This window comes from Paroedura picta, chromosome 16 (assembly GCF_049243985.1).
Source record: "Paroedura picta isolate Pp20150507F chromosome 16, Ppicta_v3.0, whole genome shotgun sequence".
Taxonomy (NCBI): Eukaryota; Metazoa; Chordata; class Lepidosauria; order Squamata; family Gekkonidae; genus Paroedura; species Paroedura picta.
The window spans coordinates 13,523,215-13,638,153 of NC_135384.1; the positions used below are offsets into that span (position 1 = coordinate 13,523,215).

The 114,939-nt window shown below is 41.9% G+C and overlaps 17 protein-coding genes and 1 pseudogene across 17 annotated transcripts in view; 10 read left to right on the forward strand and 8 right to left on the reverse strand.

Moving 5' to 3' along the window:
- The window catches only part of LOC143825354 (olfactory receptor 13G1-like), a 4,372-nt gene extending 3,857 nt beyond the window's left edge, over positions 1–515 (forward strand). The window contains exon 4 of the mRNA XM_077313379.1: positions 1–515. This exon is cut by the window's left edge and continues 451 nt beyond it. Coding sequence (XP_077169494.1) covers positions 1–515 — 515 coding nt within the window.
- Positions 516–6,069: 5,554 nt separating this feature from the next.
- On the forward strand, positions 6,070–7,008 carry LOC143826734 (olfactory receptor 13G1-like). The gene has a single exon (XM_077315678.1). The coding sequence runs from the start codon at positions 6,070–6,072 to the stop codon at positions 7,006–7,008; it is 939 nt and encodes a 312-aa protein (XP_077171793.1).
- Positions 7,009–12,946: 5,938 nt separating this feature from the next.
- Positions 12,947–13,891, forward strand: LOC143825355 (olfactory receptor 13G1-like). The gene has a single exon (XM_077313380.1). The coding sequence runs from the start codon at positions 12,947–12,949 to the stop codon at positions 13,889–13,891; it is 945 nt and encodes a 314-aa protein (XP_077169495.1).
- Positions 13,892–20,730: 6,839 nt separating this feature from the next.
- Positions 20,731–32,320, forward strand: LOC143825356 (vomeronasal type-2 receptor 26-like). The gene is made up of 8 exons (XM_077313382.1): positions 20,731–20,756; positions 22,928–23,012; positions 24,242–24,426; positions 24,946–25,237; positions 25,955–26,815; positions 27,973–28,173; positions 30,251–30,377; positions 31,407–32,320. Exons 1-8 carry the CDS (start codon positions 20,731–20,733, stop codon positions 32,318–32,320), a joined length of 2,691 nt encoding a protein of 896 aa, XP_077169497.1.
- A 1,517-nt stretch (positions 32,321–33,837) lies between these two features.
- LOC143825357 (olfactory receptor 6P1-like) lies at positions 33,838–34,788 on the reverse strand. The gene has a single exon (XM_077313383.1). The coding sequence runs from the start codon at positions 34,786–34,788 to the stop codon at positions 33,838–33,840; it is 951 nt and encodes a 316-aa protein (XP_077169498.1).
- A 3,051-nt stretch (positions 34,789–37,839) lies between these two features.
- LOC143825358 (olfactory receptor 6F1-like) lies at positions 37,840–38,805 on the reverse strand. Its single transcript, XM_077313384.1, has one exon. The coding sequence runs from the start codon at positions 38,803–38,805 to the stop codon at positions 37,840–37,842; it is 966 nt and encodes a 321-aa protein (XP_077169499.1).
- Positions 38,806–48,777: 9,972 nt separating this feature from the next.
- On the forward strand, positions 48,778–49,719 carry LOC143826509 (olfactory receptor 6F1-like). Its single transcript, XM_077315345.1, has one exon. The coding sequence runs from the start codon at positions 48,778–48,780 to the stop codon at positions 49,717–49,719; it is 942 nt and encodes a 313-aa protein (XP_077171460.1).
- A 3,782-nt stretch (positions 49,720–53,501) lies between these two features.
- Positions 53,502–54,443, forward strand: LOC143825359 (olfactory receptor 6F1-like). The gene has a single exon (XM_077313385.1). It carries the CDS (start codon positions 53,502–53,504, stop codon positions 54,441–54,443), a length of 942 nt encoding a protein of 313 aa, XP_077169500.1.
- Positions 54,444–56,238: 1,795 nt separating this feature from the next.
- LOC143825360 (olfactory receptor 6F1-like) lies at positions 56,239–60,806 on the forward strand (annotated as a pseudogene).
- A 735-nt stretch (positions 60,807–61,541) lies between these two features.
- LOC143825361 (olfactory receptor 6F1-like) lies at positions 61,542–62,796 on the forward strand. Its single transcript, XM_077313386.1, has one exon. It carries the CDS (start codon positions 61,542–61,544, stop codon positions 62,481–62,483), a length of 942 nt encoding a protein of 313 aa, XP_077169501.1. The 3' UTR covers positions 62,484–62,796.
- Positions 62,797–68,961: 6,165 nt separating this feature from the next.
- LOC143825362 (olfactory receptor 6F1-like) lies at positions 68,962–69,924 on the forward strand. The gene has a single exon (XM_077313388.1). It carries the CDS (start codon positions 68,962–68,964, stop codon positions 69,922–69,924), a length of 963 nt encoding a protein of 320 aa, XP_077169503.1.
- Positions 69,925–73,750: 3,826 nt separating this feature from the next.
- On the forward strand, positions 73,751–74,692 carry LOC143825363 (olfactory receptor 6F1-like). Its single transcript, XM_077313389.1, has one exon. The coding sequence runs from the start codon at positions 73,751–73,753 to the stop codon at positions 74,690–74,692; it is 942 nt and encodes a 313-aa protein (XP_077169504.1).
- A 6,401-nt stretch (positions 74,693–81,093) lies between these two features.
- LOC143825364 (olfactory receptor 287-like) lies at positions 81,094–82,035 on the reverse strand. The gene has a single exon (XM_077313390.1). The coding sequence runs from the start codon at positions 82,033–82,035 to the stop codon at positions 81,094–81,096; it is 942 nt and encodes a 313-aa protein (XP_077169505.1).
- Positions 82,036–85,425: 3,390 nt separating this feature from the next.
- LOC143826347 (olfactory receptor 6F1-like) lies at positions 85,426–86,474 on the reverse strand. The gene has a single exon (XM_077315113.1). The coding sequence runs from the start codon at positions 86,472–86,474 to the stop codon at positions 85,533–85,535; it is 942 nt and encodes a 313-aa protein (XP_077171228.1). The 3' UTR covers positions 85,426–85,532.
- A 4,892-nt stretch (positions 86,475–91,366) lies between these two features.
- LOC143825365 (olfactory receptor 6F1-like) lies at positions 91,367–92,428 on the reverse strand. Its single transcript, XM_077313391.1, has one exon. The coding sequence runs from the start codon at positions 92,426–92,428 to the stop codon at positions 91,367–91,369; it is 1,062 nt and encodes a 353-aa protein (XP_077169506.1).
- Positions 92,429–98,291: 5,863 nt separating this feature from the next.
- On the reverse strand, positions 98,292–99,263 carry LOC143825366 (olfactory receptor 10A2-like). Its single transcript, XM_077313392.1, has one exon. The coding sequence runs from the start codon at positions 99,261–99,263 to the stop codon at positions 98,292–98,294; it is 972 nt and encodes a 323-aa protein (XP_077169507.1).
- Positions 99,264–102,625: 3,362 nt separating this feature from the next.
- On the reverse strand, positions 102,626–112,294 carry LOC143825367 (olfactory receptor 6N1-like). The gene is made up of 2 exons (XM_077313393.1): positions 112,265–112,294; positions 102,626–103,564 (listed from the first exon to the last, which is right to left on the reverse strand). The coding sequence occupies exons 1-2, from the start codon at positions 112,292–112,294 to the stop codon at positions 102,626–102,628; spliced, it is 969 nt and encodes a 322-aa protein (XP_077169508.1).
- LOC143826501 (vomeronasal type-2 receptor 26-like) lies at positions 107,371–111,593 on the reverse strand. The gene is made up of 4 exons (XM_077315338.1): positions 110,844–111,593; positions 109,507–109,719; positions 108,786–108,912; positions 107,371–108,272 (listed from the first exon to the last, which is right to left on the reverse strand). Exons 1-4 carry the CDS (start codon positions 111,591–111,593, stop codon positions 107,371–107,373), a joined length of 1,992 nt encoding a protein of 663 aa, XP_077171453.1.
- Positions 112,295–114,939: the final 2,645 nt, after the last annotated feature.

Below are 114,939 nucleotides of genomic sequence, written 5' to 3' on the forward strand. Positions count from 1 at the left end.
GTGGAGTGTGGGGTGCGGGGATGGTCAATTCGGCCGTTCATGCTAGTCTTATGTTGCAGTTGTCATTTTGTAGCTCCAATGTCATCAACCATTTTTTCTGTGATATACCCCCACTTTTAAAGCTCTCTTGCTCAGACACCAGCCTTAATGCGACTATGGCATTTGTTGCAGATCTGTTCTTTGGTATTGGCAGCTGTGGGTTGACCCTAACTTCGTATTGGTTTATTCTGAGAGCCATCTTCCGAATTCGCTCCACTGAAGGGAAGAAGAAAGCTTTTTCGACATGTTCTTCCCATCTCATTGTTATCAGTTTTTTCTTCTCAGCTGTCATCTACACATATATTAGACCTACTTCAGATTACTCTTTAGACAATGACAAGCTAGTTTCTCTGCTTTATTCAGTGGTGACCCCAGTTGTCAACCCTATCATATATTCCTTTAGAAACAAAGAGGTCAAAGAGGCAATCAAAACACTTATTGGAAAAGGTAGGCTGCTTCAGAGAACCCAAAACTGATGTATTCAAATGTCTAGGACACATTTTAGTACAGAAGTACAAAAACCTCATAATAATTTAATGGGAAGAAACAGGAGGAAGGAGAAGCAAACTGATGAATGCTAGTTGCGGTTGGAAAGAGGTAAGTTCTATTAGTGTCCTTGGGGATATAGTTCACAGCATAAAATGTGTGCCCACAGTCAGTTATGGATACTTCTATTTGGACTGAAGTCACAATTGATTCATCTGACACTTCCAGTTAATCACTATTAGAGCTGTTGGCGATGGGTCCCTCATAATTGGTCCTATATGTTTATCTAATATGTGCATGTACTTGTTTCTATCCAACAAGCTAGTCTGCTCTCATAAGATCTCCGAAGCTAAGCAGGGTCTCCCCTGAAACCCATTTGGAGCTGAACGGGAAGCATTTAAATGCTGTGTCCTTGCTTATTGTTGAGCTCCATGATGGAGAAAGGCAGATAGCAAGTGTTTTTAAGTAAATAAATAATTTGATGTATCGGGTTTGGAATCTGTTCCCTTACTTATTGATATTTTGGCCCTTAAACTGGAATTAACCTGATGTCAAGTGACACATTGTGGCGCAGAGTGGTAAGCAGCAGAAATACTGTCTGAAGCGATGTCCATGAGGTTGGGAGTTCGATCCCAGCAGCCGGCTCAAGGTTGACTCAGCCTTCCATCCTTCCGAGGTCGGTAAAATGAGTACCCAGCTTGCTTGCTGGGGGGGTAAACGGTAATGACTGGGGAAGGCACTGGCAAGGCTACCCTGTATTGAGTCTGCCATGAAAATGCTGGAGGGTGTCACTCCAAGGGTCAGACATGACTCAGTGCTTGCACAGGGGATACCTTTACCTTTTTAAGATTTCATGAGTCACTTCCTGAGATCTGTGGTTATTAAGGTTTTCTTAAAGATGCAGCTGGAATCTAGCTTGACAAATGCCACATGAAAATGATGTTATCTGAATGCCTACTGGCTACTGACAAAGTAGTGTCAATCTTTTAAACTATGCACAACAAAATTTGAGTCCGATGGCATGTTTAATTCCAACAAAGATTTATTAAAGGCATGAGCTTTTAAAAGGATGGCACATTTCCTCTGACAATCGAATAAGGATCATAAGAGTACAGATATAAGGAGAAAGTAAAATAGTAGCAAATTAGTAAACTGACGGCATCTATACAACCTTTAAGCTATGGTCAAAATATTTTCCCTCTTGCTGAGTTCATATGTTGTTTTCATTCTCAATTTCTAAAATGTATGTATATTGCTGTTCTCTCCAACCAGTGCCCCAATAAACTTTCCCTATATTTTAAGGAGTCCTGTTGCTGTTCTTGAGTTATTATTTATAGTAGGATCAAAGCCGGTTGTATTCAGGAATTGGCCCCTGCCTCGGACAGGCCACACCCACTCTCCACCCACTTAGCCCTTAGTGAGTTATTATAACAGTGATCCCGCTGTTAACAATTATTATTAATATATTGTCATCACTGATTTGCAGGAGGGCAGTTGGCTAACTCAAGATGTGCACACCATTTCTTTGTTGGCAAAATCAAAGGCCACAATTTTATTAACAATGAATGTCAAGGACTTTTGGCATGGCAGAAGGATAGGAGCCAAATGGTAGTCAACTTACAATAATCTCCTAAACCTGCAATTGCAATTAAGCCTGTCACAGTTCCAAACAGGAATGCAAAACTCAGGGCCTTTCCGCACGAGTTCAAAGTAGCAGGAGTGTGGCAAATTGTAATTGCTACTAATTTGCAGTTATGCATGACGTCGCACACAATCTGCCACACTCATGCAAACAATCAGCTAAAAGCGTTTCTTTGTAGCGCTTAAAGGGAAATCCCAAAAGGTAGATTCACCCTCTGAAAAGCGCTACACTCTTGCAAGCAATCTGCAACAGTAGCGAAAAAGACCTGTGTATTCCCATTGTTGCGGTTTCAGCAAAGTCCCTCCCCCTGGCTCTCCTCTGAACTTCTGGCGAAGCGATCGCCATTTTTTTTTCTCGGAGCGAGCGGAGACCAACGAACCAGCGAGCCTTCATTCACCCAGCGAGGCTTCTCCGGCTGCAGTCCCTACACAGAACTGCTTTAAAGCTCGTCTCAAGTCACCAAGCACAACACAAGCCCCGTTTGCTAGTTCCCTTTATTTTCGGCAGAAAATCGCGCCCATGCACGGGGGGGGGGATTTTTTTTCCACTTGCGGAGTGTGGCAACGATGAATCGGCAGCTCACAGGCCAGCTGCCAGCTAGATGGGTCTCTCCATTGCAACGAATCAATGCAGATTTGTTGCAACGTTTTTTTTTAAACCTGTTCTTAAAGGCAAGGGGGCTTTTTCGGAGCATGGTAACAACCGCCCATTGGCTGCTCGTTTGATTGACAGCCAGGGGTGGGACAAAGCATGGCAAATATCGCTTCCTTCCTAGCGATTTTTGCCGAGACCGGAAACCTATGGGAAACTACTGAAATGCAATTGGATTCCACTACAAAGGCAGGTAGGCATAACGATGAATTCCACTATTTAAAATTGCGTTTTTTCTTTCCGAAACCAATTTGCCACATTGATCCTGGTGCTGAATGGGCCTCATTGCTTCTGGCATCCCTAGCCAGGGGGTGCCCACCCAGGTTGCTGCAGTGGGCACAAACCTCCTGTGGAACCATCCTAGGCAAGATGGCATTTTGTTCCAATAAGATGCAACACATGATTTGCCAGTAAATATGGCCACAGCTTTATTCACCCTCCCTCCAGAAGGTTGGCCTGGCACAAGGAAGGGAGCCATCCCAGGATACCTGTTCCTACAAGACTCTGCCTTCCCAATGGGGTTAGTACTTGCATGCAGGCCCATAGCTTTTTACTGAAGCCCCCTAACTGGAGGAGTTCCCCATGCAGGACGAACACCTTTTGCATCTGGGCTCCTTCCCCCTCCTCCCCACAAGCTGTGACAAGTTTTTTATAGCCAACAGAACAAATAACAAATGGCCTAAACAGCCAGCCAAACTTTTGCTAAAGAGAGGGTGGGTAGGTGGGTGGGATGCTGGCTCCATGCCTCACATATCCCCCCCTCCCCATGCAGCTGTCTGAATGCAGCAGGGTTCCTTATTCTTTATCAACCCAAGTATTGAACTGGACAACTGAGCTGGTACCTAAAATAGAAGTTTAGCTCATCACACACCTCTTGTATCATTGGGTATCATTGGATCATTGGGTTGTCTTGGAAATAGGCAAGCTAAGGTTTTATTTGACTGGAACACCTGGATGATCTCCTGCAGAGGCAGGGGGGGTTCTCCTCCCATCTGTTGGCTCACATGAGCAGTGGGAAGTCATCCAGGCCCTGCCCAGACATATGGATATTCCTAATATGGAGATCTTGCGCTTGGCCAGAAACTTGGGGGTGATCTTTGATGCCTCTTTTTCAATGGAGGTACAGGTACCTGGCTACAGTCACCTCCAGGCTAGATTTCTGCAACTTACTCTATGTGGGCCTTGACCCGTAAGACAACTGGTGCAGAATGTGGCAGTCAGGGTCAACACTGGGACATCTTGGAGGGCCCACACAGAGCCAGTGCTGAAACAGCTGCATTGGTTGCTGGTAGTGTTCTGGATCTGTTCTGTTTTTGAACTTTAAGTTCATTTGTGGATTGTGTCCAACATACCTGAGAGACTACTTATCTCCTAAGCCCCCCCAGGGCCCTTCACTCGGAGGGTGAACCATCAGATTATGGTCTACCATGACAATCCTACAGTGCCACTTTAATGGCCACCATTTTTATCTTCTTCCAAATAGAAGTCATTTATAAATCTAGTATTTTCCTTCCCCCCCCCCCACCCTGGACAATCAGAAAAAATATTGGACTTTTCCAAAATGCCACTGTGATCTTGCAGATATTATTTCAAATTTCTTATACCTTTGCATAGTAAAATAATGATTTCTTATGGTTTATCTATTAATATATTTTTGTATCATCAGTCAATATTTTCCTAATTCTAGAAACTATGAAGCCACCCCAGGTGGCCTAGTGATACAATGGAATTGACACATATTCTGTGCTCCTGTTCTCCTGGTATTCTCTATGGTATTTTTGCCCAGTGGATTCACACCTTCTTTAAAGACACACTGGGAAACATCTCACACACACTGCACATGTTTGTCAAATAAGCAGCCAGATGATTTTGCTTACAGTAGAGTAGAAGACATTGGGTCATCAGTAACATCACTGTTACCTTCTTCTGTCACGTTTACTGAGCATGGACACTGATGCTGTTCAGGAGATGAGCACACCCAAAATAAAGAAACCTGAATGCTTCCTTATGAGAAACTGGGACTGAGGTGAGGTTTTTTTTTTTTTTTAATCTTTCCTTCTTTGTTTTCCTTTCCCTTTTCAGTTTAGATAGATTGGTGGTGTCAGTGGAAGTTTTCCTCTGTGCTGGATTTCAAAAGATTGAAGGTAATGGGCTGGATCCTCCAAGCTTTTCTTTCGGAGGAAGAAGAAGCAGAGGCCCCCTTTGACCAGCAAAGAATTCTCCACCAGGAACTGTGAGACGTGTACGGACAAATATGACATAGGATAAGGAATATAGCAAGACTAAGTATCAGTGGATATCAAGCAGAAAGTCTATCAGGATTCATCCCAGAACTTCTTAGATCAGAGATATTTATTCATTTCATTTCAAACCCACCATTCTCCTAAATGGGGATCCCAAGTGGTTTTCATCATTCTCCTCCTCTTCTTCCCCCCCCCTGCACAACAGCCCTGTGAGGTAAATCAATCAGAGAGTATGTGAGTGCTTAAAGTTCACTCTGCTTTGAGACTACTTTGGATAGCCATGTGGGGTACAAAAAAATAACACTTCTTCTATTGGGGATAAAAGTGAAGCATAAATGAAGTAAATTTTTAAAACCCTCAGTTAAAGTCCTAGGTGAAAAGAAATGTTTTGGCTTGGTGCCTAAAATTAAGTCAGGTAATGCTTTAATTCAGCATTGGGGTGACGTGGTTGCTATGGCTAAACTCCATTAATAGCCTTCCATTACTTTATGAAGCAATTCAATGTTTTGATCTTTTTTCAAAGGCTGCCCCACATTGAGTACGTTACTGAACAGATTATTAGGTGAAAGGCTATGACTACAGCTAGAAAGACTATTGTTTGTTATGTTGGGAAGATATGATGGTACATTGAACAGATGTGTTTTGAATAGAACATCAGTACAAGATCACCTTAGAATCGTGATTCTCATATGAATGGATGGCACATAAAATCCAGGTCAATAAAATGAATGAAGCCATATTTCATATGAAGAGTATTTAATTTGTTTGCTTTTTCATGTTGACTCGTGACCTTTCCCTCTCAGTTGACCTCCTTGTGCCTCTCATATGCCTTGTTATTTCTTGCTAAGGGCTTCAAAGCATGATCTCAGTTGCTCTCATTCAGGATTTATGCAACTTTACTGACTGCATGAACATTTGATAATGTGAATTCTAACAACTGGGGGGAAAAAAACAACCTTAATAGACTGTGATTTATTTGCCTAGGTCAGCAGTACCAGAATTGTCAAAATGAAGAATCAGTCTACCATTCAAGAGTTAATTCTGGTAGGACTTTCCAGTTCTCCTGAATACAACATGTTCATCTTTGGGGCATTTTCCTTCCTTTATGCCTTTGCTATGGCAGGCAACATCCTTATCATCCTTGCCATCAGCAGCTGTAGCAAACTCCACACACCCATGTACTTCCTGCTCTTGAATTTGTCCCTCATCAATATGTGTTCTATCTCTACTACTGTTCCCAAAATGTTACAAACTATTTTGGCTCAGAGGAAGACCATCACCCTGTCAGGATGTATTGCGCAAGTATATCTCTTCACCTGGGCCCTGGGGACTGAGCTCCTGCTCCTTGCGTTTATGGCTTTTGACCGCTATGCAGCTATCTGCCAGCCTTTGCGTTACACAGTCCTCATGAAGAAAGACATTTGCATTGGCGTCATGAGTGGGCTGTGGCTCTTTGGGGCAATCAACGCTTCAGTTCACACAGGGCTTGTGCTCCAGCTGTCTTTTTGTGACTCCAACATCATCAATCACTATTTCTGTGAGCTGCCACCGATGTTCAAGATTTCATGCTCAGACACGAGTTTGAACGAAATTATGGTCTTTGCAGCTTCTGTGATCATTGCAATTGGGAGCTGTGGCCTGACTCTGACTTCCTATTGGTTTATCCTGAGAGCCATCATTCGAATCCATTCCGCTGAAGGGAAGAAGAAAGCCTTCTCAACATGTTCTTCTCATCTTTCCGTTGTCACCTTCTATTATTCCACCATCATCTATACTTTTCTCCGGCCTGCTTCAGCCTATTCTCTTGAAGAAGATAAAGTGATAGCTATCCTTTACTCTGTAGTTACCCCTGTCCTTAACCCAGTCATATATTCTTTGAGAAATACTGATGTGAAAGAGTCTCTCATCAGTCTGATTGTCCAATGTGGGATGTTCAAGAAATATTAAAGCTTATCTATTTCCTGTTCAGAGTTTTCATTTGCTTTGCAATGTATGGCACTAAATGTCAAAGGAACATTAACATAGCTAAACCTAAAGACCTGGAATATTGTATGTGAGAATGGGATGGACACATTGACCGTTTGTGCACTGGGAACTTAACTGCCCCAGCTCTTGTGCAGGAGCACAAATGGGGGGGCGGATGAGGTGCGCCAGGCCAAATGCTCCCCCATGTGGGTGCAGAAAGAGGTGGGGTAACCTGCCACGACTAAAACTCCAGCCTGCAGCACAGCATGAAACCTTCAGTGCATAAACGGTCATTATAAGTTGGATTTAACTCCTCCTTAACCATCAAATAAAGTTATGTTGGGAGTCATGGACCTTGAACGGACAAAAACCATGTGGACTGGGCTCTGTAATATCGAGGATAATTGAATGACAGAAGAATGGATCCAATGCTATATTTAGAGTTTTATGTTGATTGTAATTTGGTACATGTGTGTCAAATGACCTGAAGAGATAACATTTTCTTGTTGCTGCTGCCCAAGAAAGATATGCCCAAATACATCTGGAACAGCTTTAAAAAAAAAAAAAAAACAAAGGATGGACAAGATTTGGGGTCCTTTCATCAACTTTTCTGTATGAGATGAGTATCATAACCATAGCCCTGGATCAGTAATCCATTGTGAAGAGACATCATTTCACTCTTGCACAACTCTATATGATAACTAGCTTATGTTTTTTTTTAAGACTATGCAAGCTTTGGTCAAGTGTATGGTTTGGGTTATGGAGATTTAAGGTTAATTGATTTAAATTGGTTCAACTTTCTGTATGTTAATGAGTATAATTGTTAGTAAATCTGCATGCACTGAATCATCCATGAGTTGGGAGCCCTGATGGACTGCCTCCAGCAAAGCCACATGAAGCTGTATACCCTGAAGACAAAGGTCCTATGGTTGGGTAGGAAGGGACCAGAAAAGGAAGCATGCCTTCCCTACCTTGATGGGGTGCACCTCTATGTTGGATGGTCAAGAATTTGGGAGTGATCCTGGATGCCTTCTTGAATATGGAGATACAGGTCACTAAAGCAGCTTGTCAGGCATTTTCCCATCTATGTCAGGTGAAGCTACTAGGGCCCTATCTGGCCCCAGAACAGCTAGCCACAGTGATCCATACAATAGTCACCTCCAGGCCGGGTAACTGTAATTCACTCTATGCGGGCCTTCTTGTACCCCTGACCGGGAAGATACAGTTGATACAAAATACAGACACCTGGGTCCTTATGAAGAATGCATATTTGATCTGTTCTCCAGCACTGGTTGTCAATGGAGTTCTGGATTAGGTTTAAGGTGCTGGTTTTAACCTTTATGTCCATCCACACTTTGGGACCAGCATACCTGATAGACCACCTCTTCATCTACACCCCTCCCCCTGAGTACTGTGGTCAGCAAATTCTAATCTGCTGGTGATCCTCAGCCCTAAAGAGGTGCACCTAGTCTTTACCAGAGCCAGGGACTTTTAGACTCTGGCTCTAGCCTGGTGGAATCAGCCACCAGCAGAAGCATGGACCCTTATGGAACTCTCATAGTTCTGAAGGGTCTTCAAAATGGCACTCTTCCACTGGACATTTGGTTGAAGACTGGGCTGCATCTCAACCATTCCCCTGCCTACCCCCACTTTGGGGGGTTACTATTGGATGGGTACCTGCTTTTTGAGCCAGGCTTTTTTGAAATACACCCCAGCTTGTTTGCCTGGCTTGTTGGGATGTTATGTCTGGAATTAAGTGGAATACTAGGAGTTAATGGAACCTGGTTTTAGCTGAATTTTAAAATTTTACTCAGATTTCTATGTGTATTTTTTAAATATTCTTTCACTGTTGTACACCACCCTGAGACCAATTTTGGAGATTCTTTGGAGTCCTGGGGATTCCATTGATTTCTGTGTTGCAATCACTTGCATTTCAGCAGTTTCACTTTCCTTTACCTATGCCGTTATGACTGACAAGTTACAATGAAATAATGACGGGGTTGGTCAGAAGCATTAGAATGGGCTGGCTTTGTCTGAATGCTGGTAGCCTCAAGGACTATACAGTAACATAGTGTAATAACTGTCATATCAGAAATTTTCTAGCAATTTATCAGTTTGGGAAACAATTTTTGACTAGGAACATTTTCTCAATGGGGAATGGTTCAGATTGGATCACAGTTAGTACAAACCTGACAGCATGTCTTATTACACACAATCAGCATCTATGAAGTTAGCATATGTTGGGCTAGAGTTACCTTATTTATGCTCCAAAGGTAGACTAAAATAATTAATTCAGATAATGTCTGGCACCATGAGATGCTAATTGCAGAATCTCAATGGTCTTTATCCCAGGGGCAATAGTTTCTTATTTACAGAACACATTTGAGGTAGATCATCCATTACTTGGAGGTTCCAGCTGACCCCACTTTTAGCCAATAAACATATAAATATCTGAATCCTGCTGTTTCCACAATAAGATCACTAAGAATTAGATTATATATTGTTTCTTAAATTCAATAGATGATTGAGAGTCTATATCTATAGTACAAACACTGTTAGTACGTCAACAAGGAATAGAGGTAAGGATTTTATTCATTCATTGTGCTAACTTTTTCCTATCTGTTTCCCCCAAAAGACAACAACCATTAATTTAAAGAATGCCTTTTATCATGAGGTACTTATGTTACTAAGAGCAAAGGCTCCTGGATCTTTCTTGGAGCAGCACAAATAACTTATAACACTTTGGGTGGGGATCACCTATTATTTACCTTTTGCTTAATGTGTTTCCAGATAACTCTGCTTTTGGGAACCTCCAGATATCCCAGTTATAATGACGGGGCTTTTGTTTTTCAAGATTAGATCAATAGCTCTATAATATGATCATTATTTTCTTCCAAATGATAACTAGCACTGGTCATTCAGCGTATCAATATTTCCCACATATAGCTAGTAATAGGATCCTGCAAGTTTTTTTTTTTCATCCAATTGAATCCAAATTTTCTTTTCCCCTATATCGTGCAATTCCATATAGCTTCAGTCCATGTAGACCCTACAAAACAGACCACCCAGTCTCCCTTTTTCACCAACACAGAAGCTGTTTCCAGGCATTCCAAAAAGGAAAGGAGGGGAGGATTTCTTTTCTTCATTAATGAACTGAATCTGACATACCTCTTGCACAAGAACACTACCTTTTTAATTTAAATAAATTCTAATGAAATATTCTAAACTAGAATTAGATGATGGCATTGGGGCAGTAATCTTTTTTCTTAAGTCGTACCCTCTTTCGGTTTGCCTTTCTTTCCACCTGAGGTCACACTTCCTCTGGCTCCATCCCAGGTCACCCAGCACTGTAAACCCTGGGATGCCAAGGAGAGACACCCACCTCCCTGGTCCCACCCCAGGCTACCTGGCACTGTGAACCCCGTGCCCCTCCCCCCAGCTAGGTTGACCCCACTCACAGACTTGTAACCTCATAAGGAGGCCCCTCACCTGGGCAAGCTGCTGCCTTCTTCTGTAGACTTCCTTGTAGGTTGCCCATCTAAGTACAAACCAGGGCTGTACCAGCTTAACTTCCAACTGACAAGATCAGTCTATACCATGCCACCTTTCCTCCCAATACTAATCTACTGAAACTGCATACATTTTAAGGGGAAATATTGTTGTAAGGAAATTAAAATGGGCAGCAAAATAAAGAATTGAGACTTCAGTCTTCATAAGGCAGTTGAGAAACACAGAGATGCAAAATTCAAAATCATCCTTTCTAGTAGATTGGGTTGGGGATGTGTGAATTGTTAGGAAGAGTGGGGGGTTTATGTCATGTATTTAAACTTTGTATTATTTTGCTGTTGTGACTTGCCACACACTAGCTGGTCTAGGAGTGGCAGCACAGAAACAAAATAAATAAATCTCACTGAAATCCCAAAATCTTTTTGGTCTCCAAGATGCTACTGGGTGTGAATCTAGGTGCCATGATTCCATGATATTTTTAATTCCTGATACTTGTAAATGTACCTTTTTTTGCCTACATACATTAGATAGGATGAGTTCCAAACACCTTTTCTCCTGGTGAAAAGGAAATATGGGGTTCTCCCTGACCAACCAAGAAATATATGTGGTAGATCTATGTACCTGCTTGGACTAAAGTGATGACGTGGGATGTAACAGACTTGTGAAACATTTCAAAATGAAACTAGGGTATAGTCTGCACACAATAGATAATGCACTTTCAATGCACTTTAGAATTAGATTTTCCTGTTCTGCACAGGAAAATCCAGCTGCCAAAGCATATTGAAAGTGCATTATCCTATGTGTGCAGACTAGGCCTAGATTTGTTAATGCAAATGTATGTAACTCTCCTATGATTTATGATAAGAGCCCCTGAGACTTACCAAGGGGACATTTGCTGTGGTGGGGGATGTGCACTGGGGAAGGACCTGCCAGTATGGAGCCTTGGACTCCTAGCCCTGGCATCCCCCAAGTGCATGGGTGTGGGTGTGGGTGCAGTGGTGGCAATGGGAGGGGCTAGGCCAGGCATCCTTAAAAGGGGCTGCCTGGTTGGACCTAGACTCTTTTTCTCCTGCCTAGTAACCCAAAGATGCATCCTACCCACCCTATGTTTGAATTTTAATGTTATACGAGTTAATTGGTTTGCTTGGAATTATTACTTAATTGTCACTTAATTTATTTATTTTATTTTATTTATTTATCATACTTCTATACCGCCCTCCCCGGAGGCTCAGGGCGGTTTACATTATAACAAGGAACCTTACATGAAACAGTCTGTAAAACATATACATCAATAACCAACAATTGCAACCAAACACAACACAGTATAACAGTAAACAGTTGTGATACAAACAGGTCCAGGGCTTGTTGATGGGATTCTGAGAGGGGTGGTTTATTGATTGAATTCTGAGGGGGGGTGGGGGGGGAGCAGGGGCCCTTGGTCGCTGTTGATTACGTCTGGTCTCGGCCAAATGCCTGATGGAGGAGCTCCTTCTTGCAGGCCCTGCGGAACTGTTTAAGCTCCGTCAGGGCCCTGATCTCTTCTGGGAGCTCGTTCCACCAGGTAGGGGCCAGAACAGAGAATGCTCTGGCCCTGGTCGAGACCAGACGGACTTCTTTAGGGCCAGGGATCCTTAGCTGATTTGAGGCAGTAGAGCGTAGAGCTCTTTTGGGGGCATAGGCGGGGAGGCGGTCCCTCAGGTACACTGGGCCCTGACCGCGTATGGCCTTGAAGGTAATTACCAGAACCTTTAGTCTGATCCGGAATTCAACTGGTAGCCATTGCAGCTGATGAAGAATAGGCCGGATATGGGACCTCCACGGTGTTGCCGTGAGGATCCTGGCTGCTGCATTTTGAACTAGTTGTAGTTTCCGGGTCAGGGCTAAAGGCAGGCCTGTGAGTTCGAAGCATGGGGTGGATTTGTTTGGGGGTGTCCAAGCTTGTGCACTGGCCTCCCCAAATTAGGGGGCTGCATGGATCATTGGCTTGCATTTCTGGGAGGTTGGGGAACCCAACAGAGGTTGAAGCCCAGTGCATTCCCATGCAGTAGCCGCCTGCTTTGGGTCAGCAGGACTTTGGGGCCTGGGGATCACTGTTTGCTCACTGTTGGAACCCATGGAAGGGGCCAGCTGATAAGGGCTGCCTAGTAGACAGCCGACTATGCCATGCTCAATCAGATAATAAATGTTGGGGTCATGTTTATGCCAAATAAAAGTGGTGCCAGTGACCTTGTGGAATGTGATCCCCCAGCAAAGCAATGTCCGATTGCTCTTGCTTCTGGTGTAGGAGCTTTAGACCAGCAAAAAGATCTGCCATGACACTTATAGTTCTGTGACCTTAATTTGTTTCTGTTTAATTCAGTGATATTAAGAATCATACAAAGCAACTGACTTTGACAGCAGCACCATGGGAGACATGGAAATCAGTAACTTCAGCATCACTACTGAGTTCATCTTGGTTGGTCTGTCAAATGCTCCTGGACATCAGAGCTTCATCTTTTGGACCTTCATCTTTATCTATGCAGCAGCTTTGTCAGGAAACATTCTCCTCATCCTTGCCATTGGCACCTATAGGAAGCTCCACACACCTATGTATTTCCTGCTTGTCAACCTATCTTTTGTGAATGTATGCTCTATCTCCATCACAGTCCCCAAAATGCTGCAGAATGTTTTGACGCAGAAGCGGTCCATCTCATTTTCCGGTTGCATCATTCAAGTATTTCTCTTCGTATGGGCTTTGGGGACCGAGATTCTGTTACTCTCATTTATGGCTTTTGACCGCTATGCTGCCATCTGTCAGCCTTTTCATTATTCAGTCATCATGAGAAAGGAGATGTGCATTGGGGTAGCAGCGGGAGTGTGGTTTGTTGGAATGATCAATTCGGCAGTTAACACCGGCCTGTTGCTGAACCTCTCCTTCTGTTCCTCCAAAGTCATCAACCATTTCTTCTGTGACCTGCCTCCACTGTGGAAGCTCTCCTGCTCCGACATCAGCCTGAATGAAACTATGGCTTTTGTAGCTGATGTCACGTTCACGATGAGCAGTTGTGCGCTCACTCTAATGTCGTACTTGCTTATCTTAAGAGCAATACTTAAAATCAAATCTGTCCAAGGCAAGAAAAAAGCATTCTCTACATGTTCCTCCCATCTCCTGGTGGTGAGCTTTTACTTCTCTACCATTATCTACACATATGCTAAACCATCCTCGGCTAACTCCCTGGAAGAGTACAAGACTGTTGCAACCATTTACTCAGTGGTAACTCCAGTGCTCAATCCCATCATATATTCTCTTAGAAACAAAGATGTTAAAAAAGCTTTAGCAAAATTGGTATGTAAATTCAGGGCTTCTCAGCAAAAATGACTTTCATCCTTTTTTAAAACTCCATTATACCCAGTGCTGTAGGGCCTATGGGGACCATTATTGTCAATGGTCCAGCATAGGGTAGAACGTTAAATTAATGTGGTGGTATCAGCGGCTTGGGGGGGGGGGGGGTTTGAGGCAGAGACATAACATTTGCAGTACAGATGCTGGTGCCTCACCTCAACCCCCCCCTCAATTCTATGGCCCCCCAAAGAAGTTGTCCCATTCTTCATGGGGACAATGGAGAAATTTATTTTAAAGAGATTATGGTACCGTTAAATGCTTTCTCCCATCTGCAAGTGAATTCTGAAGGCAGTTAAATTGGGGGTAGTCAACCTGTGGTCCATCGTTAGCTGGTAGAGGCTCATGGGAATTGTAGTCCATGAACATCTGGAGGACCACAAGTTGACTACCCCTGATTTAAAGGACCCACACGGGTTTTGCCATTTTGGAGAGCTGCATCAAAACATCTCTAGCTGACTGAAAGAATAGCCAGCAAACACCTATATGCATTCTAGATATTATAATTCAGTTTGGATATAGCCAAATGCACACCATAATATTCAGGAGTACAGTCTATTTATCTACTGCACTTATCAGGGCCTTCTTTCCATCAGATGCAGATATTTATGATAAAAGCACAGGACTTCTTTACAGCAGCCACTCCAAGTTCTCCAAGGCTGGATGTTAAGGCCAAAGTCTCAAGGTTATTTTGTTACAGTATCCTATGTAGAATGTCATGAAGTCTTAAACAGGTGAGGTAGTGTTGGGTGGAAATTATACTAAATTATCCTTAGTTTACTAGGAAGACTCAAAACACCTTTGTTGGCATAACTAGTCTTCTAGGATGTAAGAAAAGTGGCAACCACTATTTAAAAAAAAAGAATTAGATGTTCCCTAGTAACTAACAGAAAATACAGGATCCTTAAAAGAAGAGTGTGGAAGATACTATTTGTCATATCATAGTTCACTTTTAATAAACATAATTACACAACTTTTGTTATTTTGTCTTTGTTAGAAGAATTAGCTACCACCCTCGTGAACGTCAGTGTGGTGCATTCAAGTATTGGACTGGGGTTGTGTAAAATTCATATTCATGTTCCTATATCTTGATGAACTTCACTAGGTGATTTGTTAGGTGATTTGGGCCTGTCACCCTATAGAGCCTCTTGTGGCGCAGAGTGGTAGGCAGAAGACATGCTGTCTGAAGCTCTGCCCATGAGGCTGGGAGTTCAATCCCAGCAGCCAGATCAAGGTTGACTCAGCCTTCCATCCTTCCGAGATCGGTAAAATGAGTACCCAGCTTGCTGGGGGGTAAAACTGTAATGACTGGGGAAGGCACTGGCAAACCACCCCGTATTGAGTCTGCCATGAAAACGCTGGAGGGCGTCACCCCAAGGGTCAGACATGACTCAGTGCTTGCACAGGGGATACCTTTACCTTTACCTTTAATTCTTTTGTTAGCAACAGAATGTCATTGTTTGCCCTTCCAGCTAAGAAAATAAGGGCTAAAGACATACTAAAGAGCAAATATCTAGACTCTCTATTTTGTCATATACAATATGAATATATATTTTAATTGATTAGTAGGTATATTCTAATTTGTATTGTTTATTTTGAATTATGTTTTGAAATGGTTTAATTATTTTAATTTATTTTGTAATGGCTTATGGCAGGGGTAGTCAAACTGCGGCCTTCCTGATGTCCGTGGACTACAATTCCCAGGAGCTCCTGCCAGCATTCGCTGGCAGGGGCTCCTGGGAATTGTAGTCCATGGACATCTGGAGGGCTGCAGTTTGACTACCCCTGGCTTATGGCTACATGTACATCGACTGCCTGACTGACATGAAGGATAACTCTTAACAATCTCTGTGTCTTGCGTATAGACCTCCCTATTAAAAAAAAATATCTGGCAGGCTAATGTACAAAATACATACTGATCTGACCCAGCAGAGCTTTTCTTATGCACATAGGGTCATGGTCTAATAGAAGCGTAAAAGTATAAGCCTGCACAAAGAAATACATCTTGTTACAGCTTCACTATGGGGCTAATCCAAGGTAAAGTTACCAGACTTGCAAACCCAGTGTGTTTGCTTTTGTTTCTGATACTATACTGCCGCCATATGTTCAGACTGATTCAATGTGCTAATTGCAATTCTTCCTTTTCTTGTCCACGCCTGATGTTTATCTAAAATGGGAAGGAGAACAGTGCTTCCTAAAAGGAACAGTGAAAGCCTTTGAATGATTACAAATGGACAGAACTGAATTCTGAAAAGGACAGGCGCTCAACTTTGGGTTTGCATAGCAATCCAACTAGGTGTTTTGCTAAAGCTCTTACCCTCTGTAAATCTGGTACATCTGGAACAGGGATGGTCAAACTGTGGTTCTCCAGATGTCCATGGACTACAATTACCATGATCCCCTGCCAGTCAACTGCAGTCAGGGGCTCATGGCACTTATACTCATTGGACATCTGGATAGCCACAAATTGGTCACCCCTGTTTTAGAAGTTGGTATAATGCCAGCTTGTACTAACTTCGAGGCATTGTCTCCTCTGTTATCACTTCCTTCCACGGTTAAGCCTTTGCAATGAATGAAAGTTTCATCACTGAACAGAGCTCTAAGAAGCATATTTTCCTTCAACCCATTATACTTTACCAGAGAAGATGCTTTGCTTCAACATATTGAGCATTATCTTGCCCCTTGGGGTGGAACAACTAGAGTTAAATATTTGTGTTGGTATAACTGGCTGCTCTCCAGCTGTGCTCCATTTAACCTTTTAAAAAGACCTTCTGAAGAACATAAGAAGAGCCCTGCTGGGCAGAACAACAATTCATCATGAGTCACACAGTGGTCAACCAATTCCTCTGAATGGTCAACAGCAGAGTATTAGAGGCTGAGGCCTTCCCTCAAAGTTGCCTCCTGGCTCTGGGATAGCTTGAGGAAGACTGTGGCTGGGTGAGCGTCCTGGTCCCAACCATGGTTCCATGGCCCCCTCCCCCCTCCCCCTCGCACTTCCAGGCTCACCTCTGGGCATTGACACAGTAGAGAGGACTGGCCCTTCTTCCCTGTGGAAGAAGTTGGAGGGGGAGGCTGCAAGGAGTGGGACATCCCTCCTGATTGTCTATTCAGTGGATGGACAGCCAAGCAGGGATGGGATAGCTAGGACAGCCTCTGATTGGTGGGTATGTGTTAACACCAGTTCCTCCTACCATCCTCTTACCCTTTTATTAAAAGGAACAATGGTTACATATTATTTACCTTCATGCCATGAAAAAAAAGTTTTAATTGGTAATTAGGACACATTAAACCTTCGTTAAAGGCACAGATCATTTTTCTCCAGATCTGTTCACAATCCTAGCCATGTCTATTGTCACAACTAAAAAGCATTTTAAAACTGTTTCTTTAATCCCACCCTTTCTTACAAGGATCTCTGGAAGGCATATGTGATGCTTTTCCAAGTTCTTATCACGTTAATCAATTAAGGGAAATTTTACTGATGGGAGTGACTGGCCCAAGACCATCTCATGAGAATCACAGCTAATTTAAGATCTGAACCAATTCATTGCCTGTATTTATTGTCTGACATTTGAATTGCTATACTATGATATCTCTTAAATCCTTCAAGTGGTATTTTTTTAAAACAATCTGTTGGGAAAAGAAAGTTAAAATATATACGAGTTACTTGATTTATTGCTTTGGTCTAAATTACTGTAGATAGTGTTTGTACTTGGCTACAGGATCATAGAAGTTTTTTGTGAATTATGAAAAAAAAAACATTACTATTCCATTGATGTCTGGGAAGCCCTGTGGCTATGTGAAATCCCATCACACAGGGAAGGCATCTCAATTACAGAACTCTGTGACCTACTATGTTGTCTGGAGAGCTAAATGTCTTTGCTAACAGCAGATAGCTGCATGCCCATAAGAGAGATGTGCTGAGCTTTGTTCATTTGCAATGGGATGCTAATGCAAACATTCCTTTACTGCATGGCCACATAATGGAATGAACACAGGCTGGCAGTTGCTACCCACAAGGGACACAATTAAATGACCCATACGATTCCATTCTTGCTACGAAATTCACATTGGAGCAGCCAATTCTTCTGTGTGCTTTACTCTTGCAAGTGAAATGAACAAAACTGATTTTCATTTTTAATTACCCTCCCCGGGAACTCTGCTTAGTCTGGGATTCTCCTATGTGGATTGCCTTCTAATGGTTCCTTGTGGGCCCTATTAAGATTCCATGTAACTTTGTTTCTAAACTCGCTTTTAATTTCTCAAAAGGGATAGAGCACTTTCTGGGATTCCAGCCAGCTCGCAGGCCTCAGAAGGGAAAGCATTTAGTTGCCTTCAATTAATGTAGGATGCGATTTAATTGCTGGAAACGACAGGCATTTCATCAATAATTTTAATCTTTCTACAGAATACCACAGGACCCCAAACACACTGTGTAACCCATCTGTCTGCTAATATACCACATCCCTATCCCAACTGCTGGCGGGACCAGGAATAACTGAGCCAGGCATGCTGTTAAAACTTGACTCCCAAGATCCCTTAAGAGAATCCCCAGCAGGGGAGGCAAACACACAGACACAGCTCCCCCCACCAACAAAACCTGTCCAATGCCTAAACCTACCATAAAGCTATGACAAGAACAATGTAGGAAGAAAGGATGGGTGCATCCTAATCAAACAAGACTCACAATAGAAGACGAAGGGTTGGTTCTTATATGCTGCTTTTCTCTACCTAAAGGAGTCTCAAAGCGGCTTACAGTCCCCTTCCCTTTCCACTCCCCACAACAGACACCCTGTGATGGAGGGGAGGCTGAGAGAACCTTGATATTACTGAAGAAGAAGGAGAAGAGTTGGTTCTTATATGTCACTTTTCTCTACCAGAAGGAGTCTCAAAGTGGCTTACAATTGCCTTGCCCCTCCTCTCCTTACCACAGGCACCCTGTGAGGGAGGTAAGGCGGAAAGAGCTCTGATATTACTGCTCGGTCAGAACATCTTTATCAGTGCTGTAGTAAGCCCAAGGTCACCCAGCCAATTGCATGTGGAGGAGGAGTGGGGAATCAAACCTGGCTTGCCTGATTAGAAACTGGTGCTCCTAACCACTACACCAACCTGCTGTACACCAATACAGAGGACAGGGCATTAAATAGCAATGGCATGAGTATGGTAAAACTGAAGCTCCCTCCCCCCAAACTTGCCCCTAGCCCTCAGACTTGTGAGGGTTGGCCAGCAACCCATGGAGCAGCCCACCAATACAGGAAACCTCAAGCCAAACATGGCCAGAGTAGGATGTCCTCAGCCACAACAAAACCCATGGTCCTATTCTGGCCAGCGTTCCCGTCTTGTGGCTGCAAAATGGCTACTAGCAAGTTGATGGCTGTGCATTTTTGAAATGCCATTGAAGTCTAGGTACGTTTCCAGCCCTCTTGGGCCGGTGCAGTGGCCTATAAAATCAGGGTGATCACTCACGACATTCAATTGAAAACCACTAACTGGTAGTGTAAGAGCCTCTTGTGGCGCAGAGTGGTAAGGCAGCTGTCTGAAAGCTTTGCCCATGAGGCTGGGAGTTCAATCCCAGCAGCCGGCTCAAGGTTGACTCAGCCTTCCATCCTTCCGAGGTCGGTAAAATGAGTACCCAGCTTGCTTGGGGGGTAAATGGTAATGACTGGGGAAGGCACTGGCAAACCACCCCGTATTGAGTCTGCCATGAAAACGCTAGAGGGCGTCACCCCAAGGGTCAGACATGACTCGGTGCTTGCGCAGGGGATACCTTTTAACTGGTAGTGTATCAAGTGGTGCATGCATATATGTGATTCAACCATGACTTTTTAATATTTAAGGACTATAGCACGTGTTTATTAGTGAATAGGGCATACTGACAGATGAAGGCTTCTGAATCTGCAGTAAGTCAGGGTTCCCCCCCTCCCAAGGTTGCTAAGAGTTTGTAGATATAAAAGAAATTGTTATGTGTGCATTAATTTTCTTTCTATAAAGTATCAAAGGCTGCCCTTGGCAGCTGCATAGAGCACGTTACAGAAGTCTTGCCTCGAGGTGACTATTGCACAGAAGACTGTGGCTAGGTGATCTGGGGACAAGTAGGGTACTAGTAGTTTGGCTTGGTGAAGACCCAAGAATGCTAAAAATGCTCCTCTTGTGACCTGCACCTCCATAGACAGAGACTATTGTACTGGGTTTTTAGCACTGTAGTAATAGGCAAAGAAGAAGATGATGACAGCCATACCAAAAGGAGTGGGGAGGGAGAAGCAGGGAGGATACAAGCACTGCAGCCTGTAATTTGCCATTCCTTTAACTGCTCAGAGGCCAGCTTGACGGGTGAATGGAACTATCATTGCACAAAAGCCAACAGCCAATGCCGTTACACACCCACCCACCAAGACAAACATAAATGCAATGGGTAGATGACATAAAAATCTCAGTTTCCTTCTTTGGTCTAACATTAACCAGTATGACCAGTTTTATTTGTTAACTCCATGAAATAGGATCCCCGCTCAGAGCTCTATTTCACGTTGGAAAAGTTTCTTTGCTCACAGCTCCCTGGGGGCCCTATTAGAGTTACAGAAACTTCATTTCAGGTGCCGGCTTGTATTCCCGGAGAGGCTAATCAAAATCTCTGTGCCTTTTTGGTCTTCAGGGAAGCCGCGGAATTGGTTTCCATGGACCTCATCATTACCAATTCCCGGAGGGGCCATTAGATAACAAGGAATGTTCAGGACAATAATAATAATCTGGAGAGAGTTTCATCTTGTGACTTCTAGGCAATCCTCTCTGTGGGACTAATTGCAACAAAAGTTTCCCTTTTTAGAATGGCGTTACAGCAAGTGAGGATGAAGTGAGAATGAAGCAGCCTGTACTGATTTGGATTCTAGGTATCTTTTATGTTCAGGCAACTGTGTGCCGCTGCAATTACTCCCTTGTACAAAATATGGTTGAACAGGGAAGATGTATTCCATCTGTCTAGCTGATCTCTCTTTATAGGAGCATGCCTGCTTGCCTAGGGAGGTTGCCAACCTCCAGGTGGGGCCTGGCATTCTCCCAGAATTGCAGATTAACTCCAGACAAAAGTTACATTGAAGAAAATGACACTTGATTCCCTATTCCTCCACATGCAAACAGCTGGGAGACAGAGCTCTTCTAACAGAGCAGTCATGTCACAGGGTGTCTGTTGTAGGGAGAGGAAGGGAAGGCAATGTTAAGCCACTTTGAAACCCCTTTAGGAAGTGAAAAGCCGGATATAAAAACCAATTCTTCCTCTTTAGAGAGCAAACTCTCTGGCGTGTATTATAGATTCTATATGAAATTCTTCCCACAAACCCCTCTTCCAGAGCTGCCATCCCCAAATCTCCAGGAATTTCCTAGGCCAGAGATGGCAGTCAAAGGAACAATGTACTAATCCTTCATGACCATTTCTCAGTCCATAGGGAATATATGTGAGTAGCTGTGTTGGTCTGAAGTAGCCCAACAAAATCAGAGTCCAGTAGCACCTTTAAGACCAACAAAGATTTATTCAAGGCGTGAGCTTTCGAGTGCATGCAACAGGTGAAGACACCAGACTGAAGGTTTCTCCTGCCCTTTGATACTATTCTGATACAAGGCCTTACCCAAGGCCCTCACCAATATCTAATGTAATCTAATGTATATCTAGAATCATGGAATCATCTGTAACCGCTCCGCTGAGCAGTATAAATAAAACAGTAAGGGGTGGTGGGGTGGGAGCTGTCCGGGATGGGGGGGGCAACGATTGGCCCCTGGCCCCAGACTGACAAGCGGAGGGCCCAATCTGGAGGTGCTTTGTGTCTCCCAATTGAGCCCTCCACTTGTCAGTCTGGGGCTAAGGGGCCAATCAGCAGCCGTGCACAGCCCCTTGCCCCAGGACAGACCAAGTGCCTCTCAACCTGCCTACCCCCACCAAAAGGGAAGGTAAGCCACCTCTAGCCACCAAGAGGGAAGGTAAGCCCACAGCTCCGAAGTTAGGTGGGAGCCGGCCGGAGAGGGGCCTTCTGCCAGGCCCAGAGAGACCCTCGACATGTCTGCGATGTGGCGAGGGTGCTCCTGGGCCCAGCAGAATCCCCGGGGTGGCAGCTGTGTGGGAGTCCAGGCGGGTGGGGACCTTCTGCCGGCCCCAGGAAGAGCTCCTGGGTCCAGCAGAAGCCCGGGGTGGCAGCCAGGCGGGAGTCCGAGCAGGCGGGGACATTCTGCTGGCCCAAGAAGAGCTCCTGGGTCTGGCAGAAGCCCTGGGGTGGCAGCCGGGCGGGAGTCCAGGTGGGCGGCGGCCTTCTGCCGGCCCCAGGAAGAACCTCACCATGTCTGTGATGGCAGAAGCCCCAGGATCGCAGCCAGGTGGGCAGGAGCTTTCTCCCGGGCCCAGGAACAGCCATGTCACAGACACAGCAGATCTGTCCCTGAGCCCGGAAGAAGCCCCGAGGTGGCCAGGGAACTGGCCAGGGGGGCTGCCGGTCCCACCCCTCTCTGCCACACAGTGATCCCCTACGCCCCCCCCACCCACTCACCCTCACACTCCACCTATCTGAGCTACTATCTGAACTACTGCCTTTTCATCTTAGCTTATTTTCAAGAATTCTATTCTATCCTTTTGGCTTGCATTATCAGTGGAGCTCTCAGCTATGAAATGGGTGGAGCTTATTTTTGTTGATACTCCAGCTATGAGAAGCCTCCCAGTTTTTTTTTCCCCTCCCAAAATATATTTCCACCATCCTGACTATTAAGGTGCTTTTAATTTTCTAACAGCCATTTTATGAATGACACCAGATATTCATAGCTCAGAAAGGATTTCTACAGTGTCTCATGGGGGGGGGGGATTCATTGGATCACATTTGAAACACTGGCATTCAGGTTGGTGAGGGGACGGTCTGATGGAAGGTATACTTGTCTTAGGTAACAACTAATAAAATAATTCCTGTTTGTGGTATATATCTAATATCTCTTACTAATTCTATTGAGCTCTAAATGCAGGCATGTGATACCCTGTTACTGAATTTCCAGATCTTTTCAAAAATGTTTGCCATCAAAAAATACATTAATCAGATTATATTCTAGTAAAGAGTCTATCAACGGAAGACAACAGAAGGTAATTGTAGGATCCAGTCCAATGTAATTGAGATTAAGGAATCTAAATAAGGGGCACTTAAATGAGTCAAGTTGGGACAAAAGTTCCACTAATGTTCATTGGTAACACTTTGGATGCAGTGTCCTAAATCTTTCAGTTCCCATGTTTCAACAAAAGGCCTTAATCCAGGCAATCCCGTCACATTTAGCCCAATTACTGATATTGACATTTTGTTTCCAGGGTTCTTTATTTTATGATCTTGTAGGTTATGTCAAGTTGTAGCTGACCAATGGTAATGCAAGACCAGAACACTGGTTGATTGCAATTCTCTGTCTCTGGGTTGTCACCCTGGAATCACTTGGTGATCTCCTATCTGTGTATTAATCAGGGCTGGCTCTGTTAGGTTCTGAGATCAGACAATATCAAGCTAAATTGCACCATCAAGCTTGGGGCCCCCAAAGGCAGCTAAATGTCTCATAGTATCTTTGCAGTGTCATCCCAAGTGGTGTTATGTTCTTCAAAACCCATTAAAGTCAGTGGAATAAGGGGAGTGTAACTGGGCTTTGGCTGGCACTGTTGGTGTTGTACATTCAACTCATCGCATGAATAAAAAACCCAACAACATATGACCTGCTAACATCCTCTAGCAACATATGACCGACAGAGGATGTTAGCAGGTGCTTTTTCTTTTGATGATGTTCACTCTCTGAGGACCAGTGTTAGCTTTTCTTGCCCGCTCTAGAGAGCAACTGCAAAAAGATGCACACACATATTTTCTCTAACTATGAATGTTCCGAAGTCCTATAATTTTTTTTAAATCATGGTAATTAACCCTGGCCTTCCAATATGGCATTTGCAAATGAGGAAGCACTTTGGATTGCTCAGTAAGCAATACTGGTATTGCCCAGGCTTTAAATATTACTTACTTATATATACCTTTTACAATCAGCCATAGCATTGATTGCACTAATCCACTATTCTGTATTCCAGCTAGGAGTTATTCTCTGAGCTTGCAAAGTTAAAGGACTCTTCCTCCCAGGTTTGGTACCTGAGGCCATTGAACTGGAAATGCCAGGGAAAGAACCTAAAAATTGTCCATGCCAAACATGTACTCTACCTGAATATTTAAATACCTGTACAATGATTAGCATGCTGCTGAGAATGCAGAATTTCTGCTTGAGCCAATAGTAAATACAAAACAGGTTTTATGCCTCAACATGTCTTTTTTTCTGCTTCTGGTGCTTCTGCAGTTTCCTTGTGTTGACTGTAGGAAGTCATTGACCATGTGTATACTCAAAAAGTCCTTTTCTGGACTTGATGTATATTACAAACCAGGTGATTATATCATTGGAGGCATTCTATCACAGTTCAGCTCTACGCCCTCCATGGAGACCTACAAGAAGCCTCCAAAGCCTATGCGAATGAATTCTGGCATGTAAGTGGGTCTGGTTCTTTTTTCTCCCCTGGAAGGTCATTAAAAAAGAGAGAGATGAGCTGGGGTTTTGTACCACTCTCTACCCTAAGAAGTCTCAAGGCAGCCTACAGTCATCTACCCTTCATTTCCCCACAACAGACTCCCATTATACCAAGCTGGCCCTTGATGAGTCAGATCATTCGTATTTAATTGGATTGTGTTAAAATATCACTACTGTTGTAGCTAAATTCCTTTGTTTAACCAATCATAAGGAATTGGATCCAATCAGCTATTTTGCTGGTGAATGAGGATGGATTCCCTTTGGCCACCAAAAATGCTGTGCTGTCGACTGTATGAAATGCATGAAAAATAGCCAGGTGAGACAGGAGTTGTAATATGAAATGGGAATGGGCAAGATTGAAATCCCCCCTCAAAAATCTGGTTGAATCCATGCTTAAAAACAGAAAGGTACTGTATGGCACAAGCTATATTTTGGGTAGTGAGTAGAAGAAATAAGGATATAATGGAATTTCATTGCAGAATGCAGACCAAGAACTACCAGCATGTCCAGTCGCTAGTTTTTGCTATTAATAAGATCAATGAAGACCCTCTGCTGTTACCCAACATATCCCTGGGATTCTATATATATGAGAATACTTTTGATTCAAGGAAGACCTATAAGACAACTCTGGCTGTTCCCTCGTCTGTGGACCGAATGCTTCCAAATTACAATTGTGACCAGAAGGACAACCTGTTGGCTGTTATAGGAGGAATAGATACCAAAACATCTGTTCAAATTTCAAATGTCTTACTCAGCTACAAAATCCCACAGGTAAGGCTTCCTTTATCTTCCCAGTGTATCCAATTTAATTAGCCCACTCCTGGCTACCAAGAACCCTCCCAAGATTCTTCCAGATCCCTTCCATTAAGAAGAAAAGACAAATAGAATGCTCAATCTGAACAAGGCCAAGGAAGTGCAGAGATCATATTGTTGAACTAGGACCCCAGAGACACATATTTAGGTGTGACACCGATAAGACAACCCCTCTAAAGTGGATGAACTGCACAGAATTGCTTTGAGGACTGAATGGAGAAATCAAGAACTACATGGGCTACTCCTGTGCTCCTTGGAGGAGAAAGTATGAAAAAGGATGAAATGAGTACATTTCCCAGATCAGTCAGAATGCTAGAATTATGTGGGTCTCAGAAATTTTGTATCCACAGTCTCCCCTTTTGAACCCCAAATGAAGCACATTTCAAATAATTTATTATGAACTTTCCCCAATGTATCAAGTACTCAAAGACTAACATTAGCATCGCACTGTTTAATGTCTGTCCCACATGGCCTTTCTGCCTTTTAGAAATTCCACTGTACATGTTCCTGTCCATTTGGTGGTAGTTCATTTCGAAACCATTCCCACCGTTTTCAGGTTTAGAGATAGTTTCTTTCATAAAGTTGCTAGGATGTGTCTCCAAGTAATTGCTTTAACTGCAAATTATTCATCCATGATTTTTCCCTCCTCAGATCTTTATGTCTTTCTTGTTTTAGCTGGTTTATGGCTCATTTGATCCCTTGCTCCAAGATAAACAAAGGTTTCCTTCACTTTACCTGACAGCACCAGACAATGTGTTTCAATATGCAGCGATAGCACAGTTACTCTTGCATTTTATGTGGACGTGGGTTGGACTCATTGTTCCAGATCATGACAGTGGGCATAGGTTTGTGCAGACCTTGGTGCCGGTGCTTGTTCACAGCAGCATTTGTGTTGAATTCACAGAGGCAATTCCACTCATAAACATGGATTTCAAAGGTTTGGCTCTGACAAAACTCATTGAATCAATGAGTGAAACTCTCACAAAGGGGAAAGCAAAGGTGATAGTCCTTTCTGGAGACTCCCATTCCTTGTTTGGGTTTAGATTGCTAATCGCTTCATACGTACGATGGTCAATGACGCCCATAGGAAAAGTTTGGATTGCCTCAACTGACTGTGACATCACCTCGATAAAATCTCGGAATATTTTGGATCTTGTGAGCTTCAATGCGACCCTCTCCTTTGCAACCCAGACCAATGAAGTTCTGGGATTCAGGGGTTTTCTCCGTACCTTGAGCCCTCGTCATACCTTTGCTGATATTTTCATACGAGATTTCTGGAAGGAAGCATTTGCCTGTGTGTTTGGAAGGGCTGGCTCTGCAACACAAAGGAGGCAAACATATTGCACTGGTGAAGAGAAGCTGGATACCCTGCCTGGGTCAGTATTTGAAACAAGCATGTCTACTCAAAGCTATAACATCTACATGGCCGTTTATACCATTGCACAAGCGTTCCATTCTATGTACACCTTGAGACACACAAGTCATTTGAAACTACTCAGAAGTCACCTGGAACCTTGGAATATGCAGCCATGGCAGGTAATTTTTTTCAGTGGAAGTATGGGCAGCTGGTATGATTCTCCTAGTAGCACAGGTAGTGTCCTTCTGACATTCTTACACAGGAGAAGGAAGGTCTGTAGAAAGGAGGGGAGTTGGCCATGGCTGTGAAGAAAGTTAGGGGAATCCAACCCTTGGGAAGAAACATAGTGTGAGGAGTTTGATTTGGCCAGAGAATGCGTGGGCAAGGAAAAGTTTAAACATCTTCACGCTACTTCACTGTCTCAAATTTACTCCAAACTGCTTTTCTTTTTTAAAAGTGTGTGGACCTCTGATTAATTGGCCTAGGCAGCTTATCAAGTTAAACTTCAACTTATGAGTTGTTCTTCCTCCCCTCCCCAGTTGCTGCATCCTTCCCATTTCAATAGACAACATGAAAACCACAGGGGCTGTGTATTTCTGTATCTAAGTAACAGGATGGCACTAGTTATCCAATAATTTTTAACTGATTTGAGCACTCATGCCAAAACTGATTGTGTGTTGGAGTCATGGCCCACAATGGCATAGTCCACAGGTGGCCAAACTGGCTTTTCAGATGTCAATGAACTACAATCACCATGAGCCCCTGCCAATATGGTGCTGGCAGGGGCTCATGGTAAATAGAATCCATGGACACTTGAAGAGCAACAATTTGGACATCCCTGATATTATCTAACAAGCAGGTGTTATATGCATCATAGCTTTCTGTTTTCTGAAGCTACAGTATGGCATCAGTGTGTTAGGATCCCTCCTTCTTTCACCAGCACAAAAGCTAAGAGAAGCTAACTTCAGAGAATAACAACAGCTTGGATCCTATAAACAATTTGTGTTAAATAGCCTCTGCTGTCGAGTACATATCCTCTTGTGCTACCACTTCTGTTTGCAGAAGAACTTCCTGAAAACCACTGACCTTATGCAGATAGAAGCTGTTGAACAAGAGGAAGTGTACTTTGTAGAAGAGACTGTCAAGTGTACATGAAAAATATCCATGGGATCCAAGCCCTACCATACAGTCCATCAAATAATGGCTATGTATAATTTATTATATAATATGGGGAAAAATTGTTGGTTGTCGTGTCATAGAAAAAGTTATACTTCTCAAAGAAAGAACCTTATCATCATGCCACACTTAGAAAGTAGTATTATCCCTTATATTTTAGCTCCATCCGTTTTTGGAGAAAGTACTTCCTAAAAGGAAAAATCAATCAACAACTCAATATGATATTCTAAACTGGATATTGTCCCCAAATATGTCTTTCAACCAAGTGAAAGTAGGAAGAATGGACTTTGCTGCTCCTGGCGATCATCATAATTACAGTATTGATGAGGATGCTATTGTATGGAATGCTATATTTAATCAGGTGGGATTCTCAGATTGATGGGACCACATAGGAATGTATCTTTTTTTTTCTGGGAAATATCAGTTCTGTCAATTTAGTCAGATTGTAAGTGGGTGGGGAGAAGGGATTATGTTGGTGTTTGGCTCTTGTGGCCCTTTCTTACCTGCCCAGAGAAATGTCGTTCACCACTTTGGGATCAGGAGGCAAATTTCTTCCAGGCCAGACTGGCCAAGGATTCTGGATTTTGGCATTGTTGGGGTCAGGGAACTGTGATCAATGTGGGTGGGCTGATAATTTTGAGTTTCCTTCATTGTGCAGGGAGTTGGACAAGATGACCCTGGAGGTACCTTCCAACTCTATGATTCTCTAGTGCACTAATTCTCATAGGGAAAATGCCAATACTATTCATACTAATACAGAATGCTATAATACCAAAGCTATTTCTCATGCACACATGAATTCTCAGGTTGATCACTTGATTACCCAAAATTTAATTCTCAGCAAATAATAAAGGTGGGAGAAATTGTGTTTTATGCATAGAAGTCACCACTTGATGCTGTAACCAAGTAGTAACAATCCTGCATGTATGAATGAGTCCATGAAGACAGAATTCTATATTAAACTTGATGAGGTCCCTCTAGGTACTTTATGATAGACCTAGCTCCACATATATGCTGTTGCTAATAAGAGTGCCATGAAGGGTCCATATTATGTGTGATGTAGAGAATCAGTGTATTCCATGGGAATGAAAAAAAAAACTAAGGAATTTCTTCTGGAATCAGCTGGAATTAGATGCACTAACTCACAATTTAACCAATGTATTTATGATTGTTAAGACCATAACAAGTGTTGTGTCAGTCCTTTCATACAGTGAAAGAGACCTAGGACATCATCGATAGGGCTGAATTGCCTAGCCAATGGAGAACAATGTTGGGAAGCCTTTTAATCTCTATCAGGCAGCAATTTACCATGTCTGGTTGACTCATTTATAATCCCATGAGATAACATAGGATTGGAGAGCCAAGCTCTTTGAGAGCCAAGCCAGAATTTTTGGATTGTCTACGATTGGTTGAATGGTGGACTATTTTTGCCTGTCTCTTGTTGCTCCTTGGGCTGGTTAGTGATGACAGAAATAGGTCAGTTTGTACAATTTAAAAAGAGCAAATTGGTGAACATCCTGAGGGCCTGCAAGACGGAACTCTTCCACCAGGCACATGGATGAGGCCAGGGCAGAAACCCGGCATTCCAACTAGGACCGCTTCCCATGGTTTGGTAGACCTGCACCCGCTCCTTAGTGGAAGAAGACTTGGCCTCCTACTGAACAAGGTGGGAGGGGACCGATCGATCAGAGGTTGTCACCGCTGGTTATTTTTGTAAAGATGGGTTTTTACTGTTTTTTAACATTTTATTCTGTGAACCGCTGCGGGTTTTTAGCGGTGGTAAATAAACGAACAAACAAACAAACAATCAAACAAATAAAAATATAGTCACTGATTCACCTTAGCCTTGCAGTTGTTTCACATTAAAAAAAAAACAGGGTAGTACTTTATCAGGAGGACAGGAATGTCTGGAAAGACCCTGCCTCTGAGCATCTCCAAAGTGAATTTCTGATTTTTTTGCAGAACCTACCTTCGTGCTCCTCATCTCTTTAAATTTCTTTTTGATCAAAATTAGAACTGGCTCCAAATTTCTGAAAAAGAGTCAAAGAATAGGATTATTGAATTTTACGGAGAAAGTGAGCAGAGATAAACTAAAATAATTTCCTTTAAACATGTTATTATCCAATGCTAAAGGTAAAGGTAAAAGTATCCCCTGTGCAAGCACCGGGTCATGTCTGACTCAATACGGGGTGGATTGCCAGTGCCTTCCCCAGTCATTACCATTTACCTCCCCCCCAGCAAGCTGGGTACTCATTTTACCGACCTCGGAAGGATGGAAGGCTGAGTCAACCTTGCGCCGACTGCTGGGATCGAACTCCCAGCCTCATGGGCAGAGCTTTCAGACTGCATGACCGCTGCCTTACCACTCTGTGCCACAAGAGGCTCTTATCCAATGTTGCTAACATTCAAAGTAGGCTTTGTCTTCTTTTCCTTTTTAGACCGTTCCACATTCTTTGTGCACAGAAAGATGTCATCCTGGATACAGCAAAATGCAACAAAAGGAACAGCCGGTTTGCTGCTACGACTTCATTCCTTGTCCCAAAGGGACCATTTCTGATAAAATGGGTAATGTTTTAAAATAAGGATCATAATTTTATTGTTTTATATCAATCATAAACACTCATAGGTGCCCTTAGTAATGACACAGTGTACATAAGCCTAAGAGTTTTGCCTATGGTCTCCCACATGGGGTTAGGCAACAGAGAAACATATATCATTTACATCCTCTGTACATTATCAGACATCAAAGAGGGTCATAAATCCATGCAGATTTCTTCTGAGAATAAAAGTACAAAGCCACTTGGAATACGGGAAGCATATCATGCTCTGATCCCATGAATCATGCACAGGTGAAAAGAGGTTGTCCAGTGGCCTCCTTTAATTGTTTGAATGAATGCTTCAGAATCTTGACCACCACTTGGGATATCCCTCTGCTTGTGATCTTCCAAATACTTTCACTGTATTTTGGCTAGTATATCCTTGGTCACTGCAAGAAGTTTCTTAGGAGATGCTTGCATGGCAGATGGATCAAGGTTTACTTTCTGTTATCTCTAGTCCAAAGGATATCAGAGAGCTGTAGGTATTTGGGAAAGTCAGTTCTTAATCTGAGATGCTGTCATAGTAGACAACGAGCTATTCTGACAAGGAGTCGGACTCTGTACAAGCCAGAATTACATGTTAATATATATATATATGTTAATCTCTTGACAAGATTTCTTATCCTTCTTCATATGCTAAGAACTCTCTTCATATGGGTTGGGCTGTTTGTGATCTGCATACCTCATCCATGAATGGCCAATATGTTGGTCTGCATATTAGTGTATATTGGCTGAGGTCTCTACCATGGATTATAGTGGACCAACTAAATGTACAAACTGATTGAATTTTGTTCGTGGGAGAGGATATACAATTTTATTCCATGACATGACATACTTGTAGTTCATTTATTCAAAACACTATTTGATATCATTGTTCAGGCATGTAAACCAGCATGCCAAGTACATGAATTAGCACCCAGAAATGGGAGCAGTGCATTAGTACACTTTGAATTAATCAAATGGTTGTTGCCATTTTATTTTTGCTTTTTGTTTTCAGATGCAGAGAAATGTGTCCAGTGCACAAATGATCGATATCCCAACGAGGATCGGAATAAATGTCTTCCAAAGTCGATGAGCTTCTTGTCCTATCAGGATCCTCTAGCAATGGTTTTGGTTGCATTAGCTGTTGCTTTTGCTTTGATCACAGCTTGTGTGTTGTGGGTCTTTGTGAAGCACCACAACACACCAATAGTGAAAGCCAACAACCGGGATCTCACTTACATACTTCTCATTTCTCTCTTATTGTGCTTCCTCAGCTCTCTGCTCTTTATTGGCTATCCTGGGAAAGTGACATGCCTTCTCCGACAAAGTGCTTTTGGCACTATCTTTTCTGTTTCAGTTTCTTGCATCTTGGCAAAAACCATTACTGTGATTCTGGCTTTCATGGCCACAAAGCCAGAAAACAGAATGAGAAAAGGGGTAGGGAAACACCTGGCAAAATCCGTGATCATCTCCTGCTCACTCGTACAGCTTTCTGTATGCACTGTATGGTTGGGAACCTCTCCCCCATTCCCGGAGCTTGACATGCATTCACAAAGTGAACAGATCATAGTGCAATGTAATGAAGGCTCCGTCCTCCTGTTTTACACTGTCTTGGGTTATATGGGCATTCTTTCACTCATCAGTTTCATTGTGGCATTCCTAGCCAGGAGGCTGCCTGATAGTTTCAATGAAGCCAAGTTCATCACTTTCAGTATGTTGGTGTTTTGCAGCGTTTGGATATCTTTTGTTCCCACCTATCTAAGCACCAAAGGGAAATATATGGTGGCTGTAGAGATCTTCTCTATTTTAGCATCTAGTATTGGCTTACTGAGCTTCATTTTTTTCCCTAAATGTTATATCATTATTCTGCAACCCAACAAGAACACAAGGGAATTTCTAATGCAGAAAAGAAAAAGTCCTATGGTTTGACCTTTCTACCATGTATTTGGGTGGTTTGTACACTTAACCTTCTTAGACCTTCAGTTGGCATCGTGGTGATGCAGAACTATGTGTGCAACTATCAAATTTTGCAATCTCATATTTGATATGGACTACGTTTATTTATAACATACATGATCCTTCTTTTTTGAAAAATGGGAACAAGATCAAATGAGTGTACATATATGTGAAAAAGAACTCAGAATGTCCTAATGTATGAAATTTCATTGGAGACAATAGGAAATTCCCATTTCCCTGTACAACAAGATATACTTTTTAAAAATGGTTTCCCTCAACACCCTGCTGTGTTCTCAATCCCTGTGTTAACCTCAAAATTTATCAAATATGACTAGTGCACAACGGCTGTTTACCTATCTTATCTTTATGTTTAACATACCATGCTTGAAAAGAACCTATACACAAAGAAAATATAAAAATCTACTTTTTCTAAATCTCCTTGTTGTGTATTATGTAAAAATATAATGACAAATGAATACATGAAAGAAATGTTGGACAAAGTGCTTGGAATCCAGAGAAGACCTGCTTCAGCTATGTGTGGAAGACCTTCATGGCACCTTCCAATGAGGAAAGCAATTCTGAGAAGCATTCTGAGAAACATTCCAAAATGTCCCTAAATCGATCCATTATTTGAGTGGTTGTGTCTACCCATTAGGGTTAAAAGGGTTAACACATGCCCAACACTTCATTTCCTACTACAACTAATTGAACATGGAAATCAATTTCTAATCACCTCTCCTGCCTTAAAAACAAAAAGAACAAAAAAAACCCCAAAACCAATATAGCTTGTATGTCAATATAAGCCACCCCCCCGTTTTTGATGGTGTGTCTGGAAAATAATCTAGTGTTTCATTGCAGTAACTACTGTATAAAGGTATCCCCTGTGCAAGCACCGGGTCATGTCTGACCCTTGGTGGGATGCCCTCTAGCGTTTTCATGGCAGACTCAATACGGGGTGGTTTGCCAGTGCCTTCCCCAGTCATTACCGTTTACCCCCCAGTAAGCTGGGTACTCATTTTACCGACCTCAGAAGGATGGAAGACTGAGTCAACCTTGAGCCGGCTGCTGGGATCGAACTCCCAGCCTCATGGGCAGAGCTTTCAGACTGCATGACAGCTGCCTTACCACTCTGTGCCACAATTTAAAGAACAACTGTTTCAACAAATAAATGAACACGAATAAATGTAGTAAACAGATTTTCTTTTTAACAAGCTACAATATTAAATTTTGCTTAAACCATTAAGAGCACTACATGAGATTGTATTGGGACAGCTTTTTATATTTTTTTATCTCCATATTACCATCACATAGTTGTACCCATGCAGGTTCCATGATTCCTAACACAAATTGTTTGGTCCCTGAAGAACATGCTTGTACCCACTTCTTGTATGCTTTTCATGGATATGTCACAGCAAAAATCATCGTGTTATAAGAGGAAAAATAGTGATGTGAACCTAGTCTTGTTTTACTACAATCTGTCTCTGGTAGCTTTAACTTTTATGAATGCACCTTGAAGCAACAGCTCTTCTATGTATGGCTCTGGTTATGGTCTCTCTCACTTCCCTGTTGCGAAGACTGTAGATCACTGGGTTAAGAAATGGAGTGACCACAGTGTAGAGGATGGACAACATCTTGTTGAGATCAAAGGTTCCAATGGCCTTTGGCCGAGCATACATGAATATGGTTGTAGCATAGAACATAGAAACAACTGTCAAATGTGAGACACAGGTAGAAAAAGCTTTATGTTTCCCTTTGGCAGAAGGGATTTTTGCAACTGTACAAAATATGGATATGTATGATGTCCCAGTTACTAGCAGTGAAGTCATCAGTACTGCTAGCGCCGCCACAAAATCCAGGAGTTCAATTAGTGAAGTGTCTGTGCATGACAGTCTCAGCAAAGGAGAGAGGTCACAGAAGAAGTGTCTGATGATATTTTTATTGCAAAACTGCAAATGGGAGATCATTACCACAGATGGAAAGGAAGCTAGGAAGCCACCTAGCCAGGAAGCCAAACTCAAAACCATGCAGGTTGTGTGGTTCATTATGGATGTGTAATGTAATGGACAGCAAATGGCCAAATAGCGGTCATAAGCCATTGTTGCCAAGAGGAAACATTCAGAAGAAGCCAAGGATAGGAAAAAATATAGCTGAGCAAGGCAGCCCCCCAAAGTGATGACCTTCTCACTCAATAACAGATTGGAAAACAACTTGGGCATGGTTACTGAGACATAAAATATTTCTAAAAGTGAGAGATTTCCTAGGAAGAAATACATAGGAGTGCGAAGGTGACTGTTCAACCAAATTGTCACTATGAGGAGGACATTTTCCAGAAGAGTTAAAAGGTAAATGGTGAAGAACAGTGCAAACAATAACAGCTGATGCTGTGGGAGCTCGGGAAAACCCATAATGATAAATTCTAAATGTGAGGTTGTGTTTTTCATTTTCTTGCATGCCCTTTGTTACTTTCTCTGTTAAGAAAAGATGAGAACTTGGTGAACAAATCCAAATAGAAGGCTGAGCATGTTGTCACTGTAAACATTCATTAACTTGTTGATATAAATGTAAACACATAGTGATGAGAAAAGGTAAAGGGATATGTCAAATGTAGTGTATTAAAAAAAATAAGTCTCATATTGGGGGGATGAATCCAACAACTCGCTTCCAAAAAGTGAGCAATCTTACTGTGGCAGAGGGAACCTAGCTCTGGAAGAGCTCCATTTGGATGAGATTTTAATTTTGAATTATGTTTGTGGCGTTGTATCTTATGCAACCTGCTGCAAGACAGCTTTGCTGGTAGCAGTGGGGAAGAAATCCAATAATAATAAATAAAATTTAGGCTCACCCGAATGTCAAAGTTGGCAGCCTCAGATCTATAGTGGGTTAGCAATGCAATCCTATGCAGAAATATTCCATTGATTCCAGTGAGTGTAGACTAATAACATTGCATAGCACTGGACAGTTGGTGAAATAACCCAATATACTTAGTGACACTGCAGTGCCATTATGTATCTTTATAAAATAGCCTGTAATCCTCCCCCCCTACACACACACACACACACACACACCTTTATACAATCAAAGGTATACTTTTCTATTCTGGCTGGTTTCAACACATTTATTGTGTGATTCTAGGCTCATGGACTTCAATGGATGGGAGTAAAACAATGTGATGTTTAGGATGGCATTGTAAAACACATTCTTCGTAACTTTGAGTGGAACCCACTTTCTGTTTTAAAATGTATATAGAACATGAAGACAAATTTGTTTACCTGTATATTTAAGTCATGAGGAATCCTTCTGGAAAAGGAAATCTTTGTCATTCTTTGCACTTGTTTTCTAAAGGCAACTATAAACAACCCCACCTCTAGGTAACTCTGAAATTCCATAGATGTACTTCTTCTGCCCTCCATTAAAAAGATGAACAATTTGAGAAAAGCCTTTTCAATTACTTCAGACTGTTCCTAACTATACCTAACTCCTCAGAAACCTTTGGGGAATGTAAAATGCCAACAGATTGACCGTTTATGCACTGGGAACTTCACTGCACATACCCCCCTGTCAGGAGCATAGATCAGGGGCGGATGAGGTGCACCAGGCCAAATGCTCCCCCATGTGGGTGCAGAAAGAGGTGGGGCAACCTGCCACAACTAAAACTCCAGCCTGCAGCCCAGCATGAAACCTCCAGTGCATAAATGGTCATTAAGGAACACTCATCCCAGCACTTTTCCCCGAGGGATAATTCTTCTCATCTCATTATACCAATTTGTTAAAAGGTCTACCAGGGTATCTGGCTCTTAATGGCCCATAATCTCAGCATAATTTTCCTTGTTAATTCCTACCTTCTTTTTTGTCTTTCTTTCCCTCTCTACAGTCAATGGAACATGTTTATAGTTACAGTGACACCAGTGGGATAGAGCAATTACCCCATTGTGTTGAGTATAGTTGAGTATAAGGTTCTGAGTAACAATGACACTTGTTTCTCTGTTCGTACATATATAGTGCCTCATTCAAAGTAGGATAGTGGTGCACATGGAGATGAAACCTCAATCTTTTTTTTTTTAATTCCTAAATGAAAATGAATGATTGGGTGACATTACTGAAGATAATGGAAAAACCTACATGAACACACACAGTATCCCAGTAGCAATATGGGTTTTTCCAATATATAGGTTTTTCAGCCTTATTTATTGTATGCATCTGTGTAATATAGTCAGGAGATCCTAATACTGTTTGGCTGTCAAGCAAGAGATGTTTAGAGTTAGCTGGCCATTGGCTGCCCCCATGTCATGACCCTGGTCATCCTTCCAGGCTGACTCTGCATAGCTTCAGAGATCTGATCAGATCAGTCTTTCCTGGACTGTCCAAGATGGGCCTTATATCTGTCAGAGATTCCTGTGCCAATTTGTTTTCAAAATGGGCTTGTTTGCCTGGTATGCCAATAACTAATGAAGGACAGGTTGATTCCTGAAGTGAACAGAACTTTATTGCAATAAAGGAGAATCCAAGCCTCAAAAGCTCAAGTTTTATAGATCAAATAAAGCACACAGTTATGCATGTATATGCAAGCAGGCATATGGTAATCACCTGTTGCTCATGCACACCCATCATGGGTCACACATACTCATGTGGCAATCACTTTGTGGGCATTAGTTCTGCAAAAGGGACTTTCCAGACTCTTTGGCATACACAACTTTATCTATGCTGCCAGACATCTTGCTTGCCCCCAAAAGATTTATCATATCCATTTCTTTGTACACATTGACCAAAATAACTTGTAATTGTTGTTGCTTTTACAATGTATAATTAATAATTGTACTCTTCTATTTTCATAAGAAGGAAAATAGCATGCCCTAGCTTGCCCTTTAGGTTGCTAGCTTTTCCTATTTTTTGTGGTACTTCGGGACACTTGTGTAGAAGCACCCTCCCATCCATGTATAAATTATGCTTAACTATGCACAATTTGCAAAAATCCATTAAAACAAACAAACAAAAATCTCAGGATCTTAATTCTGGCACCCATTTAACTTCATTTCAGGAAACCCACCCAGGAAGGAACAAACAAGGGAGACACTGACTCTTTTTTGAATTTGACTCTTACAAGTTGTCTTGTACTCTTGACTCTTACAAGAATAGCCTGATCTTGGACACTAAGCAGGGTAAGCCCTGGTCAGGCTGGAATACCGAGGTCATTATACAAAAGAAGGCAATAGCAAACTACTTCTGAATATTTCTTGCCTTGAAAACACCATGGAGTAGCCATAAGTCAACTGCAACTAGAAAGAAAGAAAGAAAGAAAGAAAGAAAGAAAGAAAGAAAGAAAGAAAGAAAGAAAGAAAGAAAGAAAGAAAGAAAGAAAGAAAGAAAGAAAGAAAGAAAGAAAGAAAAATGGATTGCTCCATTCCAGAGATCTGTTAGGAATTTATGGAGGTGTCAGTATGTCAAATAGATTCCCCGAATAAGTTTAGCATTCCATATCATGGATATGCTGAATCTCACTTGTTGTCCTTTTGTTTTCTGTCAAATAAAGTCTGAGCTGTGGTTTGGAATGCACTCCTGAATGCTTCTTTTACCTCGGTATTCCTAAGTGTGTAAATGAAAGGATTTAACAAAGGGGTGACAATAGTATTCAAGAGAGTGACTATTTTGCTCAGTTCCAAGGAGCTCTGCTTGAAAGGTATGACATGAAGAAAAATGGTGGAGCCATACCATATAAGGACTACTGTAAGATGAGAGGAGCATGTCGAAAAAGCTCGCTGTCGACCTTGAACAGATGAGATCTTTAATATTGTGGTGATAATATAAACATAGGAGATCATGGTTGTGACACAAGAGCCCAGGATGACAGTAAAGGCAATAAGGAACCAAACAATGTCAATAGTGTAGGTGTCGGTACAGGAAAGAACAACCCAAGGCTCAATATCACAGAAGAAATGATTAATAACATTGGAATCACAGAAAGACAACCTGGTAATAAGGAAGGCTGGCAAAGAAATTATTAAGAAGCCACATACCCAAGAGCTGAAAGCCATTCGGAGACACAAAGTTCTGGACATGATGGTGTTATAATGCAGTGGGTGACATATGGCCAAATAGCGGTCATAAGCCATGACAGCAAGCAGAAAATATTCTGTGCATCCCAAGGAGAAGACAAAGTACATTTGTGTGATGCATCCGATAAAGGTGATGGTTTGATCCTGAGACACAAGGATCACTAAAGTCTTGGGGACCAAGGACGTGGTGTACCATATCTCCAGGAAGGAAAGATTGCAAAGGAAGAAGTACATGGGAGTATGCAGACGTATTGTGCTCTTCACCAAAACTATGATGGCTACATTTCCAGAGATTGTGAGTATGTACATAAAGAAGAAGAACATGAAAAGGAAGCTCTTCAGTTTAAGAGACCCAGGGAATCCCAGGAGGATAAATTCCTTCACATTGGAGTCATTTCTGCCATTCATCCGAATGATTAGGTTTACCTGTCAAAACATCACTCATGAAAACCAGCTGCTTAGGAATGAGGTTCGTTACGTTCTAAAATGATATGTATTCCAAGAAGCACATAAAACTTCTGCCATACACTAAGTGATTTAAAAATGGAAATATAACTCTAACATTTATTTTATCACATATTATTGCTATTTAAACTTCTATAGAACATAAGAACTCCTTGCTTTTTTACTGTAAAGTCCCTGTCTTGTGGAACACAAATAGAACTTATTTTCAAGTACTTCCCCCCCCCGTTTTCCTATATCAATTATTTCTCATGAAATGTAAATTTCTCAATAGAATTTGTGCATTAGCAATTCTGCACTAGACATCTTTTCTTATCAATGTTTGATTCTCCTTTTCACTGCAGTTTCCATTTCATATGGATTTTGTCTACTTGAATTCTGTTACTTCTGACAATGTAATTTAGTTGAATTACCTGAAAGCTGTAGGAAATTTCACCATTTATGTCTAGTATTTGTTCTACAGTCTTCAAATTACACTAGAATTCTGGAAAAGTGAAACAAAACATAGAGAATCCCCAAGCTTTTAATACCTATAAATCCCCATGCAAATTTTAAAAAATGCAAGAACTTCCTTAATTATCTTTTAAAAAATCAATGTGATTTAACATTCCCAAACTATCACCGTACTCCATTGTCTCAATAAATAAACAGGATAACAATCTTACCGTTTTACAGTTGTGAGTAAACAAATAAAAACAAAATTCTGGATACTATTCCAAATATTTAAATAGAACATTCCAGATAGGTAAAGGAGGGTAATAGAAATAGAATATAATTATCTGTTTAAAAAAAGGCATAGTATTTCACTAATTCTATTGAATACATGGTTTCCCAGTAAGCCCCATTTTCTAATAGTGCAATACATGCTTAATTCATTCTGTCCGTACTGCAGCAAACTTTTGTGACTTTGGCAGTGAACCCTTTTCTTTGGCTACAATCTCCCAGAAGAAATGTTCCCAGAGAGATTTATTATCTCTCAATATGTTTAGGTTCAGTTTTTTTTGTTTTATCATTAAACTACAAGAGGTGTTCCTCTTTAATTGAGATGCGGTGCTGTCGTGATATTTTTATTTTTATTATATTTATTTCCCACAACTATCAGTAAGCCATCTTGCAGTGGGTTACATAGTAAAACTCCACATATAATACAACAGTAATAGTACCTCATTAAAAATACATATCCCAGTGATTAAAAAAACCCCTATCCTCCTGCCCTCACACAACTAACTGCCTCTTGGTGCAACCATAGGGGAATCCACAGATACTGGCAGTCTGTGACAAAGCGATGGTCTCTTTCCTAGAGGGACCCATCTGATTTTCCATGCCCTGATCTCAACCATAGACCTGGTGGAAGAGCTCCACAGGCCCTGCAAAATGCAAACAGCTCCTGCAGGGCCCTCAGCTCTTCCAGGAGCTTAAGCCACCAGGTTGGGGCCAGGACTGAAAAAGCCTGTTCAAGGCTAGGTGAGCTTCCCAGGGACCAGTTGGTAGCCACAGAGCGAAAAGCCCTGCAGGAGGCATAGGACAACAGGCGGTCCCTCAGATATGTGAGTCCCAGACCGTAAAGGGCCTTAAATGTCAAAACCAAAACCTTGGATCTCATCTGGGCCACAACTGGTAACTGATGGTGCTGCCTCAGAACAGGCTGGAAATGGGACCTCCAAGGTGTTCCTGTGAGGACCCTAGCAGCTGCATTTTACACCAGCTGCAAGGGCAGGCCTATGTAGAACAAGTTACAGAAGTCAATTCTGGAGTTGACTGTCACATGGATCACCACAGTCAAGTGCTCAGAAGACAGGTAGGGCACTAGTAGCCTCACCTGACATAGGTGACAAAATGCCTGGTGGGCTACCTTCATGACCTGTACGTAGATGGTGAGGCATCCAGGATCACCCCAAATTTCTGGCCAGAGGTGCAATGTTAAGTTGTGTCCAGGCCAGAGTGGGTAAACACACTTCTTGCCCTGCCCTCTTCCTTCGCAGCCACAGGGCCTCCATCTTGGAGGGGTTGAGATTCAGGTGACTCTGCTTGGCCACCCAGCTACATTTTTCAAACATCTGATGAATGGTTCCGGGGGGGGGGGGGAGTCCAGGTAGCCATCAATGAGGAGATAAAACTGGGTGCCATCTGCATATTGATGACAACACAGCCCAAAGCTCCAGACGAGCTGAGCCAGCGGGCACGTGAGGATATTAAAAAGGGTAGCTGAGAGCACCACCCCTGTGGGACCCCACAAGGGAGTGAAAAATGGTGTGATAGTTCATCCCTCACTCTCTGTGTCCAGTTCTGCAGAAAGGAGAGCAGCCTTTGAACAGCTGTTCTGCATATCCTCATCCTAGCAAGGCACCAGACCAACAACTTGTGGTCAACCACATCAAATGCAGCTGACAGATCTAAGATCATGAGGCTGGTCAAACCACCCTGATCCAGCTGGCATCGGAGATCATCCATCAGGGTGATCAACACCATCTCCACCTCAGGATGGAAGCCTGACTGGTATGGGTCGAGTGCTGAATTTTCATCCAAGAATTCCAGGAGCTGGTCCACGGCAGGTACAAGATCCAAAGATCGGACTGGCCCCACCGACTCTCCACCCACCTGGAACGTAGCTTTTTATATTACAAAGCGAAGCTTTTCCAGATAGTTTACATCTTGTTCATTTTACAATGTTTGTGATGATTTTGAATGTCAGAAGCCACCCCAAGCCAGCATGCCAGGAGGAGTGGGATATAAATTTAAAGATTAAAAAAAGCAAAAAGCATCCTTTGTTTGTGGTGTCCCAAGCTGTTCCTCCCTTCCCTGTTATTCCCCCTGTCCTGAAGTAAGGCAACGAAGGTGACCTGGCATAGATATTGAAAGTCAATGGCTTTTCAAGGGGACAAAAGTATCCTTCAATGATTATGAACTACACCCTTAGATTGCTCATACTTTGCATCAGGTTCCTTGCCGTATGTTCAACTCAACACACAATGCATGCCCTTTATTAGACAAAGTGTTTCATTTGGTGAGTGATGTAAGACTGCCTAGCAATACAAATCTACAGGGAGAATGACAAGCAGAAGATCTGAATGTTTTCTGGATATATATTTTTTTTATTTGCCCTAATTGCATTAGAACTCCTGGAAGCTGCTAGAAGCTCCCTCCTCCAAGCTGATGAATTCTTTGGAGACAGCATCTCAAGAGGGCTTTTGGTTGCGACAATATAAATGACCTAGATTCAATCCTTTTAGAAGCCATTTTCAAAGGACTTTCTTATCATTTAAACTGGGTGAGTAGAAATGACTGATGCAATCAAAATAAACGAGGGGAGGAAAGGAAGAGAGGAAAGCTGCTTGTGTGAATTAGATGGCCAATGTAGCAGTGAACTTTCTGGGCATGCTGTTTTCGGTTCATTTATATATTTGCTAAACTTCTGACTTCCACCTGTTCACAGTGAGTTTTAAAGATTCTAAGCAAAAAGCACCCTTTATGATTACACCTTCTTTAGCCATCCATCAAATGGTGCTTGGGCATAATTATGGTCCCTCCAGGCTAGTATATACTATATGGAAAATAACTACAAAGCTTATAATTGGACAATGCACAAGTCTTCTCTTTCTTTTTTATAGCCTCAGACTGGCTCTTCTTGATTGATAGAACTTGTTCCTTTAAAACTCATGAGAGATGAGCAAAGGTTTTATCTCTATGCCACAAAGATTTGTGACCTGCTGAGCTGCTTATAGCACCTCAGCCAAGTGCCAACCAATTGTTTTACAGATAAAATCATTGGTCGCAATCTTGCATACACTTAACTCCCATGGACATCTGTGGGATTTAGACAGTCTATCTAGAGGCAAGATTACACCCCCAATTTTCTTCTCAGTGATATATATAAGCACACTTGATCACCTCAAAAGCCTAAGTTGGGGACCATGGGACCTGCATGGATGAAACCATTTGGGATGGAAACCGTAGTAAGAAGCAGAATTGAGAGAGACTTGAATTAGATGGACCCCTCCCAATGAATCTGAGAATCTGAAGAAGAGTTGGTTTTATACCCCAGTTTTCTCTACCCTAAGAAGTCTTAAAGTGGCTTTCAATCTCACTTCCTCTCCTTATGTGGTAGGTAGGGCTGAGAGAGTTCTGAGAGAACTGTGACTGGCTCAAGATCTCCCAGCAGGCTTCATATGGAGGACTGGGGAGTCAAACCCAGTTCTTCAGATCAGAGTCTGCTGCTCTTAACAATTACACCATGCTAGTGCTGTTGTTATTGTTGAGCAACTATTGAATAGGTCAAGGTCAGTCAAACTTTATAGCTGGCTAGTATCGTCAATAGCCCATCAAGTCAAATATAGCCCACCATCTGTATAGATCCATTCCTGAATTTGGTTTTAGCATTACCAGGCTGACAACAAGGGGAGGTTCATTGAGGACCATCATAGATTCTTAGGGGCTTGGTGAATCACAATTTGTTTATATGAATGAAACATATCTATTTCTTTTCACTACATAAGAGATAAAATCTGATATAAAACTGGCTCAGTAAAACCTGGCTCAGTAAAACCTGAAGGAGGACCATGATGAGCTGGGTCAAACTTGCTGGGTTTTCTAAAAATCATCTTATTTATATAGAGACTAGTGGGGTTTGGGGGTTAGAGTGTTGGATTTGCACTATGGAGATCTGAGATCAAGTCTCTTTTCAAGCTGTAAAGCTCATTGATCAATAATTCTTTCTTAGTCTAGACTTTTCCAGACGAATGTCTTGAGACAGTCATAGAAAATGGGATTTCCCTTTGTTCGTGTACCACCCTGAGTCCCCTGATAGTGATAAGTGATACATATATTTGTATATAGCCATAGGCCTTTACAAAATATAAAATACAAATTTATAAACAGTAGAATAGAATAAAAGAACTGTATAAAATATAAAATTTAAGACCAAAGAACTGAAGCAGCATCCATGAGTGTAAAGTGCAAGAGTATTAAGAGCTTGCCTTAACAATGTTGGCCCTTATTTTCCTTGTAGCCAAAGCAAAAAGAGCAGTTTTGTGTTATTTTTATCAACCTGGTCAGATAAAGGATAGATTGTCTTTTCAGCAACAGAGGGCAGGTTAGAGCCCCTTAAAATCTCGTTGAGGAATTTGGCCCTGGGTTGAGTGTAAAGTAAGCAGTCAAATATGTAATGGGGTAAATCCTCCAGAGCTTGTGCACCACAGATACAAAAACGCTGTTTTTTTTTGTGTGTGTGTGCAGTTAAAACGGCCAGCTAAAACCTCTGTGAGCATCGTTTCAAATCGGAGTGATGTCAAAGCTGCTCTGAGTTTGTGGTTAGTAAACTTAATTAGGTAAGAGGATCTATGGTGGCCATATTTAAATTGCTTGAACCATGTTGCTGAGTTAATTTTCAAAATTTGCATTCTGTCTAGCTGGGCATCACTTTTGAAAATCCAGTCTCTAAGGTGAGAGTTGTTACCTGATGGATTTAGGAGGGCAGCTTCATGCACAATGCACTGGGAAAAAAAAAGTAATCTACCTGTAACCAGAGCAAAGGAAAGGCCACAATTAGTTAACCAGTAAAAAGAGGTTAAAAGCCCTCTGGGCCATATTTTTCACTACTTAGCCAGCAACAGGATAGAATCCAACAACTACCGTATATACTCGCATATAAGCTGGGTTTTTCAGCCCTTTTTTTAGCTGAAAATGTCCCCCTCGGCTTATATGCGGGTATAAAAAAATAGCTGCCAGACAAGACAGGAGGGCGAGAGTGGGAGACAAGTATACTTAACTGAACAAGCAGAGGCAGGAAGAAGTAGAGACTCAGCAAGCCCGGGATAGACAGTGGAAGGGGAGGGAAAGAACAGTCTCCGCCTCCCCCCTCACTGCCTTAACGAGGCTAGGGTTAGGGTTAGGGTTAGGCTAGCACATGTTGCTGCTGCTGAAGGAAGCTCTGAAGCCTCTGTCTCAGAGGGAGAACAGAGAGCAGAAGGAAGAAACACCCTTAGAGGAAGGAATGGAATGTGAAGGAAACAGGCTAAGAAGAAGGGAAAGAGCACATGATTGGTTATAAAAATGCAAGAGGGATCAGAGGGAAAGAGGGAGGAGGAGGGTGGGAAGAAAAGGAAAAAAAAAAGATCCTGTCCAAAACGGGAGGGGGGGGAGAAGAAAAAGCCACTATCCAAACACTACTCTTGGGGAGTCGACTGAAGATGGCGCCATAAAAAGCTGGACTTCTGTTCAGCTCTTCAGCCATGCCGAGGGTCAGGGGCTTCTGCACCTGGCTGACCTGAGCAGATACGCAAATCTGCTCGCCGGTTGCCCCAGGAACCGGGAACGGCATCCTGAGGGTCCTACAGATCCGTGGGGAGGTAGGAGGACCGAACTCCCCGGATTAATAGCGGCCTGTGCTCAAGGTCACGATGGCATCCTTGTCGCAAACAACTTTACAAGCTTGAAACGACCAGCTGACCCTACATTCTTCCCAGACCATCTTTTATCAGCACTGACAGAAGCTGAAGTCTGCAACAGTAAGAATTGAAAGCTTTCTGGCTCTTCCCTTTCTTTTTCCACAAGCTCTTCTCCCCCCCCCTTCCTCGACCAATTTACAAGTGAATTCCTTCTTTCGCCGAGTGAGAGACTCCCAGCTAATTATACCCACTAACCAAACAAAGAAAGTGCTTTGAAGTTTTGTTGAAAAAAGTTCAGTGGGGGTAACTGACTTGATACGGAGATCGACAAACAGATAATTTGGGATCGCCCGTGCTCCCGCGAGACTGTACGAGACTTTCTGTTTCTAATTTGTGATTGCCTGGAACTATGGAGAAATTAACTAAGGCACAGCTTTTCCATTTGTTATGCGAAGGGAACTCAAAGATACTGAAAGCAGTCAATAAACTGGAAAAGGAAATCCGTGGGATTAAGGGGGAGCTTTTGGACGGAGAGAGAACAGCTGATACAGCTTTGCCAATAATAAATCAAACGAAAACTCAATGTTTGGAAGTTAATCAACAGGAGAGAGAGAGAGCCAGAGATGTAAAAACCCAAAGTACCTTTGAAGAACCTGGGAAAACAGATTCAAGGAAGGAAAGCACCGAAAACCTGGAAGTCTATTCAGAGCAGGAAATGACTTGGATCAGCAAAATAAAAAGAGTCTATTCAAAAGCGACAGCAACCAGGAAGCTATCAGGAGATATTCCTGTGCGACCAGAGGAAGAGATCCAGATTGATAAAGTCAGAGCCAACTCAAAGGCAACTGGCAGCAAGAATCAAGTAAGAGATTTCTCTGGCCCTGACAGAAGGACAATCAGAAACACTCTACTATGGAAAAAAACACAATTTCCTTTTCTGCGACCACCTGAAGGATGAGTTGAACAATGGAGTATTCTCCTGACTTCCTGGGGGAAAGACAGCAGAACTTTTAGGACAGGACCAATATATGAAGGGAACTGACTTTATATCATCTAAGACAATAATAGAATATATCCTTATAATAGATTATACTCTCATATGTATCAACAACTACTTTGCTAAGAAAGATGGTAATAACTCCTAGATCAGGATTAATATGCGATGGGAATTGAATATGTATGTCAATATGTATGCTAAAAGTGGATGACAAACCATACTTCATAGGCATTAATATCATTTAAGATAATAACAGAATGTATTCTTATAACAGATCATATTCTCATATGTATTAACAATCACTTGGCTAAGAAAAATGGTAAAAACTTCTAGATTAGGAATAATATGTGATGGGAACTGAATATGTATGTTAAAAGAGATGGCAAACCATATCAGCTGGTTGCTTTTTCTTCTCAATTTTTCTGTAAATGCTTTATATAACAATAATCAAAATTATAAAAAATAAAAAATAAAAAACCCAGCCTAGCCTAGGGGCTGGATTGGTTCTCCTGTAGGGGTTAAACTGTGCTGCAGGAGAGACTGGCCCCAGGATTAGCATGTCACAGAGAGGTCTCTCCCCACTGCACGCAGACCCCGCTGGAAACTCTTAGCTCTTGCTGTTCCAGCGATTCTTGAGCTGGCTGGTTTAAACTGAGCTGCAAGAGGAGTCAGCCCAAGCCACGGCTGCACGAAGCTCTCAGCTCCCGTGTCCAAGCTGATCTATGGTATTGCTGAATATACCCAAATAAGAGCCAGAAAAATTCGGTTTTATTTGGGCTCAGCTATTCCAGTAGCTAATCAGATTCTCTCATCTATATTCTGAAGAATATTGGTAAGGTATCTCATGAGTACTTTTTCAGCTTGGTTTATACCAAACGCATACCCCTACCTGTTAATAAGGTGCCAATGATTATCCCCTCCAGTCTGACAGAGGAGAAACTCTTTGCATACCAAAACAATCCAAAACCTCATCTCTAGTCAATATAATTAAGGATGCTCTTTTCAGGAATGGAATACTAAGCAGCGTAGACGCCTCTTCTTCCAACAGAAATTCCATCATGGAGACCTGTTTTATACTATCCCCAAAATGTTTCTGGAATAGGTAATCGAAGCATCCAATTTTGCCCATGACCTGAAATCCCAGAGAGATCAAAGAAATACTTGCATTTACACCATCTCATTTTTATTTATTAAAATATTTAAATCCAGACTTTCCTCATGGCTCAAGGTGGCTCACGAGTCACAATCAAAACTTTACAATTTAAAACCAGCAGAATACAACCCAGATACCCACCTCTCTCCCCACAAAACGATGCTCAAAGCTTTTACCCTCATTCACAATTTATTGATAAGAAGTTACAGGCACACAGGATATAAGTACCCTGTACCAAGAAATATGTCAGAGCCACAATTCCTTGAGAACAAAAGAAAAAGACCAGAATGTGACCAGAATGTGACACTAAATGCAGAATTCAGCTTCCTGAGAATCTCAGCTTTAATTTAAAGCTTGATAGAGTTGGCTTGATATAGCTTGAGAGTGTTGTGGGTGACACGTGCTGAAATCTAAGCAGCTTGGCAGGGTACTTAAATAAGATTCCCAGTGGCTAGAGCACAGGTTTGCTAATAACGGGGAGGAGCAGGACTCTGACAAGTGAAACTAAGGATTATTCCCAATAGCCTGTTTAAATTATCCACAATAAAGTACATCAAGGCCCTACAGGATTTAAAACAGTCCACAGGGCCTGTAAGACTGAGCGGTTACACCAGGCATAGGGTTGAGGCCAGAAAAGTAACATCTGTAATACTGGCCTACCCAAGAATCCATCCACCCCACTAAACCCCACAACACTGGGTTGCCCCTCTCCCCATAAGGGTTTATATAGAAATAGAAGAGACTGTTTGAAAATTGCTTTTAATTAATGTTTAATTACTAATCCATTATAAATGTATTAATTGTTTTAAACTTGCTATATGCTGCTCTTAGCCGGACAGGTAAGGGCAGCATAAAATTGATGATGATGATGATATTAATAATAATTGCTATTATTATTATTATTTTACAATCTTTTTCATTCTAAAAAAAAAAAAACAAAACAAAAAAACAAACACCACTTTTGGTTTATATGTGAGTTTTCCAGCATTTTATGGTGAAATTAGGTGCCTTGACTTATATGCGGGTCGACTTATATGGGAGTATATACAGTAATAAACTATGGATTTGGTCCTTCAAGGGAAACACAAGCCTATCCAGAAAGGGTGATTGCTTAAATCCTGGATCAGAGCATCTGTTCACCAGTAGCACTTCCATCTTATCGGGATTAAATTTCAGTTTATTGGCCTGTATCCATTCTAAAATAGCTACCAGAAAGCTTTTGCATTGCCGAGAACCTTTATGCAATTCAGTCTGTTGTTCACTTAACTCAGCTGTATAATGGGAAAAGGATAAGTGCCTTATTGAAAAGACTAACATTTTGAATTGTAAGTAAACTCTCTTATGTGTTATTTCCGCAGCCTGATTCCTCTTATAAAGGAGGGCAGATGACCGACCAAAATGAAGAAGAATACAATGAAACAAGAGTGATGGAATTCATCCTTCTTGGATTCCCTGGTTCTCCACATGTTCAGATACTCATGTTCATGGTCTTCTTTATCATGTACATCTTGACAGTTTTGGGAAATGCGTCCATCATCATCTTAGTGATGACTAGCAGCCGCCTCCATAGCCCCATGTATTTCTTCCTATGCAATCTCTCTTTCCTGGAGATATGGTACACCACAGCCTCGGTCCCCAAGATCCTTGCCATCTTCCTGGGGAGGAGCAGAACAATCTCTTTTGTTGGCTGCTTACTCCAAATGTATTTCATTTTCTCCTTTGGATGTGCCGAACACATCCTGCTTGCTGTCATGGCTTATGACCGGTATTTGGCTATATGTTACCCTTTGCACTACCACACCATTATGGACATGAGCCTCTCTGGCAAGCTAGCAGGTGGGGCTTGGCTGGGTGGATTTCTTGTTGTCATTTTCCCATCCTACCTGATTACAAGGTTGTCTTTCTGTGGGTCCAATGTGATCAACAACTTCTTTTGTAACATTGACAACTGGGTAGTCCTCTCCTGCACTGACACGTCTTTCCTTGAGAAGATAGTCTTTGTCACAGCCACAATTGTCATCATAGGCTCATGTGTGGTAACTCTCCTTTCTTATCTTTTCATCATTTCTACCATCATACGCATCCCTTCGACTGAAGGACGGAAGAAAGCTTTTTCCACATGCTCCTCCCATTTTGCAGTTGTGATTATTTGGTATGGTTCCACTGTCTTCCTTTTTGTCAAACCTTCTAAACCAACAGCTTTAGAGGTGACCAAAATAGTGAGCATCTTCAATCTGATTGTGGTTCCAGTAATGAATCCTTTCATTTACACGCTAAGAAACAAAGAGGTAAGGGACATCTTGAGAAATAAATTCCATAGGATATGAACTAGAACACATATTGTTACTGTGTCTAATCACATTTCAATCTGAATGTCTTTGATACTGAGATTTCACCTCATCCAGGGTCCCACCCCTTTGAAATTCTCTACTTTTCATGGCATATGTACTAGTGGCGGTGGTGTTCTTATCATGCCACAAATGATAACCTCTCTCTTACAACCTTTCCTTGCAAATAGTTGAAAGTCTCCAGGTTTCTGTTTGTCCTTCTCTGTTTGTCCACTCAAGGATCCAGACACAGTAGCCCCATCATTGTGGATGTCACTATGGCCCATTATGCACGGCTGCCGAACCGGCGATTTCAGGTCACATGGAAAATGCGGAGGGGGAAGACGCGAAGCACACCGGTTATGCACGGAACAGGGCACGATGGCAGCAAAACCCAGAGTAACCGATTATGCACGCGGCGATCCTGGCACCACTTCTGGTTGTGCCCCGGTTACCCAGAAGTTGCGGCATGCACCGAAGCTACGGCCGGTTGCAGCCGGCCATTCCACCCCGAATGTGCGTTATTCCCCCTGTGCATAATGGGTCTCAGAGTATATAGTTATCTGTGGATAGCTGTGTTTGTCTGAGGCAGAAGAACAAAGTTTGAGTCAGAAAGCACCTTTAAGACCAACAAAGGTTTATTATGTTTGGTCAAATAATTGATGAATGCTTTTCTAAATAAAAGTGTCTTACCTCCTTAGCTCCTGTCTGATCACCCTTCTTTCCTACATATACATCATTTCTACCATTCTACAAATGTCTTCTGCCAAAGGACAAGAAAAGGCTTTTCTATGCGCTCTTCCCATCTTGCTGTTGTAGTTATTTGGTATAGATCCACCATACTTCTTTTGTTAAGCCATTTAAGCCGTCATCTTTAAAAATTACCAAAGTAGTGACCATCCTGAATGCAATTGTGAAATCACTGCTGAATCCATATACACCCTAAGAAACAAAGAGGTCAAGGAGGCTGTGAAAAGTTTGTTGCCCAGGGGATAAAAAGAATGTGTTGTTATAAATTCTGCAGGAGGACTGAACATGCTTTAAAATATAACTAGGGAGACAATGGTGATCATCCATGTAGAATCTGACATCCTGTCATCCCTGGGGAATTATCTACTTCAAATGAAAAGTCAATATCCCTAGAAAACTGATTTGGGAGGGTGAGGTTTAGTGAGCTCTTATGGGAGAGGAAAAAGGGGAAATCCTGTTCTGTAAAGTCTGCATGTGCTTAAATACATATCATTAATCCTGAACCACTCAAGACTTCAGTCGTTTCGCAGACTCAGCTTTAACTCAGCTTTTTAAGAAACCCTTTGATATAGCTTAAGATATCTTATCTGGTTTGGAATCTGATTTTGGAATCCTTTTCAATATCCAGTTATTAATCTTGAACACATCATGAGAAGGTCCCACAAGAAGGTCCCACAATTTAGCTGGAAGAAAGCAGTCTGAGAGAAAACAGAGAGCAAATACTGCGTGTTGGCAGAAGAAACTTGGTAAGGAAGATCTTGCTCTTGAGGGATCAAATGTGAGGTAGAATTCAGGGTGTTCTGGAGAAATGCCTGTCTTTATTTGCTTTCCTTATCATTTTTAACGCAAATAAGTTGAAAAAGAATATTATAGGCTTCACTCTTAAAATGTACATCAACAGGGCTGGGCACAAGTCGAAATTTGGCTCAAACTTGAGCTATTGGAGTTTGCAAAGAAGAAGAAGAGTATGATCTTTATATGATCTTTTTCTTATAGCAGCTTGCAATTCCCTTCCCTCTTCCCACAACAGTCATATTTTTATGGTGAAATTAGCCTTCTGTCGGCCAGAGGAGCGGCCTCGCAGCGTCTACGACGCTGCGAGGTCGCTCCGCCGGCCGGCAGAAGGCTCCGGAAGAACGCCGGCCGGCAGAAGGCTCCGGAGAGCCTCGGGAGGGTGGGTGGGGGGGTGGGGGGGGACGGAAAGCCTTCTATTGGCCGGAGGAGCAGCCTCGCAGCGTCGTCGTAGACGCTGCGAGCCCGCTCCGCCGGCCGGCAGAACGCTCCAGAGAGCCTCGGGTTTCAGCTCAAAAGAGACCTATTGGAAATGTCAGAAGGCTCCGGATAATAAAATGGCCGCTAGGAGGACTCGGGCAGCCTCGGGTGGCGGGTGGGCCGGGAAGCCTTCTCTCGGCCCACACAGACCCCTTTCGCCATCGCCGTGCCCTTGCCTGAGACCTCCTAGCGCCCATTTTATTACTCTTTAAAATGGGCTTATAATCTACTCAGTTATAATTCCTGGAGGACTTCAGGCCTCATGTGAAGGCTAACAAACCTGGGTTCATTATTCATTTTTAAATCTGCTCTTGGATGCTTATAACTAATGCAAGCAAATTAAAAAAAAAAATCTCCAGGGAACTGTGCAATCCCTGAACTCGTCCACATATCATGGTTCTTCGAGGGACTTCTAGAGGATGGAGCCACAGTCTCTAAATTATCCCATAAAAGGAAGAAAATCACAAGGGTACATTATGTTGAGATGATGTAAATGTTCTTCATTTGACCATCTACATCTCTAGTATATAATGTGTAGGAGGCTCTTAATCTTGAGTTTTGCACTACCATTTAATACACAGTACTTGAAAATATGGAGAACAACAGAGAACAAATGTAAAATACTGGATGGGTGTGTAGAAATTACAGCAAATCCACAGTGGTATTGTCTGAACAATCTTCCAAGTAACACTGGAGAACAAATAACTGGTAAGTGGCTTCTCTGCTTACTTTCGGAGTACAGGCTGTTCAATGCTTCACAATTTAGGGACTCAGTATTCTGACTCAGGAAAGCTCATGTCAGAAATCTTGACACGTAGTGAGAAGGTCCCACAAGACTCAAAATTACCTGGAAGAAAGCAGAGAGAGAAAAGAGAGATCGGGTACTGAGTGTTAGCAGAAGGAACTTGGTATGGAAGACCTTGCTCTTAAGGGATCTAATGTGAGGTAATATTTAGGGTGTTCTGGGGAAGTGCCTGTCTTTATTTGCTTTCCTTATCATTTTTAAGGCGAACGAGTTGAACAAATAATATTATACGTTTCACTCCTAAATAGTACATCAATAGGACAAGGCACAAGGCAGTTCACGCATTGAAATTTGGCTCAAACATTTCCAGTTGGAGTTTGCAAAGAAGATGAAGAATTGTTTTTTATATGATGTTTTTCTTATAGCTGCTTGCCATCACCTTCCCTTTCCTCTTCCCAAAACAGACATCTTGTGAAGGAGGTGAGGCTGATAGAACCCTGATATTACTGCTTGGTTAGAACAGCTCTATCAGTGCTGTAGCGAGCCCAAGGTCACCCAGCTGGCTGCATGTGGGAGGGCGTGGAATCAAAAATGGATACTGTATGGTCTAAAGCAATAAAAAAATGAACAATAATATCTTAGGATGCAATTTTAGTCTTGTATTGTGGACTTTCTATTGTGTGTCTGTGTGTAGGTCTATGTGTATATATAACATCCCTTTTAAAATAAATTTTAAAATTATAATCCTACACATAATGTTAATATTTTGTCAAAACTAATCCATGATGGTGGTTATGGCAATGGATTTAGTTTCAAGACAAAACAATGGGAAAGTCTTTGCTCTGTTTCATTTTATATATCTCTAAAACAATGAAAACATGCTAGAAATGCAAGTAATTCCTTAGTATTGGTGCTTCTCCAATGTCTTTATAAGTGAAACCACAAGTTCTGAAATTAAAGAAGTTCTTCTGCCTATTTAATGCAAAATTTTGTCTCATCAGACAAAACAGGGGAAATGGGAGGATATATTCAGAGAGGAGAAAATGAAACCAGAGTGATGGAATTCATCTTTCTCGGCTTTCCGGGGTCCCCATATCTACAGGTGTTGATCTTCACACTCTTCCTTATCATGTATCTCCTGACAGTTTTGGGAAACATGTCCATCATAATTTTAGTAATCACACAACAACGTCTCCATTCTCCCATGTACTTCTTCCTCTGCAATCTCTCTTTCCTAGAGATATGGTACACCACTGTGATCATTCCTAAGACCCTTGGAATCATTATGGGGACCAGTAGAGACATCTCCTTAGCTGCCTGCAATCTACAGTTGTACTTAAGTTATTCCTGTGGATGCACAGAATATTTCCTGCTTGCTGTCATGGCCTATGACCGATATTTGGCTATATGTTTTCCACTGCACTATAGCACCATCATGGACATGAACCTTTCTGGCAAGCTGGCAGTTGCCTCTTGGCTGTGTGGATTTCTTCTCATCTGTATCCCGGCATATCTGATCTCAAGATTATCCTTTTGTGGCTCCAATGTGATTACCCATTTCTTGTGCAACATTGATTCATGGATAATTCTCTCCTGCACGGACACCTTTGAAATCGAATTAGCAACTTTTATTATTTCCGTCTTTGTAATCTTGGGCTCCTGTCTGGTCACCCTTCTTTCCTACATATACATCATTTCTACCATTCTAAAAATATCTTCTGCCAAAGGACAGCAGAAGGCTTTTTCTACATGTTTTTCGCATCTTGCTGTTGTAGTTATCTGGTATGGATCCACCATTTTTATTTTTATTAAGCCATCTAAGCGGACATCTTTAGAAATTACCAAAATCGTGAACATCCTGAATACCATTGTGACACCACTGCTGAATCCTTTTATTTACACCCTAAGAAACAAAGAGGTCAAGGAGGCTGTGAAAAGTCTGTTGCACAGAGGATAAAAAGGAGTGTGTTGTTATAAGTTCTTCTGGAAGACCGAACATGCTTTACAGTAGGGCAAAGGCGACAGTGATGATCATCCATGTAGAATCTGACATCCTGTCATCCCTTGCTTGGTCCATGTAGACTGGCATAGACCAGGCAGATGACCTGACGGGCAGGTTAGTCAGTGTCACGATCTAGTTGTCCCTAAGTGTGCCAAGGCTTCTTACAGCTGTTGCCAGTAAAGTCATGGTCATTTTACTCCAAAAGTTTGAAAGTGACTATGGCATGATTGGTGTTTCCAAAAGAGGATCCTTTGTCTCAGTGCAATTTTAACCCATTGCTATAAAAAGGCAGGTTCTTAGATCTGTAGGTTCATAGATGAGTGCACATAGAGTTCATACCAGCTCTTTATAGTGACCCCAGCTAGAAGGTACAAGAGGCAAAACCTGAATTGAGAAACCCACAAAAACCCATTTTGTATCATCATCATCATCATCCTTTAATTTAATTGTTCACAAAGGAACAAAAGGAATTTTCTACCCACATACTATTGGGCAGTGTTATTTTAAACTGACTGGATCTGACACACAGTGTCTGACCTTGCACTGGCGAATCACATACTCAGAATTACTATTCTGCCTCAGACCTCAAATCCAGTCCTTGTGAAGTCTACAGACATGACACACTCCCCCCTATGGCAGTCACTTTGTAGGGAGTGTACAAAGTCCTGGAGGTACCAGGGTGCATGCTGAATTGGAGTAGAATTTTGGAGCTTTGGTTATCAAGGTTTATTATTATTATTATTTAGACTAGGTGAATTGTATCAAGACATACAATCAATAACATTTGAAAACCCAAGTAAGAGTAAGGGCCATTCTACAGAAGGGAAATGTAGCACAATCATCACCTATTGCTGACGCTTTAAATTCTGGGTTTCAGAGGACGCCATCAGCCTACCGCTCCCTCCCAGCACTTATGTCATTACATCTGCTGATTAGTAGCGATAGCAGGGTAATCGGGAAAAGTGCATCCACCAGGGCAAAATCCCGACAGATGCCTCACTCACCAGCCAAGTTAAATTGAGGAGGCGACCGCAGTATTCTTAATGCTAGCAAGATGGCCCACCCTTGCTCCCTCCTCCATGGCTTCCAGGATGGGAGATGCCTGTTTAACAAAAAAAATGGCAAGTGTCACATAGCAATGCAGATTCGCTAGTCTCCCCAGAATCACTCCCAATCCTCTCATCTCTACAGAAACCTACCCCCCCCCCCCGCCTTCTGTTTTGGACTGAGTTACATGTGCTCAAAGTTACCATGACATTTAACCAACAATCCACTCCTTCTTGTGATCTCAGCATGGTGATATAAGAGGCAAAACTGAAGTGAGGTCTCCCTCCTCCCTTCTTTTTTTGACTGAGAGATTAACCAGCACCCCCCCCCCTCTCTTTCTCCCCCTCCCCCATGGCTTGAAAGTGCAGGGTGCATTGATCTCTATAAAGATTCTGATGAGAGCTTAGGACCCTTCCCCCCCTTTCTGTTTTTGACTGAGAGATCAACCAGCACACCCCACCTCTTTCTTTCCCCCCCCCCCCATGGCTTGAAAGTGCAGGGTGTGTTGATCTGATGAGAGCTTAGGACTTCCCTCCCTCCTTTTGGGTGTCACGTTGGTGTGAGTAGTCTCTCGAAATAAGCTTGCACTAGGAAAGTTTCAAAACTTTTAAGTGGAGCTGTGACAGATAACCTATGCCTCTGTGAATAAATGAATATGAATTTCAACAATTAATTTGGTGTTCTTTTAAAAGGGGGGTTGCCGATGGGCTCTGAGCAACTGAGTGATGCTGATTGGCATGCTCGAACTGGGAGCAACCAGGTAAGTTTGTGGCATTTTTCATTGCTCCTCGGCAAAATCCGGAAGCAGGTGAGGAAAGCGGGAGAAGAAACGATAGCACTTCGAGAACGGAGATTTTGGCCAGGTGTGAAATGATGATGAGATGCTACAAAAAATACCACTGGAATATTCAGTGCTGATCACGGATTTCTACCAGCTGTGCAGAATGGACCTAAGAATGTACGATATCAGCTGGGTAACTGAAGAAACTCATAACAGTAGTAGTTGCATACTTTTCTTATGGCATGAGGGAACATATATTTGTTACGTGGCTGCATTTCATTGGGTTGGATCAAACTAGCTTTTCACTGGTGACAAAAGAAGGAATTTCCCCACCCCCACCCCACCCGTCCAACAAAGATACTATGCTGGGGTTCATGGGATTTGCATTTACAAATTCTATATAGGATGCGAATTTGAGGGATATTGGTGAGTATGAGTGGAAATGCTGTCTTGGATTCAACCCACTTTTTCACACACACATGTATTGATCAACAGCAAATGGATATGAACTACATTTTTGCTGTTCAGTTTCATTTGTGTCTCATGAACCAAAATTAACCAGAGCTTCCTAGATGAAGCAAACTGGTTCATGGTTTTTGGCTCCCTGCCACTCAGCTGTTTTTCTGGCTTCTGCAGGGAGAAGAATGCAGAGGTTAAAGGGACACAGGGTCCTTTTAAACCCCTTCTTTCCACTCTGTTCACAGATTTCCACAAACCACTCTGAACTGTTATAAAAGTTTGCAGAAGTTCATGACAATCAACCTGATACAAACTTCAGTTTGACCGTTTATGCACTGGAGGCTTCATGCTGGGCTGCAGGCTGGAGTTTTAGTCATGGCAGATTGCTCCACCTCTTCTTACACCCACATGGGGGAGCATTTGGCCCAGTGTGCCTCATCTGCCCCCGACTTGTGTTCTTGCATGGATGCTGGGGCAGTTAAGTTCCCAGTGCATAAATGGTCTTTGTGAACCACAAACACTGCAAAATTTGTGATGAATCTTGCTTCGTGGCTCAGTTTGTAACAATCGGTTCTTTAGAATGCTTCTTTCTTCAACTTATTTGTTTGTTTATATTTTTATACCAACCTTCAGGCCTCATGTGAAGGCTAATGAACCTGGGTTCATTAAAGGTAAAGGTATCCCCTGTGCAAACACCGAGTCATGTCTGACCCTTGGGGTGACGCCCTCTAGCGTTTTCTTGGCAGACTCAATACGGGGTGGTTTGCCAGTGCCTTCCCCAGTCATTACTGTTTACCCCCCAGCAAGATGGGTACTCATTTTACCGACCTCGGAAGGATGGAAGGCTGAGTCAACCTTAAGCTGGCTGCTGGGATTGAACTCCCAGCCTCATGGGCAAAGCTGTCAGACGGCTGCCTTACCACTCTGCGCCACAAGAGGCTCATTAGGTTCATTATTCCTGTTTAAATCAGCTCTTGGATGCTAATAACAAATGACAAAGAGCAATAAATATGGTTGCAAGCAAATTAAAAAAAAACTCTCCAGGGAACTGTGCAATCCCTGAACTCGTCCACATATCATAGTTCTTCAAGGGAATTCTAGAGGATGGAGCCACAGTCTCTAAATTATCCCATAAAGGAAAAAAATCACAAGGGTACATTATGTTGAGATGATGTAAATGTTCTTCATTTGACCATCTACATCTCTAGTATATAATATGTAGGAGGCTCTTAATCTTGAGTTTTGCACTACCAGTTAATGCACAGTACTTGAAAATATGGAGAACAACTGAGAACAAATGTAAACTACTGGATGGGTATGTGGAAATTACAGCAAATCCAGAGTGGTATTGTCTGAACAATCTTCCAAGTAACATTGGAGAGCAAATAACTGGTAAGTGGCTTCTCTGCTTACTTTCTGAATACAAGCTGTTCAATGCTTCACAATTTAGGGACTCAGTATTCTGACTCAGGACAGCTCATGTCAGAAATCTTGACACGTAGTGAGAAGGTCCTACAGGACTCAAAATTACCTGGAAGAAAGCAGAGAGAGAAAAGAGAGATTGGGTACTGAGTGTTAGTGGAAGGAACTTGGTATGGAAGACCTTGCTCTTAAGGGATCTAATGTGAGGTAATATTAAGGGTGTTCTGGGGAAGTGCCTGTCTTTATTTGCTTTCCTTATCATTTTTAAGGCAAACAAGTTGAACAAAAAATATTATATGCTTCACTCCTAAAAAGTACCTCAATAGGCAGTTCACAAATTGAAATTTGGCTCAAACATTTCCAGTTGGAGTTTGCAGAGAAGATGAAGAGTTGTTTTTTATATGATGTTTTTCTTATAGCTGCTTGCAATCGCCTTCCATTTCCTCTTCCCAAAACAGACACCTTTTAAAGGAGGTGAGGCTGAGAGACACCTGATATTACTCCTTGGTCAGAACAGCTCTATCAGTGCGGTAGCAAGCCCAAGGTCACCCAGCTGGCTGCATGTGGGGGAGCGTTGGGAGGAATCAAACCTGGCTGCATGGGAGGAATCAAACCTGGATACTATATAGTCTAAAGTAGCAATCCCCAACCTGTGGGCTGCGGACCACATGTGGTCCTTCGACTAATTGGAGGTGGGCCCCGAAGGACGCCTTCTCCCCCCCAGCCCTTTACTTCATCCCCCCCGGCCCTTTACAACACACTTCATTGTTGTGGCGTGTCTGTATCTTATTTTGAAGGGAAGTTTAAACATTACCATAGCGATCAGAGAGTGCTAGGGCAGTGGTTGAGAGTAGAGTAGTAAACTACCCCCCCCACCAGGCCTCAGTAAAAGGCGTTGAGTGGTCCCTGGTAATAAAAAGGTTGGGGACCACTGGATAAAGCAATCAAAAAAAATTTAGGATGTAATTTTAGTCTTGTATTGTGGAATTTCTATGGTGTATATGTGTGTGTGTGTATGTATATGTCAGTCAGCCAGTAACCTTTTATTGGCATAAAATTTGTTTTAAAAATATAGGAATATTTCGACAAAATAATAAAATAGGCCATGGGGTTACATAATCGAACAGATCTTAAAATGATTAGATAAACTATAAAAGATAAAATACAAAATAGTCAGCATATTATAAAAGCATCTTGGTTAAGACTCTGGCGACTATAATGATTACCTCTGGGTCTTTGTCAGAGAGGAGAAATTGCAAGGACTAGACTTATTTGCAGAGGGCTTGTTTCCCAGCCAAGCAACTAAACTGTCATCCCGGCATTGCTCATATAAGGAGCAATCTAACAAAATGAGTGCGATAGAGTTCGGGCAGCCAGAACCACATAGACAGAGTCTTGCATGGTATTGGATAAGGTTAAACCTTCCTTCTTAGACCTTTAAGGGGAAAGCATTCATTCATGCAAGGAGAAAAGCTCTTCTCAGGGGAGGGACATCAAGAAGATGTAAATATGTAGGCATAAGATGTGTATATAGAACATCCCTTTTAAAATAAGTCTTAAAATTATAAGCCTAGACATAATGTTAATATTTTGTCAAAACTAATCCATGATGGTGGATTACCATGGTGGTGGATTACCATGACAATGGTTTTAGTTACAAGACAAAACAATGGGTAAAACTTTGCTCTGTTTCATTTTATATATCTCTAAGACAATGAAAATGTGTTAGAAATGCAAGTAATTCCTTAGTATTGGTGCTTCTCCAATGTCTTTATAAGTGAAACCACAAGTTCTGAAATCAAAGAAGTTCTTCTGCCTATTTAATTCAAAATTTTGTCTCATCAGACAAAACAGGGGAAATGGGAGGATATATTCAGAGAGGAGAAAATGAAACCAGAGTGATGGAATTCATCTTTCTCGGCTTTCCGGGGTCCCCATATCTACAGGTGTTGATCTTCACACTCTTCCTTATCATGTATCTCCTGACAGTCTTGGGAAACATGTCCATCATAATTGTAGTAATCACACAACAACGTCTCCATTCTCCCATGTACTTCTTCCTCTGCAATCTCTCTTTCCTAGAGATATGGTACACCACTGTGATTATTCCTAAGACCCTTGGAATCATTATGGGGACTAGTAGAAACATCTCCGTAGCTGCCTGCAATCTACAGATGTATTTAAGTTATTCCTGTGGATGCACAAAATATTTCCTGCTTGCTGTCATGGCCTATGACCGATAATTGGCTATATGTTTCCCTTTGCACTATAGCACCATCATGGACATGAACCTTTCTGGCAAACTGGCAGTTGCCTCTTGGCTGTGTGGATTTCTTCTCATCTGTCTCCTGGCATTTCTGATCTCAAGATTATCCTTTTGTGGCTCCAATGTGATTACCCATTTCTTGTGCAACATTGATTCATGGATAATTCTCTCCTGCACGGACACCTATATTATTGAATTGGCAGCTTTTATTATTTCCATCTTTGTAATCTTGGGCTCCTGTCTGATCACCCTTCTTTCCTACATATACATCATTTCTAGGGTGTTCTGGAGAGGTGCCTGTTTTTATTTGCTTTCCTTATCATTTTTAAGGCAAACAAGTTGAACAAACAATATTGTACGCTTCCCTCCTAAACAGTACATCAATAGGACAAGGCACAAGGCAGTTCACACATTGTAATTTGGCTCATACTTTTCCAGTTGGAATTTGCAAAGAAGATGAAGAGTTGTTTTTTATATGATGTTTTTCTTGTAGCTGCTTGCCATCACCTTCCCTTTCCTCTTCCCAAAACAGACATCTTGTGAAGGAGGTGAGGCTGAGAGAGCCATGATATTACTGCTTGGTCAGAACAGCTCTATCAGTGCGGTAGCAAGCCCAAGGTCACCCAGCTGGCTGCATGTGGGGGAGCGTGGATACTGTATGGTCTAAAGCAATCAAAAAAATTGCAACAATAATATTTTAGGATGTAATTTTAGTCTTGTATTGTGGACTTTCTATTGTGTGTAGGTATGTATGTATATATAACATCCCTTTTAAAATAAATTTTAAAATTATAATCATAGACATAATATTAATATTTTGTCAAAACTAACCCATGTTGGTGGTTTTGGCAATGGTTTTAGTTACAAGACAAAACAATGGGAAAAACATAGCTCTGTTTCATTTTATATATCTCTAAGACAATGAAAACATGCTAGAAATGGAATTAATTCCTTAGCATTGGTAATTCTCCAACACACAGTTCATGTCTTTATTACTGAAAGCACAAGTTCTTAAATTTAAAGAAGTTCTTCAGCCTATTTAATGCAACATTTTGTCTCAACAGACAAAACAGGGGGAATGGGAGGATATATTCAAAGAGGAGAAAACGAAACCAGAGTGATGGAATTCATCCTTCTCGGCTTTCCGGGGTCCCCATATCTACACGTTTTCATCTTCACACTCTTTCTTATTATGTATCTCCTGACAGTTTTGGGAAACATGTCCATCATAATTTTAGTAATCACACAACAACGCCTCCATTCTCCCATGTACTTCTTCCTTTGCAATCTCTCTTTCCTAGAGATGTGGTACACCACTGTGATCATTCCTAAGACCCTTGGAATCATTATGGGGACCAGTAGAGACATCTCCTTAGCTGCCTGCAATCTACAAATGTACTTAAGTTATTCCTGTGGATGCACAGAATATTTCCTGCTTGCTGTCATGGCCTATGACCGATATTTGGCTATATGTTTTCCACTGCACTATAGTACCATCATGGACATGAGCCTTTCTGGCAAGCTGGCAGTTGCCTCTTGGCTGTGTGGATTTCTTCTCATCTGTATCCCAGCATTTCTGATCTCAAGATTATCCTTTTGTGGCTCCAATGTGATTAACCATTTCTTGTGCAACATTGATTCATGGATAATTCTCTCCTGCACAGACACCTTTGAAATCGAATTAGCAGCTTTTATTATTTCTGTTGTTGTAATATTAGGCTCTTGTCTGATCACCCTTCTTTCCTACATATACATCATTTCTACCATTCTAAAAATATCTTCTGCCAAAGGACAGCAGAAGGCTTTTTCTACATGTTCTTCCCATCTTGCTGTTGTAGTTATCTGGTATGGATCCACCATTTTTCTTTTTGTTAAGCCATCTAAGCGGACATCTTTAGAAATGACCAAAGTCGTGAACATCCTGAATACAATTGTGACACCACTGCTGAATCCTTTTATTTACACCCTAAGAAACAAAGAGGTCAAGGAGGCTGTGAGAAGTCTGTTGCCCAGGGGATAAAAAGTGTGTTGTTACAAGTTCTGCTTGCAGACCTAACATACTTTAAAATAGGGCAAAGGGGACAGTGGTGATCATCCATGTAGAATCTGACATCCTGTCATCCCTTGCTTGATCCATGTAGACTGGCATAGCCTAGGTAGATGACCTGACGGGCAGGTTAGTCAGTGTCCCAATCTCATAGAATCACAGAATCATAGAGTTGGAAGGGGCCATACAGGCCATCTAGTCCAACCCCCTGCTCAAAGCATCCTAAACCATCCAAGATGCCCCAATGTCTCGATGTTCCATACTGTGCCAAGGCCACTTACAGCTGTTGCCAGTATAGTTTGAAAGTGACTAAGCAGCAGACATGCTGTCTGAAGCTCTGGCTATGAGGCTCGGAGTTTGATCCCAGCATCTGGCTCAAGGTTGACTTAGACTTCCATTCTTCTGCCGTCGGTAAAATGATTACCCAACTTGCTGGGGGGTAAAAACGGCAATGACTGGGGAAGGAAATGTCAAAACCACCCTGTATTGAGTCCGCCAAGAAAACTCTAGAGGGTATCACCCCAAGTGTCAGACATAACTCGGTGCTTGCACAGGGGATATGTTTACCTTTACCTTTATGGCATGATTGGTGTTTCCAAAAAGGGATCCTTTGTCTCAGTGGAATTTTGACCAGTTGCTATGAAAAGGCAGATTCTTAGCTGTTAGGTCTCTAGGTTCATAGATGAGGGCGCTTAGAGTTCATTTCAGCTCTTTATAGTGGCCCCACCTAAATGGTAAAGGTAAAGGTAAAGGTATCCCCTGTGCAAGCACCGAGTCATGTCTGACCCTTGGGGTGACGCCCTCCAGCGTTTTCATGGCAGACTCAATACGGGGTGGTTTGCCAGTGCCTTCCCCAGTCATTACCGTTTTACCCCCCAGCAAGCTGGGTACTCATTTTACCAACCTCGGAAGGATGGAAGGCTGAGTCAACCTTGAGCCGGCTGCTGGGATTGAACTCCCAGCCTCATGGGCAAAGCTTTCAGACTTTGCGCCACAAGAGGCTCTTACCTAAATGGTACAAGTGGCAAAAACTGAACTGAGAAACCCACACAACCCCCTTGTGTATATATACAAAGGAACAAAAGGAGCTTTCTATCAGTACACACTATTGGTCAATGTTATTTTAAACTGACTGGATCCGGCGCACAGCATCTGACCTTGCACTGACAAATCACATACTGAGAATTACTATTCTGCCTCATACCTTAAATCCAGTCTTTGGGAAATCTACAGACACAACCCCCCCCCCTCCACCCCACCAAGACAGCTACTTCATAGGTAGTTTGCAAGGAGGTATCAGGGTGCATGCTGAATATGAGTAGAATGTTGCAGCTCTGGTTATTACAGGTACTTAAAAGAAAACAGACTAGGTTAATTGTATCATGACATACCATCAATAACATTAGAGAACCCAAATCAGAACAAGTAAAACAGCAAAATTTGTGATGGATCTTGTTTTGTGGCTCAGTTTGTAACCTTCTGTTACAAGGTTTGTAACCTTCTGTTCTCAAGAACGGTGGTCCCCAGCCACTGGGCTGCAGCCTGGTGCCGGACCACAAAGGACCCGGCACTGGGCCACAGCTCCCTCTCCCCACCACCCAGGCTGCAAGCTTCTTTTTGTGGGAGGAAGGGGGAGAGGGAAGTGCAGCCGTATGCGCAAATGCGCATGCACAGCCCAACCGTGCATGCCCATTTGCAGCCACACATGGCGCAGACGTGCATGCACAAAACGGCCATGCATGTGCGCATGCACATCCGCCAGATTACCCTCCCACACCCACAGGTCCACAGCCTAAAAAAGGTTGTGGACTACTGCTCTAGAATGCTTCTTTCTTCAACTTATTTATTTAGATTTTCAAAATTCAAATACCTTCATTGGCATAATCAACGCAAAACATCTGTAGAAAAGACAAGGCAATTCAGATCCCAGACCTCTTGGAGAAAATCTTGTGAAGGAATCTTGCGATGCCTTTGGTTACTTGAGGATTGTGATCCAGTAAAAGAAAGTGCACTGATGTTGAGAGGCCGTAAATCTTGCTTGCCCACATGAGAGGATATAGATACCGTTCTCTGAGATGGTTAAGTTGCTCACAGAAAAGGAGAATGTGTTCCACTGACTCAGGTTTCTTTGCAGGATATGAGCAGAGTCTGTTGACATATGGGATTTTGGCATATCGGCCTTTAGTCACTGCTGTTGGTAGGAGGTTTAGCCTTGCTAGCATTTTAAAAAAATGCTTCATGGAAGGCAATTTTAAAGATGTAAAGTACTCCGGAATCCTTTTTACTAGGGGATAGATTTCAAAAAAGATGGGAGAGCATGTTCTGTATGCCCCAGAGAAAGTATTCTGATAGTCAATATCCAGGATTTGTTGCCTGTTGGTATTGTAAGCTCGGTTCTCATCAGTTTTCCAAGAGCTCAATATACAGGCCTACGGACTTTAATTTGGTGTTAATATTAATGAACTAGCATGATAGAAACTTATCAGACAGCATAAGGTAGACTAGGCTCCCAGATTGGGCTCTACAGTAGAATCGCGCTATATCATTTGCCTTGAGTTTTGTGCAGGTTGATATTTGGTTCCAATGTAGGGTTCATTTCAAAGAGTGATGGAAATGGACTCCTAAGTATTTAAAGTGGTGCACTTGCTTGATGAAATGTTCATTTATTTTCCACTTGGTGAGATGGCTGGATTTAGAAAATATGATTATTTTAGATTTGTTGAAATTGATCTGGAGTTGATTTTGATTGCAGTAGCTTGCGAATACTTGGAGAAGTGTTTTTAGGCCAACCTTGGTACAAGAAAGGAGGATCACATCCTCTGCGTACAAAAGGAGGGGCACTGGAGAGCTTCCCAGTGTTGGGTCGTGAGAATGGATTCCTGTAAAATTTTCAGTCAGATCAGATACGTATAGGTTGAATAGATATGGGGCTAAAACACAGCCCTGTTTAACACCTTTGTTGGCAGGTATTCTGTCAGACAGTTTCCCATCTCTGGCACCGTGGATTCGGCAGCCGGTATTTTTGTGAAGGTTATGAATGAGATGCAATAGTCTGGAATCCATTCCCATATCTGATAATTTTTACCATAATCAGGTTCTAGGGATGGAATCGAAAGCGGCTTGCAGATTGAGAAAGGCGGCATAGAGCTTGCCTTGTTTGGCATGGGTGTATTTTGCCACAAGATGATAAAGCGTTAGGATGTGATTGAGAGTGGACTTTCCCATCGTAAAGCTGATCTGTTCTGGCCCCACCTTGGTAGCTGACCATTCCACTAATCTGGATCTGAAATGGCTGGCATAGATTTTTCCAGGGACAGAAAGGAGACTGATAGGTCTGTAGTTGGCTGGGAGGTTTGGTTCACCTTTTTTGAAAATTGGGACAATTACTGCTTCTTTCTAGGAGGCAGGGACTGAAATGCTGAAATTTATTTTGGTGAAAAGAGAAACAAGGAGAGGGGCCCAATAGTTGGCAAATTTTTGAAAGATTTCTGGTGGGAGACCATCAGGGCCAGGTGCCTTGCCACATCAGAGTTTGGAAATGAGTTCTCTGGTTTCATTTTCTTCGACTGGAGGCCAGTAGGGAGATCCAGATGTTAACAATTCTTCATTCCCATCAGGTGGAAGGTTGGAATAATAGAAAACTTTGGATAAATGGTCTACCCAGGATTCCATCTTAATGGTGGAATTTGGTGCAGATTGAGTGCCACCGAGGCCCTGGCGCATAAGTTCCCAGAACAGCCGATTGTCACGAGATTGAAGAGCTCATGTTAGAAAGGTTATCCCAGGCCTTGGTAATGGCTGGTTGTCTTTTTGGACTTGGTCAGGCTGTAAAAGTTCTTTCTGCCAACGGAAATGTGTGCGTGACTTCCTTGAGCCCAAAATGTGCTCCTGCAAGTCAATGGACATACAGCGTGCTTCAGTCACTCCACAGACTCAGCTTTATCTTTGCTTTTTGAACACCCTTTGAGTAGCTTAAGATAACTTAACTGGAGTGCAACCACTTGATTTTGGACTCCTTTGCTGGACCCAATTCTTTGCTGGATCGTTTAGCTTTTGGACAATAACATACAGCTGTGCTTTTGAGAGCTATCTCCCCCTCCCTCTAAAAGACACACAGAGCCAAAATGGAGGACCTCTGGAGTCTTAAAATCAGCTTTAATTCCTGGAGGACTTCAGGCCTCATGCGGAGGCTAATGAACCTGGATTCATTATTCATGTTTTAATCAGCTCTTGGATGCTAATAACAAATGACAAAGAGCAATAAATATGGTTGCAAGCAAAATAATTTTAAAAAACCCTCCAGGGAACTGTGCAATCCCTGAACTAGTCCACATATCATAGTTCTTCAGGGAATTTCTAGAGGATGGAGCCATAGTCTCTAAATTATCCCATAAAGGAAAAAAGTCACAAAGGTACATTATGAAGAGATGATGTAAATGTTCTTCATTTGACCATCTACATTTCTAGTATATAATATGTAGGAGGCTCTTATCCTCGAGTTTTGCTCTACCAGTTAATACACAGTACTTGAAAATATGGAGAACAATTGAGAACAAATGTAAACTACTTGATGGGTGTGTGGATACTACAGCACATCCAGAGTGGTATTGTGTGAACACTCTTCCAAAGAACATCGGGGAGCAGATAACTGGTAAGTAGCTTCTTTGCTTACATTCTGAGTACAAGCTGTAAAATGCGTCACACTTTTGGGACTCAGTATTCTGACTCAGGAAAGCTTATGCCAAAAATTTGGAATTTGCTAAGAAGAAGGAGAGTTGGTTTTTATATGTCACTTTACCAGAATGAGTCTCATAGCAGCTTAAAATTGCCTCCCCTTTTCTCTTCCCACAACAGACACCTTGTGAGGCAGATGAGGCTGAGAGAGTTCTGATATTACTGACCAATTAGAACAAATCTATCAGTCTTGTGGCAAGCCCAAGGTCACCCAGCTGGCTGCATTTGAGAGAGTGGGGAATCTAACCCGGCTCACCACATTAGATCTCCACTACACCAAACTGACACCCTCCCAAAACATTTACTGGACTTGTGACCAGTTCAGTTGTTCACAGGCATCCATTCAAATATAACAATTGAATGGTGTGAGGTCCACTGGTCAGCTGCTAAGTTTAAATATCTGGCAACCATTTTAAACCTAACCGTTGAGTGGTGGACTGGCCGAGTTGTTAGATATAAACAGCTGAGAGGCACTGAAGCTTCGGACTTTGCTCTCCCCTTTCAAATCACAAGTTATAAAGTGCAAATATAACAAGATTTTCATTCTGTAAAGGTAAAGGTAAAGGTATCCCCTGTGCAAGCACTGGGTCATGTCTGACTCTTGGGGTGACGCCCTCTAGCGTTTTCATGGCAGACTCAATATGGGGTGGTTTGCCAATGCCTTCCCCAGTCATTACCGTTTACCCCCCAGCAAGTAGCTGGGTACCCATTTTATAGCTGAATAGAAAATACAATTCTGATTTTCTGATGCTGATCAAAATACCAAGAATTTACCTTTTCCCCCTTCCCTGATGGAAGTTTTGGAAATATTCAATGATGATAAGGATTCCAAAAGACAGTTTTCAAATCTTCATGAAGATGAGATCATAACATATGTGCTTTTCCTCCACACTCTCAAGTCATTGATGTGAGGATATTTTCGACCATACACATGAAGAAGGCATATGAAAATTCCTCAAATTCCCCACTATCATTACAGCTCCTTTCATCTCCCAGAAAGATAATTACTGAAAATCCAAAAAACACACAGAAGAACAGCTGCGAGGGTGGACATTGGTGACCTGGAGCAATGAGAAGGAGGGTAAGAAACTGTCCCCTCGCCTTTGTGGAATGTCAGTTCTGGAAAATGAAAGAGGAATAATTTCAACCCTTCCATCTTCCTGACTCCAGATCATAAGACTATTCCTCCAACTGGCTCCCTTCCACCCTGGGATTCATATAGTCAAGGGCCAAAAGGAGTGGCAGCAATGGAGTGGAATGCAAGAGAACTACATTCTCTGTACATACAATGGCATTATATGACCCATTGCTCCTGTTATTATTTGTCGAACAAGAACAATGGTGTTTTATGGAATGGAAGTTAATGGCTCACTACCTTAAGAACTTCCAGTTTATATACTGATATTAAGGATGATATAGATGGCAATGGGGGGGGCATAGATAAACAGTATCAAGAGGGAATATGAATTTATTCTGTTGATCTGCCCTTTGGCCCAATGGTTCATTTGGCAAGAGCAGGGAAATTCCTCATATGGTAGCCACAATTGCTGACGTGCCTGCTGCTTTATCTGCAAACATGTATTTCAGCATACAGTCTGTTTTTAACCATTGGAAAGAGGATGATTCCATTTTTGAAAAGGGGGTAACACATATTATGCTGGAGGGGGGAAATTATGTGTCACAGTAGCATTTTGTTTCAGCAGACAGAATTGGAGAAATGGAAGAGCTTAACGAAAGAGCACAAAACAAAACCAGAGTGATGGAATTCATCTTGCTCGGCTTCCCTGGGTCTCACTATGGACAGGTGGGGATCTTCATGAGCTTTCTTATCATGTACATCTTGACAGTTTTAGGAAATGTCACCATCATCATTCTAGTGATAACGAACTCTCATCTTCACACTCCCATGTACTTCTTCCTTTGCAACCTGTCTTTCCTGGAGCTATGGTTCACAATGGCCATCATGCCTAAAACCCTTTTTGTCTTAATCAGAGTGAGCAGAAGTATCTCTTTCACTGGTTGCCTCCTGCAGCTGTTCTTCAATTATTCCTTTGGGTGCACAGAATTCTTCTTGCTTTCTGTTATGGCTTATGATAGATATTTGGCAATTTGTTATCCACTGCAGTACAGCACCCTAATGGACATCAAACTTTGCTGTAAATTGGTTGTTATTTCTTGGCTATTTGGGTTTCTTGCTATGAGTACACCAACCTTTCTGATCTCAAAGTTGTTCTTCTGTGGACCCAATGTGATTAACCATTTCTATTGCCATATTGATTCCTGGATATTTCTTTCTTGTACTGACACTTATCCTGTTGAAATGGCAATGTTTGTCGTAGCTATCGTTGTCATTTTGGGTTCCTGTTTGATAACATTTCTTTCCTATGCATATATAATTGCTACAATACTGCGCATTGCTTCTGCCAAAGGTCGTCTAAAGGCCTTTTCGACATGCTCCTCCCATTTGGCTGTTGTGATTATTTGGTTCGGATCAACCATGTTTCTTTATATCAAACCCTCTAAGCGATCATCTGGAGAAATGACCAGAATTGTGAACATCTTAAATACCATCGTGACACCTTTGTTGAATCCTTTTATCTATTCTCTACGGAACAAAGATGTGAAGGTAGCCTTGAAACATGCCTTACATTGGAGAAAAAGAAAAACAGTTCTTATGTGACTGGGAAAAAAACATTTAGAAAATGCTATGAAAATATAGATGGAAGCTAGACTCTTGATTCACCCACAAGTTCTATTTTTGGTTCAACAGGTATGGGGAAAATTAGTAGGGATGATGACAGCCATGTTGGCCATGTGTGGCCAGGTGAGATGGGCCATGTGAGCAACTGGGGACTGGGTCTGTAAAGGCACAAAAGGTCTTCCACAATGACATATGACAAGAACTATGGCTGTGCAGCAAGAAAGTGGAAGGCCCACTGGTGGACATACTCACTGCACCACTTGGCCAGCTCACCCGGCCATCAGATAATATATATTTTATTCAAATCAAGTTGAAAAGGTAAGTTATTTAAAACTTAAATATTAGTGATTGGTTCCACCTTCCAGCTTGCAATACACCAATAACACCCAGCTCTTCCTCCTGATGGACAGCCACTCTGATTCATCCCCAGACTCATTAGCCAGATATCTGGAAGCAGTGATGAGTTGGCTCAAGAAGAGCCATCTGAAACACAATCCTTCCAAGATGGGGGTCTGGTGGTTCAGTAGGAAGGGACCTGGTGAGGAAGCATGGCTTTCCTACCTGGATGGGGTACAGCTACTAGTAACATACTCACCCAGGAACGTAGGTATGATCTTTGAAACCTCCCTCTCCATGGAGTAACGTATCACTAGAGTTGCATGGGTAGCATTCTTCTGCTTGTTCCAAGCTAATCTAGTAGGTCCTTACCTGGCCCCAGAATATCTAGCCACATTGCTCCAGGCGATAGTCACCTCTAGGTTGGATTTTTGCAACTTGTTCTACATGGGCCTACTCTTATCCCTAATCCAGAAGGTACAACTGGTGCAAAACACAGCAGCCAGAGTTTTCACAAGAACATCTTAGAGGGTTCATGTCCTGTCCATTCTCAAACAGCTGAATTGGTTACCACTTGAATACCAGATCAGGCTTAAAGTTCTGGTAATCACCTTCAAGATCATACATAGTCTAAGCCCTGAGTATTGAATTTAAATTTATTGTTGAAGCCAAAGCCATGACAATCATGCAAACAAAGCATTAAAACAGTAAAATGAATATATATACGCATATATGTCACAGTATAAACAAGTGATCACAATAGGAAAATTGCATGTGCAGAATAAAATAAGTGAAGAGAAATAAAAATATTATACATCAACTAATACAAGGATTCCTCAGCCATACTTGAAACAAACCTTTTTCTAATAATAATGGATGAGGAAATGTAATTAACAGCCATTAAAATGACAGGAAGGACAATATCTGCCAAAAGAAATATTATTTTATCATCGTCAGATCCAGAGAGAGTGGAAAGTAATGTGTTCAAACTGATTTGAATGCTATTGTATGGAGGGCAATACAGGATGTAGTGGCTAAGGTCGTCTATTTTGTTAAGTCTGCAAGGGCAAAGCTGACAATCTGGTGGGACCCAATTAAATCTGCCATGCAAGTATGCAGAAGGGAAGGTCTGAAATCTTACACAAGTAATGGCTTATCTAAAATGGGCATTCGTTAGGCATCTTTTCCATGAACCCAAATTTGAATTGGTGGAATGAGCTGCCGGAAGAACCGCGGGCCCTTATGGAGCTTCCAACCTTCTGAAGGACCGGCAAAATGGCTCTCTTCCACAAGGCATTTGGTTCAGAGTCAGGCTGTACCTCGATTATGTATCTGGTCCCACTGTCTACTCTCATTTGGTGGGGTTGCTATTGGATGGGTAACCTTCATTGGGCCAGGCCTTGCTGATATATACTCCAACTTATTTTCCTGGCCCATTGGCATAATCTTACTCAGAACAAAGCTGGACAGAAGTAGCAAATGATATTGGGTTTCAGTTTAATGTTTAGAATTTTATTCAGATGTCTATGCTTTTTTGTAATTTGTATTTTACTGATGTACCCCACCTCAACACCATTCCTGGAGAGGGGTAGGTTAGAACTCTCAAAAGTAATAAATAAATAATTAGTAAGAGTTTCTTGTGGCCACATGGACATTTCTTTAGAGATCTATATGGGAGAGAACAGATAACTATAAGGTGCCAACTGGTCAAAAATGGCATGGAAACACCCTCCCCCCCAAGTATTTGAGAGACAACATATACATAAATGTAATTATTGTTATAGTATGCAAGACAGATCCTATACCAAAAACCTGTACCATCAAGGTGATACATTTCAATAAAAAGTCATTGAAATAGATTGCTTCCCAAAGAACTGATTGGCTAACCTTCAAAGAAGAAACTAATAAGAGATTGTCAGTATTCTCCAGAAACTGATTATATGAGGTCCTTGGGAACTGAGTAATGGCCCAGTTCAAAGAAGTTCTTAAGGGAGCAGAATAATCTTTGTAGTCTTTGGGGACAAAATCTCAAGGCAATTTCAGGTTGGGATGACCAAAAACTATTTATTTAGCTTCCTGTATCTCAGACAGAAATTATTGTTTTGGAGGGGCTACATGCTAGGCTTGAATCTAGAAGCCATCCATTCAATACAATATAGTTGGGAACAATATTAGGTTTTATATGGAAGATCTCTGAAGGAAGGATAGCTGAATAAATCCAAACACATCAATTGCACTGTCCTATTCGGAGAATAAGTGGTAAGTGTTCTTTGGGTATTTAAATATCATTCTAAGTCTTACAGGTCCAGCATCCAGTACCAAATTCTGCTGTATATAGTTTACCTCTAACTTTTTCCTTCCAAAAAATATTTACTGGAAGAGAAGTTAAGGGATAAGTCAAGAAATGGAGGATATGGTATACATGGGTATGTCATAATTTTGCATGAGGGTGTTCGTATCCCCCCTCTTTGATTCTGTTTTCATTATATGGCAGTGTCAGATGAGGTCAGAATGATCCATCTAACTCTGCTGCCCCCCCATTAATCGTCAATATCATCCATTTATTCTTCTTTACACATAAATGTGTATGGTTTATAATATAAAAAGGAAAGTGGAATCCCTTTTCATCACTGAAAAGTTATATCTGGGATGGTGAAATCTTCATACACAAAAACACACATGGAACCATGGCTGAAGTAAGGATTAATGGGAAGAACAGAATGAGAAAACTAGCTGGCTACATTCTTCTGGATGAAATTCTGCACAGAATAAAGCTGTTCAAGCAAGATCATGTGAGCATAGTATGAAAGATAATAAAGTATCGCCTGATGTTCTGTTTAAAGAGAAACACAACTTCTACTGAAACTGAAATTCAATGGGTTGGATTATATCAATCTTGCTGATTATGTATAAAAGAGAAGAACTTCCTATGGGTCATCCAAAAGTCTATGCAGAAATCATCTAGATCTGGAGGAACATTGGGCTGGATCCAGACAGCTTTTCATGACAACCTCATCTCTACACTTCTCTTTATTGCAGTCCACATGGCTTGTATCAATGCAGGCCACATCTTTTTGGGTGTCCAAAGAGAACCCTTTCTCCCACTTGCACCAGCTGAAATGCTGGCTGGATCTATCTGAAATGGAAGATCACATCCATAATGGAGAACATGCTGTGGAATTGGAGGAAAGGGTTAGCATTCAAGACATTATTTTCTCTTCTATTATTTTGTCCATGACAGTGGTTATGGAAATGGTTTTAGTTACAAGACAAACAATGGGAAAGAATTTGCTCTGATTCATTTTATATATTACTAAGACAATGCTAGAAAGATAATGAATTCCTAAGCATTAGTGCTTCTCCAACAGTCAGTTTATGTCTTTATAATTGAAACCCCAAGTTCTTAAATTAAAGTAGTACTTGTGAATGTTTCATTCAAAATTTTGTCTCAGCAGACAAAACAGGGGAAATGGGAGGATATATTCAAAGAGGACAAAATGAAACCAGAGTGATGGAATTCATCCTTCTCGGCTTTCCTGGGCCCCCATATGAACAGGTGTTCATCTTCACACTCTTCCTTATCATGTATCTCCTGACAGTTCTGGGGAACATGTCCATCATAATTTTAGTAATCACACAACAACGTCTCCATTCTCCCATGTACTTCTTCCTCTGCAATCTCTCTTTCCTAGAGATATGGTACACCACTGTGATCATTCCTAAGACCCTTGGAATCATTATGGGGACTAGTAGAAACATCTCCTTAGCTGCCTGCAATCTACAGATGTACTTAATTTTTGCCTTTGGATGCACAGAATATTTCCTGCTTGCTGTCATGGCCTATGACCGATATTTGGCTATATGTTTCCCTTTGCACTATAGCACCATCATGGATATTAGCCTTTCTGGCAAGCTGGCAGTTGTCTCTTGGCTGTGTGGATTTCTTCTCATCTGTATCCCAGCATTTCTGATCTCAAGATTATCCTTTTGTGGCTCCAATGTGATTAACCATTTCTTGTGCAACATTGATTCATGGATAATTCTCTCCTGCACGGACACCTATATCATTGAATTGGCAACTTTTATTATTTCCATCTTTGTAATCTTGGGCTCTTGTCTGATCACCCTTCTTTCCTACATATACATCATTTCTACCATTCTACAAATGTCTTCTGCCAAAGGACAGCAGAAGGCTTTTTCTACATGTTCTTCCCATCTTGCTGTTGTAGTTATCTGGTATGGATCCACCATCTTTCTTTTTGTTAAGCCATCTAAGCGGTCGTCTTTAGAAATTACCAAAGGCGTGACCATCCTGAATACTATTGTGACACCACTGCTGAATCCTTTTATTTACACCCTAAGAAACAAAGAGGTCAGGGAGGCTGCGAAAAGTCTACTGCATAGGGGATAAAAAGGAGTGTGTTGTTATAAGATCTGCAGATAGACAGAACATGCTTTAAAAATATGGCCAGGGAGACAATGGTGATCATCCGTGTGGAGTTTGACATCCTATCATCCTTTGGTTGATACACGCAGACTTGCATGGGCTAGGTAGATGAACTGACAGGCATGTTAGTCAAAGCCATGACCTAGTTGTCCTGTACTGTGCCAAGGCTTCTTTCAGATGTTGCCAGTAAAGTTGTAGTCATTTTACTCCAAAAGGTTGAAAATGACTATGGCATGGTTGGGGTTTCCACAAGGGGATTCTTTGCTTCAAGGCAATATTGACCAAGATTTTTGTTTGGTTGTTTATTTTCTTATGAAAAGACAGCTTCTCAGCTGTTAGGTCTCTGGGTTCATAGATGAGGGCACTCGGAATTTATTTCAGCTCTTTGTAGTGACCCCACTTGGATGGTACCAGAGGCAAAACGGAAGTGAGAAAACCACTTAAGGCAGTCACTTTGTACATGGTGGACAAAGTCCTGGAGATACCAGGATACTGAATCTGGGTAGACTTTTGCAGCTCTGAAGATTCTTGGGAAGTGACTAGAGTCACAGGGATGCTTGGTGCCAACTCAGCAACCGGGTGCTCCTGAGGGACCAGAACTGGAGTGGAAAGCAGGCAGCTAGGGACTCTGAACACCAATGAGGTGAACTGTGTCTGATTGTTAGAGATAATTGTCCCCGGTAACATATGGTTAGCAAGAAGTCAATGAATCACAAAACTGCACCAGTGATTGGGGCTGTTTTCTCCAGAAGAACTGATGCCTTCCTTCCTTCCTTCCTTCCTTCCTTCCTTCCTTCCTTCCTTCCTTCCTTCCTTCCTTCCTTCCTTCCATCCTTCCATCCTTCCTTCCTTCCTTCCTTCCTTCCTTCCTTCCTTCCTTCCTTCCTTCCTTCCTTCCTTCCATCCTTCCATCCTTCCTTCCTTCCTTCCTTCCTTCCTTCCATCCTTCCTTCCTTCCTTCCTTCCTTCCTTCCTTCCTTCCTTCCTTCCTTCCTTCCTTCCTTCCTTCCCTCTCTGTCCAGACTCCACCTGGAATTTGGCAACCCAGCTGGCTGCATATGGAGGAGGAGTCAGGAATCAAACCCAGCTCTTGAGGTTAGAGTCTACTACTCTGTAACCACTTCAGCACACTGGATCTCAAGATTAAGGGGGGAGCAGGGGAGAGGAGAGTCAGAACACAGGAAGGGCACAATGCAGGTCTATATGCTAGCCTGATGTATTTTCCTCTAGTGAATTCATAGCATTTCAAACATTGCAACATTATAACCTGCATAACAGCTGTAGTGCAACTTTTGTTTAGAGGGTGGCCGGATAAAGAGTTGCACTGTTGGGCACAACTGGTGGTAGGGGGGATTCTGGGGGCTCTAGTCAGTGTGTTGTTTCATCGATTCAAATGAATGTTTCATTCATAATGCCCAGGTGTGTAGCATTTCCAGGACTTTCCAGCACAGTTTAAGGTCTTGACAGGTCTACAGGCACTGCACTAAATTTTGCAGAAACTTCCAGGGCTGAATAAAGCCAAAGCAATCAGACAAGTGGCTGGGTGAGAGGGTGAGCTCAGAGACAGGTGGAGGAAAGCTCCTTAGGAATTATTCTTTCTATAAAAATTATCTAAGGAAGTGTAGCATCCCTAGTACTGCTCTAGGAATCTCTTGAGTGCTGGCAACAAGGAAACTGTGAAATCTCCAACCAAATCAATGGAAATCAGATTTTCGTGAGGCTTTGAGTTGTGATTATATATGCATCTCAAACTGTGTATCAGAGTTTTGTTTTGTTTTAATTTTCAGAGGAGGTGAATTGTAACAGTGTACCCAATCAATAACGAAAACCCAAGTAAGAGTAAAGTTTGGTGTAGGAGAGAGCCAGTTTGGTGTAGTGGTTAGGAGTGTAGACTTCTAATCTGGCATGCCGGGTTTGATTCTGCACTCCCCCACATGCAGCCAGCTGATAAAACTGTTCTAACCGAGTAGGAATATCAGGGTTCTCTCAGCCTCACCCACTTCCCAGGGTTTCTGTTGTGGGGAGAGGAAAGGGAAGGAGACTGTAAGCCGCTTTGAGCCTCCATCGGGTAGAGAAAAGCGGCATATAAGAACCAACTCTTCTTCTTCTTCTGATGCCAAATATCAGATGGATAACACAACAAATTCCATCAGAGTAGTAATTATTACACATTGGTCATAAGGCACTAAGGAACATAGAATAGTTAGGTGGCTAGATTTCCTTTGGTTGGCTCAAACCAGCTTTTCACTGGTGACAAAAGATGATTATTCACCCCCACCAGCAAAGAGCCTATGCTGGGGGTCATGAGACTTGTATGTACAAATTCCAGATGGGATGTGAATTGGCAGGAAATTGGGGAGTTTGAGTGCAAATGCTGTCTAGATCCAACCCATTATTTCACATACACATATCTTGATCAATTGAAATTAATTTGCACAGATTATCCCCTTGGCTAGAATAGAGATGGACATGATCTCTAAGTATTTTGGCAGCTTGCTTCAATTTGAGTCTCATGAACCAGGGCCTCATAGGTAAACCAAACAGTTTTATGGTTTGTGACTCAGCTGTCTTGTGGCTTTTGCAGGGAGCAGAATGAATGGGGTTAAAGGGACTCAGGGTTCCTTTAAACCCCTGCTTTCTGCTCTATCTGCAGACTTCCACAAACCACCCTGAACTGCTTTAAAAGTTTGTAGAAGTTCATGACACTCAACCTGTCAAGAACTTCGATTTGTGAACCGCTAACCGGGCAAAATTTGTGATGAATTTTGTTTCTGGTTCAGTTTGTAACCATCCATAGTCTAGAATGCTTCTCATTTCAACTTATGAAAAAGTTTCTTCAAAGGATTAATTGATAACATAACTCTGAAATTACCATATTCATGCATAGGTTAGCAAGATGTTATTTCTATGGAACTTAGAATTTTAGACAGAGTACTTGGAGGAGAGTTTTTCAAATACTCTGGTCCACAAAACAACGAGTGAGTGAATTCTAGGACAAATCAACCTTGAATTGTTTCTAGAAGCTAGAATGTCTGAACTGAGGCTATTGGACACATCCTGAGAAGGCCAGACTCACTAAATAAGCCAATCATACTAGGAATTGTTGGACACTGTAGGAAATAAAGAAGGCACAATATGAGACAGATTAACTCATTCCAAGACCTGAGCAAGGCTGTTAATGAATGTGTTGTTGTTGTTGTTGTTAGGTGCAAAGTCGTGTCCGACCCATTGCGACTCCATGGACAATGATCCTCCAGGCTTTCCTGTCCTCTACCATTCCCCGGAGTCCATTTAAGTTTGCACCTACTGCTTCAGTGACTCCATCCAGCCACCTCATTCTCTGTCGTCCCCTTCTTCTTTTGCCCCCGATCGCTCCCAGCATTAGGCTCTTCTCCAGGGAGTCCTTTCCTCTCATGAGGTGGCCAAAGTATTTGAGTTTCATTGTCAGGATCTGGCTTTCTAAGGAGCAGTTAGGGCTCATCTCCTCTAGGACTGACCGGTTTGTTCGCCTTGCAGTCCAAGGGACTCGCAAGAGTCTTCTCCAGCACCAGAGTACAAAAGCCTCAATTCTTTGACGCTCGGCCTTCCTTATGGTCCAACTTTCGCAGCCATACATTGCAACTGGGAATACCATAGCCTTGACTAAACGCACTTTTGTTGGCAAGGTGACGTCTCTGCTTTTTAGGATTCTGTCTAGATTTGCCATAGCTTTCCTCCCCAGGAGCAAGTGTCTTTTAATTTCTTTGCTGCAGTGATCTTGGAGCCCATGAAAATAAAATCTGTCACTATCTCCATTTCTTCCCCATCTATTTGCCAGGAATTGAGAGGGCCGGATGCCATGATCTTTGCCATGAGTGTGTTGGTGGTCACTAATTCATAGGGTTGCCAGAAGCTGGGAACAATTCAATGTCATTTAAAACACACACATAGTATCCAAGTAACTTTTCCACTATGAAAAAGGAAATATGTGTCCCTTTGACCCACTAAAGCCGTTTGTGCTGGAGATCATGGGACCTTCATGGGGTTGGCCACCGTGAGTGAAAAGCTGGCCGATCCTCATCCAAGGACTGTAAAACTGACAAACCACAAAGTTCAAAGCAGGACATCAGTATAAAGGCACAGTGGGTTTTATACTGAAGGAATTCCAGTCATCTTTCCCAAACACTGGTTCCCCAATGATTTCATAGGCCAATGATTTCATAGCAGAATGTCAGGGGTCGGCACACAGAATTAGAGGATTTCATTTAGATGTAGCTATGAATCCTGAAGAATGAATTAGTGTGAATTAGTGACCACCAACACATTCATGGCAAAGATAATGGCATCCGACCCTCTCAATTCCTGGCAAATAGATGGGGAAGAAATTGAGATAGTTGCAGATTTTATTTTCCTGGGCTCCAAGATCACTGCAGATGGGGACTGAAGAAACTCTAGCTTTAAATGAAAAAAGTCAATGTCTGTAGTAAACTGACTTGGGAGGGAGATGCTTAGTGAGCTCCAATGGGAAACAAAAAAGGGAACATCCTATTCCTCAAAGTCTGCATGCGCTTGAATACACACCATTATATCATTGACAGTTTACGCACTGGAGGTTTCATGCTAGGCTGCAGGCTGGAGTTTTAAATGTGGCAGGTTTCCCTACCTCCGTTAATGATCTCCGTATTATTGTATTGTTCTACTATGTTGCTGTTATTACTGTATTATTGTTAAAGTGAGATGTCTGTATTGTTTCAGTTTTATGTGAACCGCCCTGAGCCTTTGGGAAGGGCGGTATATAAAATAAACAAACGAACAAATAAATAAATTCTCATCCCATACAGAGTTTGTACATGTAAGTCCCATGATGCCCAGCATAGCATCTTTGCTGGTCGGGGGTGGGGAGCTCCTTCCTCTGTTACCAGTGAAAAGCTGGTTTGATCCAACCACATGCAATGCAGCCACCTACCAAAAATATGTTCACAGATGCCTTACAAAGAGTATGCAATTATTAATACTCTGATTGAGTTTGTTCAGATACCCATCTGATATTTGACATCCTTATTCATATTTGGGTTTTCAAATGTTATTGGTTGTATGTCTTGACACAATTAATCTAGTCTGAATATTAAAAAAATACCTCAGAGCTGCAGAAGTCTACTCAGATTTGGTATACACCCTGGGACATCAAGGACTTTGTACACGACCTAAAAAGTGACTGATTTATGGGGGGGGGGTGTTGTTGTGTCTGTAGAATTCCCAAGGACAGAATTTGAGCTCTGAGGCAGGATACTAATTATAGAATCATAGAATCATAGAGTTGGAAGGGGCCATACAGGCCATCTAGTCTAACCCCCTGCTCAACGCAGGATCAGCCCAAAGCATCCTAAAGCATCCAAGAAAAGTGTGTATCCAACCTTTGCTTGCAGACTGCCAGTGAGAGGGAGCTCACCACCTCCTTAGGCAGCCTATTCCACTGCTGAACTACTCTGACTGAAAAATATGTGATTTTTCAATTTAAGGTCAGATCCTGTCTGCCGGATTCAGTCAGTTTAAAATGAAACTGACCAATAGCATACAGTGATAGAAAAATCATTTGGTTCCTTTGGGTATATACGTTGTCGGTTTCTGTGCGTTTCTCACTTCAGGTTTTGCCTCTTGTACCATCCAGGTGGGGTCACTACAAAGAGCTGGAATGAACTCCGAGTGCCCTCATCTATGAACCCACAGATCTAACTGCCCAGAAACAGCCTTTTCTTAACAAACAAACAAACAAACAAACAAACCAAAAAACAAACAAAATACTTGGTCAAAATTGCACTGAGACAAAGGATTTCCTGTTTGGTGTAGTGGTTAGGAGTGCGGACTTCTAATCTGGCATGCCGGGTTCGATTCTGCACTCCCCCACATGCAGCCAGCTGGGTGACCTTGGGATCGCAACAGCACTGATAGAACTGTTCTGATTGAGCAGTGATATCAGAGCTCTCTCAGCCTCACCCACCCCACAGGGTGTCTGTTGTGGGGAGAGGAAAGGGAAGGCAACTGTAAGCCGCTTTGAGACTCCTTCGGGTAGAGGAAAAAGGCATATAAGAACCAAGCCTTCTTCTTCTTCTCCTCCTTTTGGAAATACCAACCATGCCATAGTCACTTTCAGCTTTTTGGAGTAACTTTATTAGAAACAGCTATAAGAAGCCTTGACACATCATGGGACAATTAGATCAGGGCACTGACTAGTGTGCCTGTCAGTTGATCTACCTGGCCAACCACAGCCTGTGTGGATCAAGCATAGGATAATAAGATGTCCACGTGGATGATCACCATGGTCTCTCTTGCCATATTTTTAAAGCATGGTCCATCCTCCTGCAGAATTTATAACAACACATTATTTTCTATCCCCTGTGCAGCAGACTTCTCACAGCCTCCTTGAACACTTTGTTTCTTAAGGTGTAAATGAAAGGATTCAGCAGTGGTGTCACAATGGTATTCAGAATGGTCACTACTTTGGTAATTTCTAAAGATGTCCGCTTAGATGGTTTAACATAAAGAAAGATGGTGGATCCATACCAAATAACTACAACAGCAAGATGGGAAGAACATGTAGAAAAAGCCTTCTGCTGTCCTTTGGCAGAAGGCATTTGTAGAATGGTAGAAATGATGTATATATAGGAAAGAAGGGTGATCAGACAGGAGCCCAAGATTACAAAGATGGAAATAATAAAAGCTGTCAATTCAATGATATAGGTGTCTGTGCAGGAGAGAACTATCCATGAATCAATGTTGCATAAGAAATGGTTAATCACATTGGAGCCACAAAAGGATAATCTTGAGATCAGATATGCCGGTATACAGATGAGAAGAAATCCACACAGCCAAGAGGCAACAGCCAGCTTCCCAGAAAGGCTAATATCCATGATGGTGCTATAGTGCAAAGGGAAACATATAGCCAAATATCGGTCATAGGCCATGACAGAAAGCAGGAAATATTCTGTGCATCCAAAGGCAAAAATTAAGTACATCTGTAGATTGCAGCCAGCTAAGGAGATGTTTCTACTAGTCCCCATAATGATTCCAAGGGTCTTAGGAATTATCACAGTGGTGTACCATATCTCTAGGAAAGAGAGATTGCAGAGGAAGAAGTACATGGGAGAATGGAGACATTGTTGTTTGATTACTACAATTATGATGGACATATTTCCCAGAACTGTCAGGAGATACATGATAAGGAAGAGTGTGAAGATGAACATCTGTACATATGGGGCCCCAGGAAAGCCGATAAGGATGAATTCTATCACTCTTGTTTCATTTTCTCCTCTCTGAATATATCCTCCCATTTCCCTTGTTTTGTCTGCTGAGACAAAATTTTGAATGAAACATTCACAAGTACTACTTTAATTTAAGACCTTGGGGTTTCAGTTATAAAGACATGCACTGACTGTTGGAGAAGCAGCAATACTAAGGGATTCATTCTATTTCTCTCACTTTTCATTCTTAGTGATATATAAAATGAATCAGATATATAAAATGAATATTTCCCATTGTTTGTCTTTTAATTGTAACCGTTGCCATAACCACCATCATGGATTAGCTTTGACAAAATAATAGAAGAGAAAATAATGTCTAGAATGCTAATCCTTTCCTCCTATTCCACAGCATGTTCTCCATTATGGATGTGATCTTCCATTACAGATGGATCCAGCCAGCATGTCAGCTGATGCAGAAATGAGAACCAGTACTCTTTGGATACCCAAATAAGCTATGTTGGGGATCATGTGACATGCATTGATAAAAGCCATGTGGACTGTAATAAAGAGAAGAGTTGAGTGAGGATGTTCTAAAAAGTTATCTGGATCTTGTAAATATTTCTGCAAGGAAAAAATTAGAGGCAAACAATAGATAGCAGAATTTGGTACTGGATTGTGGATGTGTAAGACTTAGAAAGATATTAAAAAACCAAAAGAACACTTACCACTTATTCTCCGAAAAGGACAGTGCAACAGATGGTTTTGAATTTACTGAACTACTCTTCCAGTTATCCCTCCTTCAGAGATCTTATAAAACCTGATACTGTATTTTGTGTTGAATGGATGGCTTCTTGGTTAAAGCCTAACATTTAGCCCCTCCAAAACAATTTCTGCCTGAGATGCATGAAGCTAAATACATAGTTTTCAGTCATCCCAACCTGAAATTGCCTTGTGATTTTGTCCCCAAAGAATTCAAAGATTGTTCTGCTCCCTTAAGGACTTATCTGAGCTGGGCCATTACTCAGTTCCCAAGGACCTCATATATTCAGTTTCTGGAAGATACTGACAAGCTGTGATTAGTTTCTTCTTGGGAGGTTTTCAAAAGTTATCTGGGGAACAATCTATTTCAATGACATTTGATTGAGATGTATCACCTTTATCGTACAGGTGTTTGATATAGGATCTGTCTTGCATACTATAGCAATAATTATATTTAGGTATATATTGCCTCTCAAACATCTTTGGGGTGCTGTTTCCTGATGGCGTCCATGCCATTTTTGCCATTTGCCACCTTATATTTGCCTGTTCTCTCGTCCGTGTGGCCACAAGAAACTCTTACTACTGATTTATTTATTATTTTTGAGAGTTCTAACACACCCCTCTCCAGAATTGGTCTCAGAGTGGGGTACATCAGTAAAATACAAATTACAATAAATATAGACATGTGAATAAAATTCTAAAAATTAGATTATAACCCAATGCCACTTGCTAATTTTTTTTCTTGTTCATATATGGTTATAGAGCGTAAGCACTTTCCAGGTGATCTGCACTCTCTCCTCCCGCTCCTGTATTAGCTTTTCTTTTTTGAGGGGTTAGTGGGTTGTAGTCTGCCATGTTTTTTAAAAAATGTTTTTTTGGAGTCTGTTTGTAAACAGAGGAATGTCTGGAATGGTTTTAATGGGGTTTTAATGGACACACTGTAACCCGCCACGAGCCAGTTAGGAGAGTGGCAGGCAATAAGTCGAATCCATCCATCAATCAATCAATCAATATGCTCCTATTAACAATTTTAGAAGTAATTGTTTTTTAAATTAACACCCACATGTTCAGGAAAATTTTCCAGGGCCAACAAGAAACCCCAGGGTTTCTCAAGGTTGATAAAGCCTGCTTCAGAGGGTGCTTATCTCCATGACCGTTTATGCACTGAGAACTTCACTGCCCCAGCTCTTGTGCAGGAACACAAATAGGGGGCGGATGAGGAGCACCGAGCCAAATACTCCCTTGTGTGAGTGCAGGAAGAGGTGGGGCAACCTGCCATGACTAAAACTCCAGCCTGAAGCCTGGCATTAAACCTCCAGTGCATAAATGGTCCATGAGAAACTAGCTTTTGCTCTGTTCCCTTTTCTTTTGCAGAAATCATGGTGCTTTTCCCTACTTCTTATTTCCGTTGATATCACACTTCGTATTTGACACCCAAAGCAGCTTATGACACCCTATTTTCACAACCATCACTTCGTGAAGCAAGGTTGGGTTGAAAGACTGTGGTGGTGTGTCCAAGGTCATGCAGTGAGCCTCAGGATCAGGGTAGGCATGTACATTCAATTGTCCCAAGTCCTAGTCCAACACTCTAAACATTGTGCCACATCAGCTCTTCTACTCCTTTTCATGTAAGGCAGAAAGGGAAAACAACTGTGATTCAGAGTCTGGACTCCTCTATCAGTCAGATAACCCCTCCCTTCTATCATTTTCTCATATAATTAATAGAAAGTAGGAAGCCAGAGAGATTGAGTATGTGCATGTTTGTTTGCTCACATTTGCTCTTGATCTTGTGAACCTGTTTCAAAACAGAAACCTCCAAAACTCTTCTAATATAATACCTGTAAATCAGGAATTCCACAAATAAATTATTTGTTAAAGGTAGAAAAAAAGCAGAATGGTCTGCCATTTAAATTCTGAGTCCTGATCATAGTAATTCAAGAGCTAATTCAGAGACAGTGCACAGAAGAAATATTTTGCCTGTGAGGAGCTGAAGGAATAAACACACACAAAAAACATTTTTGATAAACGGTATGGCCTCAGCTTATGTTATTGCATACAATCCAGGAGCAATACTCTCTGACAAACCCCATCCTTCACCTGCAGGGGAATTAGTCACGAAGTGGAGAAACACAGAGACGCATGTGTATGCTGGCCTCTACATGGTCCCACCACCACCTGGTGATATAAGCTGACAGCCCCTACCTGAGCATCTGACTGTGTGGATTCACATCCCCAAGGTGCCACCCAAGTGAAGGAAGCAGGCATGTAGGCACAGTCCCTACTCTAAAAGGATCTGTCTCAATGGCCGAACCAACACCAAGCTGTGGCAGTAAAAGAGCAACATAAACCAATATCCATATAATAAACCATAGTCAATGGAAGGGTGGGCGGGAAAGTTGGAAACCAAATAGAGACGGAGAGTTGTTTCCAGCCTGGGAGAATCATGTGGTCAATGGAAGCCTCCTTCCTGCCTACTCCCCTGGCCCACAAACTATGACACACGTGTGTTTTTAAGAAGCAATTGACAAATGTGCACAATGCACAGACAACACAGGAATAAAGAAACAAGCAAAAATACACATGTAACAATTTTACTTCCAAAATGAAATCACAAAAAAGTTTAAATTCAGTTAGAAGGACCACATTCTGAATGGCCATTGGTTTACAAATCCTGCATTTCTGTCATTCACTTATGCTCTTGGTCAGAAAGACTCAGGCGTATAGAACAGGCATGAAAAAACAGGAAAGGTCCAACCAAAATCTGTTTACTTTATGCAGACTATTAATGTTTTATCCTACATAACAAACCACACCGCATAATACTTGGTTCATCTCCAGTGGAAGCAATTTCTCAAGGTTTCCTTCACATCTTTGTTCCTTAGTGTGTAGATGAAAGGATTCAGCAAAGGAGTCACAATAGTATTCAGGATATTCACAATTTTGGTCATCTCTAAAGATGTCCGTTTGGACGGCTTGACGAACAGAAAGATGGTGGAACCGTACCATATCATCACCACGGCAAGATGGGAAGAGCACGTTGAAAAAGCCTTCTGCTGTCCTTTGGCCGAAGGGATGCGCAGAATGGTGGAAATGATGTATATGTAGGAAAGAAAGGTTATCAGACACGAGCCCAAGATGACGATGACTGAGATCACGAAAGCTGCCATCTCAATGGCATAGGTGTCAGTACAAGAAAGAACTATCCATGAATCGATGTTGCAGTAGAAGTGATTGATCACGTTGGGCCCACAGAAGGACAGTCTTGTGATGAGAAAAGCTGGTATGCAGATCACAAGGAAGCCACACAGCCAAGAGCTGAATGCCAGTTTAATAGAGAGGCTGAGGTCCATAATACTACTGTAGTGCAAAGGGTAACATATGGCCAAATATCGGTCATAAGCCATCGCGGAGAGCAGGAAATATTCTGTGCAGCCAAAGGCGAAAACAAAGTACATCTGGAGGATGCAGCCAGTGAAAGAGATGCTCCTGCTCTTCCCCAGAATGATGGCGAGGGTCTTAGGCATGGAGGACGTGGTGTACCATATCTCCAGGAATGAGAGATTGCAAAGGAAGAAATACATGGGAATGTGGAGGCGGCGGTTTGTTATCACTAGAATAAAGATGGCCAGATTTCCCATTATTGTCAGGATATATATAACTAAAAAGAGCGTAAAGATGAACATTTGCAAATACAGAGATCCAGGGAAACCAAGAAGGATGAAGTCTGACATACTTGTTCCATTCTGTCTCCCCTGGCTGTGCTCCCTCATTTGTCCTTTTTTTTACCTGTTGATACAAAGAGCTGAACATGCAGGAATTAACAAATCACATTTATAGTCATGAAACTGGAGTAAAGCATTTTCGACCAAAATTTGCTTGCACCTTGACAAACAGATTCTGCTTTAACCGAATGAAAAACATAGGGCGGTGCTCAAATGGATTAAGAAGATCTAACACTCAAACTGATCATTTGCTGACAGCAGATAGACTTAAAGGGAACACAGATGAGCCAGGTGAATTGACAGAGAATTCTCATACCTGATCTAAATGTTCCTCTTGTCACATGAATGCAAACACCCCATTCTAAGTTCTTGGCCTCCGTGAATTCAAAATCTCATCATGAGTTGTGGCATGCTTCCTTATACAATGCAGAAATGTTATGAGATATCTCTCTGTGGATGCCAGCTTCATGTTAGATTTGAGTCCAGAAGCACATTAGAGCCCAATGAGACTTTCATGGTATAAGCTTTTGAGACTAAAAGCTCCCTTTGACAGATGTACCTAATAGTCCCATTGTTATCTGAACTTTGACCCTCAAAAGCTTACACCCTGAAAATCTGGGAAGTCTTGAAGGTGCTCATGAACCCAAATTTAGCTCAAACACAGACCAACACAGCCAGCCTAATGAAACCAACTTCATGTTGCAAATGCTGTTTTACGTTTCATCTGAAAGATTTGTGAAACTCTCATAGACCGTTTACACACTGGAGGTTTCATGCCGGGCTGCAGGCTGGAGTTTTAGTCGTGGCAGGTTGCCCCACCTCTTCCTGCACCCACATAGGGGAGCTTTTGGCTCAGTGTGCCTCATCCGCTTCTGCACGGGAGCTAGGGCAGTGAAGTTCCCAGTGCATAAATGGTCATACAGAGATATGGGTTTGGGGCTGCATTCATATAGCAAGAAAAACACACACGATCAGAAGCAACAGAGTGGCAAACTATAAGGACTAGATGTTCTCTCACAAAACAAGGAAGTGATAGATTATATAAGAAACAGAGGCAGAAAAAACAAATAAAAGCAGAAAAGAAGGATTCTTTTATGGGATAGTTTTTTTAAATATGAAAAACAGAAAAGAGAAGGAAAAGCCACCACTGGAAAGGACTTCTACAGTCTATGTGAGAATGACCATAGCATAAACTAAAGCTTTTTAGTTTATAAATTAAAAAACATGCAGAATTACTCTTGATTCCCTACCCCACCCATTTCTCAGGAAACAGAACAGAGACTCTCACATCCTGTCTTGTTATTAGAGTAATTCAGAGTGCACTGATCTGGATGGCTCAGGCTTGCCTGATCTCTACAGATCTCTGAAGCTAAGCAAGTTCAGTCTTGCCTCTGGTCCTCATTATTACTGGTAATGTGCAAAGTATTACTGGTAATGTGTGAAACCTCTCAGAATATGTAAACCAAAGCAATAAAATAGAGGAACTTACCAAATATGCGTTGATTCACTCCACTGTAGCAATATTCCCAAAGTACGACTTTTATTAACTGTTCATAATGATTCATTATTCCATCTAAAGAATAATTAATACATAAACACTCCCAGACTACAGTTTTCTATGAATTTTTGCATTGATTGAATCTGTTATGTCTTACTTTGTCTAAACCATAAGTAAGAACACAGGGGTTTCCAATTGCTTAAGGCTTTTTATATTATCTTAACCAAATGTTCCTTTGAGAGGTGATCGCCAACGACTTCATCAACTTTTGAAAGTTCAAACAGTACTTGCATAATTATGAAAAATAAAATTTCCCAGAAAGCACTGATGTCTTCTGGGCTCCAGTCTCTCCATGGATTTGGTTTTAAGCAATACAAACAAAGAGAATGCCCATAGGAATTAAACATTAAATGGACAGCCGGAGGCAAAGTATAATCAATCTGTTAATAAGCATATATAGCTCATAAGTGTTGAATTGTTTTCCCTCATTAAAAGCTATCGCAGTTTAGTTGGATGTACATTTTAATTAATTTGGATTAATTACCACACATGATTAAAACTCCTGCTTGATAGTTTTTTAAAAAGTCATCATCAAAGAAAAAGCATCGCTTCTTATCCTCAGTGTAGTTCAGATGCTGCAATAATTCACTACTCTGACAACTTTTGCTATAGATAATAGTGTCTTAGGGGCGCATGGTGAAGACTTTCCTATAGAATCACCGAGGGTCAGACACGACTGAACGGATAAAATCATCATCATCAATAATGTCCTAGCTTACAGTACTCGGGGAGTATTTGAGGACCACTGGACAGTTGATCTCTTATCACCACCAGTCACAGCAATCTTGATATGCTTGCAATATGAGTAAGAAAACCACAAGTTTTTGTGATGTCATTAGTGCTATGTATGGCAGAATGCATGCTAAAATGGTTGTTGGAATCCACCGCAGCAACTCCAAGGTCTTGACAAAAGTCTACTGGTAGCAGGCTCCTGAGTCCTAGCAACCCAAACATGCTGTATGGAGGCTGGAAGAGAGCATCAGAAAGGAACACAGAGGGGTGCACACACACATCTGAGCAGACACAAACATGTAGTATGAAGGTAGAGAGAGAGCACCAGATTCACAAATATACAAACACACACACACATGGAAAGCTGATGGGAAGGGCAGATGGCTGTGCAACAGGAGTCGGCAGGAAGGCAGAGAGTACACAAGGAAGAGGTCACACCCCATGGCTGTCCCTTGGAGGAGCGCTCCCCCCCAGCACCTGGGGTGCCAATGGATGAAGAGGTTGCACCTATCTGGCTACCTTATTTCCTCTCTGCAATTTTTTATATACCTGAAATAGGCCCTGGATACTGTGGCTGGTTGGGTGGCTATGGAGACATTATACCCTTTTGAAGCCTCACATTCAAACCTCAAGGAATATTTCCAACCTAGGGGTAGCCAACCTCCATGTCGGGTCTGGAGATCTTCTGAGATTTCTGTTCATCTCCAGACTATAAAGATCAGCACACCCCAGCAGAAATGAAGCTCCCCTCTTTCACAAGATCCTAACAGAAGTGGTCTAATAAGTTAATAATATAATTTTATATAATCTTATTAATAATTAAATTTGGAAAGTCAAATTGTTATCAGCTGTTATTAATGCAACTTTATTGCATGTACATGCCTGTTGTTATCTTCCCCGAGACAACTGGGAAGTGCAGGCTATAAAAATAAATTGTTGTTGTTGTTATTATTATTATTATATTTGTTTTCACTGCTTCCAACATGGGGCTTCTCCATAAAATCCCAGGGCGAGCTAGCTACATTCACACCTATCCTAATCAACCACTATAGATCAAATACTCATACAGGATCAAAGACCATTGTGACATGCAGACAGGACAGGAAACAACCCATGGCAAGGTAAGTCAAGCAATACAGGCAATACAGGGCAAAAGTATACAATACGTGGCTTTGACAGTGGCTGCCAGTGTCATCCTTTCCTGGGTGTGTCCCACTGAGTAGATTGGAGAAGGATTGTGGTCTGTTCAGGATCTCCCTCCACTCAATTTAAATTTCACTCCCAAGTGTGGTTTCAGATCAGCATAATAAGAGGCAACCCAGGGGAAAATGTCATAAAGTAATCTGAAATATGGTGACACTGTGATAGGCAATTAGTAACATCTGCAAAGAGAAAACCTCAAACTCCTCAAAATAGCACTGCTTAAGTTATACTTATATACGCCACTTATCTATGACAGATTATGAATGGGGCAGGAAACCTGGCATGGTGAGGGCAGCCCTGATTATGCATGATGCTGCCGCCATCCCATCCCTGGCCTGGCACAGCACCCTGAAAGACCCATGGCAAGGGAACACAGAATTTCCCACATTCCCTGGGATGACGCGAGTGCAAATGAGGGCTGGATTGAGCCAGTGCTATGCATAATCGGCAGAGATGGGCCTTTCAGCCTGGCCATTCCCCTGACGTACGGTGTCCCTGCAGGGACACCGCACCCCCCTGTCAGTTCAGCAGAGCCATGGAGCTGGCTGGGGAGTCCCACCCCCACCTTGGTGGGAGAGCAGCATGCCACTCCCCACCATTGTGCAGTGGAGCCCCCTTTACCCCTGCTCTCAGCCCCAATGCTGCTGCTTTCAGGCAGCATGCCTGGATTTCTAGCCCCGGAGTTTTGCGTGCATGAATGCGGTATGTCAGGGTAGCCGTATATGCTGGGGGATGAGTACATAGGCTGGCTGCTACCATGCATAATGCGGTTTTGTAAGTCCCATTTCATTGACAAGGTGTGTTGCGAACATAAAATCAACCACTTGAGCGAAACTTCATTGGCCTTCAAGGTGCCATTGTACTGAAACTTTGTTCTGCATCACTGTTTCAGTTATTTGGATTTTGAAGGAAAAAAAATTGAACTCCCACAAAGCCATATGACTCTTTTATGGTAGAATCTAAATATGCAGAAATGATGAGGACATGCTGCTTATTTTATTTTTTTTAAGATTTATTGAATAAAAGAACATACTTTGTAGGAAAGAGAAGAGATAGACACCTGTCTGTCTGCTGGGAGAGAGGAAGAGACTCTCAGATGAACCAATAAAGCCTCAGTAAGCTGATCAGAGACAAGGAGGGAACGATTTGAAATATGCTAAGCTAGCTGGCTGTCCCCTTCACTGCCCCTCCTGGATTTCCCTGTCATCTCTCTGCATTTATGCACAGCGGATCTTGTATATTTGACAGGGGATAGCCCTGTGACAGGGGGTAGTTATTAGATAGGACTTTAAATAAAGATTGGGTTGATGGCTGATCAATTATGTGTGATAATTTTATCGCTTGATTTTATATGTTGCAATAGCTCTTTGTTAGGTGCTTTGAGTCTTTGATGGGAGCAAGGCAGGCCAAACTGATTTATATTAAATGTAGAGAAGAGAAACTTGTTTCAGATCAATTTCAGCTTGCTTAACCATTTGCATATTTGTAGCCTGAAGCTGTGTAATGTAGCCATATTTTTATGTGTTGATTTATCTCTGTCCCCTAACCACACAATAGGAGTATTGTCACATCCCCAGTGCAATGAGTTTCTGAATGCGCCCTTTACCTCTTTGTTTCTCAGTGTGTAGATGAAAGGATTCAACAAGGGAACCACAATGAGGCTGAGGATGTTCACTATTTTGGTAATTTCTAAAGATGTCTGCTTAGAAAGTTTGACAAAGAGAAAAATGGTAGAGCCATACCAAATAATCAAAGTGGCAAGATGGGAGGAACATGTGGAAAAGGCCCTTTGTCGTCCTTTGGCAGAAGGGATGTGCAGGATGGTAGAGATAATGTATATGTAGGATATAAAGGTTATCAGGCACGAACCTATGATGACAATGACAGCCGTGACAAAGGATACTATCTCAATGGCATAGGTGTCCGTGCAGGACAAAACTATCCAGGAGTCAATGCTGCAGTAAAAGTTGTTTATCACGTTGGATCCACAGAAGGACAACCTTGAGATCAGAAAAGCAGGTATCACAACCACCAGGAACCCACAAACCCAAGAACCAAATGCCAGCTTGCCAGAGAGGCTGATGTCCATAATTGCATGGTAGTGCAGTGGGTGACAGATGGCCAAATATCGGTCGTAAGCCATGACAGAAAGCAGGAATTGTTCAGTGCTCCCAAATGAAAAAACAAAGTAGAGCTGTAGAAGGCAGCCTGTGAAAGAGATGGTTCTGCTCTTCCCCAGGAAGATGGCAAGGATTTTAGGGATAGAGGCTGTGGTGTACCATACCTCTAGGAAAGAAAGACTGCAAAGGAAAAAGTACATAGGCGTATGAAGTTGACGATTAGTTTTCACTAAAATGACGATGGACATATTTCCAAAAACGGTCAAGATGTACATAATTAGAAAGAGGATGAACATGACTATTTGCAGACATGGGGATGCAGGGAAGCCAAGAAGGATGAATTCCATAAGGGTGGTTTCATTTCTTTCACCTGGATTGTATGCTTCCATCTGTCCACTTTATTTCCCCTTCTGAAACCAGTGGTTGAATTAATACCTAAAATGACGTCACCAAGAACTAAACATTAGGTAAGACAAATCAACTTTTTTGCTTATTCTGCTCAATCTTCTTCCTTTCCCCCACCCCTGTCCCAATCAGAATCTATCTATGAGAGGATCAGAGAAGATCATTCTTTCCTTTCCACCGGCAGAAAAATTAGTTTAATCCAGCTTGTTCCCCTATTGAAAACTTCATAAACCAAACTGTCCCTTTCCTATTGTGAAGTTTGTGTAGACCACTTGTCTACACTGACTGTTAATTTTTTAACCGAGCTCCCAGAGGAGATCAAGGCCCTGACAGAATTTGAACAGTGCTGCAGGGCCTGCAAAAGGGAGCTCCTCTGCCAGGCATTTGGTTGAGGTCAACCTAAACCACCGCTTCCCAATGGCCCCCAAGCCTCCCTCCTACAACAACCACTACAAATTCATCCAACCCATTGGGCCTCAGTATGAATTGTACTGATGCTCTTTGCAGTTTCCACCATTCTGTAATGTTCTTGTTATTATGTTAATGTTCTTGTTGTTACCACATTGTTATTACTACAGATGGAGTTACCTGTATCGTTTCTTGTTTCATGTAAACCTCCCTGAGCCTTCGGGGAGGGTGGTAGATTAGATAGCTAGATAGGTAGGTAGGTAGGTAGGTAGGTAGGTAGATAGATAGATAATCCAAGATAAAAACAATGCTTCCAACTTTCAGCAGATGATTTTTTGCTGATGTTATTAACACGCCCCATGTAACCACTGACCTATAGACAAGACCTATGGTACCAGAACCCTGGGTGGGTACCTCTGACAACAGACCTCATAATGGGACGAGACTAGTACTTGTGTGCTTCTTCAATCAAGGCTATTTCAATCAAGATTATGGAGTCTGGATTTTGGACATTTGCTCTGGCCTAGACAAAAAGCAAAGTCTGGCCAACCTTCCCAAGAAAGCATCAGTGAAGCCTGGCATAACTAGCTGACCCTTTGCATGAACTCAGCATCCCTGAACCCGTGGGAAACACACACATGTTGCCTGCACCTTCAAAAAGCATGTTCCTTCCTGATTCCCCCACACACACAATTATTCACTGTACATAGGAAACAGCACATCTCAGAAGTGCTTTCTTACCTCTGAAATCCCCTTCCTCTATGAGTAAGTGTATGAGCCTTGCTGTTCTCTCCCCCAAACGTAACCATTTCCTCTAATTTCCTGCCACATGTGCAGTATGATTGCTTTGTGTTTGTCCGGGTGCTATTCCTTAAATAAAGCTACATCCATATTTTTTAAAGTATTTGTTGTATGCCTTGTATTCCTAAAGTGCTGAATTACCAGGTAAAACATGCAAAAGATCTTTGATTATCCCCTTTTTCACTTAGCTGATTCCCCATTTTTCTATCAGAGTATTTGGGGTAACACCCCCCCCCCCAATAAAAAGCTGTGCTAGGAATTTTAAAGATCATAGAACTAATGTTAAACAGTAGCATTTCAGTGTGATGGCAATAATAAACATAGAGAAGATGAGTCAATAAGATCTGGGTCAGAACACCTCACATTCGCACAAATCTATCTATCTATCTATCTATCTATCTATCTATCTATCTATCTATCTATCTATCTATCTATCTATCTATCTATCTATCTATCTATCTATCTATCTATCTATCTATCTATCTATCTATCTATCTATCTATCATTTTGTTGGCTCTATTGCTTTTGGTGAAACATGTAACCCTGAGTGTTTCAGAAACAAACAAACAAACAAAAAATGGTTAGAAAATAGAGCCACTTACCAATTGTTTGTTTCTTCATTCCATGGTCAATATGCCAACTGCATCACTTAGATTGAATCTGCATCCTTATCCACCTGTTCATTCAATAGTTTATACATTTTATATTAATTGGGTTTCTTATTACTACTCCCACTGATCTAGGACATGGATATGCTTGTTGGTAACTGAGAACTTAGAACTGAGATAAAGATGATTCAGAAAAGGTCTTTTGTATTATTGTAAAGTCTCCATTGAGGTTTCATCTCCAAAGAATTCATCAATTTAGAAAAGTGTTTCTAATCCTTTTTGGCAATTAGGAACTATGAAATGTATGAAGTACAAACACTACTGAAGGATAGCAATGTTTTCTGAACTCCATTAAAAAAAATAAATTTGTATTTTCATGCTACCTCTGTTCTTTTAGCATTACGTTTCTAATAGGAATGTGGATTCAAGGAATAATACATTTTTAAAAATGAGTCAACCAGAGGCATGCTGAGAATGAATAAAAATATCCCAGAGTCATTGGTTTCCCCATTCTGGCCCATCCACCCCCAATCTTCTGAATTGCAATTCCTATGAAAGTTTCAAAAATCTAACATACATGCAGTCTGATAAAAGACACTTGGGCACGATAAATGAGGATGGGGCCCAGCTTCAAATGTGCGTGGGAAAATCGTAACATGGTCCACATTCCCTACAAGAGCCAAGAGGGCGGGGACTTGGAACTTTTGGCGGTGGGATGACTGGGTGTTTGAAGGTGTTCCACTTCATAGTTTGTTTCAGATTCTGAATTCCATTCCAGCATGCTCCGTGAGGTTACTTCACAACTGTCAACATTACAAGATAACAGAATAAAGTTTGTTCTTTCCAATGATGGTTGAACATCTAGTGTGGATAATTCCGATTACACCACCAAGAATATATTATTTGAATATTGCTGTGGGCTGAATGTGTGTGTCAAGTTTCATAGTTAGTTCATAGTTGCTTCAGATGTGAGGTGCCTAGTCCAAGATTCTAAGTTCTATTCCAGCATGCTTCTTGTTTCATGCCCCCAACTGTAACTCTGTCTGAGTCATCAGAGGATACTCTAGAGGTTGCAGCTGATCTTGATCCATTGCCAAAGCACGACAATCTCCAGGTACCACCTGGAGATGTGGCTAGTCAGGACCAGTCTGATACCCTAAAGGATAAGCAACCTGGTCCCAGACAGACTGGTACCCAGCCTGATGTGCCTGTTAATAAACACAACCACTCTAGGAATTTGCTTTTACTGTTAAGTTTACTGAATCTTGACACAAATATACAAAATGTGAAGACTAAAAGTGAAGTGCCTAGTGTTTCTCACAACAAACCGAGAATTAGTCCTACTTTAGGCAGCATAGAACACAATGAAATCATCATATATCAAAATAGCATTTATGAAAAGGCTGACAGCTGAGTTGCCATTGGTAAACCAAATTTGAAATTACGAAAGAAATAATTTTAATGAGTTGGATTTCAAAGTTGTTTTCCACGGATGGTAGATTCTTTCTCCAGTGCATTAAATTGGCTCCACTGCTTGGAAAACAGCAACATCTTTTAAAAATAAATAAATTATTGAAAGACTCATGTCTGATTGAAAGGCAGATACCTTATCATGAATAAGATGGACTAACGAAGAGGAGATGAAATCAGGATTTCCACAATGGTTGGGAAGGCAACTGGTCTGGACAACAGATCTATCAGATAATTTGCAATAGTCAGACAGGCTGTCTATTTTATCTACAGGGCAAAAGACACATTGACTTGCAGGTGGGCACCTTGGGCTAAGGAAGACATACACACATATTCCTGTTGGCTTAAACATGGCCACAGCTTTATTATTACTCTGCAAGAATGTTGGTACAGCATGGAAGATTGAGCCTGACCTGCAATCAGCAGACCACAAGAACACAGACACCATCTGCACCCTGGAGCCCACCCTTGCTGCTGGGATCCCACCCGAGATAATTGTCCAGCAGCACCCCAGGATCCACCTGGTTTCCCTGCTGGGAACACAGGTTCCCTTACTACTGAATTCCCACCACAGGGAAGTGTCCAGCTGGGGTGACAAGAGGAAGTGCACACTTCCCTTGTCCCCACCTCAGGCAACCTGGCACTGTAAACCCTGGGATGCCAAGGAGAGGCACCCACCTCCCTTGGTATCACCCTGGGCTACTTGGCACTACGAGTTCCATGCCTCCCCAGCCAGGTCAGCCCCACTCATGGACCCACTGTCTCATAAGGAGGCCCTTAACCCTGGGGAGCCTGAGATGAAGACGTAACTCCCCTAAACAGGCTGCATCCCATGCCAAAACTGTCAGCTGCGATAAAATGCAATTCAAAGACATTTGACAGTGGCCATTCAGACATAAACAATATTAGTTAATGTAACAAGGTGGGTGGGAGGGTTATTCTTCTGGTGGCAGGCCTGGCACAGGAGGCTAGGGGAGGATAAGATTATTCCATTACATATATACATGTATATAATAAATATATCACAATCTAAATGCAATATCTCCAAATTGCTAAGCACAATTCTTCTACTAAATTTACATTTGTTGAAAGCCAAAGATATTGCACAAGCATAGGTTTTAGAGAAAGAGTAAGCATAGGGAGAAGAGACTAATCAGACTGTATAGAACTCCTTCATGTCTCCTGCAGTATATTCACTCCTCACCAGGCCTTTTTTGTTAGTCTTTTTGTATTTTTGTTAATTTAAATTCATATATTTCTTCATAGCTGGGACTTCCCAGAGTATAAAGAAACACCACATCTCTAGATCAGGTGGCCAAACTGTAGCTCTCCAGATAACCATGGACTACAATTCCCATGAGAACCTAGATGGTCTATTTTTGCTGCCTTTTGTAACATACATGGGGACACACCACTTGTTATCAATGTAATCAAATATAATGACAGAGATGGAATCAGCCAACATTGCTGCTAAATTTTGTCTAACATCTATTTACTACAGACCCACTCTTGCATGACTTTGATTAATGCAGGTCCAATGACCTCCTCTACAGCCTTTTGCATGACTATAGAGATTCTTCTTACCTTTTCCACTAGCCAAAATATTGGGTGGGTCCAGCTATAGTTTTAGATTTATTTAACTCAGCACACTTCTAAATCGTATATTCCTATCCCATTTCAAAGTTTCCTACTAGTATAAAATTATGTGCCTGAGGGAGGCAGGACTTAACCTCTCACATTGGAGAAATTAGCTAATGATAAAGCAGCAGGTAAGGAGGGTTGGGAAAATGCTATCAGAATACCCGTCAGTCTCCTGTGGTGGTCAACTTATTCAATGAATTTTGCAATTAGGCTAGTAGGGGAATTGAGATATTTTTCACTGAAAATATCAAAACCCCTGCATTGTTGTCTAAGCCGAGTTCTGCACTGAGCAAAATGCAATTTGACCATCACAAATTTTCATACAATTTTGAAGGTGGATTCTCATGTTCATTATTCATGTAAAACACTATTCAAAGTAAATATAGCTGATATATTATAGGGGTTCCACACACAGCAAGTGTTCTCTTGTTCTGATGCATCCCATGTTTCATATTTAGTTCTATCTATCTATCTATCTATCTATCTATCTATCTATCTATCTATCTATCTATCTATCTATCTATCTATCTATCTATCTATCTATCTATCTATCTATCTATCTATCTATCTAACTATCCATCCATCCACCCATCCATCCATCCATCCATCCATCCATCCATCACCACATTCCATTCGGATTTGCGGCAGTTCACAGTAAAACGATAAAAACCAGTATGACCCATTAAAATCCATTAAAATTAACATTAAAAATGGCAATACAGAGTTCTAACCCCTCTCCCTCTCCCTCTGTCCAACTGTAGAAAGCCAGAACTCTTCCTTGATGGGAGCGAGGGTCCAGATGTTCCAATGCGGAGGGATCTTACTATGACCTCACTTTGTGTATATGGAATTATCAACACAAATCCAAGCTTTACTGAAACATTTTTTTACATATTTGGATAGATGAAAATATTCAATATTATTGAATAGCTTTTGTCCAATATGAGGGGGCTGAAATTTTACCCAGCAATTTAGATAGGACTTCTTTAACTTCTTTGTTTCTTAAACTGTAGACGATAGGATTAAACATAGGGGTCAGAATGGTATACAGTAAGGAAAGGATTTTGTTTAATTCCACTGATTGTGTTCCTACAGAGATGCTGTAAGTGATTCCGAGAGTCCCATAGAAAATGGTTACAATGGTAAGATGAGAACTGCAAGTGGAAAAAGCTTTTGACTTCCCAGAGGAAGATGGGATTTTGAGAATAGTTGATATTATATTGATGTAGGACGCGATGGTCAGGAGAAAAGGAAACAATGATACTGCAAAGCATGCCACAAAAATGGCCACCTCTGCTATGTGGGTGTCCGAACAAGACAGCTTCAACAAGGGTGTCAAATCACAAAAGAAATGATCAACCTCATTGGGGCCACAAAGGGTTAAGGATGTGGATACAATGAAATTCAACCCAGCAGCCAACAGGAAGCCCCAGATCCAAGTCCCGGCTGTTAACTTAAAGCAGCAGTTCCAATTCATTGACTTGGCATAGTGCAGAGGATTACAGATGGCGAGATAACGATCATAGGACATCAGCAACAGGAGAAAGCATTCAACAGTTCCTAAGGCACAGAAAATGTATAGTTGTATAAAACAACTTGCCAACGAAATGGTTTTCTCCTTCCTCAACAAATCCACCAGCATCTTGGGGGTGATGTTTGCAGTGTACCATATCTCCAGGAGAGACAGGTTGCCAAGAAAGAAGTACATGGGGGTATGGAGCTTATTATCCACGGATACAACTATTAAAATAAGAAAGTTTCCAACCAATGTTATAAGATATACCGTCAAAAACAAAGGGAATAATAAAAGCTGCAGTTCTTGGAGGTCCCCAAAGCCAACGAGTATTAACAGGCTTGTTGCTGTTCCATTGCGTTGCCTGTCATTATCCATTGGGAAGCCCTAATAAGGGAAGGAAATTATTATTTTCAAAAGCAGCCAAATATTTTACATCCTGCAAATACATTTATGTAGATACCTAAGAATCAGTTACAATAGGAAGTAAAAGAGAAAATCAAAAGGCATATGATGTAGCTGTTACCTTTTGTCCCATATCCAATGTCTGTAAATGTGTATTCTTCTTGGCAGTCTTCAAGCAAAGGTTGGATACACACTTTTCTTGGATGCTTTAGGATGGTTAGGGCTGATCCTGCGTTGAGCAAGGGGTTGGACTAGATGGCCTGTGTGGCCCCTTCCAACTCTATGATTCTATGATTCTATTCTTCCAAGAATTTTAATTCTACTACTTCCAGGATATTAATCTAACCTGGATCCTGAAATCGCCAAGTTCCCATAGTTCTCTGTCTCAACTCAATGATATGTATTTGTCATCTTACCAACCCCAACGACCGTTTCCCTATTTTGTTGCAAGCAATGATTTCTTTGCCTAATTTTAAGTAACTGTAGGTGATCCCTGTGCAATTGTGTTATGTATCGCACTAGAGATTTGTTACATAGAGAAAAAAAGATGTTTATACAATAAGACTCTGGAGAACATTCATAATTGATTTTTTTTAAAAAATGCTGATCATGTATGAGAACCAGAATGTTATAATGGACTGATTGATGAAGTTAGACCAGGGAACACCAGATACGATTTCGGCCCAGGTTTGGTGTGCACAGTTGAATCACAGGGCCATCCTACATTAAAAGGCCCAGAGTAACATAGGTGGGCAAGAACATGTTTGCCCCCTGGTGTTCTTTGGTGAAAAGGTAGGATAAAAATGTTATAAAGGACAAGCAGTGTTTGGCAGCATCCCTGAAAAGTCTGGAAAAAAATGATAGGTTGGAAGATGGGAGTGAAAAGACTGGCAGTGAATAATTGCAGCCACTAATTGATGAGATGGTAGGTGGGCCAGCAAGATGCAATGGCACTGAGCTGTGCTGCAGTAGGTATTCCGTGGAGGCACACATCGTGGCTGCAGGAGGGACGGTATCCTGGAGGTGCCTATTTAAAGTGCCATGAGGCAGGGCCTGGTCTCTCCGCTGATACAAGCCACCTGGACAGCTTCCCTCTTGTCTGCCCTAGTTATGTCGTTCATGGGTTCACTATTGTTATACTATCACAGCAGCATGAGAAAAGAGCCCATGATTTCAGGGCTTCAGTTTTCATACTGGAGCCCTGAGGGGGGTGTCTCTATAAGAGAATGGCTCGAATGAGTAGTGTGGCCTTCCCAGCTGGGTAAGGCAGGGGCTCTGAGCCAGGTGGCTGTGTGGCCAAATTAGGTGGGCACCTGTTGGCAAAGCTGCCCCCCTGGGAGAAGGACTCTGGGGGTAAGGAACCTTCCCTCTTGGCTGGGATGGGCAGAGGTACCAGGGCACTCCCAGAGCCAGGCATGAGTAGCCGGATGGCTGATGGTGGGCTCTACTTCTCGTGCCAGACCTCTGGCTCGAGATTGTGTAAGAATATTAAAGTTGTGGCCTTGTTACTGTCAATTGGAGTCATGTCTTGCTTGCTCCACAGTCCCAAACTGTCAACTGAAAGCCAGTTGGGAAGTCTTTTGTTGAATTTGGTCCTGAGAAAAAATGCTACATGTAGAGAGTTGTGGTTAACTTCAGTATATTTAAAGGCTTGCTAGTGGGTCCTGCAAAAAAACTTGTGGAGGGGGAAATCTCATTTCCATTATTTATCCATTATTTCTTCTTTGTTGAAATCGCCTATACCTTCTCTGATTTTCCTGCTTCCTTCTCTTCCCTTCACCCACTAGCAAGCCTTCTGTGCTTCCCCATATGCACCGAGCTGGGTGATCTTGGGCTTGCCACATCCCTGGTAAAGCTGTTTTTTACAGAGCAGTAATGTCAGGGCTCCCTCAGCCTCACCTACCTCAAAGGGTATCTGTTGTGGGGAGAGGAAAGGGAAGGTAAATATAAGACACTTTGAGACTCGTTCGGGTAGGCCTGGGGAAGTCATGCAAGTTGGGTGGTAGCAAGTAACCCATTGGTTGCTCTGGGTCTGGCCCTAATGAGTCCTCCCACAGAGGCCAAAGCAGACCTGGAAAAGGTCCTGCCCTCACTTCCTTCCCCCCTTTCTTTCCTTCGCTGAACAAATGACAGGTTTGAAGTCAGGCAGTACTGTTGGCAATCAGTGACCACAATGAAAGCATCAATGTCTTATAGCTCCTGACACTGCTTCTGTTATTTGGGGGATGGGACTCTACTGTGTTATTATTATTTTAAAGATTTCAGATTTCTCTGTTTTCCTCAAATCTGTAGAAATTTGTAGAAATATATTAGACCCACCAGCATTCTCCTGGCAGGAATGCTTACCCTTTGACCACCAAGAAAGCTGGACTGGAGATCATAGGAGAATCACGAAAATAGTCATGCAGGGTGGAGATTATGATAAGGAGAACTGGGTGAATTTGTTGAGGGAGGAAGTTGGCTGGATCCATTGTGCAGGGGGTTGGGCAAGATGATCCTGGGAGCCCCTTTCAACTCTATGATTCTATGGTTCTATGATTCTATCTCCTCCCCCCTTCCACACACACATCTTAACTTAATTCTGACTAAGCATGCATAGGATTGGGCTTCCAGCTTAGATTTTTCTCCACAAACGATAGCAAGCTGCTCCTTAATTTTATCTCGTATAATATTCCCTTTAGATCGTCCTGACCATAGCATTCATCTCCTTTATAAGACTGAATGGAGTTTTTTGAGTTTCAGTACAGTAACATAGAAGAGCCTCTTGTGGCGCAGGGTGGTAAGTGGCAGAAATGCTGTCTGAAGCTGTCTGCCCATGAGGCTGGGAGTTCAATCCCAGGAGCCGGCTCAAGGTTGACTCAGCCTTCCATCCTTCCGGGGTTGGTCAAATGAGTACCCAGCTTGCTGGGGGGTAAAATGGTAATGACTGGGGAAGGCACTGGCAAACCACCCCGTATTGAGTCTGCCATGAAAACGCTAGAGGGCGTCACCCCAAGGGTCAGACATGACTCGGTGCTTGCACAGGGGATACCTTTACCTTTTTACAGTACCATAATTACTTTTGATTGATCATTTCCAGCCTCAAAAAATAATGGATCCTCACTTTGCTCATTTAATTGTGTCCCATTTCTTCAATGGAAGGAGACTTCCTGCAATGCAAACACTCCTTCTGTCAGTCAAGAATCCTCTTGCATATCTATGAGAACAACGCTCAACTATTGCCTGAGCAGAGTGAGATGATCTAATATATAGACCAAAATTTATTCTCATGCACTTTTTTATACAATAAACTAATAATCCTTGCACAGGTTTCATAAAAAAACATAGAATTTTCTTCACTTCTTTTGGAAACATAAGTATTTACTAATGAATTTCCTGAAAGCGACATTCACTTCCTTATTTCTGAAGCTATAGACTAGAGGGTTCACCAGTGGTGTCAAAACAGTATAGAAAACAGATAAGATTTTCTTAACATCTACAGTTGAGGCTGAAGTTGGAACAATATAGACCAAAATTAGAGTCCCGAAGAATGAAGTCACTACAATCAAATGAGAGGAACAAGTAGAAAAGGTTTTTTGTCTGCCTGAGGCCGATGGGATCCTTAAAATTGTAGCAATGATAAAAATGTAGGAAGCCAGAGTCAAAAGAAAAGGAGGAAGAGCACAGACGGTAGAGAACGAGAGATCTACCACCGTAATCAGACCTGTATCGCTACATGAAAGCTCCATCAATGGGGCAAAATCACAAAAGAAATGGTCAATTTCATTGGGCCCACAAAAGGTTAACTGGGACATGAAGGATATGATGACTGTGTTTACTGCAAAGCCACCAATCCAAGAACTGAAAGCTAAAATAAGACACATCTTGCTGGTCATGATATTTGGATATCGGAGAGGATTGCATATCGCTGAATAGCGATCGTATGACATGGCTGACAAAAGGAAACACTCTGTTCCTGCCAGGCAGCCAAAGAAATAAAACTGTGCTATGCAGCCCCTAACAGAAATGGTTCTGTCCCCATTAAGGAGACTGACTAGCATTCTGGGCAGGAGGGTTGAGCTGTAGCAGGTCTCCAAACAGGATAGGTTGCCTATAAAAAAGTACATAGGGGTGTGCAGATGCTGATTAGCCACAACCAGAAGAATGATAAGGAGATTCCCAGTAACTGTCACGATGTAGATGAGTAGAAACAGCAAGAAGAGAAACACCTGCAGATGGTGCAGATCCCCGAATCCCAGGAGAAGGAATTCAGCGGTAACTGTTCGGTTTTCCACCTGGTAAGACACATTTCCTCTGTTGTTCATCATTCTAATGGAAAAGATTTTCTTTTGCTTTTCTGGAAAATTGAAAGTCACGTGATGGGAGAGTTAATAGCTCTACAGGTTTTAAAAACACACATAATGATGAATGGGAATGGGCACAAACCAGTTCAGAAAAGAAAGTTTGTGATGAATTTTAGCTGGTTCATGCTTAGTGAATTTTGTGGCAGGTTTACCAACATGAACTCCCATGAACTTTTAAGCAGTTTATGGGTATTTCATGGGAGTTCATGAATAGCAGAAAGCAGGAATTTAAAGGGCCTGGAGTCCTTTAAACCCATGCTTTCTGATCCCTGCTGCTCGGTTGTTTTTGACTGCAGGGGTTTAAAGGAACTCAGAAGGTGTTCAAATAGCTTAGAGTCTATTTAGATACCTGAAACAAAAAAAAGCAGTGTAATAAATTCAGGGGTTTTTGGTCACAGAGTGTGACAGCCTCTGGATCTGTCTATCTATTCACATATACAATTGACATAATTTCAGAAAGTAATGAGCCATTTGGAAAAATACCCCAAAGGATTAAAAACAGCAGCTTAAAAATGTAGCTTAGATTAAAACTCATACAGAAGAAGCAGATATTAATTATGGAGCTCTTTTGGCAACAGCTTATCTTCCTGACTGTCTGTCTGCCCATCTACCCACCCATCCACCTAGGAAACCATCTACCTAACAGCATTAGCAGTAGGGGACAACAAGCATTTGCCTATATTCTACCACTTTCCTCAGTACAGTCTGAAAACTTCAGGTCTTCCTCCAGCTTATGTGGGTACTCTTTCTGAAGGAGAAAGGTTTCTGATGCTGGAGGAAGTCTTCAGACTTTGTTAAGTGGTGTTATTCGATACAGAACACTAAGCCCGTGTAGTGGTTAAGACCAGCAGCTTCTAATCTGGAGAGCCAGATTTGATTCCACATGCAGCCAGCTGAGTGACATTGAGCCAGTTGCATTCCTGATAGAACATTTCTACAGGGAAGTCTTGAAAGAACTCTCTCAGTCCCATCTACCTCACAAGGTGCCTGACTGTTGAGGGAAGGGAAGGCAATTGTAAGCTACTATGAGACTCCTTTGGGCAGTGAAAATAAGGGAATAGAAACCAACTCTTCTTCTTCTAAGTTGAATTACAGTAAGCATATTCTGGAAGAAACTGTTAACAATAGCAAGTGTTAAAGGAAATTCCTACAACATTTGTGGAATAGGGGATTCAGAAGGCAGAGGAACACTGCAAATTGGAAGAAAACTGTTGTGACATTAACTATGGACAAATTGTACCATAATATGTGTCTTCTTACAAAACACTTAACTGAAAACTTACCTTCATTAACTTTATTTCTCTCTAGAATAATTCTCTCTAGAATTATTTAGACACATGCAGATTTCTTGGCAGTTTGTAATGCGATGACTTAAATATCTACAACAAAATAAATGCTGTTTTGTTCTACCTAACGCTAGCAGAGGATAGATGTTTGTTACCTAGTCAGCAGTATAGCACTACTTATTTTTATCCTTACATGGTTGTTTGTATTTAGGATTGTCCCCAAGGAGTTTTTTACACAAGTGCTTTGTAAATCCCAGATGTGCACTATAATCTTCAAGAAGCCTTCTGTTTATTTTAACCAGATCTCCTTGTGGGGCTTGTGATGATCAGACCACTGGTAAATGTAGTTCCTCATTGTCTGTTCTAATTGACATCAGCTCCCAAGGATCTCAAGCAGTGAATAGCCCTCCTGTAAGTATGTATGTGATTTTTAGGTCACCCATCTCCAAATGATCTTGGGGAAACTTACAGCAGTAGCTAAAAACAGTCAGACTCAAAACCAGTAAAACCAAAAAAGTTTCACATTAAAAACAAAAGGCAGCCACCTTAAAGCATGGCTGCTTGTTAACGCAGTGGACAGCAAGCAGAGAAAGGCATGTTGGTTTTGTGGCTCAGTGGGATGTGCAACAGGTGATGCACATGTGCTAGAACGGGAGAGGTGGGACTCCCAGGCACCCTAGCCTCTTCACATCAGTGTGGTTGGACAGCTTCTCTCCCTCCCGCCCACCCATTTGTGTTGCATTCCACATGTTGCATGTTTGCAAGTTTGCATTTCTAATTTTATTAGTCACCCAGGGAATTGCTGGTCAACACAGTGGGATGGTAGGTGAATTTCCTCTAGGCCAGACTGGATTCTGGGGATCTTTGGTGATCTTTGGTGGAGTGGATCACTTGGGCATGAAATAGGGGTCACTGTGGGTGGGCAGGTAGTTGTAAGTTCCTGCATTGTGCAGTGGGTTGGTCCCCAACCCCCGGTCCAGAGACTGGTATCGGTCCGTAAATCAGTTGGTACCGGGCCGAAGCTCCTCCTTGTCCTACTCCCCAGCTGCTGCCTCGGGGGCTGACCTGCCACTCTGCCACTGGCTCACCTTTGGTGCTCTCCAGCAGCCGCCACGGCTGGGGCTCCCCTTCAGCGTGACACTGTGCAGCTGCTGCTGGCAGTACCCCTCAGCAGGTGGTGGGAAGTCAGGGGCGCCGGCAGGAAAGTAAGTGGAGCAGGGGCTCAGGCGGCAGCGACATCCCTCGGCAAAAGGCTACCCCCCCGGGCCTCAGTAAAATTGTCAAGTGTTGACTGGTCCCAGGTGATAAAAAGATTGGTGACCACTGGTCTAGATGACCCTGGAGGTCCCATACAACTCTATGATTCTATGTGGGCATGTACACAGCTATGTTTCCCAACCATATTTTGCATGTTTGCACCAATTCTGGGGTTTCTCAAAGCCTAAAGAATGTTTCAGGAATTTCTCAATTGTAAAAAAAAGTTGAGAAAAGTTGTTTTAACTATAGAGAGGGGTTTATGGCTCCAACTCTAACCTTATGACAACACTTCTGGGTTTTTTTTGTTTTTTTAAGAAGTGACCTCATATACCAGCATGATACAGTCAGAGTAGTTCAGCAGTGGAATAGGCTGCCTAAGGAGGTGGTGAGCTCCCCCTCACTGGCAGTCTTCAAGCAAAGGTTGGATACACACTTTTCTTGGATGCTTTAGGATGCTTAGGGCTGATCCTGCGTTGAGCAGGGGGTTGGACTAGATGGCCTGTGTGGCCCCTTCCAACTCTATGATTCTATGATTCTACCAATGTCCCTGCTTCCAAGATGTCATGTGGTGACTTGACATCCTTAACTAGCAGCTTTGGTTTCTTGTGGCAACCAGAACTCATCCAAAAACAAACCCAGGAGCCTCAGGAGAACTCACTGTGTAGAGATTTGTCTAATTTTGTCTCTGCTCTTACCTGTTGGGCACACCCAGGCTGGGGCAGGGTCAAAAAAGGTCAGTCTCTGGTCTCTGTATAATCATCAGAAGGACAGGGTTTCTGTAAATAGCTAAACTCGAGAAACCTTCCTGTGTGAAGATTAAGCCATGTCTTGCACTCTGATAACAATGTGTACACAAACAAAAATCTTCTGAAAACTTTCATGACTAAAATGTATATTGCAAAGTCTGCTTTCCTGGGCTGAAAATAAAATAAAAGGCTAGCCTGCTCCAGAAGGAGGCCAAACTTTGACCAAGCTTCAAATGAAGCTTCAACCGAGCTTCAACCAAGCTTCAGACTAAACTTCTTCAGAGCAAGCTAGCACAGAGAGAGAAGCAAGCCTTGTGTCTGTCATTACTTCATCACTGTATTGGCACTGACCATATTATATGCTTGTCTCCCAGCCTCTTCCAGTGTAAGAAACAACCAGGCTGAAAGAAAACTGCTGAATGATATATACAGTTTAAAAGCCAATGTATTAACTTCTTTTCTCTATCATCAACTTCCTGGAATTCAGATCAGTTCTTAGAACAATAATGTAACATTTGGGGGAAAAGATGCAAGTTAATAGGCCAGTGTTAGAAGCCAAGACAGCGAAAATTTCTACAGCCACAATTTGCTTTCCTTTAGCACCCAGGTAAGCTGGAAGAAAGGCGAGCCAAACACTGCAAAACACCAGCATGCTGAAGGTAATGAACTTGGCTTCATTGAAATTGTCTGGCAATTTTCTGGCTAGGAAAGCTACAGTGAAGCTGATGATGGCCAGGAAGCCCATGTAGCCCAGGGCACTGTAGAACATGGCGATGGAGCCTTCGTTACAGTCCAATATGATCTGCTTAGCCTGTGAATGCATGTCAGCAACTGGGAAAGGAGGAGAGATTGACACCCAGACAATACCAATACCCACTTGAATGAGGGAGCAGGAAAGTGCAATGGAGTTAGCCACACCTTTCCCTAGGAATGTCCTCAACCTGCTATTTGGCTTTGTGGCCTTGAAAGCCAGGATCACAATAACTGTTCTTGCCAACACGCAAGAAATGGATACTGAGAAAACTATGCCGAAAGCCATTCGCCGTACAAGGCAGGTCTCCTTGCCTGGCTTGCCAATGAACAACAGGGAAGAAAGGTAGCAAAGAAGAATGGAGATGAGGAGAATGAAGGTCAAATGGCGGTTGTTGGCTTTGATGATGGGTGTGTTCCAGTTCTTCACAAAGATGTGCATCACCCAACATGTGATCATGGCAAAGGAAAGAGCAAGAGAAAGTATAAATATCCCCAAAGGTTCTTGGTAGGATAGGAAAGTGATGATCTTGGGAATACATTGGTCATGGTTTTTGTTTGGATACTGATCTTCTGGGCACTTGATACAATGAGCTGCATCTGCAACAGACAAAGACAAAGAGATATTTTATTCCTAATAAATAAACCTAATAAATCTTAGTTGAACTGATCCACTGGGCACTGGTTGCTGAACACTACTACTTTGCATTTTGACAAGTCGGGTTCCCTCTCCCATGCTGTACCAACACTCCTGAGGAGTATTAATACAGCTGTGGCCTTGTCTGAGCCAACAGAAATGTGTGTGTGTTTTCCTTGAGCCCAAAATGCCCTCCTGCAAGTCAATGCTATTAAATCTAAGAGATTACTTAATTAATTTTTGTTCTCTAAGTTCTCCTTTGTATACTCATAAAAATCCTGTAAAATGGACTAACTGTGATTTACATACATACCTCCCAGGAACTTTGTGGTTTACTGGGAATTTGGACCAGGCTCTCTCATTTTTTAAGGCCAATTTCAACTACTACTCTGGCTCAAAAATCTATTATACAATAGCCCAATGGCAGCAAGTGAAACTTTCCCCCCTTCCCTCAGAATCTATGCACTAGTACTTACCAGTCCTATTAGAAATCATATTATTTGGACATGGAGCACAATCATAGCAACAAGCTGGTTTCCCCTCTTGAATTACTTGGCTGTGCCCAAGGTGGCAAGTTTGAACACACTTGGAGATGGGTGGTATCTATTTGGAAACAGTTGAGACAATTATATAGGCCATATAAATGTATATGGCTGTAACAGGGAACAACTTGTTGAAACTGAGTAAAAAAGCTAGCTGGATCCACCTCAATATGTTTATCATCACCATATTTAATCCCCCACCCAATAAATATATGTTTCACATATGTTTGTGCATTTGAAGCAAAGGAAGAGACATATTGCTTCACAAAACAATTGACTGTCAGTAACAAAAGGGATAAAGCCTCTTGTGGCGCAGAGTGGTAAGGCAGTAGATATGCTGTCTCAAGCTGTCTGCCCATGAGGCTGGGAGTTCAATCCCAGCAGACGGCTCAAGGTTGACTCAGCCTTCCATCCTTCCGAGGTCGGTAAAATCAGTACCCAGCTTGGTGGGGGGTAAACGGTAATGACTGGGGAAGGCACTGGCCAACCATCCCGTATTGAGTCTTCCATGAAAATGCTTAGAGGGTGTCATCCCAAGGGTCAGACATGATCCAGTGCTTGCATAGGGGATACCTTTACCTTTACCTTAACACAAGGGATATTTTGACATACGAATTATACAACAGTAATTTGCCCACTTGTTCTTCATTTCTACCTGTTGCAATCTGTTGTTCCATACAATGGTACTCTGCCGGATGAAGAATTCATAGCTTGGTGAAATTTTTCCAATCTGGACTTCAAGAAAGGATTGATTCGGAAAGGTGACCCAGTTGACAATATCATACCCAATGGATAATTCCCCATTCTCAAACAGGATTTCATGCAGAGCTCCATTGTTAAAGTGGATGTTTTTCAGGGATGACTGAAGCTAGATTAGGAGAGAATACGGCTAAATGTCTGAGAATCCACGCATACAATGCTCTATTTATGTTTTCATTTTATATGAAATTCAAAGGAATAGAATACAAGAGATTTCATCCAGTGTTAATGAGAGTCTGGATGGTGTGATTGCTGATGTATGGCAGTAACCAGATCATTGGTCTGAGATGTGGGAGCACAAGTTTGATTCTCACAGTTTAACATGCTTCAGAGTGTTCTCTGAGAATAAAATGGAAGAATGCTATGCCACTATGGTTTATATTGAGGAGAGGAGGAGGAGGAGGAGGAGGAGGAGAATTGGTTCTTATATGCCACTTTTCTCTACCCGAAGGAGTCTCAAAGCGGCTTACAGTCGCCTTCCCTTTCTTCTCCCCACAACAGACATCCTGTGAGGTGGGTGCATGTGGGGCAGCGCAGTTGCATGTGGGGTTGCATGTAGGGGAGTATGGAATCAAATCCAGCTCACCAGATTAGAAGTCCACACTCCTAACCACTACCCAAGCTGGCTCTCAAAAGAGGGGCAGAGTGATATAAATAAATCTGATGTAAGTTAAACTGAGAGACAATGACTGCCGCTGGGTGGGGAATCAAACTGTGTGGAAAATATTTCAGTAATGGTGATTTACTATTCTCTAGTGAGTTTAGATGGATTAATTACATGGATTAATTTTTTGGAACAGAACTAGTTTGAGAGAGAACTCAGCCAAGGTTATGCCATTATAATAAACATCTATTTACAAACCTTTTTCCCCATTGTGGACCTGAAGAATACATAACATTTCCCTAGAAAGCTGCCCTATGCTGTGCCAGACCATTGGTCTGTCCAACTCAGTATAGTCTACTCCTGTCTCATTAGCTCTCCAGTGCCTCAGGAATTAAAATGTCTTTTTGGCAACAACATTTTTGATCCACCAACAGCAATTTCAGGTCAGTTTTCATACAAGTATAAAATAAATGTACAAGGATTAAAGTTCATAGCCTTTATCTGAAATCTCCCAGCTTCCTGACGTACAACATTTCTGCATCATTGTTCATTATTCAAATAATCTTTCCTTATATTCATTTTCATTTTACAGTTTCACATGATTTGAATCACATCTGTGTTGACTTTACCTGCCATGGCTGAACATCCAACTGCTTGAACCCGCCTCTGTTCAGCATGATCCTTTGCCTCGAGAGGTATACACCGTGTAAAACATGGGCCATGGCATAGACAGCATTGTAGATTGCATAGCTCTGACCAGTCATATCCATCTCAAACCGAATCAGAGGAAGACTCACCAGCTTTTCGTTCCCTGTACAATTTCCAAATTGTCTATCATTTTCATCGGAGATGTGACACTGGAAGGCATATTGCCAGAACAAACAGAGGAATCGCATCAGTGATGCATCTGGTTTGAAGGTCTCAAGAAAGTCCCAGAATCTTGGCACAGCTCTAGTGCTGATGCTGAAGGACAAAGCACCTTGAAATAGCTCAGCACCAATAAGTATTCCAGACTGTGGAGCACTAAAATACCACTGAGGTGGCATAATCCAAACTTTCTCTATGTAGAACTTGGCGACAGATTCAAAAGCATTTAACTGGAGTGCTAAGAAAATGATTAACTGAGAGCATTCATTGAGAATGATGACATTCACTTCAGGTAATAAAAGGGCTTCTATTAATGTTGGGATATTTTCAATAAACTTATCATCACTGCCATAGTTAATTAGGGTATCCTTATGCAGAAAACCAACGCACAAGCTATATTGGGTCAGGAGAGGTATGAAGTTCTGCAAAAAGCTTTCTCCTCTATCATCATCAGAAACAATGAGGCCAATCCATGTCCACCGGAAATGCACAAGCAGCTGGACAATGCCCATGTGATAAGTAGCTTCTCCTGGTGATATCCAGTGCAAGGAAGGAGATCCAACTCTCCCACTCAGCAAAGGCTTATGTGTACTATAAGCAAACTAGTAGGAAAACCAACATTTATTAGAGTTGGAGAATTATCAAGAATGATCTAGCAGATCAATATGGCAATATTTTCGCTAGCAACCCTTCCCAGCAAAAGCAATGGAAACAGTACCTCTAGCTATAAGAAACAAATGAACTCAGGGGCCATTGTAACAGTATTGCCAGCCTCTCAGCCTTGGTTTCCACCAGGGAAAGATAGAAAGAGGGATCAAGGCCCTTTTCAGGTGTGTTTAGGCATCTGATAGAGGAGGAATAGATACTAAGGACAGCAAGCGACATCAGCTGAATTGCTACCACATAGATTGCATGACACAGGGGCAGTCCTTAGCTTCAATAAACATTATTTTTAAATTTGTGTTCTGCCCTATAGAGACTTTAGTTCATTTCCCTGGCCCTGGATGGCATAAGTTAGCCTGATTTTGTCAGATCTCAGAAGCTAAGCTGAGACACTATGCAGAGGCAGGCAAAGTTTCTTGCCTTAAAAACTCTAAGGGATCATCATGAGACATAACGACATTTTACATACACATACACAGTTGTTCTTGTTTATCTGAATGGTTGTAAATTTGAATGCTACCCCATTTAAATTCTCCAAACAAGTACTCATTTAAATAGTTATCTGCATAATGGAATGTTAATGATGACTCATACTGATAGAACATAAAATACATGGATGCTCTATGCTCTAATTGCAGAATTTTATTTAAAAAAGGTCACTGGGACAGAAAATAAGTATTCTATCAAGAAGCAAATGTACAGTATAAAATGTTTTATATGTGATTTATAACTCCTAAGGTAATAGCTAAAATTTCAAAGGGTTATAATGATGTTTGTTGGAAATGTAAACTCAAAGTTGGATCTTTCTTTCATATGTGGGGGAGATGTGAAAAGGTGGCTACATTTTGGATAAATGTACATGTTGTATTAGAAGAGAGATTTAAAATCAAGTTTTCATTGAAACTAGGATATATGTTGTTGGGTAAATGTCCTGAAGCTTTACTATCTCAAGCCAGAACGTTCTTCTACGCCACTACAGCAGTGAGGTTGATCCTAGCTAAGATGTGGAAAGTGACGGAGGTACCAACTGTTTTGTTATGGATGGATAAAATGGCTGAGCTATCGAGTATGGTGAAACTTACTTTGATGGTCAATGGAAAAACATCAGAAGAATTCAATGAACAATGGCACTTCTATATGGATTATCTTCATAACCGACTCTTTAGAACAATTTCAGAGTGTGGGAGGGAAGGAGGGAAGGAGGAGTGTATATATGTTCTCATTCTTATTCTTTTCTTCTGTATTTCTTTAAAACAAATAAAATATAATAATAATAATAAAGCACCAAATGTACATGTACTTACCTGTGGAACCTTATAGATACTGAAAATGCTGTCTGTCTCAATCATACTTTCAGTAGGGAACTCCCCAACAACAGAAAGCACACCCTTTTCCTTATTGCACCTATAGTTGGGTGCAATCTTTTGTTGTGTAAAAAGTAGTTCCAGGATGATTTCATGTGTGGTTCTCAGATTTAAAAAATTGTCATAGATGCGGAATCCAAGGGTGATGTTGGGCAGGAGTTTGGGATTCTTATTGATCTCATCAATGGCAAAAATCAATGACATGACATGTTGATACTTTCGCATCTTTGTACTGCAATGAGATGGGGAATGAAACACAGAAGTGATTGCCAAATTAGCCGACATATTAGCAGCACATTTTTTTTTAATCCTGCTGAATCTCCCTGCAAGAATGAGATGGAAATGTTTAGATGAGAAGAGTGTATCAGAGGAGGGAATTTTGGTTGTGCCTCATGCTGTAGTGTTGTTCGTGTGACTAGGACAAATGGGAAAGTAGAGTTCATTTACAAATTGGAGGAATTATCCTGAGAAAGGCAAGCACTCTATAATCTATCTCTGTTACTGAAATTAGTAGGACTATATCAAGTCCTTGTTTCAATTTTCATTTATTTTTTCAAGCTAGAGGTGTGTGGAGCTGTTCTGGTGGCAGCTCAAGCTGAGACGGTGAGCCTTGCACATGTGGCAACTTAAATGGGCACCCCATGATCCCACCCCCTGTGCATGCTGCCATGTGTGCTGAGTCCAGCATGCATGCTACCGAGCCTATAGCCATTTGTGCCTTTTCTTTGAGACTCCCACCAGAGCATCAATCAGTGGCCACAACTTAATTTTAGCCGCTCCTTGTCAGTGCCCACAGTAAAATCCCTCAAACAGACTATAAAGAAAATCACTTCTGGCCCCTACCTGGTGGAATGAGCTCCCGGAAGAGCTACAGGCCCTGCGGAAGCTTTCGGCATTCGGCAGGGCCTGCAAGACAAATCTCTTCCACCAGGTCTATGGTTGAGGCCGACACATCAAAGAAAATCTGGACCTCCCTTGCTACTCTCGTCATATCAGGATTGGATTAAAAGCCCTCCATTCACCCTGAGTTTTTTATGATGTTTTTGCCGCCGATTGGAGGATTATAAGGGGATGGTTAAGTTGTGTTTTATAATGTTATGGGTTTTATGTGGTTTTTATTTATTGGGGCTTTTATGTTAGCCGCCACAAGCCCTTGTGGGAGTGGCGGGACAGAAATGCATTGATAAATAAATAAAAAATGATAGAGTTGCAACTAGATAATAGTAGTCCTTTTAGAGTTGTTCTCACGGAACAGTTATGTCAGAGTTCTTTCAGCTCCACCTCCCTCACAGGGTGACTGGTGTGGGGAGAGGAAGGGAAGGCAATTGTAAGTCACTTTGAGACTCCTTCAGGTACTGAAAAGTGAGATAGAACATCCAATTCTTCTTTGCAGGATGTTCAGCCAGAAATGCATGGGAGCACAAAACAGACAAGATTATGGAGAATGATGAAACAAAGATTCTAATTTCTGATAAAAACAGATGAAATAGAGCATAACACACCCAATATCAAAACTGCAGACAAAATGAGAAATAGAGTTTGGATCACTGACATTGCAATCCTAGGAGAAAGCAGAATAGAACATCACAAATTACAAAGACCAGCTCAGCTCCAGAAGGCAGCATTGCTTGGACCAAAAAAGAATCCGGTGAACATACATCTGTAATTACAAGAAATTTTCCATATCTCAAATTGCAAAACTCCATCTGCCAGTCAAAGATATGACTGTGACTGTTCATAAATTAATAAAAATAATTCATAATGTAACTTTCAGCAATTCTAACCACCACCCAACAAAGAGTGTTAATGCAAAATAAGAACTTACAGAGCA

What these genes read in the sequence shown, in the direction of transcription:
- LOC143826734 (XM_077315678.1), top strand. Translation starts at nt 6,070, where the DNA reads ATGAAGAATCAGTCTACCATTCAAGAGTTAATTCTGGTAGGACTTTCC.
- LOC143825355 (XM_077313380.1), top strand. Translation starts at nt 12,947, where the DNA reads ATGGAAATCAGTAACTTCAGCATCACTACTGAGTTCATCTTGGTTGGT.
- LOC143825356 (XM_077313382.1), top strand. Translation starts at nt 20,731, where the DNA reads ATGGCGTTACAGCAAGTGAGGATGAA. An exon ending in TTACAGCAAGTGAGGATGAA is followed by an intron (nt 20,757 to 22,927) that starts GTGAGAATGAAG and finishes CTGAATTTCCAG; the next exon opens with ATCTTTTCAAAAATGTTTGC. An exon ending in ATGCGAATGAATTCTGGCAT is followed by an intron (nt 24,427 to 24,945) that starts GTAAGTGGGTCT and finishes ATTTCATTGCAG; the next exon opens with AATGCAGACCAAGAACTACC.
- LOC143825357 (XM_077313383.1), bottom strand. Translation starts at nt 34,788, where the DNA reads ATGAAAAACACAACCTCACATTTAGAATTTATCATTATGGGTTTTCCC.
- LOC143825358 (XM_077313384.1), bottom strand. Translation starts at nt 38,805, where the DNA reads ATGAATGGCAGAAATGACTCCAATGTGAAGGAATTTATCCTCCTGGGA.
- LOC143826509 (XM_077315345.1), top strand. Translation starts at nt 48,778, where the DNA reads ATGACCGACCAAAATGAAGAAGAATACAATGAAACAAGAGTGATGGAA.
- LOC143825359 (XM_077313385.1), top strand. Translation starts at nt 53,502, where the DNA reads ATGGGAGGATATATTCAGAGAGGAGAAAATGAAACCAGAGTGATGGAA.
- LOC143825361 (XM_077313386.1), top strand. Translation starts at nt 61,542, where the DNA reads ATGGGAGGATATATTCAAAGAGGAGAAAACGAAACCAGAGTGATGGAA.
- LOC143825362 (XM_077313388.1), top strand. Translation starts at nt 68,962, where the DNA reads ATGGAAGAGCTTAACGAAAGAGCACAAAACAAAACCAGAGTGATGGAA.
- LOC143825363 (XM_077313389.1), top strand. Translation starts at nt 73,751, where the DNA reads ATGGGAGGATATATTCAAAGAGGACAAAATGAAACCAGAGTGATGGAA.
- LOC143825364 (XM_077313390.1), bottom strand. Translation starts at nt 82,035, where the DNA reads ATGGGAGGATATATTCAGAGAGGAGAAAATGAAACAAGAGTGATAGAA.
- LOC143826347 (XM_077315113.1), bottom strand. Translation starts at nt 86,474, where the DNA reads ATGAGGGAGCACAGCCAGGGGAGACAGAATGGAACAAGTATGTCAGAC.
- LOC143825365 (XM_077313391.1), bottom strand. Translation starts at nt 92,428, where the DNA reads ATGGAAGCATACAATCCAGGTGAAAGAAATGAAACCACCCTTATGGAA.
- LOC143825366 (XM_077313392.1), bottom strand. Translation starts at nt 99,263, where the DNA reads ATGGATAATGACAGGCAACGCAATGGAACAGCAACAAGCCTGTTAATA.
- LOC143826501 (XM_077315338.1), bottom strand. Translation starts at nt 111,593, where the DNA reads ATGGGCATTGTCCAGCTGCTTGTGCATTTCCGGTGGACATGGATTGGC. An exon ending in TGGATGTTCAGCCATGGCAG is followed by an intron (nt 109,720 to 110,843) that starts GTAAAGTCAACA and finishes CTCCTAATCTAG; the next exon opens with CTTCAGTCATCCCTGAAAAA. An exon ending in GGAACAACAGATTGCAACAG is followed by an intron (nt 108,913 to 109,506) that starts GTAGAAATGAAG and finishes GTTTCCAAATAG; the next exon opens with ATACCACCCATCTCCAAGTG.
- LOC143825367 (XM_077313393.1), bottom strand. Translation starts at nt 112,294, where the DNA reads ATGAGTACTTGTTTGGAGAATTTAAATGGG. An exon ending in GTTTGGAGAATTTAAATGGG is followed by an intron (nt 103,565 to 112,264) that starts GTAGCATTCAAA and finishes GTGTCTTACCAG; the next exon opens with GTGGAAAACCGAACAGTTAC.